The sequence below is a fragment of the Leopardus geoffroyi genome, chromosome D1, assembly GCF_018350155.1.
Source record: "Leopardus geoffroyi isolate Oge1 chromosome D1, O.geoffroyi_Oge1_pat1.0, whole genome shotgun sequence".
In the NCBI taxonomy this organism is placed as follows: domain Eukaryota; kingdom Metazoa; phylum Chordata; class Mammalia; order Carnivora; family Felidae; genus Leopardus; species Leopardus geoffroyi.
The window spans coordinates 9,244,591-9,388,216 of record NC_059329.1 but is presented as its reverse complement, the minus strand read 5'-3'; the positions used below and the strand labels follow the sequence as shown (position 1 = coordinate 9,388,216).

General features: G+C 44.3%; 2 protein-coding genes and 1 long non-coding RNA gene across 5 annotated transcripts; 1 reads left to right on the top strand and 2 right to left on the bottom strand.

The window, feature by feature from the left end:
- Positions 1–29,806: 29,806 nt before the first annotated feature.
- COLCA2 (colorectal cancer associated 2) lies at positions 29,807–39,508 on the bottom strand. Of its 2 annotated transcripts, none has more exons than XM_045482740.1 (5): positions 39,434–39,508; positions 37,436–37,530; positions 33,363–33,417; positions 31,867–32,096; positions 29,807–30,475 (listed from the first exon to the last, which is right to left on the bottom strand). In XM_045482740.1, the coding sequence occupies exons 1-5, from the start codon at positions 39,438–39,440 to the stop codon at positions 30,104–30,106; spliced, it is 759 nt and encodes a 252-aa protein (XP_045338696.1). In that variant the 5' UTR covers positions 39,441–39,508; the 3' UTR covers positions 29,807–30,103. The 2 variants fall into 2 exon arrangements, with proteins under 2 accessions (XP_045338696.1, XP_045338697.1); XM_045482741.1 differs by lacking the exon at positions 39,434–39,508 and adding an exon at positions 34,312–37,290 and having other exon boundaries at positions 37,436–38,261.
- LOC123600634 lies at positions 38,285–39,678 on the top strand. Its single transcript, XR_006713713.1, has 2 exons — positions 38,285–38,583; positions 39,356–39,678. It is a non-coding gene; the product is annotated as an uncharacterized LOC123600634 (long non-coding RNA).
- A 9,151-nt stretch (positions 39,679–48,829) lies between these two features.
- On the bottom strand, positions 48,830–121,316 carry CD1H11orf53 (chromosome D1 C11orf53 homolog). 2 transcript variants are annotated; one of them, XM_045482739.1, is made up of 5 exons: positions 121,198–121,316; positions 75,501–75,610; positions 54,193–54,235; positions 50,822–51,120; positions 48,830–49,592 (listed from the first exon to the last, which is right to left on the bottom strand). In XM_045482739.1, exons 3-5 carry the CDS (start codon positions 54,197–54,199, stop codon positions 49,191–49,193), a joined length of 708 nt encoding a protein of 235 aa, XP_045338695.1. In that variant the 5' UTR covers positions 54,200–54,235; positions 75,501–75,610; positions 121,198–121,316; the 3' UTR covers positions 48,830–49,190. The 2 variants fall into 2 exon arrangements, with proteins under 2 accessions (XP_045338695.1, XP_045338694.1); XM_045482738.1 differs by lacking the exon at positions 121,198–121,316 and adding an exon at positions 85,214–85,983.
- Positions 121,317–143,626: the final 22,310 nt, after the last annotated feature.

Sequence of the window (143,626 nt, the reverse complement as noted above, 5' to 3'; positions counted from 1 at the left end):
CAGCCTTAGTCCATGCTGAGGTAACCGTTCACTCACGATTGAGCACTGAAAATCAAGCGTTCTAGGAAATCTTTGGTCTGAGGCAAACAGGGACATCTGGTCCCCTTAGTTCCCATATTCAATCCAAGTAGATTTAATTTCTTTTTTTCTCATAAATGCGTAGTTTCTTTCTATACCCCAATGGATTGTCTCTTGTGTTACCTACGATATACACACCCCACTTTGGAGCTTGGATTGAAGATTCTTGCTTGCTGGAGTTGTCACTAAACCCCCCATGGGGACCACCTGAGGGAAGCTGGCTGTGGCCTGAAGAACCTTGGCACTAGAATGACCCCTGCTGGGCTGAAAATATCCCAATGATAGGGTGTAACTGAGCCATGACAAATGTCTTTAGTTGCGGTCTTAAAATTCTATCTATTTCTGTGAAACAAGCTGCTGGTGTCTACAGTGACTCAGGAGGGCTCCAGAGAGGTTGTAACTAACTTCTGATAAATGAGACTGGAGACTCTTGCCTCATATGCCACATGCAATAAATAACATGTATGTGCCGGGTACTGGGCTACTTGTTGGGGAATTTAAAAAGTCAGGCACAGCCCTTATTACAAGCCACTCAGGGTTAGCGGAGCAAATGGAAGGTTATTAACGTCGTGAAACGAGTGGTAAGTATAAACCCAGGTGCTTTACGTCTCTCACATTTACGAGTAAAGGTGTTGCCACTATCTCATTTAATCCTCACAAAAGGCAACTAAGGAATGCACCATGTTAACTCCTGTTTATAGGGAGAAGAAACCCTTAAAGGGGTTAAGTAACTTATCCAAGTTCACATGTTCACCTCAATTCATCCAGCAAGTCTTACTGTTTGCCCTGCGTGTAAAGATGGGCGCAGAAGAAGATACGGATGAAGACGTGTGGTTGGTTGGAATGTTCCCACGTGGACTACCTCAGATTGCAATCACTCAGGGGTCTACATATTGGGAGAATCACCTGGTCAGCACTGAATCCAGAATGGATGTGCAGAGAGAAGGGCACCATTGTAGGTCAGCCGGCTGGTGGCTGTTTGACCTTGAGATCTAGAATCTTGATGGTTAGTGGTGTCCCCCTCCAAGTCCTATATGCTCTCACGGTGCTAATTATCTCTGTGCCAATATCCAAACCCTCCTGTTTTGCTACTAAGCGAGGTAATATCATTTGGACCTGCGGGATACACACAATACAGATAGAAAACTGAATGGTTGTAGATTTACAAAACAAAACATATTTAATGGATTACACAGACTGTAGCCAGAAGTCTTACCTTTTCGTACTTTTGTGGTCTCTCTGAAAGTTTGTCCTTCAATGGACCTGTAGCCAACGGGTGTGTCCCCAGAGGCGGTTTCTCAGGTGTCGTGATTTTCAAAGTTGCTGTTAAGATTCTGAGTCTGCCATGCCACCTGTGTGCCTGGGTTGTCTTCCTCTGTCGAGGGGAGTATCATTTGCCCATTTCTGAGGGTGAGGAATTTTGAGAATTAGTAGATTGTAGCTCCAAAGCGCTCCATGCACACTTATGCTTGGGTGCTTTCCAAATCGAGGGACATCATGATGGTAGCTCTGTATTCCTTATGCTCCTTTTTTGCATTCCTTTTGATATGTTAGCCACCCATTTAACAGGTGCTTTAGGGAGTCCGGTTCTGTTACTCACGTCTGACACCATCACCTGGAAATATCTCGGATCCCACAGGTGACGGACTCAGTCCCACGAGACCGCACCCCCACTGATTATAGATCGGGGGTTCCAATGACCTCCTCCTCAGTTTCCATTAACTTGCTAGAGTGGCTCACAGACGTCAGAGAAGTATTTTACTTAAGGGCCGGGCCAGTGGGGGGGCGGTGCCCGGGGCAAAGGATGGGAGAAAGGGAGCGGTGCTCCCCTGCTCTCTCCCACGCACCCTTCTCCCCAAATCTCCAAGTGTTCACCAACCCAGGAGCTCTCCGGACCCCACCATTTTGGGTTTTTATGGAGGCTCATTACACGGTCACTGATTGACTTAAATCATCCGTTCTGGCAATCAGTTCAATCAACCTCTGGCCCCTCTTCCCTCTCAGGACTATCTAGTCTCAGTTGGCAGGTTGGTTTCTCTGGCAACCAGCCCCTCCTCAGGTTACCCAGGGGCTACCCTAAACCCCTTCATTAACAAAATGTCTTTATCCCCCTGGTCACTTAGGAAATTCCAAGGGTTTTCGGAGCAGTGTACTAGGAACAGGATGAAGACCAAATTTCTATTTCTTAAAAATCACAATATCATAGTGAGCAACTGCCATGTTCAGCCAAGGTGCTGGCACATTTCCTAAATCTAGAATTCCTCGCCTTTTCTTTTTTGTTTCCTGACATCGTTAACATAAATCAGAATATCTAAGGGGCTGAAATTAAAGGGGTTAAACACCTTGGTAAATTTCAACACAGAATTCAGTTCTGGCAAATTATTCATGAGAGTACCCTGTTCTGTAGATTTGATTTAAAAATGCCTTTCTGGGGCGCCTGGGTGGCTCAGTGGGTTAAGCGTCCTACTTCGGCTCAGGTCATGATCTGATAGCTGGTGACTTGGGAGGCCTGAGGAGGGCTCTGGGCTGACAGCTCAGGGCCTGGAACCTGCTTCAGATTCTGTCTCCCACTCTCTCTGCCTCTCCCTTGCTCTGTCTCTGTCTCTGTCTCTCTCAAAAATAAACTAAATTAAAAAAAAATGCCCTTCAGAGGAAGGAATGATGTAGTCGGTATGAAGTTTTTATGAGATAATTGGAAACAGGTATTTCTCTTTATTCTGAAGGGGATCCTCTTTTGTTTTTCCAAATCTCTTAGACTTACAGATCTACTTTCTCCGTTTTAAACAGAAATCTACACACCATCTTACTAAACAGAAAAAGCAGAATCCTTTCTGCATAAGCCAATAAAGAGTGCAAGGGCTTTGGGGTAAAGATGCATCGAGAACGCCTAAATGCCTTTGCAGACCTGAATTTCTTTCTGCCTCAGGAAGTAAGTCAGGATAAATATATTTTTGGAGTTGTGGTTGCGGCATTCGGGCATTCAGCCCTATTGACCACCCCCCCCCCCCCCCGCCCCCGGAACAGTGACTCTGGTCTATGAACTTGAAGACAAGAAGGCTTTTGAGCTGAGTCATTGCAGTGACTCAGCACCAACTCACCCGGGGCGAGTTCAGACGCTAGCGTTTGCTGCTGTGTCCCCTGTACAAGATCTGTTTACCTGCACCTTTGAAATGGAATAACAGACTCTTTCTCACAACAAAAGCCATTGTTACCCCATCTGCCGCAGAGGTACCTGGTGAAAAGGAGAACAGCTTAGAGCAGACGAAACTAGGTTTGAATGGGTATGATATATGTCAGAGTAGAATTAAAGTGCCCGTGGGAACGTCTGACGTAGCTATCATAAACCTTCCATGAATGTTAGTTCCTCCTGAGTAGAAGGTAAAGAAGATCTTCCGGCATCTTGTACTGAAACTTTAAAACCGGCTCACAGGTATGGTAGAAACACTTCTGAAACAAAATTTAAAGGCAAACTACCTTTCTTATAGGTGATAGTAAAACAGAATCACCTGGCTGCAAAATAATTATATTTTTTATAGCTTGCTTATTATATAAATATAGTTAGGGTTTCATTTATTACACAAACTGCTGTATATAGCAGTTGTGTGTCACTAGCTTTACGTCTGAAATAAGGGTACCTTTCATATACTTAACTGATGGACTTATCATAAACCTTATCATACTGGCAACCACTATTAAAATTAGAAGGTACACGCAGACTTACTGAAAACACTGTATATTCTTTTGGGCAAGTTCAACGTAATGATGTGGGTTTATTAGATGCCTGTGTTTAGAAGAACCCATTCGTGGCAACAGGTGGGCGAGTGGGCTGGAAAGAAACAGGAGAAGCGCGCATACCTTTGCCCTGAGGCTACCAGGAAGAGTTCTGATATTTCCCATCACCGTTGCTTTTTTTCCCTGCATTTCATCATGAGAATTTTCAAACAGGCACCAAAATTTAAAAAAACATACAGTGAATGCCCATATGCTCACCCCCCCCCCCGAGCTACAATGAGCATTTCTCTCTAGTTTATTATAAACTGATGTAATGCATCTTTTTCTCCATTAATCGATTTTGTATTTAGATGTATCTCAAACTAAGTCGTGGACATCGGTGCACTCACCTCTAAGGACTTTAGGACGCGTATGTCAAAAATGAGATGAGAAAAAAAAAACCAACTGAGATTAGGGCTCTTATTTTTTATTGGGAGGGCAAATTTACGTAAAACGAAATGTAAGAATTCAACGAGTACACCTGTGTAACTCGAATCTCTATCAAGATCCAAAATGTTACCATCACTCCCAAATCCCCTCATGCCCTTACCTAGGCAGTCTCCACTGCCAACTCCATGGAGGCCACCACTAATTATTTTTCATCATAGATCAGTGTTGCCTGTTGGGGAATTAACATGAATCGGATCATACAGTATACACTCCCTCGTGTAACTCTCCTGTCACTCAGTATAATGCTGTTCATGCTTACCCCCATTGTTGAGCGTATAGTTTCTTTGAACTGCCGAGTACTATTCCATGGCAAGAACACATCACAGTCGGTTTACCCATTTTCCTATTGATTGACACCCGGGCTGTTGCCAGTTTTGGGCTATTCCGAATGCGGTTGCTAAAAACAGTCCTGTACGAGTTGGTTTACTTTGCCTAGGTCTGTGTGGGTACACATAGGTTTTTATTTATCTCAGGTAAATACCCAAGAGTGAATTACTGTATCATATAGTAGGTATATATTTAGTTTCATAAAAAAGCTGCCAGATCTTTTTCCAAAGTGGTTGTGCCATTTTATTCCACATCCTTGCCAATGTTTGGTGTATCTCAGTTTGCATTTCTTTGATGACTAATGATGTTGGATACTGTCCTACACGTATTTATTGTTCATTTATCTTCCTTTGTGAAATGTCTGTTCAGATATGTTGCCCATTTTTTAATAAGGCAATTTGTCTTCTTTTTTATTGAGTTATAGGATCGTTATGTATTCTGAATATAATTCCTTTGCCCCGTATATATTTTGTGAATATTTCTCCCAGGCTGCAGCTTGCACATTCATTTTTCCCATAGTATCTTTTGGTGCGAATAAGATCTTAATTTGAGGCAGTAGCTTCTTTTATGGGTATTTATTTCTGTGTCTTACGTAAGAAATTTTTGTTGCCTACCCTCCCCACCAAGTTGTGAAAATATAATCCTATTTTTTTTCTAGAAGCTTGATAGTTTTATGTTTTATGTTTTATGTTGAAACCTAATATCCATTTTTTTGGTGGGGTATGAATAGTCTTTGTTGAAAAGCCTTGCCCTTCTCCACCAGATTTTTTCTGATGTTTTTTGCTGAAATTAGATAAGTACGTAAGTCTAATTCTATTTCTGGACTTTCTTTTCTGATCTATTGACACATTTATCTATTCTTATGCTAGTACTATACTGTCTTAATTATTATAGCTTTGTAGTGAAACTTAAATCAAATATGCAAGTTCTCCAATTTTGTTCTCCCTTTTTTCAAGATTGCTTTGAATATTGTAGGTCCTTTTCATTTCCATGTAAATTTTAGAATCAGCTTGTCAATTCCTACTCCCCCCACCACCCCCCCAAAAAGCCTGGTGAGATTATGATTGGATCTTATTAAATTTGTAGATCAATTTTCAGTAATTCACATCTTAAAACATTGCATATTCCAATACATGCACGTGGTGTATCTCTCCATATATCTAGTTCTTTAAAAATTTTTCTTACCAAGGTTTTGTAGTTTTTAATGTACAAATCCTGGGGTGCCTTGGTGGCTCAGTCGGTTGGGCGTCCGACTTCGGCTCAGGTCATGATCTCGCGGTCCGTGAGTTCGAGCCCCGCGTCAGGCTCTGTGCTGACAGCTCAGAGCCTGGAGCCTGTTTCAGATTCTGTGTCTCCCTCTCTCTGACCCTCCCCCGTTCATGCTTTGTCTCTCTCTGTCTCAAAAATAAATAAACGTTAAAAAAAATTAATGTACAAATCCTATACATGTTTTCAAATTTTTTTCCTAAGTATTTCATTTTTTATGTTATCATAAAAGAAATTATATTTAAAAATTTCATTCTCTAATTGCTGCTAGTATATACAAATACAACTAACATTTGTGGATTGACCTTGTACCCCACAATCTTGCTAAACTTATTTATTGATTATAGTCTCTATTTTTCATAGGCTTCTTAGGATATTATACATAGACATTCATGTGTGAACAGAGTTCTTTCTCTCCAGTCTGTTTGGGTTATTTTCGTTTCTTGTTTTATCACATGGGTTAGGACCTCTAGTAAATGTTGAATAGAAGTGGAGAGAGGCAACATACTTGCCTTATTCCCAATCTTAGAGAGAAACCAATATTTACCATTATGTATAATATTAATTGTAGGTTTTTAATGGATACCCTTTATAAGATTGAGGAAATACCTTTTTATTTCTAATTTGCTGAGTTAAAAAAAGTCACAATGATGCTGAATTTGTCATATGACTTTTTCTGATCCATTGAGATAATCATGCAGTTTTTCTTCTGTCAATATGGTGAATTACATCAATAGGTTTCTTTGGAATTTAAACTAACCTTGTATTCTTGGAATAAATCTCACTAGGCCACAATGTAACTTCTTTGGTAAAAAATTTTCACCTGTATATATGTCCTGTCTTTATCAGGTTTTAATAACAGGTTATGCTAGCCTCATAACATGAATGGGGAACTGTTTGTTTGTTCGTTTGTTTTCCGTATTCTACAGTAGTTTGTGTAAGATCGGTATTCATCGTTTCCTGAAATGTTTGATACAATTTACCAATGAAATTATCTGGGCCTATAGCTTTTTTTGTGGGGCTGTTTTCCATGCCATATTTAATTCAGGTTTCTCAACCCTGGCACTATGGACATTTTTGACTGGATAATTCTTTGTTGGGGGAGGCTGTTTGATTCGTTGCAGGATGGTTAGGGCCAAACCTGCCCTCTATCCATTAGATGCTAATAGCTCTCCCTCACCCAGTTGTGACACCAAAAATGTCTCTATACATTTCCAAGTATCCTCTAGGGAATAAAATCACTCCTGGTTGAGAATTACATTTGACCTATAGTTTAAAGATATATCTGAGGTCACTGAATTTTCTTTTAATACCTTTTAAAATATGCATTTAGATCTATAAATTTCCCTTAACATTACCTTAGCTGTGCTCTGCAAATTTTTATGTATAGTATTTTAATTATAATTAATTTAGGGATATTTTAAATTTTCCTTGTGATTTCTTCTTTGGCCATGGGTATGTGGGTATGTTTTAATTTCCAAATGCTTTGGAATTCTCTAGAAATCATAACATTCCTGGTTTGCAATTTAATCCTATTGTGGGAGAATACATTCTTTTTTCTTTAATGTCTATTTATTTATTTTGCGAGAGACAGAGAGAGCATGAGCAAGGGAGTGGCAGAGAGAGAGGGAAAGAGAAAATCCTGAGTGGGCCCGGCATTGTCAGTGCAGAGCCTGACACGGGGCCCAATCCCATGAACCGTGAGATCATGACCTGAGCCGAAATCAAGAGTCAGATGCCCTACCGACTGAACCACCCAGGCGCCCCTGTTGCGAGGGGATATAGTCTGTAAGATTGCGATCTTAAAATGTATTGAGACTTGTGTTTATGGACCAACATTTGGTCTTTCTTGGTGAATATACCATGATCTCTTGAAGAAAAAATCAAATTCTGTAATTGTTGGATGTGGTATTCTATACATGTTAATTCAATTAAGACGGTTGATAGTGTTAAGTCTCCTATGTATTTACTGATTATTTTGGTCTACTTATTCTATCAGTTGCTGAAAGACGGGTGTTAAAATCTCTATGATTGTGAGTTTATTTATTTCTCTATTTAGTCCTGTTGACTTTTGATTCATGTATTTTGAATTTCTCTTGTTAGGTAGATACACATTTACGTTGTCATGGCTTCTGTGTAAATAGATTCTTTTATCATTATGAAATATCCCTCTTTGTCTCTGGTCATACCGTTTGTTTTGAAGTCTACTTTATTTGATATTAATAGAGCCACTTCAGCCTCATTGTGCTTACTGTTTGCTCACTGGTATTGTTCTTTTGTAAGTAGAAATAATACTATGATATTTTATATTTATACTGCATTATTTATGAACAGATTTAGCTTCTATGTTCTCCTTTGATCTCCACAGCAATCTTATGAGAACATGATGCTGTTATCTGCATTTTACAGAGATCAAACTGAGTCCACAGGGATTATGTGACTTTTCTAAGAGCACAGTGCTTAGTGAGTCCTGTTCTGTGAACTGATAAATGAGGGCAAATGTAGGAAGCGTATGTGAGAAGGTGGTCCATTTTCTATCATCTAAAGCCACGGATGCTCACAGTTCCTCTCCAGGGTTCCAGGCTGACGCTAAAGAAACAGCTTTTGGTTATAAAGGCAGTGAGGGGCGCCTGGGTGGCTCAGTCGGTTAAGCGTCCAACTTCGGCTCAGATGGTGATATCGCGGTTCATGGGTTCCAGCCCTGTGTCAGGCTCTGTGCTGACAGCTCAGAGCCTGGAGCCTGCTTTGGATTCTGTGTCTCCCTCTTTCTGCCCCTCCCCCACTCAGGCTCTGTCTGTCTCTGTCTCTCTCTCAAAAATAAACATTAAAGGGGCGCCTGGGTGGCGCAGTCGGTTAAGCGTCCGACTTCAGCCAGGTCACGATCTCGCGGTCCGTGAGTTCGAGCCCCGCGTCGGGCTCTGGGCTGATGGCTCAGAGCCTGGAGCCTGTTTCCGATTCTGTGTCTCCCTCTCTCTCTGCCCCTCCCCCGTTCATGCTCTGTCTCTCTCTGTCCCAAAAATAAATAAACGTTGAAAAAAAAAAATTAAAAAAAAAAAAAATAAACATTAAAAAAATAAAAATAAAATAAAATAAAGGCAGTAAATATCGTCACCATAGGGTGAATGGAATCAATAAGATCTCTGAGCATCAAAGGACAGGCTGGGCTGGGAACATTACTGTCACAGGATGCATTTGATGAGCATCATCTCTCTGTCTCCATTTTTTGTTAGAGGTAGTACAGTTTGGCCTGGAAATAGAAGCATGGATCAGATGCTCTCTGGTTGGCCACCCGCCCTGAGATCCCATGACTCCTTCTTATGGAGGCCATAAGAAAAGCTGATGTCTCAGATTGCCACTCATAAGGGGAAACTGGCCTTTCGGAGGGACCCTTTGCTTTCTTCTCACTTGGCAGTCTAAGCCCCAGGTGGCCAAGCTGTTGGCCTTCCTGGGGCTTGTCTGCTCCAGCTGGACCCGGGAGCTCAGCTATGCAAATGCCAGTTATGAGTTTGTATTTGCGCTGACCTTACCTTTTGCTTTGGAACCTCCAATGCCCACATGCCTGCCGGTAGGAAATCTGTCTAGTGAGTTTGGGCAATTGTTTGTTTGTTTGTTGTTTGTCTTGTGTTCAAGTGGTAAATTTTATAGCTCATAGATATGAACTTGGTGATTTTAGTAAATATCCCTAGCTTTGTTACACTGATTTCTGTAACACAAAACTCACTTTGCCTTTGTTCGTTACCTAGTCCGCTTAAACCACTTGCTGTCCTCAATATAAACCGAAGACTTTTCTGCTTCTGTGTCCCTGACATGCTCTTTCTCTCTGGTTGACTCACCCCCAATGTCAAGTTCAAGTACCACCTTTCTGAGAACCCCCACAGCCTTGTCAGTCAGAGTAAATGACTCTGAGCTCCTGGGGCCTGTTGGAGGAATCTCCCGCCCTCAGTGAGCCCCAAGGATCCCCTGGAGGAAACACATTCCCCTTCAAGAGGTATGGGAAGGCAGAGTTCGGGCTTCAAACCGGCTGTAAGGGCAAACCCGCAAACCCACTGGGTGAGTCCCGTGCCCGTCACACCCATTGAGTGGTCACCGTCTGCTCGTCAAGTTATCAAGTCCTGGGAAACTTCGCATTGATCAGCAGTGTCTGTTTTCAATCTGGAGCTGGATGGAAAGGGTTAAGCGGTTAGGCAATTCCCCTGTGGCTTGGTTATTTCTGGAGAATCCTGGCACAAGTAATTTGCATAATGCAGACTTATCTCCTGGATGATGCGGTGCCTGTGCGATCCCAATGCAAACGAACTCCAGCTGTATTAACGTCCGGGTTTAGGGGGCCGAGTGCAGCCTTCCTGGGAGCCCTTGCAGGAGATCACTCTTGCCCTTTCCAGCCCCAGGGACCGTCAAGTACAGGCAGAGCTGAGAACCGTGCCGGTGGCTCCAGCACATGGGGTTAGGGGGACAGTCAGGAGTTCGAAAGGGGCAGAGATCTGAGAGGCTCTTCAGCCTGGTCCCAGGCCACTCCTCCATTTGTGGGCTGCATCCTGGCCACGCAGATGCTCGGCGTCATCTTCTCCTGTGGTCCCACAAGGCTTGTTATGAATTAATAAACCCCGCACAGTGTTACAATGTTCTAGGCTCTGCTCTAAGTACCTCATGGGTAGTAACTCATTTCATACTACGGTAACCTCAGCGGTCTTGCCCTAGAGTCTCCGACTGGCTGAGAGCTGGTCTATGAGGTTGGATGGATCTAGTTTCAAACCCTGATTCTGTCACTGAGTCGCCATGTGACCAAGGGCATGTTGGTTGCTGCCTCTCTGCCCTAGTTTCTCCATCTATAAAATGGGTTCTCAAAGGATTACCTTGAAGATTAGATGAGCTACTATAATACACAAAGCACGTATCCTAGGGCCTGGTGTCTTGAGTGACAGGTGGCACCGGGGAAGAACGAGAGAGAAAACCTGACGTCTCAGAGATCCGTCTCTGTGGCCCATGGGATCCGACACCAAAACATTCTCCCCTGAATAGAAGACCATATCCAGCGTTCTAGAGGCGTGTGGCTCTTCTCTGTCACAGAGCTCTGGAACTCGTGATCTCCTGCCTGGGGAGGGGTGGAAGGGAGTGTGAGACGGCAGCAAATCAGAGCTCTTACCAGAAGGGTCTTAGGATGCGGCGCAAACTGAAAACTCGGTCTTGAGTATTTGTGCTTCTGATTAGATTCACTTGTCTGCCAGGGGTTGTGGGGTGGAGGCGGGAGGGGGAGAGAGAAACCTCTGACTCACACCTGCAGAGCAGGGGACCTGCCTGGGGGAGTCACAAGTGCCCACCTGTAGTGAGCTCTGCCATCAGAAACCCTCCTCGCGAGGGACACCCTGATGACCTCTGCCAACAAAGAGACCTAGGGCGCGGGATCACCCCTTCCTCATCTCCTGGGAGATAATCGTAATCTAATCTTGCCCCTTTAGCAGGGTGCGTAGTGGGGAAATCAGGGGTCCCAAGCAGGGGGCTGGCATGTTCCTAGGGAAGACACAGCATAGAGGTTCGGGTCCTGGATGGCACAGAATAGCCTGAGGGCCCCGAGCGACTGGGCAAGCTTGGACTGAGGGTAACATCTGCCCCCTGAAGATTTCATTTCAGGCTAGTCCTTTCTTTTAGGTCTGGCGTTCTTGGACTCCCTCAGACCTCGCAGGCCCTGGCCCTGGATGGGGACGGCCTGGATGGTCAGCAGCCTCAAGCACAGGCATCAGGGATCTGCGCCCGGGCCTTTCACACCACCCCCCACGGAACCTGCCAGGAGAAAGTTAATGAGTGATTTATTAAGTCACACAGGTGACATTCCTGCTATTCACCTCCCAAACCCAGATGGCTGAAGGAGACTTTTATTTAGGGTTTAACAGTCAGACAAACGATTTTGCTAATGTAAGTATTTAAAACACAGATTTGGATTTTACATAATTTAGAGCAGTTTCTTTGCAGAGATGACTCAAGGAAATCTCCTTGGCATGCAGCACAGCAGGTAAATCCCAGCCTGAATGCACAGCTCCCCGGGGACCAGGTTTCCACCAGATCAAGATAAGGCAGGTAGAGCCATTACCAATATTTAATCAGGATACATAGCATTCGGCTCTGTAAAGGCAACGCTCGGGACGTGTGCTTGTAGACTCTGGCTAAGTGCCAAGGAAAGTATTAGTCCCTCCCTCGCTTGAAGGGTAAGATTACAGAGTTATTTGGCCCCGAAGCCAGTCACTGGAATTCAGATGGATATGTTGTGCCGAACAGCAGCCCTGCTTCCCCGGACTCCTACATCCTTAACAGCCATGCTGTGGTTCTGGGTCTGTGCTGGGCTGGGATAGACAGAGCCTGGTCTAGCCTCACTCTCTGTAGAAAGCCCCCTACCCCACCACTCTCCTAATTGGACCTTTCCAGCCACCCCCTCATTATTGTCCTGGCTTTCTCTGTCCACCTTCCCTGCTCAGCCAGCGCTCAGCAGTCAACTGAGTGGTGGTCTTACAGGAAGGAAGAAATGCTCTCTTTCAGTTCTTATATTTGCCCCTTTCTATTTCCAAATGCCTTCTTCTAGGGATCTGATTTCCCTGGGGGTGAACTCCTGCCCTCAGAGCTAAGGGGATCAGCCATGTTGGGGAAAGGATGTCAGATGAATCCTGGGTCTTGGGACCTGCTTCCGGAAACATCCTCTGACCTCAACAGACAAGAGCTCTCATGCCTGTTCTCCATCCAGCTTCCCTGTTGGCTGTCACTTGTCCTGCCGTTTCTTCTCCTCTGGTGTGTGTGTGTGTGTGTGTGTGTGTGTGTGTGTGCGTGCGCGCTGGGGGTGAGGCATGAGCTCTGGATATTTCCCTGATAGAAATCCTGCAGTTGTGATGAGACATTTAGTAATCGCCACTAGATCTCTGCCAGTTCCAGGGCAGAAGTCACAGTTCCTCATAGGTCTTCAGGAACCAAACGAGTTGCCAGTATTACTTATCACTTAATGCTCTAGGCACAGAGTTGAGTGCTTACTCCATTACCTCATTTAATTCCTCCCTACACCTTCTGAGCTAAGTGCTAGTATCAGCTTTGTTTTATAGAAAAGGCTGAAGAGACGCAGAGAGGTTAAGTAAACTTATTTTAGGTCACACAGCTATTGAGTGGCCAAGTCAACGTGGAAGCCAAGATCTGAGCCTACGCTGCATCCTTTAGCACCATATGTTACCGTTTCTCTAATGTAAATAATCAAAGTGACTTTATTTTAAATTTTCTATAATTGCATAAGCAGCGCACGGATACATTATTCTTGTGGAAAAATTAAGACGGCTCAGAAAAAGCTGCAATCCCCTATTTTTGTGTCACTTTTCCCCATTCCGGTGGTAATTATTGTCAGTTTGGCTAATTCAGAGCTTTTTCTATCTCACATTCATGTTAAGTAAAGGCAGAGAAAGCATCAGCATCCCTTATTATCCGTTAATACACGGAATGGTGTTTACAAGCGTCGTTTTCAAGATTCTTTCACTTCACAATATGTCTTGACCCTCTTTCCATGTACACATAGCAGATGCATTCATCCCTGTCTGCCACTGCCTGGAGTTTCCTGTTGTGGGTACGTAAGCCGTAGTTGTCTGGTTCCTCTGTTGTTTGTTGTTTGTTTGTTGGTGAATAGTTGGTGAACGTTTGTTACCCAATTTCCACCACCATGATGTTTTAACCAAAATCCTTGAACATGGATATATGAAGCATTGATGACAATGGTCATTAGCTACAGGAAGGAAATGATGACAGGGGAGACTCAGAGGTGTCTTTCCTGGGAAATCTTTAAGGATGGCAAGCTCACACCTGGACTGGACCCAGAAGCCATCCTCCGGGGGCAGAGAACTGGATGACAGGGTATTAGTGACCAGTCAATTTCAGAGCAGGGCTGTAAAGCCACAAGCCATGACCTTGACTTTGACCAGCCAGCCTAGGAGGGGTGGAAGGCCAAATAGCATGGACATTCATCACTTTTTATGAGAATTACAAATTCGCAAGAAATGCTCTCGTGCTTTTGAAATGTCACCTCTTTGCCTTTGAAGTGTCTTAACTTTGCAACCCTAACTTCTCTCACATTTTGAATGGCAAATGTGCGGGCGTCTAGACCACCGAGGTAATGCCGATAAAGTAGTGATGCTTTCATTCGGTGGGTTTTATTTTCCTATCAGCATTGCACAGTCATCTTGGCTCTGACCTTCACACGGTATGAGTAACTTTGAGAAAATGGTGGAACTGTCTTAAGGGTCAATCCTTTGTAAAGATTGGATGACAATCATGTCTGTAAGAAAAGCTAATGACTATGGAACACCTAAAATGCACCAGACATTGTGGTTATTTTTTTGGAAATGTTCGTTTGTTTGTTTATTGAGAGAGAGAGAGAGAGAGAGAGAGAGAGAGAGAGAGACATGGGGGAGGGGGGAGAGAGAGAGACTCCCAAGCAGGCTCCTTGTTGTCAGCATGAGATCATGCTCACAAACTGTGAGCTCATGACCCGAGCGGAAATCAAGAGTCCGCCGTTTAACCGCCTGAGCCACCCAGGCGCCCCCAGATATGGTGCTTATTATTCACTTCACATGTGTGATTGGGTTATTACCTAATTTAATGCCACAGCAAGTAGAAGTAGGTGGTGGTCCCTGGAGGCAAATCTGGGTTGAAATCCACTAGCAGTGTAGCCTTGGGAAAATGACCTAGTGTCTCTGTGGCTCAGGAAGTTTTGCTGAGAAGGGTAAAGGACTGACAAACCAGACTCCAGAAACAGCCCATGGGCTTTCGGTGTGAGAAGTCCCTCCTCCCCGAGCCGTGATGCCCCCACCAGGTACTAACTACCCTGGTGTTGAGTTGGAATCCAGGGAGGTAAAGGCCTTCGTGACAACCTAGGTAAATATAACCATGACAGCAATAACTGACCCCACCTGCCAGGGCTGGGCCAGTTCTCCCGAGGAGTGGCCTTCTCTTGGGCCTGGTAGATGGCACCAGTGTGGACAATCCTTGGCTTGAGAAGAAGCAAAGGGGGGGTCATACATTCCAGAGGGAGGTGGGGCCTGGGGGGTTATTTTAAGGAATTGGCTCATTTGATTAAGGAGGCTGGCAAATCCGAAATCTGCAGAGTGGGTCAGCAGGCTGGAGATCGGGGAAGGGCCAATGTTGCATTTCAAGTCTGGAGGCCAGGGAAGAACTGATGAGAATGGACACTGAGGCACAGAGAGGTGAAGGAACTTGCCCAAAGGCAAACAGCAGGGAGAAGAAGAGCCAAAGTTTGGACCCCGGCAGTCTTTTCTCAGGAGCCTATGCCTCTAGCTGCTCTATAGTCTGTGGCCTTTGTATAATGAGGCTATTAGTGTATCTGTTCCCTTGTTGAATTCTCGTGAGGTTAAAAGAAGGCACGTCATGTGCATGGTGACTGGCAAAGAGGAGACACTCAGTGCTTGCTAACTCTGTTCTCTTTGCTCTCTTCTGTTATGAAAACCGAGGCACGTGCCCACGGACAGCCTGGTTGCTATTACCATTTGAGTCAGATCCCTGTGTAGCCAGGAATAGATTTTTAGCCAGTGGAGAATACTGCATGTGCATGTGTGAAGCTGGGCGGCCCACGGCTGCGGCACCTGCATTCCTCTGTGTGTCTCCAAGTCAGACTGGGGCCGAGCCCTCAACAGAGCAGAAGCCTGGAGAGAGATCACAGGGCTTGAGGCTGACCTGTAAAGCCCAGGGCCCTGCAGCTAGCAGGGAGATTAGGGGCTGGGAGGCTTCAGGTGCCTTTATGAGGGTGCCCTTTGTCCTGGACTGTGGCCTTGGCATGCACCCAACCCCTGTCTCTGCTGCCAGACGCCAGGCACGATCGGGAGGACAAGGAACCAGTCAGACGATGATCCCTGAGGCCACCACACCTGACCCTCTGCCCCTGTTATCAGTCCATCTGACTTGAGACCCAAGATGAAACAGTTGAGCCGTCTGGCTGTGGCACGTGCGAATGATACTCCCGCCCATGTCTGCAGGCTGCGCACACTGGCCCCTGTGGGGTAAGTGACCAAGTGCAATGAGGCAAGCTCTGGGGCCAGCAGGCCTGGGTTCAAATCCTGACTCCATTTACTAACATTATGACACTCGTCAAGTCACTTTCCCTCTCCAAGCCTCAGTTTCTTCATCTGTAAAATGGGGTTATATTACAGATCTCTGAGCTGCTGGTTGGTTCAGTGAAAGGTGCTCACATATGTCAAAGGTCTTGGCCCCAAACAGGAGTTCCTTTCTTCTTGTCTGTCCTTGGAATCACTCCTTTTCTGATTAAGACGTTGGTCTTGAGGCTACCTTCTCTGACAATCTGCTGTCTTCCTTGAGACTACAAGCATGAGGAGGGTCCAAATCACCCTGGGCTGGCCCCATACGTGGGGCCTGGGCATAGAGTGACTGACAAAGCCAGGCCAGGGTCCCCGCCCAACAGTCTTGAGAAGGGGAGGCCCGTTTGGCTGAGACCCGGACAGTGGTGACCGTCCCCCTTCAGGGAAAACACCCCAAACTGCTGGGGTGGATGAATTCTTGTACATTTCAATTATATCTCCTGGGAACGTGTCTCAGCTGGCTCTGATTGATTTATTTTGGCTTTCAAGTTATAGCACACGAATTTCTGAATTTCAAAGCCCTCTAGCCAATATGCAAATGGTTTTAATTTGAGGTGTAACAGACAGGTGGAATGAACACTCAAAAGCCAGCACTTTCTTGGTAGTTTCTGCCATAGAGCTGATCACTAAAAAGCAACGTTATTTTTTCTTGTAGAAATCGTAGGGGTCTCTTCTATCCCGTGGTTCTTTTAGGCTGTGGTGTTAAAGAGAAAAATCACTTAAGGAGAAAATTCTAAGAAGAAGGAACTTTTTTTCCTTGTTTTTGAATACATTGTTTTCTGTGTGTGGGTGTAGCACGAGTGGGTTGGGGGCTGTCGTTCGAATGACAGTTGGGTCCATCCTGGATCAGAGAGGAAGATGTCAGGCAAATCTGGGACTCCCCCCAGCATTTGTTTTGGTCCTTCCTTGTCTATTTTTCCTTTTTGTCCCCCTGTTATTTCTTTGCGGGTTTTTTTGTGGGACGTTCTGGGCCAACAGAATAGATCGTCAGTAACGGGAATTGAGATAATGGTTAAAAGCACGAGCTTTAGAGTTGAACAGATGTGGATTCACATCCTGATTTTTTCCACTTCCTGTCCTTGTGACCATGGGCACTTCGTTTGACCACCCGAACCCACAGGTAACTTGGTTACCTACAGAACGGAGAACAGCACCTGCTTCACGTTGCCCGGACGAAATACGTAATTATGTACATCATACAGCACCCAATCCTTAAAAAGACTCTCACACGACGTTCAGTTCTTTGTTGAATGTGTTACCAACGAACTGAGGAGCCCAATGCACCAGCAACTGCTAAGTGCTTTGTGGGGAGGTAAGAGAAAGGCTGGCCTTGTGTTTCGGCTCTAAGATCTGGGAAAGAGAGGACTCCCACGCGACTGGAACACGGTGACGGATCCAAGCCGGGGCGCGACAAGATGGTAAGATGAATGAGGCGGGTGGTGATAGGAACTGAGATTCAGGGAAGGAAGCCCCTAGAAGGGAGGAGGCGCCTGGCACTTCCTGAGCACTTACCGTGTGCCCTGCAGCCTTTGCGGCGCTGGACGGACCCCCCCCATTCTTGCCAGAGCCCTGGGAGGTGGGCATTTTTACTCCCATTTTATTCGCAAAAGGGCACTGAGGCTCAGAGGCATGGAATGACCTGTCCGAGGCCCTCCAGCCAGAAGCGGCTGGGTGGCAATGGAGTGTATGCCATGGCGGACAGGCCTGAGCTGACCTTGAAGGAAGGGTAGGGTTCAGAGAGGCAGAGGCTTGGTTTGCTGCCTTCTCGGCTGTGGGAATGTGCCTCACTGGGAAGCGCTGGGGCGCGAGGAGGCCCTCTGGGGACACACCGCCGGGCTTGTCGTGGCTGGCAGGCTGTGGACATCTGTGCCAACCAGTCCTGGCAGGTAGAGACCACATACGGCTTTTGCCCCGCCACAGCCCGGCGGCGAAACCTGACTCGCATCTTGGACACGCAAGGGGCCCGGCATTTGCCTTCTTATCAGGCTGGGCACATGCCACGGCCAAGTGGCCACCCGGGCCGCCCCTGTCGGGGTAGTTCCACTTCGCGCTGTGTGGGCGTTTGCACCGCCCGGCCTCCGGGTTTTGCATTTTTGAGGGTTTCGCCTGTGGGCTGCAGGGGGTGGGGCGGGCGGGAGTGCTGGGTGCTCGCTCTGGAGCACCAACCAGGCTTAGGGCTTCCAGGGACTGGCCCGGTCACGGTGTAAGAGGGGCTGGTTTGAATCCTGCCCGTCTTTCTTGGTCGTATGCCCTTGGGCAGGCCACCCGGCCTCTCTAGGCCTTCTCTTCCTTACCATAAAATGGGAATGGCAAAAGATATTAACCTTCAGTTTCATTTTGAATATCATATTATAAAGAGCCTGCTCTCCCTTGCCAGGTGCCCCATAAAATGAATAATCATTATTTTCAGGGGTGTTAGCTGCTTCTGGAGCAGTGAGAGCTCTGAACTCTGGAAGAGGGCTCAGAGAGGAGGGCCCAGGGAAGAGCGCAAGGGGGAAATGGTGCTCTGTATGAACAGGTAGAAAACCCGTGTTTCACAGATTGTTCAAAAAGGCCATGTGATTGTGACACAGCGTGGCCCCTAAAAGGTCACAGCTGCGCTCAAACAGGGCTTGAGGAGGGTGTAGTTCACACGGGATCGTCCAGTCGGCAACTGTAGCAACCACAAAGTGCAGACACAGGCGTGTGCTCCTTGCCTGTCAGATCCAGGGCTCGGTGGAGAGAACACAGTGCGTGTCGAACACCCTGGATTTAACTGCCACTTGCCACCGTGTGACAAGTTCCTTCCGCCCTCTCTGACCCTCTCTCACGCCTGGAGCCTGTGTCCCTTCACCCCTCCAGTCCCCTTGGCATTTACGAGAGCCCTGTCAGGTTGGCATTATTGCGATTATTATGATGATGAGCAAACAAGTGCAGACCGCTTAAGAGACTCGCCCAAGGTCACTTCTAAGAAAGCCAGAGTGAGAACGAGGTGTCACGCTGGGATTGAGCCTCCTGTGTTGAAAACCTCTCAGCCAAGGGGCACCTGGGTGGCTCAGTTGGTCGAGCGTCCGACTTCGGCTCAGGTCATGATCTCACGGTTCATGGGTTCGAGCCCTGCGTTGGGCTCTGGGCTACCAGCTCGGAGCCTGGAGCCTGCTTCGGATTCTGCGTCTCCCTCTCTCTCTGCCCCTCCCCTGCTCATACTCCCTCTCTCTCTCTCTCTCTCTCTCTCTGCCTCTCTCAAAAATAAATAATAAAGACTAAAAAAATTTTTTTTTAAAAAAGAAAACCTCTCAGCCAGGACCCCTGGGACCCTCTCGAAGAAGTTCTGGGCCAGTGGAGACCCTGAGCCTGTCCTTTGGCATCGTAATCGCTGCGTTTTTCCAAACTAAATTCCTGTTCTCTGGTGATACCAGCTGGATATTTGCATACTATATCTCTGAGAACAATCTCAGGCCAAAACTCTGACATTTTACGAGAGGTTGGCTAATTATATGAGGCACCATTGGTCTGCTGCCACGGAACAGTTAGGGTAGAGTGACTATTTCAGAGGGTTGTAAAAATTCCCTGGACAGTTATTGCCAAAAAAGCTCTCAGTGGACTGCACAGTGTTTTTATGGAGACATTTTTTGGGAGGGTGGGTCTGGCTTTAGGGAGCGTCTCTAAAGAATAGTCTTCATTGGTCTGGGGTTTTGACTTTGATCAGTTCAGTCTTAAATCAACTTTATTCTCAAGTACTTGGCTGACCAGCCTGTAGCTTCAAAGCCCCAGTCAAGTGAAGGCAACCCAGGGTTGGGCCAGAGAGTGGAGGGTAGTTCTAGTACAATTGGGGTTCTCCCCTGAGTTGCAGAAATTGGGCTGTCCCCTTAAACATGGCGGTCCAGGGGATCAAACGAGAATTTTATTTTTTTTCTCCAGCAATTGTAGGAACGAGTCAGCGTGGTTGGAGGAGAGGCTGTGGCTTCCATAGATGCAACCTTAGCAAGGTTTTCTCCCCTTGGCCTTACGCTTGTTAGCAGAAGGGCATGGAAGCTTATCACTGTGAGAGGCCAGGGAGCAAGAAGTCGGCCCTTCTTGGCCCTCTGCACGGGGCCAGGAGGAGCAGATTTCTGCAAATCGGGCCTCACGGAGGTCCAAGACCTCAGCTTAATCTTACCTTGCCCAACGGCCAGCTTGCAGAGTCATGTATCATCCCCACCCCACTCGGTGAGAGGACGTCGTGGCAAGAGGGGAAGGGCATGGGTAGAGGAGTTGGGCCTAGAGCTGGAGACACAGTGGCCAGTTCTGAAGACATGTGACTGGGGCTGGGGAGCTGGCTGACGCTTTCCATTCCTTCACCCCCAAGGGGAATGCCATCCCTCCCGAGCTTCCCGTGCTGAAGTAGAAGGAATAGTGAACAAAGAATTTCTCACAATCCTCCTTGAAGAAAAGGTGGCCCGTCAAAAGGTACAAACTTCGAGTTATAAAATAATGAAGTCCTGGGGACACGGTCTACAGCGCTAAGGATACTGCATTGCAGATTTGAACGTTGCTAAGACAGCAGTCCTTAAAAGTCCTCAAAAGTTCTCGTGAGCCAGAAAAAAACTTTTTTTTGGTAACTACGCACACTGTGGATGTTAACTAGACTTACCTGCCGTGATCGTTTTGCAATGTGTACAAATACCGAATCCCCAATCACTGCGTTGTATGCCTGCAACCAATATAATGTTATACGTCAGTTATACCTCAAACAAACAAACAAAATCAACAAATCAGAGTCTCAGTCCTCACCCTAAACCTATTGAATCATTTTAACAAGATTTCCCCTCAGGTGATTCATATGCTCATTAAACTTTAAGAAAAAAGGGGGGACAGAAAAGAAAAACGTAAAGGTAACCCAAGAAGCCCTTCACAGCACAAGCTGCCAAAATCCATCAAATTCTTTGAGTGTGAGTGGTTCCCCTCCCCCACCCGCGGGTTCAGGGGTCCCTGCGGAGGAGGGGGGCTCCTGTGGTTCCTGGAGGAGTCGGGGTGCATCCCACAGGGGGTGCTTCAGCAGACTCACACTTGTTCCTTCTGTTTGATCAGCATCTGTGACACATTCTTGGAATAGACTCCTTACTTTTCTTCTTTCCCTCCTTTCCCCCACCCTCTTTCCCTTTCTCTCTCCTCCTTCTTTCAACTTCCTCTGCCTCCTTGGTTCTCCTTTTTTCTATCTTCCGGTCCCCAACTTTCCCCCTTCCTTTCTTCCTAGACATTGATTTTGGTCCCTCCTCCTGACAATCTCACCTCCTTAACAGAACTGTGGGCTCCTAAACCTGGAGACCACGTCCTGAACTTGCACCCCACCTGGCAGATGCAGAGACTTTCTAGAAGTATTTGTCAGCCTGGTTCTTAGTGAGGCTGTGTCCTTCCTGGCCAGTGCCTGTGCTGCAGAGACCACGACAGAGGCACTGCTCTCCCCTCCAAGCCTTCCTGGGCCTCCTTCTTTGGCTGTGGCTCTGACTCTCGGGCAGCTTCAGTAGGTGATGATAGCCTGTCTCTGCCCTGGATGGCTTGTCCTGTCTTCTACAGCCCAATGTTCCATCCACAGACCCTTGCTTCCACTGCAAAGTCCCTTTTCTGGAACCGAACAAGCAAGGTTAGAGCTCCCCTTTGCTGCGTTTCTTTATTCCCCTGATGGAAGCAATTCTTAGTGGCCAGTGAGAAAACTAAAAAAGTCTGAGCCTTAAGTTTCTGACTCAGACTGTCTGAAAAAATAACACAAAGTAAAAAATGAATTTGCTGAGCTCTACCCACAGGATATTATCCACACAAACATGTATCATTATCCACACTTGAAGGGCGAAATCTTGGCGTTTCGTGAGTAAGGACTGTGCCCACGATGCAGAGATGCGTGGGGGTGGGGGCTCAGGAAGCCTTAAGGTTAAACAGCTAATGGCAGTGGTGCCCTTGCTGCGAGGCAGGCACCAAGCTAGCTGTTTCATGGACGTCCTCATGGAGTCCCCCAACAACTGTGGGAGGCGAGCAAGTGTTATTTACATGCCCGTTTTACAAAGGAGAACACTGAGGCTTAGGAAAGGCTAAGTCGTTTAGTGAAGGCTTCCACGCCTTGGGATTCAAGTCAGAGATGACCCTGGTTGTAGCCCCTCCGTTATACTACCTCTGAAAGGAAAACCAGTGTCGACATTTAGAAAGGCTATAGGATTAGACAGATTATGTTTGAATTGTGGTCTTCTAACTAATTGGCGTGGGCCTTTGGCTCAAACTCCGGATGTCAGTGGTCTCATCTATAAAACGGGATAACAACACGTAGCCCACTGGTTGGTCACGGGGGCCAGATGAGACAGTGGGTAGGTGGTCTTAGGGAGCCCCGTCTGGCTGATGTCAGCAGAAACACGATTTTCTCCTGAAGTGCAGAGAACACATAATACCCAGATAGGCACAGAAGTCTTTCCCGAAGGCTTGAAGGATGACATCTGTGCCCTTGATGATGCTCTCAGAATCCCCATTCCCTCCAAGGCAGGACGGCCCTTGTCTCAGTGTCTCAGAACATTTGGAAAGGTCTTGGAGGTTCTGGGCATACCATGGGACCTGACTTCCTGGGATGACCTCCTCGTCATCCAGAAAAATAGCATCCCACAAGTCATCCCCCGGACAAAAACCAATGTTGAAGAGGTTTTCTGAATGAGTGGGTTTTACCCCAATGATTGGTGTGCTCTGGGCCCTACATGGTAGCCCGGAGACGTTAGAGTCCTTGTCCAACGTTACAGAGCAAATGAGTAAGTGGGGGATCCAGGAATCAAACCCAGGTCCGTCTGGCCCGAGGGCTCTAAAGTCTGGGCCGTCCTGCTCTCTGAGGAGACCATGAGGTCAGTGTCTGGGAAGCTGGACTCCTACTCCCCGCCCCCGGGGCGGCCGGAAGGGGACCTACAGAAATGCACGCACCTGTCCCTGCGGTTGGGTGGAGGGAACACCGAGGCCCAGGCTCCGCATGGCTGACCAGGTTGGAAGGCGCCCTCACGTCCTCCGCAGGAGAGAAAACTAGCCTTGGAAAAGGGCAGCCAAGCCCATCGTAGCTCTGCTCCTTTCTTTCGTCCCCGCAGAGCGCTGGGTGCAGAGTGGAACGCTTGGCCTTTTCATCTCCTAATTCACAGAGCCTGGCTGCCGGGCAGCGCATAGAACCCTGGGAAGGGAGCCTGAAAGAGGCCGCGGCAGGGACTTGTGGTGCGGGTGTACCTCTGCTCACGGAGCGGTGGCCCGGGTACTTGTGGATGGTCCGGCTCCTCAAACCCAACTCAAAGGGGCTGCTGCTGGGACCGGGGCGCTCAGAGAAGGAGAGCTGGCTCAGGAGCTCCAGGGGTCACTTCTGCCACACTCACCTCCGGAGACCCTCGGTTCCCCGCCTCGGCTGCCCTGGGCCCGGACTCCAGGGAAAGTGTAGCCGGAGTCCTGGCTGTGTTTGTCTGTTTCAGGTAAAGGGCGGTGTGCAGAAAGATTTGCTGAGACCAGGGAGGTGCTCAGGCTGAGAAGGGCTTCGGCTGGAGCCATGTCCCCCATACAGGGCTGTCTTCTATGCCCCCCATTGCATGTGCTTGCCTGTCACCAGAGCGGTTTGAGGCTCACCGTGTAGGAGCAGGCTGCTGGAGAAGGAAGAAGCATTTCTGTGGCTTTCGTCAAGGCCAAAGAGTGCGAAAAATGAAGACACCAGAAAGTGAGCTCTCCCACCCGCCTGGCTCAATGCCTCAAGTGGATGTAAGAAGAATGTCCCCCAGGGAGAGCATGGCAGGAGCTTTTTTTAAGCCTGACACTGTGTTCCCAACCATTGGCCAGTCCCTTTGCAGCACGAAGAAAACAGAAGGAGCCACACACAGAAAACGTCATAGAATATGAGAATTTCCATGTGATGCCAGACCTGTGATCTCTCCAGGTCAGAATTCGCTGATAATAATGATGAACACGGGAGGTGGGGGGAGGATGTTCACTATTGGCCAAGACCCATGCTTTTAACGAAGTTTAAAACAATGTCATTCAATAACCTCATGAGGTTGGAAGAGCTACCAAAAGTGGGGTTTTGTATTTGTCCCGTAAAGAGTCCTCAAAAATTAGGCACACCCTTTTACCTCTTGCTCTGACCCTCAACCAGCTCTTTTCAGTAGCACATTGTTGACTCTTAACAAACTTATGTGCAATAAAGATCGTTGGACTACAAGAAAGTCCACTGCTTTCCCTACTGAAAGATGGCAGTGTCCTTGGGCAGGGTACTTTGCTACTCTGGACTCAGTTTCCTCGCCTGTGGAAAGAGGGTTGATCGGACAAAACCACTGTTCAACCCTGGCTGTGTATTAGGATCTTCTGAGGGAGTTTAAAAAAATACTAAGGCTTATTCATAGAAACCTCCATACACCCGTGATACATGAATACATGCCTGAAGAAAATAGTGAAGATTGAGCAAGATCCATGGTCTAGTTAGCTCCAGATAGAGGGTGTGCATTGTTTTGTAACTATAATTTCAAAATAAGGAGTTAAAAAAATCCTAATGCCCAAAGGGGTTGTGATTTATTGGTGTGGGGTTTGGACGTCAGCGTTTTTTACAACCTCGTCAGGTGATGGTAACGTGCAGCCAAGGGTTGAGAACTACTGAACTAGGTGATCTCCATGTCCCTTTCCAGCCCTAAAATATTATCAGCCCAATTAATCTCGACCCCTCTTGAAACTATTTAAATGTTCAACTTGTAGGGGTAATTTTTTTAAAATGCATTACCTGCTATGTGAAAACTTTTTTTTTTATTTGTCCTAAAGTTACCCCTTATTTGATGGACCCAAGCCCTTGCCTGCTTCCCTTGCAGGCGTTGTTATCCTCTGGCCATATCTCGGAGCGGCCGCTTCTCAACTGATCCCTTCCCAGGATTCCCGCTGCTGGTGGGGCCACCGCACGGGCTACAGACAGCTTCCAGTTTGCCCTGGACCACAAGTTCCTACAGCTGGTGCCACCAGCACTGCTCAGGTCTCGGCAGAGAGGGCGGATGCTTCCCTTTAAAGTGCCTTCACTTTATCCTCTGTACTTCTACTCAAAGCTCTGTGGGGAACCAGATGTCCTGAACAGCTGGGGTTACTATAGGAATTGTAATGTGGCAGGGTGCATCTTCAAGCAATGCTGAATGGGACTGTGCTCCCACAGTCTGAAAGGAAAGGTCCCCCAAATTGGACCTCTCACAGGAAGCCCACTTGAGGATGCTCCCCAATGCTTTAAAAATTTTTTTTTAATGTTTATTTAGTTTTGAGAGAGAGAGACAGAGAGACAGAGTGTGAGCAGGGAGAGACAGAGAGAGAGAGACACACACAGGATCCGAAGCAGGGTCGGGCTCCCAGCTGTCAGCACAGAGTCCGATGTGGGTCTTGAACTCACGAACCGTGAGATCATGACCTGAGCCAAAGTCAGACGCTTAACCGACTGAGCCACCCAGCTGCCCCAGATGCTCCCCAATTCTTAATCTGGATCCTCTGTCCTCTGATGGGTCCTCCTCTCAGAAAATGCCTCCTTCTTTGCACAACCACAATGAAATTCTTACCTTAGCTCCCCTTTAGGGTGACTGTCACCTAGCCACAAATTGGTCTCTCCCTAGGATTCACCACTTCCCCTCATCAGGACAATCCTAGGACTTGGGTAACCGTAGCAGTGCTCCTCTTGAAATCTGGTTGATCCAACCAAGAATTGCACAGGAGGGGAGGGACGTGGTGGCCTCGAAGCTGGGAGGGAACTGGGTGCTCCAGATCCATTCCTGACAGGCTAAGGATAGATGTCTCCTCTTTCCTATCCAGATGGCAATGAATGGTTCTCTCTCTCTCTCTCTGTCTCTCTCTCTCTCTCTCTCTCTCTCTCTCTCACACACACACACACACACACTCTTCTACATTTGCCAAGGACCAGCAGCATGTTCTCTATCCATTTAATTTAAGCAAGAAAAACTATTTTCTAAGTGGATGCTGATTCCTGCCCTCAATGCATTTGATGCTTAATTATAACGCAAAACTGTGTCCTCTCAGATTTTTTCATCCTTCCAACTCCTAAGTCTTGCCCAGAGGCCTATTGGAACCTAAGACATGGGGCCACTTATGCTACCTTTTAAGGCACAAATCCACGTGGCTCTGAAGACCAGAGCTAAAATCCCAACTCCAAGACCTTGAGGTACCCCAGAGACCAAATCTCCTTCAGGCAGGGCATCTCCATACCTTCATCTGTAAGGGCAGGGGAGGCAGGACAAGAGTCAGTTACTTTTTTGAGAAGCCCTTCTGGACGTTGTGCTGGGGTTATTTAGGGTTTGAGGATTTGGAAATGGTGGTGAGTCCATATTTATTTTAATCCATTTTGTTCACAACTTTGACTGGCTTTGATTCCGGACTGAATATATGATTTTTAAAACCACTTCCCGGGCACCTGGGTGGCTCAGTCGGTTAAGCGGCCGACTTCGGCTCAGGTCATGATCTCGCGGTCCGTGAGTTCGAGCCCCGCGTCGGGCTCTGTGCTGACAGCTCAGAGCCTGGAGCCTGTTTCAGATTCTGTGTTTCCCTCTCTCTGACCCTCCCCCATTCATGCTCTGTCTCTCTCTGTCTCAAAAAAAAATAAACGTTAAAATAATTTTTTTAAAAAATAAAACCATTTCCTATCAAAAGGTAGCACCCCCTTCACCCCCTCCTCACCATCCCCTCTTCTCTATATGTCGCTCCCCGACATCCACCTGTAGCTCGGGCCAGCTGCCAGGATGTCACCACGCTGGGCCACTGCTTGAGGCAGTAATTACCAAATGGTCACTGCCTTCAACTTTGTCTCAGGCTCCAAGGGTTGACCCCAAATTTAAGTTTCCCAAGAATTTGAAAATTAGTCTATGCCTACTCTCCCTGAACTTCTCCCCGTTTTATGTTTTTGAAGTCACATATCCTCTTACCTGTCGACCGCATTTTGAGGGCTCATAGTCAACCATGCACACAGTAAGTGCTTAATTAATATTTTGTTGGATTAATTGAATGGTTCTGAATAACAAAATTATTCATTCAGTGACCCTCCCATTTATAATCTTATTAAATGCCTCTGTGGTGTGAGGGGAGGGGTACAGGTGTACATACAAGAGATCCAGTTCCAAACAGATGATTCCTCCAGGTATAATGCATGGGAAGTATGCAAAGGGCATTGGATGTTCAGACCTCCCGGTCTTCCTGATGACGGGTTGTGTGACCTTGGCCGGGCTAACTCACCTCTCCAAGCTGCACTTCCATTGCTGATAAAAACAAGGACAGTGATAGGATCTGTCTTGTGTTGTTGTTTAAGATTAAATAAAATGAATGCCCACAGCACTGGATCATAGGAAGGGCTTAATACATATAAACTATCATTGTGCTGCTAGGTCCCAGAGGGGAACAATTTGGCCATTGAATGTGTGAATGTTTTCAAGTGTAGACAGAGGACCGTCTACATCAGATTCCACTTGGGTCCACTTAAAACATGAAGATCCCTGGGTCCTACCACAGACGTACTGTATCGTGCTTTCTCACGCTGAGACACAGGCTTCTGGATTTTATGCGGCTTCCCAGGCACATGCAGAGGAGAGGCACTCCAGCTTGTCCCCGTGGTGCGGGCAGATGTTTTACCTGCCACTCTAGGGCTCCTGAGATGTTCTGTGTGAGCTGTCCTGCTTAAGAGACCAGGTGGGCAGTGTTCATCTGCTTCTTCGTGTGCCGGGTGACCGGTTGGCCCCAATTTCTGGAAAGATCTTAAAGGCCAGTTTAAGGTGGGGTCATTCATTGTGATGCATAGCAGCTCTGTTAGCCCATGTTTCACATTCTTTATTTGTAATCTCTTTCTGGACTAGATGTAGGCAAACGTGAAGGGACATATGAAGAAAGAATAAGAAGCAAGAGGGGAGGCGAATGCTGTTAGCAAAGCCACAGACACAGAAGGCACAGGCTAGAAGCAGAGAATGAAAAAAAAGAAGAGAATGACATCAGGAAGAGGATATTTTGGTGTGGCCAAACCAAACCACTGGCCATCTTTGGGTTCTCTGCTCTTTGTCCCTTGGGGACGGCAGGGGTGAAGTGGGGTGGGTCGTAGGCAGGGGCTTTACAGCGTCAGAACAGATGTTTGTTAACAACAGGCCCGTGTCAGTTCAGTGTGAAACTATTAAAAATTTAGTTTTACTGGCATCTCAGAAAGGCAGCAATTGTTCTATTTCCCTGGCACAACGCTCCCACGAGGCAGGTTGCAACTTGCCGTGTTTGCCCAAGCCTTAGCGGAGTGCCCAGGGAGGCGACGACTAGGCACGTCATTTTGAAAGCCTATCTGCCTCCCGACAGAAAAAGGCCCCCTGAGGTGGGGGTTTGTCAGCTTCTTCTCCTCAGTCCCCAGAGGAGGGGCCTCCGGCAGCTCTTGGGCTTGGCATCTTTATGTCTGTGGACGGTCAGCCCTTCTGGAGAGCTCTGACTAGCTGTGTGGAGGCACACCTGTGCTTGTATGAGGAAGTCGAGGTTAACGGGGGACGATTTCACAGGTTCCCGAGCAGCCTTTCACAAACGACGGCTCAAACTCTTCACCACCGGAGAGTGCGTAAAAAGCACAGCTTTGGTGTTCTTCAGACCCAAGCCTGGGTGCTTACTGGCTGGGTGACATTGGGTAGGTGACGCGACTTCTCTGACTCTCAGACTGTTCATTCTGCTATCAGTATTGCCGTGAAGATTAAGTGAGAGGATGTGTGAGGAAACCCTCAGGCAATTCTGGCATACAGGAAGGGTTTGCAAAATGGTAGCCGTGGCCACTGCCAATGGTATGAATGTCGGTGCCATTGTGCAGAAACTTGGGACGTGGAAAACGCCCCTCCAGGCTTCATTGCAGGGATTAAGTCCTGTGATTTAATGCCCTCAGTGAACAGGATTGAACAGTAGAGTGTAGCATAGGTAGCTTAAGTAACTGCCCTTCACCTCGAAGGATGGTTGGGCTTGTTCAAGTAGATTAATCAGAGGAAGTCGACTTTGAAATTCAGTTGTAAACAACACGGTCAATCCTATCAACCAATGTGTAGAAACAAATGGCACTATTTAAGTATTTAAGGACTTAATGAAGACATTTGGAAATACAAGATAACGACGACTTCCAAGCTTTGTGGTACATCAACAGCATGGCGGCTCTCAGGAGAAAAAAAATCAAGTATTTGCCCTTAAAGTTTACAAAACAACACTTTGGGAATGAAGAATTATCTACAGGTTAATATTGCTGTAGGTAAGATGTGCCTTTTGGGCATATTAACATTTCATTGACGAATGTTGGATAGGAGAAGCTAATGATTCATAAATGTCTTTCTCTGATGTTGCCTTAAGACGTACACCCTCATTTGGAGGTGAGGCTGCCCCTCCTTTTCAACCACCACAGCTGTGTCTACCCTCCACCCCCATGGGAGCCAAGGCATCTGGCCACATTAAAATAATTTTAGGGGCACCTGGGTGGCTCAGTTGGTTAGGCGTCCAACTCTTGGTTTTGGCTCAGGTCATGATCTTGTGGTTTCGTAAGTTTGAGCCCTGCGAGGGGCTCTGTGCTGGCACCAAGGAGCCTGCTTGGGATTCTCTGTCTTCCTCTCTCTCTCTGCTTCTCCCCTGCTGGCACTTTGTCTCTCTCAAAATAAAATAAAATAAAATAAAATAAAATAAAATAAAATAATTTTAAATTCATGAATAAGTGAGCTCAAACTATGGAAGACTAATTGGTGATTTACCAGAATTAATTGTTATTATTCAAACCAACTGGAAACTGCTACTGGAGAATTAAAAATATGTAAGCCAACTTTTAATAATACAAAATTTATTAGTAAAAAAAAATTAGAATTTGTTCGTTACATAGAAAAGTAACACAGCTGAACATTCCCTACAAAAATGTTAACCGTAAGCACACAGGAGTGACACAGTGATCAGGTCCGAGGACTTCATATTAATGCCTCGTGAGCATCGGAAAATCGAAAATGGTGACATGCAAACTGGGCTTGTGGCGTTTTGTCAATGGGTTGGATATTTCGAGTTGTCATTTGGGGCGGCCGAGAAACAGATATAGGTATATGCCATGTTCTGAATTACCGTAACTGCCATTAACTATAGCAGATGTCACAGTTTGTCCCCCTCTTATAGAAATCACTGGTGGCCGCTGCAGAGGGGGCAAAGTTCACGTAGTCTGAGCTGGGGTAGGAAAAGTACTCCGATGCCCTGATGGGGTCCAAGTGTTCTGCCTCACACGACGCACAGTAGCAGACGGAGGTGCCGGCTGAGGAGAAGCAGTCGTACTGGGCGTCCGGGGGCAGGTGGGCATAGGAGTAGTCTTCGGAGGGGAAGCCACAGTTCCTGGTGTCCAGAGAAGGGGGAGAACTGTAATTCTCTGGAGCATACGACGGTAGCTGAGCCGGCGAGTAACTGTAGTCTAAGGAACCGGAGAGAGTGGAGGAATCAGAAGGCGATCCTGGGGTCTAGAGAAAACCAAGGAACAAAGAGCTTGATACTTTAGACGGGATTAAAAGAGCTGCACGGAGTGGTTTTATTAACTCAGAGTAAGAACACTGGGGGAAAGAAATACAACACAACAGAACACCCAACCCAACCCAAGTGTGCAGAAGTAATTTAATTTGCAGACTGCATGAGTTCACGCCACCTTATTCTGTATTTGCCCATTTCTTCCCCAACAATAAATTGCCTTGCTTCACTGGCCTCCTTTGTTGCGAACCATACTTTAGAGGATGCTTTGTTCTTAAACCACAAAATCCCATTGTGCATCAAGCCACCTGCACGTCAAATCTTGCCGTGTGCCCCAATATAAGCTGCAGGTGGCACCTGGGATGTTCCTCCGCACCCTTGACTGTGGACAGACAAGTGAGCGTGCACAGGCAGAAGTGAGATCTTCAACAAGCCAGTGTCTGGGAGACTCCAAGACGTGACTCAAAGTCACTACAGTCTTGTCCCCGGAGGAGAAAGATACCTTCTGCTTTCTCATAAGCAGGGCTACAGTTGTTACTGGGAAAGCCTTCTTTGGAAGCCAGAAGTGAACTGGATGACTGGGGCCCTGTGTGCATATTCCGTGGAGTTAATTTCCTAGACCCTGAAAATTTAGCCTGCTACATTTTGACAAACCAAAAGAAAAAAAGTATTTGCATTAAAAAAAAAAAAACCTTACTTTTTATGGTTTTAAAAAACTGTATGAGTATCTAAAAGACATCTCAAACAATTGGTGTCTATTAATGGCAACCTTACTCCATTGTAAATGGTACCATATTTTCCAACATTTGAGGTTCATGAAGAATAGACTGTCCAAATTCTTGGAAGGATTAAGGCTTCTTTTTCACTAGCCATCTCAGACCTAAATGAGTTCTTGTGCCTACACCAGACCAAAACAGGCACTTAGGAGAGCCAATTCAGGGCCAAAAATGAAACAAAAACCCGTTACTGGAATGAATGCCAGTTTCATACTGTGTAGACGCAGCCTTAATTCCATTTTCAAGAACTCAAAATCAAAACTCCAAGGACTGCTGTTTAAATCAATGATTTCCAATTAATAGATGTCTTCACTACAGTTTTTAAACGTTAAATGAACACTGTCAGGAAACCTCTTTTTATTGCCACCCACCACTTACTTGGGCATGGCCAACTTGGGAAATCACGATTCCATGTGTATCCAAAGCTTTGCCCCCTGCGACGTGTGGTTATTTTGACCCCCACTGAATTTTAACTGGTTCTCTGCTTGTTTCCTGGATGATTTCCTTGTTGATAGTGTGATTTCTCACGAGATGATGCAAACTCTCTTACAAAGCATTACCACCCCAGAGTAAGCAACAGTCAGGTTTTGTAAAGAACCGAGATAAATTACCAGGCTCTGGCTAACGCAGAAAGGGGCGGCTTGGAAGCTGTCAGGGAAATAGTGTGGAGCACTTTGCGCGGAAGTGAGCGAAGGGTCCAGGTGTGTCTCTGTCTGAAGGTAGGAATCAAAGATCTGGTTGAGGCAGCTTGTGTTTTCCTCACAAGAAACACAACTGGAAAATTCTCGGGGTTGAAAATAACTGGGTGTGGAAGAAACCGGTTCAGGCTCAAAACACAGCCCTAGAAGAGAAAGGGATAAGCTTTTAGTTGTTGTTGTTGTTGTTGTTGTTGTTGTTGTTTAAAAGTTGCCCTTACAACTTTGAATAGAATTATCTCCTATATTCTGAATATTTATCATGTCTGGGGGGAGGGGCAGGGGGACTTAAGAAGTTCTAGAAAAGTAAATAGGCAGGCAATTTGGATTTTTTTTTTTAGTTGCCTTAGTGAATTCAAATCCCAATGGAATAAATCTGGTTAATTATGTGGAAAGAGGCTGCAAATGTGGCCGGGGCACAAAATAAAACAATGACAATCCAACCTGAGTCCAACTGTCATAGTCAAATAATGGCTCAAGGCTCTACTTTCTTGGACTATAAGGCATCAACATCCCATTTGCAGTTCAAGTAAACTTCACCTCTCAGAAGTAACATACAGAATTGCATGAGGCTTTAAGAAAACTTCTGATGCCATGGGAAACAATCCTCTTGATTTTGTGTTGCTGCCTTTCTAAACTTTCACACTTATTCAGTAACTTAAATTTTGAGGAGTGATACAAATAGCCATGCAAATAATACAAACAGATACCAAGAATGTAAAGTGAATTAGTGGTATTTGTTATGAGTTACAAAAAGCAAAAATGTTTTCTTAGTAGCCATGTTAACGCGATAACAGAATTAAAATAAGTTGTCAGCTAGCGAACAAGAATAATTCTGAGAACAGGGCTCCTCTTCCGTGTTTTCTATTAATAGGTTCGATTTCTGATTGCTCAAGGAAGATAGGTCTAGACTGTGTTCACCAGAGGACAATAGAACCCTGCATTTTTGGAAGTCTCACGGTTCCTTCAGGCTAAGCTACAGTAGCGCCTTCAGTAGGGTGCTAGCTGTTGGATGGCATAGGTAGTGCGGTTATTCGTGTTGGGCCCAGAAAGCATATTCTGGAACCTGAGGGGGTCCTGCATTCAGCAGTACACTGAAAAGGATAACAGGTTCCTGAGAACCACGCTGATCTGTTAGTCAAGTTTAGTTCCTTGGAGATTGAAGGAGCCGGAATAAAGGTGGAGATAGAGTCTTGGGACAGAGCAGGAAGCAGAGAATAGACGTCTCAGAAACGAGGACGAAACCGTGCCCCTGTTCCCTTGCTGGGCTTGCATCTGGAGGCACGATGCGATTGGTCGGATTCCAAATAAATGGTGGTGCCTCTCTTCACCCCTGAATCAAGCCCTGAAAGGCTTTTGAGAGGGACTTTTGGGAGAGGTTTTGAGGGAACCACAATGCTGGCTGTACTGACCTGCAGAAGACGGTAGGACTTGGTCTGAAAGACGGACGCCGTTGCCTCCGGACGGCTGCCAAAGCAAGAACGGGACCACAGAGCAGAGTGAAATCAAAGTGCTATGAGGGGAGAGCTAAGACACTGTCACATGAACTTTGTTGCCTTCTCCTCTAAGGTAAGCCAGATTCTTTCTTCTAGAAGACAGTGGCTGTCGCTACGTACGACCAATGTTACATTTTATTTAGACTCAGTTTTTTGCTTTTTTTTTTAATATCAGATTCTCCCGCTTAAATTTCAAAGGTTAATTTCAGTAAAAGTGAATGTAAATGATTTTCATATTACAGAGAAATGGAACAGTTTGAGACTGCTCGGCAAAGAGTTTTTCTATTAAACTATTTAATTTAAAATGAATAAGACCTAACCTTATTTAGCCCCAACTATCTATGACTTCATCTATCATCTTCTTCAAAATTTTCATATATTCTCTGGCTGCTTAGCCTTAGGAGTTTTGTGTTTTTTTCCCCCCAAAAGCACGCAATTCCTAACTTTGCTCATCCTGGGTCAGCTGAAAATATTCCCATGTGCTTACTAGCTATGAAATAGTAAAATAGAAAATATTTTCTTAAATCTGTAGACAGTGAGCTGAAGCCTATCTGCCCTCTAGGTCATGGTAAGTATTTAAACTCTTTGTATGTTCTGTACTCCTTTCTATAAGAATTGCTTTTTCCACGACTATATCTAAATGCTTGAAGTTTATGAGATTATTCCTTTTGAATGGATCATTGTAATGAGCAATGTAGGATTTTCTTTTCCTTTCTTTTTCTTTTTCTTTCTTTTTCTTTTCTTTTCTTTTTTTAAGGTTTCAGATGGTGGCTTTAAAGTTTAAAGGGACCAGCATTGCTCTGTGATTCTGCGCTGGGAAGCCTTGCTCACCACACCTCTCTCTCAGATTACAGGGTATACTTACTCCCATGCACCATGTCACCCAGAGACTGCACACTCAGCCACCGCTGAAACAGGAGGTGGTGTTAATTTTGAAAACGATCCATGCTGTAATGTCACGAACCAGGAAGCTGGACTCCTTCACTAGCTCTTTATGCAAATATTTGACTGCGGCTTGAGCTGAAGGACTTGGAAGGAGTGGGTTTTAAAAAATCTGCTTCATTGTGGAGCTCTCCTTAACCCCTTTCCTCCCCGGGAATGGGAACGGTCTGTTTGTCCGCCTGCCCACATTATCTCCCTCAGGTATGTTTACAATCTCCTACTCGATGTTATCTTTCTGGTCATGGGTTCCCTTTCTACTTTGCTCCAGGAATACAAAGACAGACACCGTTCTCTTCAATTTCAAACAGCACAAAAAGCCACAATCTACAATTTATGAAAACACATCGAGGCTGTTTAAAAAAAAAAGTTAATGGTTGAAAAGGGTAAAATATCTCTTTTGATAAATACTAACTCAAGTTTCCCTTTCTCCTAAAGGTAAAAGGTGTGTGTGTGTGTGTGTGTGTGTGTAGGGTTGTTTGTAAACTGACCTGGCCGAAATAAGTTTTTTTTTTTTTAATCCAGTTTAGAAATCTGGCATAAACACACTTCTCCTGGCACCCTGTTTGTGACCTGACATCTGCCTCAATCTATAACTTCCATTCACGATTGCTTTCTTAAAAGGTCAAACTGTGGCTACTATTCTGACTTTATAACAAATTAAGATAAATTTCTTTCTGCTTTGTATATTTGATAAAATTAACTCTGTTCTTGGCTCGAAGCTTCCCAGAGGCGTCCTTTCACTGGAGATCATCTCTGCTAAACTAAAGGGTCTACACCGGGAAGCAGGCATACTCTGTCCCCTGAGTACACCCTCACAGCTTTCGTAGGATCCCAGAGCCTCCCGCTGGCTCCCAGTGAGGGCTTTTACATCTGGCTCTCATCATGAAATCATCTGTGTGCTACTTCTCCGTGCCCGTGAGGGCATGGGTCGATATACTCTTCCAGGAAGTGAAGGAGAACAGGCTTCGCTGTGCATGTTCCTGCAAGGCAGTGGTTCAGAAGTACGGCTTTATTATTTCTCAGGGGTGGTGGCGGTGATTCAGAAAAACTTAGACAAATCAAACAGCTCCAGGGAACAGATACTGGTCAGATACACAAGCGAAATGTTCTACCCTTGCTTTCATTCCCGCAGTCAGCTAACAGGGGCACAGTAGCCAAACCGGCCCGTAAGAGGCCAGCCGCAATAAAAGCACCGTGCCGAAAGGGGGTTTCTCTGGGTGCATCGAAGCAGAATTCTACCATGCCCCCCACACTCCTTAATGAAAGATTATATTTTGTGGTGAACATCCTGATGAGTTTCTTTTTCTTTCGCAACCAGAAGCGTTTCCCAGTTCCCGTGTTCCTGTTTTTGTTAATTTTATAACCATCTCTGAACTGAAGGAATCGAGAGCTGAGGCTACCAGATTCCTGCTCAGCGCAGCTGGACATGTGGAAGGGTGAATTTAGGGAGCCAATAGGTGGGAAGGTTTTTTGTTTTTTATATGGAGAGTAAGAAGACATTGGTCCTGTTTTTTAGCTCTGCCTGTAGTAACTGTAAGACTCTGAATATTAGCTGTAACAGAGGCATGCAGATCCTGATTTATTTACCCCACCTGGTTGTTACAAGAACTAAATGAAATAATGAGTGCGTTAAAGTGCTTTCTTTTTAACCACTGTAACCCGCCCCCCCCCCCCCACGCCCCGCCGCAAATGGAAGGAAGCTTCATTGTGTTAGCTAAAATCCTGTATGTGGAGGTACTAACCTCTCCAGTAAATGTAAATTTTGCTGTGCAGGTTGTATCACGGCAGGCCCACACCTGAACTCTAAACTCTGAGCAAAGGTAGTGAATGGACATTACTGGATGGCCGGCTTTCAATTCTTGGCTATAATTTTATTTTAGTTGCTTTTTGCAAATAATAATAATGACAGCTAACATTTATCGAGCACTTGCTAAATGAACATACTCTTTCATTTCAAATAAAGTGCTTTATTATATGCTTTATAACTCATTCAGCCCTCATAAAATTCTATTATCTCCGGCTTAGAGATCTGCTCAAGGATATGCTTGCACCACGGAGGAGGTGAGATCTGAACCCAGCCTACTGGTTCTAGAACCCATGCTCATCACTTCCATATCGCTTGCCTCTTCCCACAAAGGGCCATTTCAGGAAGTCGTGCATTGCACACAAAGAGCACCAGGCTCAAAAAGCATCGTGGGGAGGATGCCAAAAAGCTGGGGATGGGACCAACCCTAACACTGACAATGTGGGCCCATCTGTCATATCCCACATGCACACCCAAAGCAACCCACAAGCGATTGTATGACCAAGGGCTGTCAGCAATGAATGGCCCTATGGTGGAGGATAACCCCACCTAATTTATTTGGTTCTGCTGCTGCCCTGAGCACTCCTAGCAATACTATCTGCTTTGGAAATTATATAAAGTGGCTGGGTACCCTTACGCCTGCCTCATATCACCTCATGATAACCTGGAACTGCTTAAGGATTTACTACATATTAAGGAGGAGGTTCTATACCCCAAGCTGTCTCTTCTGCAGATACATGGCCCGTTTGTGCTGGGAACTTTCTGTGCCTGGTGATTTACAGATAAATGACCTTAGAAGCTGGGTTTCGTAAGACTGGGAAGCAGGGGGCATGTCCACAGAGATTCTCTCCTTGAAGGGCTCCCTAAATGAAATGAGTTTCTGGGAGAGATTTTCTCTCCATGTGTGAGGGCACATACAACTGTCTTCCTACCCGAATAACCACCTACTTACCTGCTGGCTGCTACTGTCCCTGCACCAGGTCAACAAGCCCTTTGTATTCAACTGTGGTCAGTGAGGGATGGGCTCCCCTGAAATCCTGAGCCCCACGACATGCCCCAGCTGTGTGTTGTGGCTTCCTGTGCTGAGCTGGGAAGAAGCTGGGCACAGAAGTTATAAAGGCAGCTTTGGAAGGCCAGGTCTGGGATTGGCGGCCGAGCTTAGGATGGCCTCCCACATCTTTCCAGACACAGGGTTAAGTGAGGCCGAGCACTAGGTGGGGAGTAGGTGAGGGGTGATGCTTACGGTTCCCCCGGAGGCTGCCTGGTGCGCCCTTCTCTGCTGCAGCAACTCCTTCACCGTTATCTTCACCCGGACACCTTGATACACCTTCGGTTTTTCTGGGGAAAGGCGACTGAGTCAGTGGTCAAATGTGAGGTTTGGGTGTAGACAGAGGTCGGGGGCAGGGGGTCCTCTTATAGACTATGACACCCGAGGCCAGGTTTCTAGTTTCCAAGAATGCAAAGAGAATGCTACAAGACAGGTGGGAAGGGACCCCAAAAGTCTCCGATCTGAGAGGATGAGGAGGAGCTAGGCAGGTTTCGGGGTCCCCAGTGGAAACAGAATCTATGGGAATCTGTGGGGCCACCCACTCCAGGCTGGGCCCTATCCCTAGGCCAGTAGCACACAGGTGTTTCTGCTCAGGAATGCGGACAGCAGTCTAGGGAAGCTCACCACCTGGGCTAAAATAGGGGGACCTCGGGCTCTGGGCCCAGCCTGCCGCCCGGGAGAGAGTATTGCGGGCCTGGGAGGGGCCCGATGGCCAGAGCAGGGACGGCTGCTCTGATCTGGAGCCGGGGACCCAGCCCACTCCACTGTGATGCTGTGCGGAAGCTCTGAGTCCCTATCTTCTCCATCAGGCCAAACGCGGCTTCTGGGGAGGCCCCGACCCCTCGTGCCCTTGGTCTGGAAGCCAGCCCCGGGATGAGCGGCGGGCAGGGGGCGGGGGGCTGGGGTGGTGGAGAGAGCTGTCCTCGGGCTGCTGAGGGACCTGCTCCACCGACCTCAGTAAAGGGCCCAGGCCCTGGGCACTAACCCCCTCCCGTCTTTTTCTCCGGCCTGGTCTCCCTCGCCCCCTTTCTCCGCCTTTCCCGCTCGCCATCCTCTCCCCCTCCCTCCTTCGGCCCCCGCTCCGGCTCTCCCTTCCTCCCGTCGCTCCCCACCCCCTCCCTTTCGGGTGCAGGCGTTTCCCGGCGGCGCACGGGGCCTCCGGCCTCGCCGAGCGAGGCTCCCGGGGGGTGGCGCGGCCCGCCGGGAGTCAGCCCCGTGGAAGGGGCCACGCTCGGGGCCGGCGGGGCCCGGCCGGACTGCGCGGCCGGCGGGGAGGCCGCGCGGCGGCGGAGCGCCGGCGGGGAGGGAGCCCGGGCGCCGCAGGCCGGCCCCGCGGAGCCGCAGTGAGTAGGTGGGACCGCGCGGGGCCGGGCCGAGCCGGCGGGCTTTGGCGGTCGGGGGTGGCCGCGGGAGCGCCCGCGCCTCCGGCCCTGACCCGGACCCGGGAGGGAGCGCCGGGGCAGTCGCGCGGGGGAGGGGCAGGGCCCCCGGGCTCGCGGCGGCCGCTCGAGCTGCCCGGGCGTCTGGCGACAGTGCCGCCAGCGCCGCGCCTGGTCACTGCGGAGACCGCAGCCGGACAGCCGGGAGCCCCCGCGCCACGTCCCGGGAGCCGGGGGTCTCCCCGGAAAAGCGGGCTGCGCCGCTCGCCGCGCAGACCCAGGGCATCCCGCTCCTGGCCCGCGAGGCCCGGGCGCCGCGCCCTCTGCGCGGCCCAGTCTCCCGCACCCGCCGTCCCCGCGCGGCTCGCAGCCCGGTGGGCAGCGGGTGCAGCTCGGGGGCCGCAGAGGGGGCCGCCTCCGCCCGGCGCCTTGAGGCCGGCTCGCGCGCCCTTGCTCGCGTCCCGGGCTCACCGCGAGCCTCTAGCTCCCCCCGCCGCCGCTTCTGGGCACGCAGAGTCCGCGCCGCGCGAAGTCCCAGGGTCACAGCCGTGCCAAAGTGGAAGGGCGGGTCGGGGGTCGGGGGTACGCGGACGTCCACAGCGGCCAGCCGGGCCTCTGGGCCTCAGCCCTCGGGAGCAGGCGCCGAGTGGGAGCCGCCACAGCGTGGCCCGTGCCCTCTCGGGATCCCGGGCTCATACTTGCACGCCCTGACTTTGTGCCTCTCTGTTCTGTGCAGGAGAAGCTGTGGAAATACACCCGGATCGAAACGCCCCTGGCTCGCGTGACCCTACCCCGGGAGAAGCGGCCGAGTTACCCGACATCGTGGTCAGCAGAAGCTGGGTCGGTGCCTGGGTGCTGCAGCTGCAGGAACTCGGTGCCTAGGAGGGCTCCTGTGCAAGGAGAGAAGCAGAGATGCCACATTTTTAAAGTTTCACAAAGCATCCAGCTGCACCCAGGTTCCTGGAGCAGGAGACAAACAGAATTAATGTTTTATACCTTCGGGTATAGGTTTGAGTTTTTTCCCCCTCATGCCAAGTATTTAAAACCTCTAGAAACCCATGATTTGACAATCAATGATTGCGCGATACTTTCAATTTGAATATTCAAAGGCTTAACAAAATGGACTATCTTCTGCAGAAATCCTGCACACAGGCACCCCACAGACAGTCCAGAGAAACAGGGAGTGAGACCCCTGTGGGTCCTGGGCCTTGCTTTTATTGTATTTTAAGCATTTTGCCCACCTTTCCACAGACAGAGCAGGAGTCCTCAAAGATGCTCTGTATTTCTGCCTCAAAGGCAGCTCCAGGAGCCCTGAGTGACTTAGGCTGACCTTCATGACCACCTGAGCCAGGCCGGCTGGCCAGACCGATTCCCACGTCCCTAGTCTCCATTTTAAGGGAAAATCTCAGGTTTTGGGGAGCGAACACGGCAGGCAGTAGGTTCAGCTTGGGAAGGAGTCTTGCAGGCCCCAGGTTGCAGGCCGGAGGCCTGGCACAACACTCAGCTGTCTGCGCGGCATCTCCTCCTGGCCACTTGCTGCCGGCCCTGCCTTGGGTCCTGCTCTCTGTGTGCGCCCCAGACCCTGGGGTTTCAAGACAGAATGCCAACCCGTTTGCTTCTCCACAAGGAGCTGGGGATGCCTGTGTGGCCTCACTCTGAGTTTTTTTCTGAGGCTGGCGTTTCTTCCTGATGAAGTTCCCTCTTCTCTCGTCTTTCTCTGTCTTGAGCCACCCCTGCCCTGTTTGCTGCAGGAGTTTGTATCGAGAGATGATGTGGACAAGCTTGGGTCCCACTCATTTGAGCTGAGAGGACGTGGATTTGTGTTCAGGCATTCACACTTCGGGTGAGAGGCGGGAGAGGCTTGCGCTCAGGATGCGGGGCCTGTAGGTCCAGGCCTAGGCCCCTCAAAAATGATGGAACTCTGCTGGGTTATGTTCTGCGAGCACTTGCTGTGACTCTTCCGTGTGATGTGGAAACTTGAGAAGACGGGAGTGGTCCAGAGAGGGAGTGAGGGCCAGGCCAGACCCTCTTCCAGCTCCTGAGGGAAGGGGGCAGCACCAGGTGACAGAGAAGCAGGATGGGGTTCCTTTTGCAAATGAGCCAAGACATTCCCATGAGGCCGGGCCAGGCGATGGCTACGGGCCTCTTTTCCCTGAGTTCTGTGAAATGCAAAAGCCTCATAGGCCACCAGAAAAATAATCCGAGTTCCCTTGAATGTGTCCAGTGCAGGGTAGAACGTACATGCCGATGGGAGAATGGAGGCCCCTTGGGGCGACAAGACGCTGGAGTCTGTGATGGGTAGGAGCTGCTTGGCAGAGGAGCGGGGCTGGGAACACCTGAGATGTTAGCTGGCGGTGGAAGGCAGCGTGGGGTGTGTCTGTTCACGGCCCAGCTGGAATCTCTCGGCTTCCGGAGCCTCTTTCGACAGAGGCCTCTGAGTCTGTGTCCTGAGTTTCCCTGATGGGCGTCAAGCTGGAGGACGAGACTGGTGAGGAGGGGAAGGACACTGGCAGTTCAGAGAGCCCATTTGCTCTCCCCCAGCCCTGCCTGGTCTGGGCACCGCTCCTTCCAACGGAATCGAGAACAGAACTGGGGACTTAGGGACGGCGGTCTCTTGCCCTCAGAGTTTCGAGGGTCTTCCTCCTTTTCTTATTTTCCACTTATTTTTTTGTTTGCTTTTTAAAATCTTCCTCTCTGTCTTTTGGACTTTCTATTTACTTTTTTTCCTCAAGTGTCTTTTTCTTTGTCTCGCTTCCTGTCACTGCTTTCCTCTGTTTCTTGACTGCATTGCTGTTTTTCTCCCTGGGCCCTTGAGTGTGTCCGTTTCCCTCTGTTCTGGGGTGCTTTCTCGTTTTTTTTCAGGCTTACTCTCCTTGCTGACCTCTCCTTTTGCGTGGAGATGGACAGAGGTTGTCGGAGGTCACTGAGTTCCCTTGGCAACATCGCTGAAGCTGATGCTGATGATTGGTACGTGATGTTTGCAGAGGGCAGGTCAGGGTCAGCGAGAGATGAGGTCCTTGGAAGTCACAGGGTCTTTGGGACAGCGAGGAGCTCGGTCCCTTCCTTGAGAAGTCTCTGCCTGAACCATGGCAGCCTTTCTGGGGACTTCTGTGTTGGCCCTGCTGCAGGGGCGGATGTCCCAGGGCTGTCGCTGGTGAGCGACTTCAAGAAAATTGGGTTTCCTCAGGCCTCAGCCCTGTTTGGAGAAATATGTCTCCCAGTTTTTACCCCAGTATGAATGGAATTTTGTTTCCTGCTCTTTCTGTAATTGCAAAACCCCAGCCCAGCTATTTCATGTCCAAATATCATGCTTGTGGATGCAAAGGGGTGTTCTTTCTAATGAGTCCTGTGAATCTTTCCCGCGGATCTGCCTGTGTCATGAAGTCTGGAGTAACCAGGTCTACCCTGAGACCCCACTGAGTTGGATGGTCCTCACAGGAGACTTTTTTCAAGAAGTTGTCATTTACTGAGTGTTTATTGGATATCAGGCACCGCATTGTACAGCCTCCCCCTTTCACAGATGAGGCTCAGAGAGGGGTAAGCAGCATGCCCAAGGTTATTGAGCACATAAATGGCAGGAATGGGTCTCAAACCTTGACAAGTCTGATACTAAAGGTCTTGCCCTTAACTGTCGTTGTCTTCCTGATCTTTTATCACAGAGGCTTTCAAAGCTTTTTGACTTCAACCCATAATAAGAAATTCATTTTACATGTTCACATGCTATACGGCAACATCTACATGTTTATTAAACTCCTCACGAAACAACATACGCCCGTGGATAAGAGGCATTCTGACATTTGCTATCCCATCTTGTCCATTTCATTCTATTCATGAAACATTTATGTCGGTTGGGAGTCGCTGAGATAATTTTCTGGCCCACTAATGAGCTGTGACCAGCACTGGAGAGATGCTACATGCAAGACAAACACACTTGTCAGTGGTGTGCGTGTGAAAGTATTCGGGACTGTTTTACCGTCGGGGTGTGTGAAGGGACACACAGGGCAGCATGCAGACTGGAAAGCATTCTGTAAGGACTGGGGACACAGAACCCTGAAGGAGACTGGCCGGCGGAGAGGGCGAGCTGTTCACTAAGCTAATTATAGTTTGTGCTTCTCAGACTAGCAACTCTTCCCTCTTGCGGGGGGCGTTGTCACCTCCAGGGTATCTGCCCTGAAGTCCTGATAATCATTCTGGGGTTTTAATAAAAGGCTGAAAAAAATGTGGTGAGCTTTCAACGGCCTTTAACAGGCTCACCTGCTTAAAAATCTAACACAGGGTCCTGAATTTTGGATGTTGAAAGGGACCCTTGAGGTGCCAAGAGAGACTTGGAGCCTTTCTCCAACATTCCTGCTGGTGAGCATCCAGCCTCTGGCTCCCTCCGCTGCCTGGCTGAGCCCCTGGCCCCTGATGGACGTGAGTTAAGGCAATGGGAACCGACTTTGTAAGGGAGCATGTTCCACCATTAGCCTGCTTTAAACACAATGATCATTGACTGAGCCAAAATCCAATTATGTGTTAGTTGAGCACCAACTGTTCTCTCACTTCCGCTCTCTCATTGTTTGGTTCGTTCACTGATTCATGCTTCCAACAGCATATACTGATTATGAGTATACACGACACTGAGATCATGACCTGAGCCGAAGTTGGACACTTAACCGACTGAGCCACCCAGGCGCCCCTGCCCCAAGCCATTTCTTTTTGAGGCTTATTATCTGTAGTTTCTCTAGTTTTTCGTATATTCTAGTTTTTCAGATCTCTGAGCCACTGAGCCTGAGAAACCCTTTAGTGTATCAGAGACCTTCTTAGAGTCACTGAGCATCCAGGGTAATGGGAATAGAATACATTTATTTTAAAGGTTTTAAATGGAATATTGAACTGAATTTCTTTGGCAGGCTTTCGTATGCAAATGACACTGGTGAGCATTATATTTTACCCCCAAAGTAGGAGATTTCATGAATATGAAAAGACTTTCAGTATAAGGAAGGAGGAGTTTATTCCCTCCAAATTTGACTACAGCTCTAAAATTCTCTTTATTAATGCAAAGTTCTTTTGTCATTTTGACTTTGGGACACTGTTACCAAACCTTGGGGGAAATATCAAGTTCCAAAAACATGGCGGACACGAGTACTTGCTGGGTCCGGAGTGAGTGTTTGGTCCCTATGAAAACGACCAGGAAGACTTACAGATGGAGGTTGTTTAATGATTTGTGATAAGTCAGTCTCCTGCCGTAAAACATATCCAAACTTTTAACTTTTCCTGAAGAGGCTTCTGTAGGGAACAAGCATTTGCTAATTTATCATTTAAATAAGGAAAATATTATCAGACACTGCTTGAAAAGTTCACCTTTTACTTAAAACATTTTTATTATGCCATATAAAAACATAGAAAGATGACTGTGATAAAAACCAATGAATATATTACCAAGGTTAAGAAATAAAACAGTTGAGTGATCTTTCATTTATGACTAAATTAATTTACTAAGCATTAAACTTTTGGATTATTCCACTCAAAGTATTTCATCAGGAAGAAGGCCAGGAGGGACATCTATCAGTTTTCCTAATGCAAAGGAGCTAATGCTTAGATATTTTTTTTCTCTACATCTTCTCCCTTTTGGAACTTGTAAAGATCTTATACTGTCCTCCTCTTTCAGCTTATAAATGCACTGACAATGATATTGCATACTGCAAATCCACACATCTTATTTACTGGAGTGAAAGAGCAGAGGACACTTCTGTATTGGAGATCAACAGTAACACGGTGTTATCATTTACAGATAATTATAGAAGATTTTATTATTATTTATTTAACCTGATCTTTAGGGATTCTAGTTCCTTATCGACTTATCATATTTGTTTTAATCACAGCAGAGAAAACACCCAATATTGGATAACTTTGATTTATGAGATTTCTTAGCAACATATTGTGCTATGTATACTATGTAGATACCAAATGAATATATGGACATTTTCTGTGTGCTACATCAGAGTTCAGTAGTATTCTTTCTTAGAGATATTTAAAAATATGAAGTCAATCATCCTAAATATATTACCATTAACACCCAGTATCTACTACTGCCGTCAACAGTTGCAGAGAGTTTGGCTAACGTTAGGTAAGAAACATGGTAGTGTTTTCTCATACATCAGTCTCAGAGAACTGTCGCCCGTAGTGTCAGGATGCAAACAGTTACTCATTTTTGTGGTGTTATTTTAGTTCAGTTTAACAAAGATATTACTGAGCACCTACACCGTGCTGGGCACTAAGCCAGACACACTGTTCAGCCACTTGTGAATGCTCTGCTGGATGAGTCTAGTCAGAGAATCACTCTTTACCCAGAATGAATGATTTTGCATTTAAACACTCTACAGTCGGTCGTTACTGAATACAATCTGTAAAGGCACAGACTGATGTTTTAAATAGAAAGGATACTTGAGACAGAACATAACGACGAAACCTAAAGGGAGTATGATTTTGGTGTGTGGTTGGTAGAATCGCTATAGTGTAATGTGACTTAAACCTTGGATCAATCTATATTTGCTTCAGTTTTTTAAGTGTAACTGATGTCTTCTTTCTTACGACTGTACTGTTTAGATTTACGTATTAAAAAATGGATCAAGGGTGCCTGGGTGGCTCAGCTGGTTAAGCGTCTGACTCTTGAGTTCGGCTCAAGTCATGATCTCATGGTTCGTGGGATCCAGCCCCATGTCGGGTTTGGTGCTAACAGTGCAGAACCTGCTTGAGATTCTCTCTCTTTCTGCCTCTCCCCTGCTTATGCATGTTCTCTCTCAAAAACAATTTATTTTAAAAAGAAAAAAATGGATCACAAAGATACTAGTAACACATATGTATGTGTGTGTGTATCTATATGCATATTTATACATATATGTACACACACACATATGTATACACATATGTATATATGTATATATGTGTACATATGTGTGGGTACATCTGTATGCATGTAAATGTGTATTTTATTATTGGGATTAGGAATTCTTTTCCCTTTGTGGAATTTCTTGTAAAGAATTCAATATTTAAGAGAACTGGAGTATTTCTTCCCCTACCACAATAATACCATCATATTCTATTAAGTGAGCTGTCACAAGTCATAATGCTCATTTAAAAGCATTTATTAAATAAACCAGGTAGGGGCGCCTGGGTGGCTCAGTGAGTTAAGCTTCTGACTTTGGCTCAGGTCCTGATCTCGTGGTTTGTGGGTTTGAGCCCCGTGTTGGGCTCTGTGCTGGCAGCTCGGAGCCTGGAGCCTGCGTCAGATTCTGTGTCTCCTTCTCTCTCTCTCTGTCCCTTTCCCGCTCATGTTCTGTCTGACTGTCTCTCTCTCTCTCTCAAAAATAAATAAATATGTTAAAAAATTAAATAAGCTTCGTAAGGATGTGGTTTCCTTTCATTCTCTGGGGTTTGTATAACATTGTGGGAGGAACACAAACACTCAGCTACATACCGTAATGTCTGTGTCCAGCGATTTGGGAGGACCGTGGATACTGCGGTTTCTGCAGGGGCAGATTTGCTTTCTGCTTCTTCTTGACATTATCATCTAGCCAGCTGTCTTGGGTAACTTGGACGTGCCATCCCCATCTCTGCCTACTTTAAGCCTCACACACCTAAAAGAGATAGTGTTTTGAATCCGAGTTCTCTAATTTTCCCTCCTTTCCCAAGAAAGTTATGAGTCTGAGGAAAGCAGGTTTAAGGAAGGAGAGGGAGAGGATGGTGAGCATTTCTTTCTGATGCCGGCCTTGTGCATTCTTACGAGAAGGTGCAGTAAGTCCCTGGCGTGCAGCAGGAAATAGAGAGTAGTTGGGAATAGGGAAATAGGATTAATTTATGTGTCACAATTTTGTAGCGTGGTTTCGCTTTTTAACAAAGTATCTCAACTTCCCAGAATAAACCAGAACCAACTTGAAATACATGTAATAAGATAGAAACACTTTGCCAAGGAAACAGAATTCCTAAAAACCATCTACCACTTGGAATTACTAACCCCACTCCCCACACCCCAGTCCCCCTTAGACTGGGCAGCCAAAATGTATATTTAGGCGCCGCATGGGCCTGGGCAGGTCTCCTTGCTTGTAAATTAATTTTGTTAAATGCTACAATGCTTCAAGGAGAGTATCGAGTGCACCGAGCTCGCTGCACTTACCCCGGTCTGAGGTCTGGTTGTGGAGCTGTACTTACCTGAGAGTCAGTGCATCTTCAGGTTGTGAGGAGACGATCATAACACGTGAGAAGAGCAGAGCAAACCACGGGGAATGAGCACGTCTAACATTCAGCGTTAACAATCAGACAAAAGTTAAAGCGATGTGGACACAACTACTATTGTGTTGTGTGCTTCTTAGCAACAATGGTAAGCAGCAGTGGACATAACCAATATAGAAAAATGGCTTTTGAGACCCTTGTGGAGACCCTCGATCCATAGAGAGGCCAAATCTTTTCTTTCTGGTGCAGGGGCCTGGATGAGGGAGGGCTCTGCTAACGATTCCGGGACCAGGACTGAGATGTCAAGTCTCACCAGACTTAAAGAGCAGCTCTCTGGGTGCCTGGATGGCTCAGTTGACTGAGCGTCTGACTCTTGATTTCGGCTCAGGTCGTGATCTCACAGTTCATGGGATCAAGCCACACGTCAGGCTCTGCACTGTCGCAGAGCCTGCTTCAGATCCTCTCTCTACCTCTCTTTCTGCCCCTCTCCTGCTCTCTGGCTTGCACATGCTGTCTCTCTCTCTCTCTCTCTTCTCTCTGCCCCTCCCCCTGCTTGCAAGTACACACACTCTCTCTCAAACTAAAGACATAAACATTAAAAAAAAGAAGAAAGAGCAGCTCTCTTATGCACCCAAGTTGCCCCACTGCACTCAAGAGCTAATGTTGAGGGAAGTGAAAATAAGGCTGTGACAAGAGGTGGTGAGAGGGAAGAGCTGGGGTAGGGGACCCAGGAGAGGGCAGCCCAGTGGCTGGGAACCCACCAGTGCTCCTTCCTGATCTGCTTCTGCAGGGTTGCTCTCCCAGGAGGGTGCTGAGGGATGTGATGCAAAGGAAGGCTCCCTATCCAATCATTTCTGGGGGCACCCCATAAACAGGGAGTGTACTTGCTTAGTCAGAAAATACCATTGAAGGCACAGAAGAGGAGTATCAATTAGTCACTTCCAGGTGTGAATTAATGCCCTTATTTGGTTTTTCTGGACTCCTACCTAGATGGGGTAAAGCACAGGACACCATAACAGAGGGTGTGATCAAAACTATATTAAGTGGCTTTAGGCAACCAGGTGGAAAAGGAGAGTAATGGGCCCCCAGGAGATGGAGGAAAAAGGCATTGGGTCAAGAGGGACCAGAGGGGTCAGGAAAATGTGATAAGGGAATAAGGAAAAGAAGGTGGCAGGAGAGTAATAGAAAGAGTGTGGGTGTGCCCTGTGGGCCTTGACTCATGCTTTGCAAAGTCAAAGGGCATGCAAGGCTTTTGTGATGGGCTTTGTGAACTCCACTGGCAAAGGAATCTACAGCAAACTTATACACGAGACAGATGGAGGCTTCAGATGTCAGTTTCTCCATTTATACACAATAAGAGCTATACATTTCTGAGCAATGAGCCACCAACAAGGTCTTCCTTCAAATGGGGGATGTTGTGTGTAATGCTACTGATGCACACGTGACAAATCTGTCCTGTGAAGCCTCTTTGCTTCTTGGTATTCTGTGGTCTGTTGTTTCTTGTCGACAGCCTAGTCCTACTCTTAGCATTTCCTTTATTCTTACTTGATCACAGAACACCCATTTCACTAATCCACTCTAATAAGTATATATATATTTTTTCCATCTGAGAAACAATGTAGCTTAATTAAAGCTATCATGGATCAAAGAAACTTTGGGGCCTATTTTTTTGCTGGGGGGGGGGAATGGTGATTAGACTTGTTTTTTGACATTCTAGGCTTTAGGGCAGAGTCAGAGCTGTGTATTTATGAAGCCATAGTCTCCTGACCTCATCCGATTTTAACCACAATAAAGCATTTATATATGGTACCATATCTGTTACTGGTCCTTTTTAAGTCACTAAGGAGAGACACATGGATAACAGTGTACTCTTCAGAAATCCCATGGTACAAAGTGAGTTTGGTTTTACGTGCCCTAATCTACACCGTATCCTATGCTTTCTCTCTTACTGTAGGACACACATAGCTCATCACCAAGAAAAACTGCACAGGAGAATCAGTGTATTTCACGATCTGCATAAACTTTTTAATGTAATTTAAGAAAACTACGAGCGCTAAACATGATAGTTCAAAGGTAACAGAAATTCAGAATGTAAGGTGTTACTAAAGTTCCAAAAAGGCATCGCTCTCAGGTGTCTCACGAGAATACGGTCTGATGTCCCGAATTAACGTACGTTGTATTTCATGGGGCTGTGGTAGGGAGGATTACAAATGAATCCCGTGGTCTGTTGACAAAGGGCAGCCTGATGGCCTGTTCTGAGAATCTGGTTCTGAATGAGTAAGCTACCACACTGCAAATGGTCCGTGAAATACAGAACCCCACTCAGAGAAAAGCCCAGCAGAAGTCCTTCAGCGCTCCCTTCAGTAAGCTCTACGGCATTCATATGACCCCCACACCATGCTCCCGTCTTCTTTGGTCCACGAAGAAGGGTCCTGAAGGGAAGGGGTGTCTACCCCCTCCTCTGGGGCGAGAGGCACCGCCTTGTGCGGTAGATCATTGGACATGGTCATGAAAGGGGTGAAGGGATACGGGGGTGGGGTGGGGTACCCTGGCACATGATACAGATCCTCTAGTGCATGCAGGGAGTAGGACTGAGCCCCAGCTAGGGGGGCCCCCCAGCTGGAGCTCCTGTGCTGAGTGCTGGTCCCAGACTCCAGCTGGGAGAGACATCCCGTGCTGGGCGGCAAGGTCTGCGGGGTATCGGCGGGCACGGGGTCTGCCTGGCTGAGACCATCGGGCACCGTTTGCTCCCATGAGTCCCTCTGAGGAGAACGGAAAGGTCACTGGGGTTAGTCATTAGATGATACTCCGACGTGGACAGATTTCCTCACCAACACTGGCTGTGGTCACACCATGGCTTCCAGAGGGGACTTGGTGTCCCCTCTCTGCTGTTCCAGCTTCCTTACCAGGCACCTGTTCCCTCTGGTGTCTAATACCAGCGGTGAGAGTTTTTGTTCCTTTCTTACTCTAGAATCAGATTCTCTATATTTATTACAATTCCTTTCCCCAGAAAACACCACTAAAGGAGTGAAAGGAGGGAATAAAACAAACATTTATACAGCATTTTACCCATTACGACGTACTATGTCTTGCATTCTTTTTAAGCTTCACCCTACCCGGGGTCCTAGAATGCCGTTTCCACAGTGGGGACGCCAGCGCTGGCCGCTCCTGGGAGGAGTACGTCTCTAAACTACATGGTGGGCTTTTGCCCTCAGAGAGCCAAGAGGTAGAACTTCCATAGGCTTAGAGCTGGAAAGACTTGGGTTCACTTCATGGCTGTGCCACTTACTAACTTTCTCACTCTGAGTACCTCACTTTGTTCATCTGTAAAATGGGGCTTTAAGAATTGTATCCTGAGTCGTTGCAAGTATTAAAGGAACAAAGGCACACAGGAGTTCCTGGATGGAGGAGGTAACTCCATAAGGTTAATTCACCCCCTTTTGTCTAAAATCCCATCTTTAGAGATTCATTCCTTTGTAGTTGAAGGCTTTACAGTTTTCTGTAAGTTGGGTGTTGGTATTCTTCAGATCTTTAGGAACTCTAACCACTTTGTTAGGATTGAGGAAGAACAAGATTCTATAGGGTAGAAATATTGTGGGAGAGGGTGCAGGGGGACTGGGAGGTTAGGAGACACCTTGGTGGCCTGCCCTGGCAGATTACAGCCTAGTCTCGTGGGAGATGTCACTTCAGTGAGCTTTCCTTGTGTGCTGCGGGAATGATGGGGGAGCGTCTGGCAAAATGAGTTGAGTCCTAACAAAATGGATATAAACTTGCCTTAGAGTTGTCCCCTCCCAAGACCCTAGACAGACAGACCTTGCGGGGGTCGTGGTCTGCGTGGATTTTGAGGAAGGGCCCCTCTCGGAGTGTATCCTGGGAGAACAGCCTCAGAGGTGTGCCGGGCAAGCCGGACCTGACTTCCACCTGGTTACCAAGCGCAATGACCGGCCAGACCTCACCTTACTCCCTAAATGGGAGACCCCTGCATACTCACAAGCACGAAGTGCGTGGGGTCCCCAGGGAAGGGTGGAGGCAGGAGCGGCGGCAGGGGCGAGGCGCTGAACAGAGAGCCGGTGCTGGGGGTCAGGCCCGGTGGGGGCCGGTGGTCTGCGTAGGGCTCCGGGAAGTAGGAATCCAGGAGGGCCGGGTGGCTCTGCCCTGCGGGGGGCTCACAGGGAAAGGGCTTCGCCGGTGAGGTGCAGACGTCGTTTGCAAACTGTTTCGTGTTGTGGAAATCCGAGTCAGAGAGGAAAGATCTTCTGACACCATAGTAACCTGATGTTACCGGTGAACCTGTTGCCAAAGGAAAAACAAACTGGCAACAATCTCTCCATGGGAAGTCCAGGCAAATCTGTTGCAGCTGAGACCCTCCACGTGGGAAACGGTCTTTTTTTTTTTTTTAATTCAAATTTTCATTTAAATTCTAGCTAGTTAACATACCAGTGCAAAATTGGTGTCGGTAGTAGAATTCAGTGATTCATCACTTACATACAACACCCAGTGCTCATCATAAGTGCCTTCCATTTTTTTTTTTTTTTTAAGTTTATTTGTTTTAAGAAAGGGAGCGCCAGCTGGGAAGGGACCGAGAGAGGGGGAGAGAGAGAATCCCAAGCAGGCTCTTTGCTGTCAGGACAGAGCCCATTGTGGGGCTCAATCTCACAAACCTTGAGATCATGACCTGAGCCGAAATCAAGAGTCAGACACTTAATCAGCTAGGCCACCAGGGTGCCCCAGAAGTACCCTACGTAATGCCCATCACCCATCTAGCCCATCTCCCGCCCACCTCCCTCCAGCAACCCTCGGTTTGTTCTCTAACGTTAAGAGTCTCTCATGGTTTGTGTTCCTTTCTTTCCTTCCCCCCTCCAAGATGTTCGCTCTCTTGGGGAAACCATCTTTCTAACATGGGCTGAACACCAAGGCAAACATTTAAATAGAGAAATGTCTTGAAAAGCATTAAATATTGCTGCATTGCCCCTTTTAACTGGTCCAGCCCAAATAACTAATATGTTTAAAATTCATTCTGCCTTTGGAGAGGAGCTCATTGGAGACAGTGCCATAACTTCTCATTCGCTCACTCCAAGTGCATTTACTGTGCACTTTCTGTGTTCCAGTCACTGTGCTGGGAAAAGTTTGGGCTTAAGGAGACAAGGAAAGGAATCCCTTGACGTTTACATTATATCAAATGAAGTGTCTTTTTTTTTTTTTTTTTTTTACAGCTTCTGAGCGCTGTCCCCATAGACTCAAGACTGCTAACAACAGGCTGCTTCTGGGTGTGTTATCCGAGATGCAGTATCTCTAGATAAGGCGATAGGATAACCCCACCCCCAAATCAGAGGTAGGCTGTATGCTGCTTCCACCTCTTTGTATACTGACCTTTTATCAGATGTCTCATACCTAGCAGGCATCAAGAAATGGCTTGCTTGCTTTGGGATGCTAGAGCTTCTCTGCAACCAAGTCAGAAAGAGGACTGCCAAAAAATGTGTTTGCTGGCTTTGAGGAGTCTGGTGTTATTTGCTGCCCTCTTGTGTCCATGCCGAGTCCCTGACTCAGCTCACCTGGGCCCTGGGCGAAGTTGGGAAGGGAATACCTCCCACAGAAAGCTTCCCTTGGTGAAACCAGGGGAACCAGATGAACCTGAGAAGAGTCTCATTTACGGCAGGGCCAGTGAAATGGTCCCATAGGGGAAACGAGGTGTTCGCTAAAGACTTTCAGACCCAGTGGCTCCGCTGTAGCAGGAAACACATTCGCTTTTAGAACATGTTCTGGGAGGTAGACGCAAGCTCTGTACAAGTGATGGTTTAATTATTCCAGCTGGTGGTGGATGTGGTCTAATTAGCTAAGATCTGCGCCCTGAGGTCACAAAAGGGCTGAGCTAGTCTTTCTTCCCTTCCCTCAGCCAGAGTGGGAGCTCTGTCCCACCCACTCTCTACTTATCCTCCCCAGAGATCATACCCCTTTGTTATCGTGACACAGTCATCCATTACTCCACCGACACAGGACTTTGGCCCTTGACACGAGGTGTGGAACTTTATAGTATGCTCACTACTCCCTCAGCTGAGTTGCAGCCCTCTTTCTAATCTACCTGCCAGCTCCATGGGGGTCAGGGCTTATGTCTTATATTTTGCTGTAAATCCAGCAGCATAACACCGTGTTCAACAATTATATGTAAATTTATTCATTCATTCGGAGGATATCAAAATTCCCCGTAGAAACTTACAGCAAATTCCACTCCTTCTACTGTCATCTGAAATTCTATAGCCCCAGACTTCTAATCTGCTCATGAATTTGAAAGCTGCAGTCAGGGGTTTCATCAAAAGCATACTTCCACAGGGGGGAAAAAAAATATGTGCAACTGAAAATTAATATCAATAGAGAAAATTCTGTTTCATGCCATGAATTTGTATCCACGGGAGTGACTGAAGCTGAGGGGAGAATGAAGAGTATGTAAACAAGTCTTCTAGGATCTCATGTCTATATTCCCAGTTTCCAAATAAAAACAACCATGAAGAAAAGAAAGAAAGGAAAAAAAAAAAAACACAAACCCTTGTGCTTTCTTAAGTGTATATTTTTCTCCTTAAAAAGAGGAGGAATAGTTCTGGAAAGTACGGGAAGCTGCAAAAATTTCCTTCTATAGGAGGGAGCAGATGTAGCCAGATTCCAGGGATGATAAACATGTTTGGGAAACACAACATACAGACATTCAGATATGCGGGGTCTCCTTTTGGCCCTTATCCCTTTTCTTATCCAGCTGCGAAGCTTCCTAAAACCATTTGAGAAAGCCTATGCCATCTCCGAGTTTGGGTTCTGAAAGGAGTGTGTGTTAGTGTGCACATGTGTGTGCACGTGTGCATAGGCATCCCCAACACTTTTGCTAAGAATCAGAATGCCCCTTTCCCACCTCTGCAGGAGGTGGACTGAAGGACACATATGTATTGAAATGAATATCAAATGCTTAAGGTGCCTGATGTACAGAGAGCCTTCCATAAATGGTAGTTTCTTCACCTGCCTTTCTGTTTCAAAGGTTTTCTATTTCAAAGGAAATTCAAAGATTTCCATAATCTATCGGATCATGGTCCCAGAATTGTGCACATTTTAAAACCGTATCGAGGGCCTGTTACTGCTTTCGCTCACTAAGCTTCTGCGAGGCCAGGGGTGGAAAGGCCACCTTCAAGAGAGAATGAATTCCAAACTCAGCAATGATTGAATTAGGTCTGTCTTCACTGATTTTCTATTTTAAAAATAACTTGTTTGAAAAAGTAAAATTTCGGAGGTGCTATAAGGCAGTTATAAAAGAATGGAAACCCCAATGCCGGACTGAAACTCAAAAGGGAATTAAGTAACTGCTCGTTGAGCTTCAGCACTCACCTGGCATCTGGGCAAACGGAGACGGGGAGTTGCTGACTCCGCTCTGGAAGGCAAAGAGAGTGTTAGTGTTTTCTTTAGTTCCGAGTTCAAATTTAAAAAAAAGAAAAGATTAGGGATACATTTGATAAGGTTTATATCCTGATACTAAGAAACATTACTTGGGGGCTGAACTGGGAGGGCAACCTAGGTTAAGAATTCAAGTATCAGCGGGGTGCCTGGGTGGCTCAGTCGGTTAAGCGTCCCTCCGACTTCAGCTCAGGCCACCATCTCATGGTTCGTGGGTTAGACCCCTGCATCAGGCTCTGTGCATCAGGCTCTGTGCTGACAGCTCAGAGCCTGGAGTCTGCTTCAGATTCTGCATCTCCCTCTGTCTCTGCCCCTCCCCTGGTCATGCTCTCTCTCTCTCTCTCTCTCTCTCTCTCCCTCTCAAAAATGAATAAACATTAAAAAAATAAAAACTTCAAGTGTCAGAGTACAAAGTTTTATGAGGGACAGAGTTAGAAACCAAAGTTCGATTCTAGTAAACATGCCGAAAAGCTCAGGCTAGATGAAATGGAATAATTTGTACTTCATTTTTTTTTTACTGTTTGTGGTAATATCAAATATATACCATGTGCTTTATATACACACATACATATATTTGGCATTTGGCTTCAGCACTGAGTGGTCACTGTTTTACGGTCTGCCTTTATGCAGAATCAAAGCTCCAGCCAGAGTAGGGACCTTGACTGTGGCTTGTGCTCAGTGCCCAGAACAGAATGTGGTTCATAGTAGACACAATAAAAATGTGTGGAATAAAGATACAGTCCTCAAAGAGCCCACGGTCTAGTGATCATGGGAGGTTGGGGGATGTTGTCTGTTTGGTTATGTCCCCTCAGAAGATGTATGGGAGTCCTAACCCCAGTACCTGTGAATGTGACCTGATTTGGAAATAGGGCCTTTGAAGATACAACTCGTTAAAGTAAGAGGAGGTCATACTGAACGAGGGCGGGCCCTACATCCAGCGTGACCGGTGTCCGTATAAAAAGAGGAGAGAGAAACACAGAGACACAGACACAGAGGGGAGAAGGACACGTGAAGACAGAAGTAGAAGTCTGAGTGATACAACGTCAGGCTGAGGACCACCGAGGACTGTGGGCCGGCAACAACCAGCAGCTGGAAGAGGCAGGGAGGTGTGCTTCATTCTTCAGAGGGAGTCTGGCCCGGCTGATACCTTGATTTTGGACTTCTAGTCTCAGAACTGTGAGACAGTACATTTCTGGTATTTTAAGCCACTCCATTTGTAGTTAATCTGTTACTGCAGTCCTGGGAAGCTAACGCAGAGAGTGACAAAGAAACAGACAACTCAGTGGAGTGTGTGAGAAGTGGCATGGTCAGGGAAAGGTGGAGGGAGGGGGGCACCCAAGCTGCTATTAGGGATGGGGTGAGGAGCGCATCCTGGGGCAGGTGATACCTAAGCTGACCTCTGAAGGAAGCGTATCCGGGGATGCAGAGTCTTAAAATATACAACTGCAAATTCTGGCTCCACGATGCCCCTCAACAAAGTTGTGTAGGGAAAAAAATAGCTGTTGCAAAAGTTGAGAGTCCTCAGCATCTAGTTCTTTGGATCTGAGCTCTTAGCCTGGCGCTCAAGGTGCTGCAGACCCTCGCAAGTTGGAAGAGACTTTATGGAGAGCCTCGTGCAAGCACCCACTCAATGCCAAGGTCCTGTCCATGTTATTAACGCTGAGTGCATTGAGCTCCGAGGGATGGAGAGCCCAACACCCTCTGTGAAAGCCCATTTCTTCTCTGGGCACTTTCGACTGTCACAAAGCAGGCGGAAGAGAATCATTTTCTTATTTCTCATCTTTTTGGTCCATATACAATAAGTTTGACCCTTCTTCCATATATGGCTCTCCAAATATTCAGAGACAATCCATCATTTCCCCAAGGTCTTAATCAGTTCGGGCTTCTCTACCAGCAAATACCATGGACTGGGGTGGCTTAAACAGGAAACATTTCTCCCAGCTTGGAGGCTGGAAGGGTGCCCACGTGATCAGGTTCTTGGTGGGAGACCTCTCTTCCCGAGTGGTTTGAGCATGGCCCTCTTCTCAGTGTCTTCATGTGGCAGAAAGAGAGATCATCTCTCTCAAGTGTCTCTTCCATGAGGGCACTAATCCCAATCACAAGGGCTCCACGTTCATAACCTAATTAGCTCCCAAAGGCCCCATTTCCGAACACAATCACATGGCGGGGTCAGGGCTTTAACATATGAATTCTGAGGAGTCGACGAACATTCAGTTCATAGCACCAAACTGGAATTCAATCTCGTCCAAGCCAAAGGGTTCTCTACCCATTCAGAAGTAGCACAAGTTAATTTGAGCGAAGACGACTCTGGACCCAGAGTGTATGTGTTTGAATCCCAGCTCTGCCTCTTATTAGCTGTGTGATCTTGGGTACATGAACATCAAGTTGTATCACACCTGCACGTAGGTATGCAAGCACACAGAATAGCTCCTGACATCGAGTGAGCAGGAAATGAGTGCTAGTTACATAGCGCTTATCACTCACATGCGTTCTTATGCCCCTTCAAATCTATGGCAAGTTCCTCTAAACATGCTCTGATTTATGTGTCTTCCTGTTCAATAAGTTAACACTTTTAAGTGGCAGAAGGGAACCACGGGCAGGCAGGGCCAGGGGTGCCTACATCTCTATGGGAAGCAAAGGAAGAAGCAGTGATTAAGCACAGAAGCACTTGTGTTTGGGCACAATTTCCCATGTTGCGGGGCCCATCTTATCCTGGGGTTCGTCCGAGTCCCAGCTCTGTCTGGCTGGGTGTTTTCTCGAAGGCGGGCACCAAGGCCTACACCCTCTGGCTTCTGCGTCCGCCTCCTTCCGGGTGTCCGTGGGCTGTGTCCTGAATGCTGGCCAGGGGAGATGTCCTGCTCCCCTTCTCCCACCTTTTCTCCCTGCCTGCTACCCTTAAGCCGCTCTGGCCAAGGCTGGGCCAGGCCGAAGGCTTCTGTGAGACGCGGACACAGGCCCAACCTGATGGACGAAAGTGTCAGCACACTATTCTGCTCTCACACGGCTCTTCGTCCAAGCCTCTTCCCCAAGGCGTGGATAAGGCCCAGTCTACGCCCTACACATCTCTGCTGTGAAAGCTTTCCTGTCATTCACCTGTGCCAGCAGGCAGTCCCGGGGATCTCCTCACACCCCTTCTCCTTCTGCCCAGGCCCCCTCATTCCCGTGGAACTGGAGCGCTGAACCCTCCCCCAACCCAGATTCGATACCCAAAGACCCTACAGCAGTTTCCCACTTACGGGTCTCATTGATTTTATTTATGATTTGATGAAAAGAAGCCTCTCGTGTTCATTTCTCCTACTCAGTTTTGCTTTCTACCTGCTGTGGAAATTACCAGTGTGTTTTCATTGTTTATGGTTACCCACAAAATTTTACCTTGTGTATTTAACAAAGACTACGATCGATACCCGAAAACTCCCACTGACAAAGTCCTCGGAACATTAGCTCTCACTAGGCCTCTCCCTAATTTATGTGACTGTGCTATTTTCTGGCATTTTAGGTTGTTTCTTTATATTGCATCTTTCCAACTAGACATCATAATTATCATCATTTTTTAAAAAGTTTACTTATTTATTTTGAGAGAGAGAGACAGAGGGAGTGAGCAGGGGAGGGACAGAGCTAGAGGGAGAGACAGAATTCCATGCAGGCTCCGAGATATCAGTGCAGAGCCTGACTTGGGGCTCGATTCCCTGAATGTGAGATCATGACCTGAGCTGAAATCAAGGGTCAGATGCTTCACCGACTGAGCCACCCAGGCTCCCCATCATCATTTTATTAAGTAAATCTGTATTAGATTTACTTATGTATTCACTATTTTCTTTGCTTACTCTTCCTCCAGACTATTTTTTTTTTAGGATTCGTTTTCCTCCTTTTGGAGTAATCCTTCAGGGGCACCTGGGTAAAGCCTGTTTGAGATGCTGTCTCCCTTCCTCTCTGCCCCTCACCGCCTCTCTCTAAAAAGTAATCCTTCAGAAAATTCCTTTCCTGTAGGTGATGTTGGTGGTAAAATGCTTCAGTTTTTATTTACCCTGAAAATATCATTTCTTTTTCTCTTGTACTTAAAAGGGAACATTGCCAGGTTCACAAATGTAACTTTATAGTTCTTCCTGTCTCACCACTTCAAAGATGTCACCCCACTGTCTCAGCTTCCATGATTGCTCTTGACCTTATAGTTATTCTTTAGACAATTTTTCTTTCCTTTATGCTTTTTAAAAAGAAATTATTGTGGAAGTATAGTTGAATACAATGTTACATTGGTTCCAGGTGTACAAATGTAGGGGTTTGTCAATTCTACACATTACTCAGCGCTTACCCACGGTAAGTGGAGGCGCCCTCTGTCACCATACAATGTTACTCTAATATTATTGACTATGTTTCCTGGGCTGTACTTTTTTTCATCCCTATGACATTCATTTTATAACTGGAAGTTTGGACCTCTTATTCCCTTCACCGATTTCACCCATCCCCTCCCCCCATATATATAAATGTTGAAAGACTTGGACCGCTTCCATAAGTTGGCTATCGTAAATAATGTTGCAAGAAACGTAAGGGTGCATATATCTTTTTCAATTAGTGTTTTTGTTTTCTTTGGGTAAATACCCAGTCATGGAATTACTGGATCATATGGTATTTCTATTTTTAACTTTTTGAGGAACCCCCATACTGTCTTTCACAGTGGCTGTACCACCTTGCATTCCCACCAACGGTGCACAAGGGTTCCCTTTTTCTCCACATCCCCCCAACAATTGTTTCTTGTGTTTTTGATTGTAGCCATTCTGACAGGTGTGAGGTGATATCTCATTGTGGTTTTGATTTGCATTTCCCTGATGATGAGCGATGTTAAGCATCTTTTCAGGTGTCTATTGGCCATCTGGATGTCTTCTCTGGAAAAAAAAAATCTCTTTAGGTATTCTGCCAATTCTTAAAGTCTCTGCTTTTTAATATACTCCTTTGTCTACAAATTTCTTCAAAGTGACCTCATTTTAACTCTGGAAAAGTTTCACCTGTCCTCTCTTTAAATATTGTCTTGTCTGTATCGTCCTCATTCTCTCCTTCTGGGGCTCTGTGAAGATGTTTGTTAAACCTTTTACCTTCACCCTCTATACCGAAAACCTCCCATTATACTCTCTATATCCATGATTTTCTGTTCTATATTTTGGTATCAATTGCTATCGACTTCTTCAGAAATACATCCAGTTCACTAATTCTTTCTTCAGCTAATTTGTTTTATTTATTTATTTATTTATTTATTTATTTATTTATTTATAAGTTTATTTATTTTGAGAGATACAGAGACAGTGTGAGTGGGGGAGGGGCACAGAGAGGGAGAGAGAGAATCCCAAGCAGGCTCCACACTGCCAGCACACAGCCCAATGTGGGGCTCAAACTCACGAAGCTGCGAGATCATGACCTGAGCTGAAACCAAGAGTTGGACGCTCAACCACCTGAGCCACCCAGGTGCCCCCTCATACATTGCATTTTAAACATTGTCAATGAATACATATTTTTTCATTTATATAAATTCCACATGATTTTTTAAAAAAATCCACCACCTAGTGATTTCTGTCAGTCTCTAGTTGAATGTTTGCTACTTATTAAGTGACTGCGTATTTTGTATTTGGTAGTTCTAATACCTAAAAGCTTTAGGCATTTGAATGTATTGTTTATTGTTTATGCTGACTCTCACTCATCCTGGTTTGCTTCCTTATGCATTTGGCAATCTTTGAAACTCATATCTGGTTAACCTTCATCTGTGAAAATCTGGGGTTCTAATTTGAGATTGTTTTCCTCCAGAAGATTTATGTTTGTATTTCTGGGGAGCCAGCTCCCTTCCCGGTTCCCCGGTTAATCTTGGAGTCCCAAGTTCAGCTCCAACCTTGGCAGCTGTTTAAGGACTGTCATGCATAAAGCTAACTTGGACACCTGTTCTCAGGGGAACTTGCCTTTTTGGTGTTATCACTTTCTCATCATTCAATGTCTTAATTTCTCATCAAACAGTTTCCCCAGCCTCCCATACCAGCACTCCTTGCCCCTCTTCCCCCAGCCTTGGAGACTTCCCTTACTTCCTGTCAAGTCAACAAACTCTTACTAAAATGTGTTTTATGCAGGACCCAGTTTTGTTGTGGGTGAGATCTCCCCACCCCCAGACCATCTAGTCTGACCCAAACAATTGAGTACCTAAATATTGAGTACCTAAATTAGACATAGATACCTTTCTGTTTTTTACACAGCACAAAATATTTTATTTTCTCCTAATTTCCAAATTCTCTCACAGAGATTTAAATTACAATAGAAGTAATTCATAAACCCATACTTGCCATTTCATAGACAAACTGTTAAGCATGTGCCCAGATGTGTTATATGTATTATCTCATTTAATTATCACCACAGTCCCTAAAGAGAGGGAATATGATTCTCATTTCAATGATGAGGGAACTGAAGAGTAGAGAAATAACCCAAGTTCCCAAATGGGTGGAGGTGATGGTGATCGTGGTGGATGGACTCAAATAAGGACCTTTGGAATTTCAGATCCTATTCATTAACTAATATGCCATGCTGTCCTCCAAGCATTTTAATATCTCAAAAATAAAAATAGAAAAATTTCCTATGTAGTTAATTTTTTTTTAAGTATATAAGGAGACTTGGGGACATCCAGAGAGAGCATGTAATTATACCAAAGCTCCCAAAGAAGATTGCCACTTTCCTGTCTGACACCTACATATATATATATATATCCTTAGTCCTCCAATGGATATACTATTTTGGGGGGTCAGCTTTACTGAGGTGCAATTTACATATAATAAAATTCCCAAATTTTAAACATACAATTTGCTGAATTTTGACAAATTTTGACAGACTCCTGTGACCCACCACTATAATCATGACCTAAAACATTTCCATCAGGTTAGTTGTTTTATAGCGATACTGAGCACTGCCCTCTCTGTGGTGGCCTGGGAAATATTTAGGGAGGTGGATATAAAAGGCAATGATCACGCACCCTGTCAGCTGGCCTCACAGAACATAGAACTGAGTTCCAACGGCTCTGTGTAGGGACTGGAAAGGATCTCCCTGGACAGAGTTCAGGGCTGGCACTTACTCCCCATCTCCTTCTCAGACCTCATAGGTTGAGGAGGAACAGGCTTCCACGTGAGTCTTTAGCACGCGCCCTCGCTGTCGTCGCACGTGTGAAGGGAAAGCTCACGTCCCCTTCTTCCTGTTTCAAGATACTATGTTCACACAGTTGCCTCTGATCATATGAATTCTCCAGAAATAATATTGAAATTAATACTGAAGAGCCCATAACTTTTGACCAAGCAAGATGGTATATAATTTTTATTTTGCATATAGCAAACAACAGGATCTCACAATGCCAGGTAGCCAAATTCAGAGGTTTATATTTGAATGAAATTTGCCAGTCTGCAACTTCCTGTAGCTAACACAGCAGCCTCACAGCTGCCCCAAAAGCCCCTCCATGAAAATGAGTTAATTTGAACTAATGGGTCATCTAGGTAGTGAAGTGATAAGATTAGGAGTTTCACCTTGAGTACATTTATTGTCATTTTTATGACCCAATAATATTTTCAGTTGCCAATCTGGTTGAAGAAATATACTGAAATGTATAAGGAAAAGATCTCCGACTAGTATAAGATTTTTCACACTGTTATATAATTTATTTCTAAATTCTAATGACATACTTTAGAATGTGGCTCTTTAATCTTAAAGATAATTGCTACTAATTAGTAATTATTACTAATTACTAATAATAATCATAGCCACTCGTGGATAGCTGGGCTTCCTTTTCAATTTCTATTTGTTTTTGAGAGAGAGAGAGAGAGAGAGAGAGAGAGACAGAGTGTGAGAGGGGGAGGGGCAGAGAAAGAGGGAGGTACAGAAGTGGGCTCCAGGCTCCCAGCTGTCAGCACAGAGCCCCATGAGGGACTTGAACTCATGAACTGTGAGATCATGACCTGAGCCAAAGTCAGATGCTTAACTGACTGAGCCATCCAGGTGCTACCCAGGCACACAGGCACCCAGCCGGGCTCCCCTTTAAAGGAATTCATAGCAGTCTATATATTTAATACCTCCTTGTCATCACACCTATGGTTGAGAGAGGGGTTGAGGATACTATACTGTACATTCTAAAACCTTGTTTTAATATCTGAATTTAGGGGGACCTGGGTGGCCCAGTTGGTTAAGCGTCCGACTCTTGGTTTTGGTTCAGGTCATGATCTCATGATTTCGTGACTTCGAGCCCCATGTTGGGCTCCAAGCTGACAGCGTGGAGCCTGCTTGGGATTCTCTGTCTCCCTCTCTCTGCCCCTCCCCCACTTTCACTATCTCTGTCTCTCTCAAAATAAATAAATGAACTTAAAAAAAATAATATCTGAATTTAGACCCATCATAAGTCATACGATTTTCCTCCAGCTTTGAAATTAATGTAAAGTTAATGCTGGATGTAACACAATTAGTCTTTCAGTGGATCTCCATGTTAGGTTGGAATATCTTCTTCTTTCAGAAGAGAATGGGCATAGAGCATCAGATGCCTTACTTAATGTTAAACCATGCAGTAGAACCAGGAGCATTCTGATTGGTGTGAAATCTTATACTGTGAATAAACTATACTAACCTTGCTCTAATGAACTTTATTAGTTTTGCAAAGTTTGAAACAGGTTTTGATTTGTGGGCCACTTATCTGAGTTCCATGGTAGTTAGCCATAGGTAAGAAAAATATTCCACAGTGAATAGGAACTATAGTTAGAAGCATCTACCATGTGCCAGGTGCTTTCTATAAGGCTATCTTATTATAAACTAAATACTAGCACTTCAGTTTTCCAAACAAGGAAACCGAGCGTCAGAGAAGATAAGTAATATGCCCAAGATCCCATGTCTAGTAAATTACGGAACTAGCTGTAAACCCAGAGTCTCTGCCTCCCATATTTCTGCTCTGTCAAGCTCTCAGTGACCTAACAAGCAAGTTCTCTGCACATGCCCCTTCCGTCAAACCAGATATTTCCCGGGCACCTCTGATGTGCATGTCACAGTGCTGTGTAGACAAAACGCCACTCAGAGGCTTGGATTGGGATCCACTTAGGGAGACAAGCCAGTTCGTGGTAGATTAAATATGGTCAGTTTCTTTGCAGCCCCCCCTGCCCCCCCCCCCATTAAGAAGTGGAGTCTGTCCCGCTACCCCTCAGGTCTAGGATGGTTTTGTAACTTTCTCTGACTAACAGCATGTGGCAGAGGTGATGATGCGTGCACTTCAAACTCTAGGCATCAAGAGCACTTGCAGTTTCACCTTTGCTTGAAATCCTGCCTTACCATCTCCTCTTCAACAAGTCAGTCTCAGCTCCTGGAGTGTGACTGACTGTGGAAGTGAATTCCATCACTCCTGCCAGAGGGCCAGAACCGACTGCCAGATATGGGAAGGAGGCCATCTTGGACTTCCAACATGGTGGAACCTCTGTCTATGTGCAACCGCATGACTGAGCCCCGAGGAACATCCGGCCGACTCACAGGATTGTGAGAAAGAATATGTAAGTCTCATCACCTCCTAAGGTTAGGGTAGGTTCTCATGCAGCAATAAGCAGCTGATGCAGATGTACCCAGGAAAAAGTAACTCACGGATGCCAATCCAGGCTAGATTATACAATGTGGAGGCAGAGTGGAGGGGAGTTACTGCCTTGGGGAAAGGTGACTGAGTCCGTTATATTGTGGGAGATATTGGAGTCCTAGTTTCCAAGTGCATGGTACATACTCTACATATTTAATTGATTTAGTAAAAATGTATCACGTGCCTAGTATGCATCAGGATTGTGTAATTTCCAGAAATAAAAAGGATAGGGCATGGGTTCTGTTCTTAGGGAGCAAACAGTTTCATAGGGAAGACAGTTGCACAACTGTATAAATGGGGTTGGGAGGACTAGCATTTCATGAATATTTACTTCATGCCAGATTCTGTACCAAGCAGTTGACATATATGGGTGTGTATTTCATCGTTTTTATTAATGGCTCATATTTTTGTGCTTTGTGTCTTCTGCTCTGCACTAAATGATTTGTGCAACATTATCATTAAATCCTCACTAATGAAATAGATGGTTGTAAGTTATTATCTCTAGACTACAGACTGCAAAATAGACGGTATAATGGACTTGTCCAAGGTTGCAAAGCCGGTAAGGGATGTAGCTTGATTTAGTGCAGATGGGGGGTGGGGGGTGGGGGTGAGCATGAGGGCTGGGGGTGGAGGTGAGTTGCTGTCTTGGGGGAAGGTGACTGAAGACACTATATCATGGGAGGTCTCTGGGTCCAGTTTTGAAGGATGAAAGGAGATCAGTAAGCAGACAGGGTAAGGGGCATTGTACTTGAGGAGAAAAGCAAAGGCTTGAATGTGAGGCTAGCATGTCACAGACACGGAAATGTGTGCAGGAAGTGTGCAGAGAGAAAGCTGAAGAGAAGCTGGTGGAGGGTGTGGGAACCAGCTTATAAAGCGTCCGGTAGCAGGCAATGGTCGTGGAGAAGTTCCTTAGCTATGCAGACATAGTGGTAGTGGTATTGTAGGAAATTTAAACTGGTGCTGAAAATGATGGGTCAGAAATGGACGATGGGTGAGGGCAAGGGCTCCTGTAACTGAACAGAGATCCGGCGGTGAGGGTCTGATGGTTCTCCTTAGGGGAGGAGTGTCAGGAGGCCAGCAGGTGATTTTTCTTTTTTTTTTTTCAAACTCTGTTTGGCTTTGTGTTAGAGCCTGCCAAGGGTTGATCCTCACCGTGGGAGTGTTGAGGGCTGCTGGCCACCTGTCCCAGTTGTACGAGTTCCTGGGGCTCTTTCTCTCTTTTCTTCTTTATCACCACCTTCCCCACTGATGCTTGGGTTTAAAGAGGGGGCTGGCCCTTCTCCCTCATGCTGTACGTTCACAAAGCGAAAACCCCTATGTTCTTAAATGATTTGATAATATGTTGTATAGGTCCAATCCAGAAGCCAATAAAAATTTGTGAGGAAGGAATATTGACAGATGTATCCTTAAAAACATTTGCCACATGTCTACAAAGCCTAGATTACAGAGGAGGATTTATCTCGCAAAGAAACAGCTCATCTGGGTTTGCGCAGTTTGTTTTCATTATCACCAGCCTCTGGCAAAGTAGGTACTATGTAATCGATATAAAACGGAGAACATAAAAGGGTTAAATGATTTGCTTAAGGCCTTCAAATGTATAGAGTTAAAAGGAACACTAAACGTCTTGTTGAGGTTCTTTCTTGGGGGAGGGGATTTACCAGGAGAACATTAATTTATGCATTTTTATAATAGTGCTTGTAAATACTGAACACAGATTTTGATGTTCATTGACTTGTTGGTATAGCAACTTGATTTCTTTCTAATAAAGTGTCATAGAAAAATTCTGGAAGACTGTACATGAAACTCAGTATGGGAAATAGAACAAGGGGAATGGGTAAGCAGGAGAGGTCATGGACTTCTGTTATTGACTTTATACCCTCTATTCTGTTTGAAAATTTACCATGCATCCTTTTGTAATTAAAACACCTAGTTAATAAAAGTTTAAAAATAGAATTCAGGTCCTTTCTTTATTGCAAATCTCAAAATTAAAAAAACAACAACTGTGATTCCAAGTGTCTTACGCTTCTGGTGTATGAACTATTTTACGTCCTTGGGAGAGCTAACACAGTTATACAATTCCAACCTTCTGACAATTTCTTGAAATTCTACTGTTAAAACTCTCCTGCTTGGCACAAAACTATGTCCAGGCTGTCTCTGTGGGAAAGTGATTTCTGTTGCCTAAGTTACAAAAGGAAACACTTTTTTTTTTTTTCACCCCCGGTGTGCCTTTGGAATGCTATTTGTATTTATGTAGCTAAGTAATAACAACGGCAGCCACTGGGATGCTCGTTGATAAATGGTCCTGCACACCATGGCCAGAACAGAATCTGCAGAACTTTAGCCCTTCCAGACGGACTTGCCATGGCGGTTTCACTGCAAACCTGATTATTTTCGCAAGCTGTGTGAAAGAATTCACCACCAGGAAATATTTTAGATTTCGTGATAGTTAAACAACAACAACAACAACAACAACAACCTCAGAACCAATAGAGCAGCTGAAAAAATAAGTTGCTTGCGAAAGGTCTGCCTTTATTATTATTATTTTTTAAGAAATTCTGCAATTGTGAAGGAGCAGGTGGTTGGGTGGAGAACATCCAGAGCCCTGGAAATGTGGTTCAGTTCTATAAACAAGTCAGGATAGTGGGCTAATTAAAGTCAGACAATGGGCTATTTTGAAAGGCATAGATCAAGCATTCATTTAAATGAGTGCCAAGGACATAATATGTACCTCTTGTATTCAAACATTGGCATTTTGAGTTTAGAAGGCATTGCCTGCTCAGAAAAAAATTTTTTTTCTTTTTTAATTCTTTCTGGGCTCATGAAGGGGGTTGGTTGGCAACGTTAACAAGCAATATGCAAAGCGCTGAGCTGTAAGAGGGAGCAAAAGGTTAGGGGCAAGACACTCCCAGGGTGGACCCTGATCACCTCGAAAACATTACAAATAAATGGAACATTACAAATAAATGGATCTGTCTGCTGGCAATTCAGGAAAAAAGTAGCAAGGGCAAGTGAAATGTACTTATTAAAGAAAAATTATAGTTTTCCTAAGAGATTTAGTAATCACCACAAAGAGAGCAAGTACTTCTAAAAAATAAGAAAAATAAAACACTAGCAAAGCAGAAAGACACACACTGGGTCATCCGATGGCCATCTGCTGTGCGCAGGCAACTGGGGAAATCTTACTGAAGTAAAGTCACATTGTAGGATGAGAGGTGACATAATTAGGAGAGTTTATTTTGAGAGAGAGAGAGAGCATGGGAGGGACAAGGAGAGAGAGAGAGAGAGAGAGAGAGAGAGAGAGAGAGAGAGAGAGAGAATGAATATCCCAGGCAATCCCAGGCAGGCTCTGCATTAGTACAGAGCCTAACACGGGGCTTGAACTATCAAACTGTGAGATCATGACCTGAGCCGAAGTTGGATGCTTAACTGACTGAGCCACCCAGGTGCTCCAAAAATAATTTGTATAGTAAGTTTTAAGAAAGGAGGGAAGAGAGTATGGGTATTTCTTGCACTTTGTATGTCTTCAGAGCTTGGGACCACTGTCCAAATCGTACCCTACTTCTAACCATGGATTCAATTTAACATATACATGCTCTGTTCTTAGATTTGACAAGACAGTGCTGCAATGGCTGTGATTTCTTCCTTGAAGAAGGAGGGTGTGGCCAACTCCCTAAATTTAAAGCATGGATAATCAGTTCGTAGTCTTATTTACAGCTGCTTCTTTCTTCTTTTGGCATCTTCATTGTTGTAGCACCACCATTAGAATACCATAGTGAAGTAGCCCAAGATATAAATTGTCCAAGTTCTAGTAGGTTTGGGGAGGTATTTCTGGATTAAAATTAGATTTTGATATCAGTCAAGGCTTCTGTCTGTCTTTAGCATGGAATACTAAAAATTGGCTTAGTGTCTAGGAAATGAGGCCATTGGTGGTCCCCTCTCTTCACCTTTTCCCATACTTTCATAAGAAGTTGACAGCATAAGGAAATTACTCTCCCCTTTCCTTAGTGGCTATTATATTTGTTAGGAATATGCATAGGAGCCTTTAGTGTGTAAAACTATGGGAGACCGCATGGAAACTGGGAGAGCATCTAAATGGTGGATCACCAGGGACAGCAGGCCAACTCAGCTGGTAAGCTCTGCTTTTCCCTAGGTTCATGGATCTCTTTCAGCCCTCAAGAGGGAGCCAACAGGGTCTCTGCCTTCTCACGTGGTGGAGTGGCATTCCACATCCATTCCCAGGACCAAGCCAGGGGATACCAGCTTCTCAGGCAGCTAGATAATACTAAAGAAACCGCACTTCATTGAAAGTCATAGCAGGAGAGTAAGCGATAGGGAAGAAGAAAGGTCAGGGAGAAATGGGTTGGGTGAGGAAGGACCTAGGGATCTCCAGGAAGGCAGAAAAGGGTGCTGCAAGGTCAGATGGTATGCTGTGACTCCGGTTCAGGAAATGTTTTCCTCTTTTTATAGAGAGGGCTAGGTGCCATGGTGAGCCCAAGAGACCAGAGGTGCAGGAGTGGTGGGGAATGACAGGGAATATTCTGGAAGCAAGTTCTAGGACAGAGCTAGAGATAGGTTCTAGAAGGAAATTAAGAACTTTTTGTGTCTAGTTCTTTCTAGGATGTCTGGGTGTCACGGGAAAGGAGAGTGCTGCTTCTGGTTCAGGCTGGGTGTGGCATCATCTAAACAACCTACAGAAGCACTGCAGGGATGGGCGGGTTGAGAGGGAGCAAAGGTCATGACCAAGACCCAACATCATGTATGGAATCTGAAGCAGAAGCCCTGAGGCAAAGTGGTTATTCCAAAGCTACTCCTTCCTTGGACCAGAAATGTAAATTAAAAAGGCAACAGGAAGCACTCCAACAAACCTGGGTCACATCTAAGCTCCATCACTTTCTACCTGACATTTGCTCTTCTCATCTGAAAAATAGATGTGAGTGCCATCCTCTCAAGGCCACTGGGCTTCTTGTTGATAAATGACATATATTTTATTATCAATGACATATATTTTATTTTTAAAAAAAATTTTAGGGTTTATTCGCTTTTGAAAGAGAGAGACAGAGCACAAGTGGGGGAGAGAGAGAGGGAGACACAGAATCTGAAGCAGGCTCCAGGCTCTAAGTTGTCAGCACAGAGTCCAACACGGGACTCGATCTCACGGACCATGATCATGACCTGAGCCAAAGTTGGACGCTTAACCGACTGAGCCACCCAGGCCCCCAATGACATATATTTTAAAGTATATAAGTGAAAATATTTATAAGTCTATCAGTAAATGATAATGATTATTATTAAAAATTCTCATCTGCCCCGGAGAGAACTGAGGTGACAGAAGGAGATCTGGGCTTTGAAGTCACCTCAACTGTCTCACCCATACTGATCTTTGACTAGATATTAAAGTTAGTGTCAGAACATTTGCACTGTGCATAATTGGTCTTGGGCTTTCTGTGATTTTCCTGTTCCCTATTCCCTTGAAAACTCAACTTGCAAAGCTCTACCTGAACCAGAGGAAAGGAGATATATCTTTCTCAGAACAAAGAGGGGTTCAGCTTGGCTTTGGAAGTTGGGGAGAGGGTGTCAGTGGGTGGGACATGTTCTGAGGTCAGGAAAAGCTATCAAGTCAAATTGAATACTGAAATGGGAAGAATCTAACCCTCCCCTTCTACTCACGAGGATACTGAGGCCCAGAGAGAAGGAAGGAATCGCCCAGGACCACTGAGAGCCAGAAGGAGGGGTTGAAACAGACTGAGGAAGGAACTTTTCTGTTTTGATGTAAAAGAGATGTCTTGGATGTGTTTTCCAAAGCTTCAGAGAAACCAAAGAGATCTTGAGATGCTATAATAAACAGTTGCCAATTCCATATATATATATTTTTTAACACTTCACAAGAAATCCAAATGCAAATCACAGATATGGACATCCCAGTGTTTATACTCGGTGGTAACTGGAGTGTGCATGTGATTGATACTGCAAAACAGCAGCTGGATATATAACTAAACAAAACTCTAACTAGCAGTCTTGATCGAAAGGCAGACAGTTATGATGGATGGAGCTAGGCAACACACATCTGGCTCACAGAGGTTCGCCATCTCTCCATAAAGATCAAACACTTCCAATTACCCTATGCCATAAATGCACTATCTGGCACCCACTTACCTGCTGTTACTCCAAATTTGTCATCGATATGTACTATTGTCAGACTTCTTCCTGTGTTTACAATGTTTTCCTTCCAGAAATAATTAGGACATATTGTGAACCAAGACACCCAGCTGACAATATGGCCTTATCCTATGTGTTCGGGGCACGGACATTTTATCAGCTCATTTAAATGTAAGGATTTAGGAAAATACACAAAACAAAAGCAATTGTAAGTAGTTATGATGTGAAAGCAAACATTCGAGGTTGATGTGAAAGAATCATGACAAGTGGAAACAGTTAACTTTTGGTTTGTAGATGTATAATACATAGAATTCAAAATATAATCCAAATCCATTTCCCACTTGGGATTTATCTCCTTAACATTTTCTTTAGTTCAGGCCTTCCAAAACACCTCAGAAGTCTTCATGTATTTTCCCTCACATTTAAGTAGAATATTAATTTAAGATAACTTTCATATCTATTTCCTTGTTGGTCCTCACTATAGCATTTTTTGAGGAGTGAGCAAGAGAGTGATTAGGATGTCCATAAACCAATAAAATAGACTGAACAGCAGACCCTGATCCCAGGCTGTTCATAATCTCTTCCAAACTGCCTTGTAAGTCCCCATTCTGCGGCACAATTTTTACTGCAAACTGATCTCTGCTTCCTACTTAGTAAGTTGAAATTTTCCCCCTCATGCCAGCTGTTATGTACTCAAGGCTTTTAAATGAATCTTTATGATAGCTTAAGAAAAACTTGATTAGGAAGTTCAATAGCCTGCAAATTGTTCATTGGATTTCAAAGCAAAATGAAAAATTGTGGCTATGAGCCTCACTGCATCTTCTTGTTAAATCCTTTTTTTCCTGTACTATAAATAACTGAGAGTTAACTAAATTTTGTGATGTTATTAAAATTTTTCAATGATTTGCTTTTATGAAACTCAAGTGAAATAGTGTAATTGAAAAAACATGCAAGAAAAACCTACATCAAAAGTCTCATTATTTATATTTTTTGGTACTAGATGTGGGTGAATGGCTCACAGTTTAAATATTCTGCTAGAAAATGTAGGAGTGTGGTAAAGGATGACCCAGAAAGATTTGAGGAAGAAAGAGAAAAACCATTATTTAAAAACAGATGTCCACAGTAATAGTGTGAAACCACAGGATCATGGCTAAGATGTATAGAAATGGTTTTAGGTCCAGTCTTTGGTGAAAATCTCTTTGGTGAAAGGGATTTCTTTCTTTTTGATTCCTACTGCAAAGATGTGAAAAACATTAAAACATTTCACGGTATCAAAAACAGATGTTCTGGAAGGAAATTGCGGTAACGATGGACTAACACAGCCTGTGTAAACTTATCAAAGTGTTGTCGCAAAGAAAAGAACACCAATTTGGGCATCAGATGGATACTTCCTAAAGGATACTTATCCAGAGGGAAGTAGCTTTCATCATATATGTGCATTAGCTTCCTAGGTCTGCGGTAACAAATGACCATAACCTGGGTGGCTTAAAGAGTCAGAAATGTCTATCAGTTCTGGAGGTCAGAAGCCCAAATCAACGTGTTGCTAGGTCTGTGCTCCCTGTAGGACCCTAGGGGAGAATCCATTCTTTGCCTCTTCCAGCTTTTGGTGGCCACCCACATTCCTTGGCTTATGGCTGCATGACTCCAGCTTCTGCCTCCTGACCCCACTGCCTCTTGCTCTTTTGTGTGTCTTCTCCTCTGTGCATGTGTCTCTCTCAAACCCTCTCTTAGAAGGATGCATGGGATTGCATTCAGAGTGATGCAAGACAAAATCTACTTGGGTAATCTGAGTAAGTGCCTCCTCTTAAGATCCTTAACTTAATCACATGTTTTGCCACATAGGGTAACATTCATAGGTTCCAGTGTTTTGATGTGGGATCATTGGGAGGGTCCACTTTTTGGCCAGCACACTCTATGGTAAAACCGCATGGTAGGGTCTCCAACCTCCTCAAGTTAGCCTCTGATTGGTTATTACCCATGCTGTCAGTAGCCAAGTTTGAACATGGTCTTGTTAGGATGGCTTCCCTAACCAAACATATTCAAGATATTCAACCCATAGCTGCCTAGTGTATTGGCGTGAAAAAGAGAAGGTAGGCTCAGAATCATCCATCCAGTTAGAACCCCAAGTGCCCACCAGCAATGTGATTCTCCATGATTCCTGCTGAACAGGTTAGCATTTGCAATGAGGACAGTAATAGGACCTCTAAGGAATACGGTGTCTTTCTTGAGATACGCAGATATTCTAGAATAGTGGTTGACAGATGAACAGTAAAATCAATTCATGGAGGTAACTTAAGCCCAAATAACCATATTTTGGGAATATAGACATTTAATTACCCCAATTTAAGAGGTCATTGGAGTAGAGGATACGAGTAATACACTAGTGTTGAGACCCAGGTAAAAATATATGCAAACCTGTAGACAAGGCTAAGTTCATGCAGCCTATGCATTTGGTGCCTGAGAATAAGCACCAGAGTTAGGGCGGGTTTGCACCTTTCTTGTCCTAGAAATTCTTTCTCGATGATATATTTTCCTATATTTTGATTTTCCTTGTCTGAATATGCTATGGTCTGAATGTTTGTGTCTTTCCAAAATCCGTATGTTGAAATCCTAATGCCCATTGTGATGGTATTAACAAGTGGGAGGTGAGTAGGTCATGAGTGTGGAGCCCTCACGAATGGGATCAGAGGCCTTATAAAAGAGCCCCCAGAGAGTTCCTTAGACCCTTCCTTTACATGAGGGCATAATCAGAAGTCAGCAGTCTGCAACCTCGAAGAGGGTCCTACCATACTCTAGCCATGCTGGCACCAAAAACTTGGGACTCCCAGCCTCCAGAAGTCTGAGAGATAAAATCTTGCTGTTGATAAGCCACCCAGGCTGTGGTGTTTGTTACAATAGCCCAACTGGACTAAGACAACATGAATCAGGGACTGTTCTACCTCAGATCCCAGTGATCTGTCCCTTTTAAATGTTGAATCAGGAGCCAGAAGACCTGCCATTTGCTAACTATGAAGCCTGAGAACAATCACTTCCCATCTCTTCTTCTCTTCATTGTTTCCGTCTGTTCAATGGGAAACCATGTGAATATCAATCTCACAGAGTTCGTGTGTCTGTCCGATGAGACGACATATGAAGAGGTGCCCTGTAAACTGGATTGTAGTCTTCCTAGCATGTGGCTATGCTCCTGGTCTTGCGTCTGATGCTTGGTTATAGGGTCTCATATACATATTTTAAATAAATTGTATTTATTTTGAGAGAGAGCACACCTGAGTGGGGGTGGGGCGAGGGGCAGAGAAAGAGGAGACAGAGAATCCCAAGTAGGCTTCATGCTGTCAGCACAGAGCACGACGGGGCTGGAACTCATGAACCGAGACATCATGACCTGAGCTGAAATCAAGAGTCAGACGCTTAACAGACTGAGCCACCCAGGTGCCCCTAGTCTTATATTTTTTAAATGGATACACAGATTTTGTTCTCTACCAGGGTTTTTGGTGTTTAATGACATAGACCATGTATTATGTGTTTCTTGTATCCACTTTCACTATAACACTTTCAGTGTCACAGGGCCAACAGCGATAGCTCAACAAATTGTAATCTGGGTGGAGATAAGAACCTTGGCTGTGTGAGCGAACCCCTGCTCTGTACTCTATGGTAAAGTTCTCAACCTCTGGCGAGCAAAGGAATCGGCCAAGGGGCAGGTTGAAAAATGACGATTCCTTGGCTCCCGTCCAATATCTCTACGTTCATATACATGGGACGGGACAAGGAATCTGCAGTTTAAAATGAAATCAAACAGTATGTTTATTATGAATTATGTTTATATTGTTATAGCACTGAGAGAGTAAAAACATCAAAAATTAAAGAAAACATACTATTTGATAGTCACAGATCTTGAGCAAAAATTGTTAGGCAGTTTTAAAAAGAATAATATATTTATATATACCATTTGGAAATACTATGATTTCTTGTTTTCTTTTTTCTTCTTCTGTAATTCTGTCTGGGATAGTGCCTTATCTTTGTATGTATGTCTTGATGATGATGATGATGCCAAGGAGTGAGTTATAGCCTCATGCACACTGGGCAGACACAGTATCTGTTCCTTGACTGTGTTTTAACATCACTGTGATTCCTGTCTTCCCAATGCCTAGAACATCCATTAGGTTTCACAATTCTGACTGTAGCTGTGGCCAAGCCATCCACATTACTTCCACAAAGCTGTGGTTCATTAGAAGAGACTCTGAATTCTCTCTCTCTCTCTCTTCCTTTCTTGATATGAAATTGGCATGGATATTTGTAACACACACCCCAGATGACTCTAAGCAGCCACTAAGAAACACTGTACTAGGAATAGACAAGGAGCCGATGATTTCGATTTTCTTTTCGTCAGCTAAGCTCAGTTTGTTGCACCAGAAGAGAGGATGTGGTTTAAAATAAAAGAAGACAGAAGATGTGCAGTGAAAGCTCTTGGATGGGAGGAAATAGGATCTGGAGTTGGTTCATTTGAAACATGTCCCAGAAATTTGATCCCAGAGCAGCGTTGGACGCAGTGCCCATATCCTGAGCAGCCACAATGGAAGAACCGGTACCCATTGTGTACCAGCCCCTGTGCTGGGCGCTGTACGTCGTTACCACATTTGCTCTCATGTCCTGCATCCAGCAATGCACGACAGATGCCTGACATTCATGTTGTTACATTTTGCCAATAGACTAAGTGATTATAAACCCATATTGCTAGCTAATTGCTATTTCCACTCTAGGAGCATTTTTGGAGATCTGGGTGCAACTGCTTAAACATTTTAAGTGCAGGGTAGAGCTATTTATGAAGACACGGATGGCAGATAGAGAGGTTTCAGACTCAAGGCATCTCCAACTCGGATATTTCCATCTGATTTTGCTATAGGGAGGGTTTTTCTAAGTTGTCTCTATCAGATTTAGAATAACGTGTCGATGAAGATTAGCATTGTCCCCACCAGCTAAGCCTTCATTAATTCACGATTGGGAGAAATGAAAAAGTCAGGACATATCATCCATTCTTTGCCATGAGCTGAGACAGCCAGCCAGTAAGTTCACAGAGCTCTCCAGGTTTTTGCCCATGGGTTGACATTTGTACCCCAATATATATTTTTTAACGTTTATTTATTTTTGAGAGACAGAGAAAGACAGAGCAGGAGCAGGAGAGGGGCAGAGAGAGAGGGAGCCATAGAATCTGAAGCAGGCTCCAGGTGCTGAGCTGCCAACACAGAACCCGACGTGGGGATTGAACCCACGAACCGTGAGATCATGACCCGAGCTGAAGTTAGATGCTTAACCGAATGAGGTACCAAATAATGTTAATAATGGTAATTATATAGTGTGTGCTAAGTAAATGAGGGCTTTGCCATTGAGAATATGACACTCAAGAGGAAAGAGCGGAGATAACTAGCTTTCAAAGAGGACTGAGGCCCCCAAAGACTTCAGAATGAACTAAATCGAGACTTACATTAAATCTTGAGTTACTTGTCTGCCTGGATCGTTTTTCCGCCAGTAAGTCTTTGACCGTGTGCTTCACTCTCACGCCTTGATACACGCGTTTGCTGTAGTCTCCTGTGACTTAAGCAAATGGAATAGTAACAATCAAATGTGGATAGAGTAATAGGTTAACCTCCCCAGGGATGCATTCAAGGCCTGACAATTGTGACACTGTTTGCTCACTGCAATGATAGACTTCTTGAATTTGCAGTGGCTCCAAAAGAGGACGTTTAGTCTTCCTTCCTTGATAGAAGCTCATCCAAGTTCTGTGTAGGCAGAAAAAGCTCCCCCCTATTCCATCTTCTACGCAACAGCTCCTCAAAGTGTCCTCTTTTTTGTACTCTGACTTGTCAAGATTTATTCCGGGAAGGCTTATAATTTATGCTTTAATCGCAAGACAGGAGTCAGATGCAACTTATTACCTGATGCAAAAGTTAGATTTGCATGCTTCAGTTTATGGAGTGACAGTATTCTTGCCGTATTGTATTTCTACCTGATGTGGGTGAGCAGGTCACCTGGACTGTTTTCAGATTGGGTTCCTGAGAAGAAAATCATGTGTTCCTGTTTACTGCACTAAATTAAGCAGTTTTTATTTTTGAAAATACAGTCTTTCGACACGGGGAGTTGCTGCTTTGAAACTAGGTCAAGGATAAGGGAAGAGTCGTTCATTCATTCAACAAATATTTATTAAGAACTTACTACAAGCACCCACTGAACATATTACAGTGCTCAGTAATTTACCTGCATTATTTCACTTGAGCCATTTTAAAAAGGAAGGACCTAAGTCTGGGGCTCAGTTATCTGCCAAGGTCTCATAGCTGCTAATAAGCCATAAGAGCTGGGATCCAGATGTGGGTCAGATTCTAACCCTAACAACTGGAAAAATTAGCTGTTTTTTACCATGAAGAAATTACAGAGAGATAACAGACTATAGAGAAAAATGTGTCCCCAAGGTTCTGAAATTGACAACTCTGTTTCTGCGGATAGTGAGTTCCTTGTTAGCGAGGACGGTCAAGCAATGGTAGAAGAACCTTTTGTTTAGTCAACTGGAGAAAGCATTCAAGCAATACATCGTAGTTAAACTGCAGGAATTATAAGATATTTTGTAAGTCTGAGATCACTGTTCTATTGTAGGTTGGATAGTTTCAATTCATTTTAATCGAGCTGTTGCTGGTGTATTAGCAATGCCACTGGGATTCGGTATCAGTCCACTAGGCAGGATGTACCCACGTGTACGCACATGTATACACATATCACCAAAAATATTCTCTCATCTGCTTAAACTGGTAGATAGTCTAGGATATATGTGACTTACGAGTCAAATACCATCACAAGGAGAATAAAAGGAAGGAAGAAAGGAAAAAATAACACAATCCAAACCAAAAGCAGAGTGACCCATGGGATGGAAGAGGTTGCTGGCCCAAAACGCAGTGCCCACGTGATCACATGTTCCTCTAGTCACTGCAGCGGGACAATCGTAACCTCTCAGGCCCATTTTCTTTGTCTGTAAAATCTCTCTGCAGTGTTTTATAAGACAGGCATATGAAAATATGCCAAACTATTAAGTGTTATACAAAATGCCTATACAAAATTAAGAGGAAAAAAAAATCTAGGTTCCAAGGCAATATATCATTTAGTTTAAATGAAGCCACCACACAAATGATTTCAGCAAAATAAAGTTATTTGAATGGTCCTTTCGGTATAATTCTAACAGGGTCTAATTTTGGCCTATATGTCTTTTACTTAAAGAGGCTTGAAGTACTTTCAAATCAGCCTCCAATTTAAAACTTGATGACTTTACGTTTGTTCCAAAGGAAACTAAACTCTGATTCTAGAGTGTATGCTTTGCTTTTGGAAAAGCCTAAGGCTACATTTACTCATCAATGATGCATTGAAGTATTTCCTGTGTGTCAGGCGTCCCGTCAGAGCTGGGGATGCAAAAGAATTTGCTATCTAGTGGGAGGAGAGAGGAGCTTAAAAAATAATTTTAATGCAAATGTGCTAAGGGCAACAGCAGAATCACGCCTAGGATATTCAGAAAAACACAGATGTGTCAATTCCTTATGAGGGCGGGGAGGGGCTGGGAGGGCAGGGGACAACACAGGCCGGAGGGATGCTGTGTAGTGATAGGAAGGTGGGCAAGAATATTCCAGACATTGAGGACCACAGGGGCAAAATCCTGGAGGCAGGAACAGAGCAAGGTGTGTGAGGGAGTGAGGGAGGGAGGCCAGAAGAGAAAAGAAACAGCCTCAGTCATGAAGCTTCTGGTGGGCAAAGGAGTTTGGACTTCATCCTGACGGCAAAGAATCAATGGAGCCTTTTAAGCGAGGGGCCAATACGGTCAGATTTGCATTTTAGATAGGCTTTTCTGGCAGCTGTGTGGAGGGTAGATTTAAGAATCACAAAGCCACAGGGAGATCAGTCAGGCACGAGGTTCTAGAAGAATTCAGGCAAGAGATAATGGGGTCTGAGTAGTAGATAGGAGGGCAAGGAGCAGACACTTGAAAATTATTTCGGTGTGGGAGAGAAAGAGGGAAGATTCGAGGGGGATTCTCGAGTTTTCCCCATGGGATTGATCTGGATACATAAGTTCTGGAGCCATCATGACGCTGGTGGTAAAGAAATCAGGAAAGAGGATGGAATTGCTGGTGGGAGGGGGCAGTGCTTGAAAGGTAGAGTCACATGACAGCACACAAAGAAACGATACCGTCCCGCACACCAGCATAAGCAGACCAGGCTGCTCCCATGGCCTGAGAGGATCAATATCTTGGAAACTCCTATCATCCTCATTCCTGACATACTCGTTGGGGAGCTCTGGACTAAATGGTTCCAGACAGAAGCTTGGGAGCATCCACATGTGAAGTGTGGTCAGAGGAGGAAGAGAGACATGAAGAAGAATATAATTGAGGACATAGTTGGAGAGGAACCAGGAAAAGCCAGGGGAAGGAGGCATCACAGAATTCAGGGGAAGAGACTTCAGGAAAGAAGGAAAAAGTAGGAAGGGTGGCAGAACGGTCCAGAAAGATAAGGAAAGCAGGGCACTCACTGCTTTCAATTCAGTCAACCTTAGAAGAAAAACTCTGGAAGCCTAGCTAGAAGCCAGATAATAATGTCAAGGGCCAAGACAGGGATGAAGATTTCTTCTTGAAGCTTGAATGAGAAAGGGAAGGAGGAGCTGGATGATAATTGCAGAGAAGTACAGGGTCAGGGAGAGGTTTGCATATATATAAATATACAATATATACATGTATATATATGTATACATATACACTATATATGTATATATATACAAGCAGAAGAGGGGCAGAGAGAGAGAGAGAGAGAGGGAGACCCAGAATCTGAAGTGGACTCCAGGCTCTGAGCTGTCAACATGGAGCCCAATGTGAGGCTTGAACTCACAAACCGTGAGATCGTGACCTGAGCTGAAGTCGGATGCGTAACCGACTGAGCCACCCAGGCACCCTGCTTACATTTTTATATCTATATATTTATGGGTGGCAGAGATTTGAGGATATTTGAGTAGGTCAGAGGAAGGGACTAAAGATTTAGGAAAAAGGGAGAAAATGAGGGAATGGGGTTGAAGAGGAAGGAAGAAATTGGGGGCAAGGGCATGAGTTGGCTCTCCGTCCCCGAGACTAGGGTAAGGAAAGGCCAGAGAGGGGTGGCGGCCAGGTGTGTGGTCAGTGGCCGAGACAGTTCTAGCGTGCAGGAGAGCAGCCTGGAGCAGGAGAGTGACTAGGGCACGAACAGTCAGAACAAGGCAGGGGGCAAAGCCAGACAGACAGGTCAAAGTGAGAATGCACCCCAGTGATCCTCAAAGTGTGACCCTCGGACCAGCAGCACCAGCATCGCTAGGAACTTGCTAGACGTGCAGATTCTCACGCCCTTACTCCAGATGTACTGAGTCAGAAACTTTAGGGCTGGGGCTCAGCAGTTCACGTTTTAATAAGCCCCCCAGGTGATTTTGATGTTTTCTGAAGTTTGAGAATCACAGGTATACATAACAGTAAGGACTTTACGGTGCTCCTGTTCGGGTGGGGGCCAACCGTAGGTATTTGTGTATTCCTGGCGGGGCCGAAAGAGGAACGTCAGGTGATTACCAGTGGGAGCGGACACAGGTCTGAGAGAGAGGAGGGGGTGGGGCTGAAGGGGTCCAGCCTGGATCCCCTGTGGGTCTGCAGACAGAATTGACTTCACTCTTCCCTGAAGGGCTTTTTAATTGGTGATTTCAATCTGACTCACCAATTTGTGCTTTATGTGTATGCCAAAAAGCCTAGAAGGAATACACCTATTTTAAATAAGCTTAACAAATAACCACACGGTAATTAATAGAGGGAGAAAGTTCGTGAGATGGCAAATAAACACATGAGAACTTCTGAAGGTTTGTCGTAAGCAGTCAATCTTACACACCAGTTGGCACAGACTTAGTGCAAAGCAGGGGCGAAATGCCACAGGGGATGCAAAAGAAGTTTAGAACATGTAGCAGATGTCCTCAAAGAGATCTCATTTTGGTGAGAGAGGTGAGGTGTTCACATGTGAAAGAGTAGGGGAGGGGCAGAACACACATTGGGTGGTCGGTGACAGTTTTGGGGGAAGGGACGTGATTCAGGTGGATGTGATTGCATGTGGATGAGTTAGGGGCGAGGAGAAAGGTCTCGCGGGCGTCAGGCACGGCATGAAGGAACACAGAGGTGGGCAGGAACAAGGCAGGTGCGGAAAGGGTAGGGAACTGGAGTAATGGGGGTTAATGCCATCTCCACATAGATGAAGTTCAAATGGACATCATCCTTTAGGCCAGACCCATCCGGCCCGGACTTTAGACTTGGATGTCCACGTTCACACAGCTGTCTGCTGGACATCGGGAACCCCACGCATCCAAACCTGAACTCCATCCCCCACCCCTCCGCATTTGCTTTGTCTGGAGACCTCCTTTGTCTCAGCTGAGGGTTACTCCCTCCATGCCGCTGGTTACTCACTCCCAAAGCTATCGGGATCCTCCTGGACTCGCTCCCTCTTGTACTTCACAGGCTGTCCTCGAGGAACTCATGATGGTGCCGACTGTTCCCCGCCTGCACCGCTATTGTCTTGCCATCTGTCGTGTGGATTACTGCAGGAGCCTTCAGCATCCCTCACCCCCAGTGTCCCAGTCTATTCTCAGCCCGGTAGCCAGAGGGATCCGTGAAAAAACAAAGCACAACGGTGTCACTTCTCTTCTCAATACCATACTGAAATGGCTCCCCGTTTCAATCAAAGCCAAAGTCCTTAGAATGGCCCCAGGTAACCTTGCCGCACGATACCTCTGATCTCACCTCCCAACACTCTCCCCTTGCTCACCGTACTCCCATCAGCCTCTGAAATGCACCAAGCACACCACTTCTGCCTTAGAACCTTGGCACTGGCTGTCCGCTCTCTCTGGATTATTCTTCCCTTCTTCCTCCCGTTATCCGCGTGGCTACACCCCTGTGTCCCCTTCACGTCTTGGCTCCAATGTCATCTTTTCAACGAGAACACATTTAAAGTTGCATCTTTCCCACGAAACACTCCTAACCTGCCCCACCCCACTTTACTTTTTCTTTCTATGGACCACTTGTCACTTTACGATGGCCTATATAATTTCCTTATGCATTAGGTTTATTGCCTACTGCTGTCTGCTGTTTGCTAGAATGTAAGCTCCACGAAGGTGGGGATATTTGCTTGTTTTCTTACTCACTGAAACATCTCAGGTGCCAATGCCTGAATGGTGTCTGGCACATAGTAATTATTTTTAATTATTTCTTAATTATTTGTTGAAAGCATCCTGTTTTTTGTAGTCGGGGAGGGGTGGTGGTGACATTAACGAACATGTTGAAGGTCTTGAAAAACAGACTGAAAAATTATACTTTATGTTGTAAGTGATGGAAACCACTAAGCCTTCTGAACAGGAGAATCTTGTGATTTTATCATTTGGGGAGAAGATTTGGAATACCGTTTTGGAAGATTAATCTGAAGATAGAGCCTAGGATGGGTTTGAGGGCGAGGGACCACAGAGGATGGGAAAAGGTAAAATAGAGGCGAACCAGAGACAGTGGAAATGACAAGGAAAAGACAGATTTAAGAAAACTTTCAAAAGAAAACACACACATGCACATACATACACACATGCATGTGCACAATAAAAAAAGACCACCAGGATTAAGAAGAACAATCAGGAAGGCAGGGAAGAGAGTCAGTTTTAATGGGGAAATAAGAGTTCAGTTTTGAACATGGTGACTTTGAGGTTGTGCTGGCATAATCAAACTCAAATACCCTATAGATAGGATGATGGCTTTGACCAGCACTTCTAAGAAACACCTTTAAAACTATGGTAACCAAAACTACAAAAATAAAGGGCTCAAAGGAAGACTTTGTGGCAATAGGAGACTAGGTATCCAAGCACTGAGCCTCAGTGGCAGCTACAGTTCTGATGTCCAGGGGACCGCAGGGGACAGGGAAGGTGGAAGCAGGGAGGAGAGGTCAGAAATGAAGGCATATATTGGGGTGCCTGGGTGGCTCAGTCAGTTGAGCGTCCAACTTGAGCTCAGGTCATGATCTCACTGTTGGTGAGTTCGAGCCCTGCATCAGGGTCTGTGCTGACAGCTCAGAGCCTGGAGCCTGCTTCGGGTTCTGTGTCTCCCTCTCTCTCTCTCTGCCCCTCCCTTGCTCACGCTCTGTCTCTCCCTCTCTCTCAAAAAAGAAATAAACATAAAAAAAAAATTAAGGTATGTAATGTACCAGATAGTTAGCATCAAGGAAGTGAAAAAAAAAGATGGACTATAGAGAAAGGAATAACCAGTGGTGTCCAGAATCTGGCACCTAGTACATGATCAATAAACACTTGTAGAGTAAATAAAATACCTTAGAGGAAAATGAAGGCACAGAAAGGCTATAAGGTTTGGAAAGATAAATAGTCTCAGAATGTGGGAGACAGCATTTTCATGAGAGGGAGGATGAAACCCTGTCACTGGGGCTTCTGAGCCATCAGCACAGAGCCTGATGCGGGGCTCCAACTCATGTACTGTGAGATCATGAACTGAGCCAAAGTCAGACACTCAACTGACTGAACCACCCAGGGGCCTCTCATATAAGTTTTAATTAAGCAGTGGAACCTGGTACAATTTCTTTAAACTGTCACCTGGACTATTCTTGGTGTTTTGAGGATTCTGGAAAGTTCTCTAACCTTTCCTGCCCTTCCTCTTTACAGAGGAGTCAAAAATTCTATCAGTATTCCTTTTCCCAAACATTTTCCCCCATGTGCATTGTCTATTTAAAGAACCCACACCTGCATAAACCAGGAGATGCTTGAGAGTTTTTATTCAAATACCCCTAGATACAAACTTGCATTCAGATCAGTTGTTGAGAGAACAAAGACCCGTGTTTCCGGAGAGAAAGCACAAGCAAATTTATTATGAAGAATCAACTTATCCTTCAGAATTTGGAAAAAAAGGTTTTGTATTGCCATATTGTCATTATGTACATGCAGCAAATTGTCTGAGTCACGTCCTCTCCTTATTGCTGTCTATTCTGATAAAGAATTTGGCCCATAGTACACTTAATGGTACTGTTGCTTTAAAATTGGTTTTGAAAATTAAACATTTTCTCCATTAAAACAAAATAATATAAATTTTCAAATGTAAAATATAAATTATAAAATATATATATAATATATATAATATATATAATATATATAATATATATAAAGTTATATATATAAATATATAAAATATAAAACAAAATACGTATTAAATTTATATTATAAAAAACACATTTATAGTGTTTATTTGAAGTAAACACCGTATTATTTTACTATTTTTGATAACACCTGTCTGGAATACACTTCTTTGCTGTCCCTAAGCAGGTGCTTGTTATCTAAGGTAAGGGAACAGAGATCGTTTGAAACAAACAAACAAACAAACAAACAGAGAATAAAATAGAAAACCATCCCATAACTTCAGGAAAGAGCAATTCATATTTTGAGTTCTATCATTTGGTGACAGAAAAATTCAGATAATAGATGATGGGCTCGCACATGCTCACTCAAGACAGATTAGAATAAAAATGGGTAATTGATGGACAACATCCATGCTTGTTCCATTTCTTGGCCTGCCAGCGAAGTACCAAGAATGAGGTCCGGGACAGTCTGGTGTCCCTACAGTGTGTGGCTCGGGGGCCCCTGATCACCGCCCTAGCCCAGCTCAGCCTGCCTCACTGAGGATCAGAGCCCCCTTGCCGAAGGGAGGCAGACACCCACGTAGGAATAAAATGTGCTAGCTCTACACTCTCTAGGGGCTTGGTGTTTGTGATTCCACTCCAGATCTGTGGGGCTCCTGTCATGTCAGGGTTACTATGGGAAACCCCCAGAAGGATACAAGGAAAGGCAAGTTCAGCAATTAATAATGAAGTGTTCAAATATCAACTGCTAGGCAGAAAATAATATATACTATTTATGAAAGTTTCAACTGGAAAAAAAGACTAAAAGTTTTTTTTTTTTTTTTTTTTTCAACGTTTATTTATTTTTGGGACAGAGAGAGACAGAGCATGACCGGGGGAGGGGCAGAGAGAGAGGGAGACACAGAATCGGAAACAGGCTCCAGGCTCTGAGCCATCAGCCCAGAGCCTGACGCGGGGCTCGAACTCACGGACCGCGAGATCGTGACCTGGCTGAAGTCGGACGCTTAACCGACTGCGCCACCCAGGCGCCCCAAAAAAGACTAAAAGTTTTAAGTGAGGCCAAATTAGTTAGCATGTTAGGATTTTGCACAAGTTCCGTTCACTCACAGACCCCTCCCTATGACGACCCTTCTCCCACCCAAAGCCTCACGGCTGCATCCAAAACTTAACACTTGTGTCAATAACCCATTCCGTGCCGCAGCACACAGATGCACTTGTGTGATGGCTCTATCCGCTTATTTTTTGAGATCAGACTTTGAAGAGCTGAGGCATTTACAAAAAATACCAATTTTTCCTTCAAGGTACCTCACAAGGCATTTTTTGAAATACTCTGTCATTTTTGTTAACACTTAAAATTCTAATTTTTTAATCTCAAATTTGTTCCTGGATGGGTGGGTTTTACTCCATGTTGCCACTCACATTTGTGTCCTCAAGAGTGAACAAACTGGGAAAGATCTATATTCAGTTTGAACGCATGAGACAACAGCTCGGGCTGTTCTCTATCACACGTATGTGGACAGCCCTCCATTCTTAGGCTAAGAACCTAAATTGAGATGCACGAGTAAAAGACCTTTCGAGTTCTCTATAAATCTGGATTCCTCTCCTGCACCTTACTTAACTTTGAGAGCTTACTGAGAGTTGTTCCATCTAACACAACGTTTCGCTCGCCTGGAAAAGAGTGCTGTAATACCTAAGTCTTTGTTGTATAAAAAGGATGTTCAGTAGAGCTGGTCTCCAAAACAGATAGCTACCTAAGCTCTAGGCAGCAAAAGTAAACCTAACAATTAGTAACCACATGTGAAAGAATTATGAAATTGTTACCAAGAGTTCTAAATTGTTGGTCTCTAGTCGCGTTTTTATACTTTTATATGTTCTAGCCAGAATTTAGGGCTATTTCTTCTTGCCCTTTGCTCTGCATTATGACTTTGTGATGCCAAAAATAAACATTAGGATTATTAAAGTTTTTTTTTTTAATTTTAATAATTGAGAGTGACTCACCATTTTCCATTCTGGATGGTTCTGGTGAATCTCCTTCTTAACGGCAATGTAGGCTATCTGGTGAATGTGTTCTCCTTGATAAGGGATCCTGGTCTCTGGAAAGGTCAGCCTGGTCCTGATGGGAAAGGCTTCTGTACCTGTCAGTGATGCTTCTGAAATGACTTGCTTTAGATTTGATTAAATGCAAATCCTTTGGTGTCTGTTTCTCTACAATTTGCATCCCCAATGTGGATTATATATAAGGTATTTTTTTCTTCCTCAAGATTTTTATTTAGTAACAATGAATTTCCACTAGGAACAAACTCTCTTAAAAGTTTATTGTAGAAGCAAAGAATCCACGATTTGTTTTCTGAACAACAGCAGCTTTTTCTATTTCTTTAATTTAATTTGGAGTTAAATTTAAAAAAATAGTGCTTATGGAAAAGCTCACGTGTCCCAATTAGAAATATAGGTTCTATGCCTGTATATACTTAGGGGTATGTATCACGAGTATACAGTTTTTAGGCATCTTTCAGATATAGATAGAATTCTAGGAAGAAACAAAATCAAAATGAATACAAAATAAATACATTTTAATACAATTGGATAGCCTTATTATACACAAAACATAAATATATGATCTAAGGTACAGGTTCTTAAACCTGGTAGTACCTCAGAATTAGCACCAGAGCTGGTAACAGGTAGCACCTGTGCCCATGCCCAATTCTAATTCAGAATCTTTGAAATAGGGTCCAGATAGCTACATTTTAGTTAATTAATTAATTAATTAATTAATCTATTCGTTAAAGTTTATTTATTTTGAGAGAGAGAGAGAGAGAGAGAGAGACAGAGCACAAGTGAGGGGAGGGGCAGAGCCAGAGGGAGAGAGAGAATCCCAAGCAGGCTCTATGCTGTCAGCACAGAGTCCGACAGGGTGCTCAATCCCAGGAACTATGAGATCATGATGAGCTGAAATCCAGAGTCAGAGGTTTAACCGACTGAGCTAGCCAGGTGCCCCCAGATAGCTCTCTTTTAAAACAAACTTGCTATTTTTTTTTTTAAAAAGAGTCTTTTTGATGTATACTCAGTGTTATAAACTCCTCTAGAGCAAAAAAAAAAAAAAAAAAAAAGACAGATTTTAGGTACTTTCTGACATTTCCCTTATTCATCTTCAAGAACCCAGAATTGCTTCTTAACGTAATTTTGGTTCTGTCTCCCAGTCCCGAATAGAGTTAGTTCCTGAACACCTTCAGAGTCAGCCAGGATTGGCATAAGACCAACCCTGGAATTTCGGGACTTGACACAGGTATGATCTACTGGTCCTCTAACCCGGCTGTATCTCTCATATGCCCTTACCTCATTTCAGATCAGTGGGATCTGGAGAACAGCATCTGGCAATGTGCCGGATAATCTGCATTTGAAACGTGCTCCTGACCCCACAAAATTCTTAATAAATACTGAAGGTTGCCCCCCACCCCCTGCACTTGCTGTAGCTGATACCTCGGGGTTTTCAGATAAGTCATCGACTTTCACATCTCTTTACCTTTGTTTACAGTATTCTCTCACATTGAAGCATGCTGCCCTCACTTCGGGGGATTAAAGGTCTACAAATCTTTCAAGACTCAGCACCAATGCTATCTTCACGGAGATGAATTTAATGGCCCATTTCATGGTGCTTCTCGCTTGAATCTCTCCAAAGGCACTGATTTCATGCTGCTTTCCATGCAGGTCAGTGGTTTGCATATCCGTCCCTCATCCCCGACCAGACTATCTTTCTCTTCTTCTCGATATTCCCATAGCACATCACTGTGTTGGCGTTGGTGGTGCTGTGCACGTAGTAGGTCCCCAGTGAGGGCCGGCCATGCTGAGGGAGCCCTGCCATAGAATCCACCAGAAACAACAGTTTCTGGGTACAAGCAGCAATATCAGGGGGATTTCGTTCTTTTGCACCATAAAGAAATGTTACCATGAGTATCACCTTTCTCTTTCCATGATCTGAACACACCACTGAAGAGTTTGTAACCATTTCCATATAGGCTGGTCCTGTATCCAAAACTCAAAGACATGATGATTTTCTAGAGGCAGGTTAATGGAGAAAAGTCCAGAATCCTGCAGAAGTTTTTCAGATATTAGATGTCATTGGAAAAGCTGGAATGCATTGACCTGCAACAGATGCTTGCTTGTACTTTAAAATACCCTTTAGGGGAGCCTGCGTGGCACAGTCTTAAGTTAAGCATGTGACTCTCGGTTCCAGCTCAGGTCATGATCTCATGGTTTCATGAGTTCGAGCCCCGCGTCGGGCTCCATGATGATGGTGCAGAGCCTGCTTGGGATTCTCTGTCTCCCTCTCTCTCTGCCTCTCCCCCACTCGCATTGTCCCTGTCTCGCTCAAGATAAATAAACTTAAAAAAAAAAAAATCCTTTCTTGTGCTGTATTTGCGTACAACTCCAGAATTGTTTCCATAGAATTAAATACAAGCTAAATAAAAATTAAATGAAAAGATCCCAGAAAGGTTGCTTTCTTATCCCAAGGAAACAAATCTTTGCAGCTTGGAGTGGATGGCTGTTGCTGGCAGGGTGTGGGTTGGCAACAAGTTTTGTCTGTGTTTACTCCAGTGGCTGGTGGGTTCAGAAACATGGCACAGACACAGTCAGGCAGGACGCTGGGTCGAAGTCAGATCTGGTGATGGTCTGGGGCAGCCCGTTAAGGAGGAGGGTAAAACAAGGGTATGTTTTGGTAGAATAAACACAGATCCACATAGCTCAGGCACGATTAGTATTTGTCTCCTTTATCTTGTATCGGGAACACCCCTCAGATATTCCGACCACAATGTTTCTGTATCAGCTTTTTTATTCATTCCAGGACTGGGCACCTGCTGCGTGGGTTGGGTAGCTCCTGACAACTTGGCAGGGGCTTCAGTGATACATTTGCTCTAAGGTGGTTATGGGTGAGGGTGTGGAGGGCAGGTGTGAGGGACCCCAGGGCAGGCCTGCCAAAGCAGGGACCAAGGCACCCTGTCTCCCCCACCCTGCCTTTGTTCCAGGGCTTCCCTATTTCTCAGGCCTGTCTTTAAGGGATGGTTACGGGGAGCAGGTAAGGCTGCTCAGTGGCTGTGCTCTACTGGTATAGCGCATGGGGGTCCAGGGACACCCTTATTATAGGCTGTGGGAACAGAAGGGAGAGGCTTCACATGCCTCTCAAATGGAGAAAAGAATGGGCATTGTGACATAATAAGAAATATATATTTGGTCTCTGCCCTTGGTTCCTGACACAGAGCTCCTAAAACCTTTGTAATTTCCTGAATGACAGGGACACTAGCAGCATTTTGTTTTTTCTAATATTTGGTCTTTGACTCTGGTTCCTGGCTTAGAGCTCCTAAATCCCTTGGAATTTTCTGGATGGCAGGAGCATCTTTTGCTCTAACGAGGTGACTCTTGGTGGGCTCCTAGGTAGCCTCAGGATAGGAGCTGGTCACCAGAAAGACAAGGCCATGATCAGAGGAATTTTCAGCCTCATGCTCTATCCTCTGGAAAGGGGAGAGGGGCTGGAGACTGAGTAAATAACCACTCTTGCCTGTATGATTAAGTCTCCATGAAAATCCCTGAACTACATGGTCCAGAAAGCTGAGGGGTTGGCGAACATGTCCAGGCACTGGAAGGTGGCACCCTCAGAGAGGGCATGGATGGAAGTTTCACGCTCTTCGGCTTAGGTATCTGCTTCATTCAACTGCATCCTTTATAATAAATCAGGAATAGTGAGTAAACCATTTCCCTGGGTTCTGTGAACCATTATGGCAAATTTATTGAATCCAAGGAAGGGCTCATGGGACTTCCTGTCAGTCTGGCTTCAGTCAAGGGTACAGGTGACCACCTGTGACTTGGAATTGGCATCTGAAATGGGGGGGGGCGGTGTTATGGGACTAAGCCCTTAGCCTGTGGGGTCTGCACTCACTCTGGGTAGTTAGTGTCAACACTGAGTTAAATTGTAGGATCGCCGTTGGCATCTGCTGAGAACTGGAGAATTGCTTCGTGTGTGAAAACCCACACATTTGGTGTTACAGGTGTTGAGAGCAGAGGAAGGAGACACATGTCTTTCCTTTAGGCATGAGCAAGCACATGCCCAGTGGGCCCAATGGGGTTCTCACATGCAGACAGAAGTTTCTTTTCTCCCTATACTTGGATAGGTGTGGAGATTGGTGGGGCTCTGGCGGCTATATGTCTGCTTCTATGGCACGGAGGCAGGTTACTGGGTTCTGCTTCATTGAAGATGGGGTCATCGTAATCCTGATGGAGACCGAGCAGAGGAGGGGCTTGGCCATCATAGTTTGCCAAGTAAAGGTGAGGACAGCTTGAAGCAGACTTGAGGTACAGAGAGGGGCAGGCTAGGTACCAGATACGGCCACTCTAAGCCAGCTGAACTGTCATTTAGAGACACCTGCCTGGGATTGTAATTGTGTGTGTGTATGTGGGGGGGGGGTACTTGGCCACTTATCATTCAGTCCTTCTACATGTGGCCAGGTTCATGGCCATAGCTTTCCCTTGAATCTGAAAATAACGATTTTGCAAATACTCTGGCATTTGGGCATATGGAAGCTTGGTTGGTAGATTTTCTCCACTGGGTGGGGGGGGGGCACTCAACAGGCAGCTTGTATTCCTCAATTTGCATGGGAGGAAACACAGCCCTGGACCTGCTAGGTCAGAGGAAAATCATTAAATTGATCCTGGTGTTTTGCCGGAGGCACAATGGAGTTACAGACATAACTGGTAGGGTCTGGAGGCCCCTCCCCAGGGGGGCTTCTTTGGCAGCAGGACATGCTTCTGGGGGAGGCTGACCCATAGCCATAGGAGAGGGCGAATGAGATGGCCTAAGAAGCCTTCGGGAGGCAGTAATTTTATTTCGCAGGCTACACTATTCTGTGACACCCTCGGGACTCTCCAAGAAGCATGAAAGCGCTCAAAGGATCTCTTCGGCACAGGGGAAGGGGGATGGATTTATCTGCTGAAAAGTACACAGGGCCAGAAGAGAGCTCTTGGACTCTGAGCCTTACACTTGAAGAAACCAGTCCTTTCCCTGAGCCTATTCCCAGAATCCCTCAGAGAGGGGATCTTAGGGATTGGGGAAAAAGCTGAGGAAGCTGGTATGTTTGTGCTGAAGGTGAATGCCTACCCATTCCCATCCCTGGGAAGGTAGATGAGCTCACTTGAGGGATTCTGGTTTCCTGGCAGGAGCTTTGCCTGAAGCTTGGCCCGAGCATACTTCCAGGAGGAGCTTGGAGGACGTGATGAGCCGCCATAACAAACAGATTCTCGTTAGGTGCAGCCTGGTCTGCAGTGATGAGAAGGTCTTTGCCTTTATTTGGATATTGTCTCTCCCTGAAGCTAAGGCACCATTGATTGTAAGACAACCATGATTTTGTGTGTCCCTGCCACTGTGCATTCAACTGGTTGCTAAATCTTGTCAGTCCTGCCTCCATTGTGGGCTCCCATTGAAGGCTCCTTCTCTGGACCTTTAACTTGTTCCAGTCTGTGTTTTCTCCTCTCTGGCTATTGTGCTGGTTTTCTATGACTTTCTCTATCCCCAACCGCCCCCTTCGCTCCCCCTATCCCAACCAACCTCAGAGCTATGATCATTCATTCCCCAACTTGAAATCCTAGAAGATACCCTAGAGCTCACCAAGTGCAGGAACAGGTTCTCATCTGGTCTTCCACAATGGGGCCCTCGCCACCCCCTCAGAATCTTGTTTCACTTGTACCTTAAACCCTTATGCTCACCGCTTCCTAGGTTTTCCCCACATTTCATTATCTTCAAGCTTTGTCTCACACTGTTCTCTCCACTAGGAACATTTTGTTCTCTTCTTTATCTCCTGAAAATGTTCGTATCCTGAGCTCAGCTTAGAACAAAGGTGAAGAAGCCACACTTCACTCGAGGATGGAACCAACATTGAGAAATGAAAATAGAGGTGAGCCAAAATACACAAGAGAGAACCTAGTCAGCAGAGCCTGGAGGTTTAGGAACTTGAGCAGAGAGACTACCAGGAAGGTGAAAGGTGGACTGTGATGCCAGTCCAGATATGGTGAAGGGCAAGAACTCTGGAGGCTCACATAGGGGAAGTACCGTCCTCTGCCTTGGTCTGAGTACGGGGGGCTTGCTGGGGCTGGGGTGCCTGTACAGTAGACATAATCAAGTCTAGGGGCTGAAAAGAACAGTTGGAGGCTCATTCTGAGAATATGTTCCAGAAGCTTGGTTCCTGCAGAGTCAGGGGGCTATTACACTGAGCACAATGCTAACCTCAACTGACTTGGGACCAATCTCTGTAGATGGACCACCACTGAACCTGGCACTGATTGACGCTACATTTGGCTGCTTCCTGGATCTACTTTTGTCTGTGCAGACCTCTCCTGTCTGATCCTTTGATTGCTTGGACTTTCTCCATTCCCCTTATGTTTCTAGAGGTAGAGAGGAGGGAGCCCAGTCAGCAGCCTGGTTTCCTGGGGCTGGACCCTACCATTCTGAATTGACTTTACCAGTTAACAGCCTTGTCTGTATCAGACGCCAAAGCATGAGCACGGCTCTGCATTCTAGAAGCTGTATTTACATCCTGTTCTCTCAGACTGTATCTCCTAGCTGCCTCTCTTTCCTATAACTCTCCAATGTGACATGCCTGATCTACAATAGACTTCTTCTGGAGGTGCTGACCTGGCCTGTGAACTTCTCTCCTGCAGAAGTGCACGGGCAGCCTTGGTCTTGCTTGGTCTGTAGGACCTTGGTCTGGCCTCCTTGGGCCGCTCATTAACATGTGCTAAGTAAGACACAAGGAATGGACACCCACTAACAACGCCTGCAAGAGCAAGGAAGGAGGGTTACACCCTGAAACAGTGCATTCTATTGCCCTTCTGTTACTCCAAGGTTTTTGCATAAGCTCAGTGGAAACTGTTCTTTGAAAAGAGAGAGCCTTCTCTTTCCCATTTTCCCTTTCTTTCCCTGCTTCTTCACTGTCACTAACTTCTCTACTGAGTCTCCCCCAGATGCTGAATAAGGCCCAAAGATCTCCAGGGTGGTTTACAGTCCTGGGGAGAGATCTTAGGAGACACAGTTTTTCAGTCTATTGGGGAGTATGGGGTTGAGGTCTCCTGGGGTTTGGGGTTCAGGTCTCCTGGATTCTAGTTCTTGCTTTTTTCCTGATAAGCTGGGTAAACCCTTAAACAGGCTAGCAAAAGAAATACATCTTTTAATGATGTGTGGCTATAGGCTACAGGGAAATATAGAAAGGCTTTGAGTGTGGGTAGGTTTTCTTCTCAGTTCCCTTTTCCAGCCTTGGACAGATCACAGTTCCCTCCTTGCCTTGGATTCTCCAGGGATATCCTTAAGGGGTATTTTCAGTTTAAACCACTAGGTGGTGCATCAACCCTATCAGTGGCTCATCAAATGGCTGGCTCTGACAGCTGGGTTTTAGGACAAGGATTTTTTGGGAGGCCAGGACTGCAACGTATTGGAAGGAATGTTACTCTTTTCTTCCCGAAAATCCTGAAAGTCAACCTAAATATTCTTTCTATGACTGCCTTCGAAGAAGGAGGCTATTTCCCCAACTTCTCTGTCTTTTCCCCTGACGCGTTCCACCTGCCCTTTGCTGCTAATTGGAGTAGGAAATAGGACATACAGGAGGACCGTTCTTTGGGTGGTCCTGGGGTGGGACCTCTTCTCTTGTTCATGAGAGACAGCAAACCCAACTGTTTAAGCACAGGCTCTAGATTTATTGGATCCGATTTAAACCTGCCTCCACTTATAAATTTGTAAACAATGGTGAGTCACATAACTTCTCCTTGCCTCAGTTTCCTCATAGATAAAATGGGGATAAAGAAAGTGACCTGCCTCAGGATTGTTACACTGTGGTAGTGTAGCTTTTATTTATTAATGCTGTCCAGGTTAGATATTAGATCAAACCAACCAAGCTTTAGTTTTTGGTAGGTTCAGTCTGCCATCTTGCTGGTCCTGGTGAGAGAATATCTTTTCTAGTCTTTTCTCCCAGAGGGAACTTCGGTATGCCTCCTGCCTCCAGGACTGGGGGAGCCCTACCTATGACCACAGAGCTGGTAGAAGATAGTCAGCCTGTTCCTCTGGGCTTCAGCTTCTTCTAGTTGTCCATGCCCTTGGAGGCAGAGCCTCCAGACCATACGCCAGGGCCCCAACTCAGAGACCATACGCCAGGGCCCCGTAGCCCTGTCAGCCTGCTCTGGACACTTCCTCCCTCTGTGACCATCATGCATTTCACTTGGTATTTTTTTCTTTACATTTCTGGGTCTTCTGTTAGATATAAGACTCTTGGCGTCAGTTTGGTTTAAAACATTTATTCGGTGGCTCTTTTGGTCAGACGCTGGATAGTATATTCTATTCCTGCAAGGGCACTGTTCCTGGAGCATGTATCTTCCAGTAGCCTGGGAGCGGGACCCAGCCCTCTGCTCCTAGTGAACAGTAAGGACTGCAAAGTCCTCGTCAGTCCATTGGGTGACCGCGGGGAGAGAACGGCCCTCTCTTCTTGACATCGAGCTGTCCTATATCCGGAGAAGTCTCTGAAAATCACAGAGGGAATATCCTGTCCTCGACTGATAACAACTCTCCTTCCTTAGATTTATCCGAAGTGTCTGCATTCTATGTTCTTCAGATTTGTCTTCCAGTTAGTGGCTTGTTGATGGAATTTTGGGGTCACGTGGGGACTGGAGGACAAAGGGAGACTGAGCATGAACTCCCTGAGGTACCAGAGGAGGCACGGGGGGATCTGTTCTCTGTCACCAAGCAGCTGCTTGCCTTCTTCAGCTGGACAAACAGTCCTTCCCTCCTGACTGCCTCACAAGAGAGACGACCTTTTGGACAGGAGGAGATTTCTGTGCCTACATGAGAAAGATGTGTCATCCTCCTCATCGCTGACAGACAGATTTGTGCCTCAGGTTTTGTGGTAAAAATATTGTGTCTTTTTTTTTTTTTAGAACATTTTAATGTTTATTTATTTATTGAGAGAGAAAGCACGAGCAGGGCAGGGGCGGAGAGAGAGGGAAACAGAGTCCAAAGCAAGCTCCAGGCTCTGAGCTGTCAGCACAGAGCCCGACGCGGGGCTCAATCTCATGGACTGTGAGATCATGACCTGAGCTGAAGTTGGACGCTCAACCAACTGAGCCACCCAGACTTGCCCTGCCAACTTTTTTTTTTTTTTAAAGCCGCTTTTTTTCTGTAGAAGCCTGCTGAAGGCTGTTGAGTGACCTTTCTGCTGAAACCCCGCAAGTGGGAGCTGGGCCCACAGCTGAAAACAACAGGCAGGAACTAACTGCCATTAAGGAGAGAGTCACCAACTCGTGGAGGGCCCCGGAAGCCACCTCCTCTCTGCTTATTAGGAAGGGATGAACAGTCCCTCTACACCACCACCTGCCCCCACCCACCTCCCGCACCCCCACATCTATATAAGAAAACAAAGGAGTGAAGGAGGAGGCGGAGAGAAAACAAGCCATAGCCGTGTGGTATTTGTGCTGAGAAGTTATTTCCTCTCTGTGCCCTGGGTGATGGAGGAATGGATTGTACACCACTCCTCTCCTCAAGCCCAGTGACAGGGAGCCTCCAAGGAGATTACCTGTAGAAGGTGGAGAAGGGGAGGTGGGCATCCTGGTCTCCAAGTGGGTGACTTGTTGATGTGCCCTGGCAGGTCCTGTCTGATCTCATCAATGGGGGGAAGAGGACTGGAAGACTGAGGGGGCCCAGAGGTATGGCCATGGCGAAGCACATGTGTCTCCCATGGGACTGGAGAAAACTCTGGAAGGTAGCTGGGCTTGCATCACTTAAGAGAGCTGTCCTGAAAGGGGTGCATTGACCCTGTGGCGCTGTCTTCGGCCCTCCTCTGCAGGTGCAAGCTGTGGATGGTGGGGGTGGGGGAGAGCAGGCAAGGGGCGGAAAAGGTGGAGCCCGGCTTAGGTCTCCAGAGTCAGAGAAGCAAGAGCTCCCACAAGGGCTCTTTGAAGAGCCGGTGTTTGAACGCCAACCCCATGGGGGGTTGTCTATAGCTAGTTAATGTCACCCTGAGAAGCAGAGCCGCCTTTGGGGAGAGGAGCCACAGAGGCCAGTTAAATAAGAGACGCCCTCTCTCTGCCTACTTCCCGCCAGCATCCTAGAGACCAGACCCTGAAGGGGAGGGGAAGGCAGCTTAGAGCGTCCCACGCCCTGGTCCTCCCTCGACTCCTGGGGTCTCAGGTTGTGATATGCAAATCAAATTGGAGTTTAGAGTTTCAGTTGGACTGAGTTTTAATAATAGAAAAATAATCAGAAAAGGTTTGAAACCTGCCTGGCATGTCACTAAGGGATGCAAAGGGCCGATCTGATCACGGTTGCTTGAAGGCAGTAATTAGAGAAAAATAAAACTATATCATGTTCCTATACCACTGAGTTGAGACAGAGCAATATACTAATTACAAGCCTTTTAAAAATGATTTGTACCAAAAGAGACATAGGCATCTCCAAAAGAAATATTCATAGTATTAATTAGAGATGTCTTTATTAGCAAGAAGTTACAAACGTTTCTGTTATAAGACACAAATGTTTCCTAACACGAATATCTTAATCACAAGCGAATTATAAAAGGCCACTTGGTGTTAGGTCTTAATAGATTTTCACACACTTTGAGATAAGAGTTGAGGGTAAGATTAAGGATTATTGAGTATGTGTCAACTATATTGCAATTAAAAAAAAAAAAAAGGATTATTGGCCTAAACTTGTCTTGCTAGCCTTTTTAGAGTAGGCTCAAAGTCTACCAAGGATTCAAAAACTCATGTCGATTCAACATTCCTCAGCGCAGGCTTACATTATCAGAACATCTCTGGAGCTATTCTAGAATACATCCGTTTGGACTGATTTGGTCCAAATACTCAGTCTCCGGGAGCTTCAGTTCATTCTCTCAGGACAAATGGATGGCTTTAGTAACCGGTCCCCACCCTCCACCACCAAGTCAGAAAAAATGTACCCACCTGGTGTGGGTCGCCGTGTTTGTGCAGACACTGGGCATGCCTTCTCTCAGCCTATAATAATAATAATAATTATTATTATTATTATTATTATTATTTGCTGGCCATTGGCTGTCAATTGTGACCTTACTTCTTTCTGACTAAGATTCCTCTTCTCATTGTCCCTGACCATGACTTCAACTTAGTCTAACTTGTTAAATTCTCTTCGTTTGCCAAGACCTTTGCTCTGCCTATTAAGGTCTGCTGTCTGTCTGCTTAAACACTTTAAAACTGTGTCACTTTTTGTTTTAAAGCCATTTTGGTATTAAAGAACACGACACGGGGGTGAATAAGGATAGCAGTTTTTGCAAAGAGGAAAGTCCTTGAGGCAGGGCTAGATCTCACTAAATCGGTGTTTTCTGACATATGTTCAGTATATCTTTCTCCCTCTACTCTCTCGCTGCTGCCCTGGGGGTTGTTTGCTCGTCCCCAGCCCACACAGAAGCAGAAACAAAGACTTAAAGGAGCCGCTGGCCTAGCTCAGGAAGAGGAGACTGGGAGGTAGGCCCATATTTAGCTGGGGTTTCTGCCACCAAGGCAAGGCAAGTCTGAAGGTAGGGGAAAGAGGAGAGCAAGTGGCCGTGGAGGGGCAGAGCGTAGTATTTGAAGCGGGGAAGGGAAGAAACCCAGGCTTGGTGAGCATTAGGGATGCCAGGGAAGGTGAGGAATTTGGGCCCCCTGGTGGGAGAAGCAGCAGTAAATGGGGAGGCTTCATCCAATGGATCTCCCTTTGGCCTGAGGAAACCATGGGCGTGGCCTCCTTGTTTCCCACTTTAGGCCAGGCCGAGCTGGTCTGCTAGCTTGTGGGCGAAAATGATGCATTTCACCCGAGTTTTAAGTTCTGTGTCTGCTCACTCTAGGGGAGGCTGATCTCTCAATTAAATATGTTAGTTTTGCAGATTCGAATGAATTACAGGGTACAAAATAATATTTTACCTGGGTATTACCATAGTTTTTGGATGTTCTGTTTGCCCTGAATACAACATTCCATTGATCTTGAGAGTTTACCGCCTGATCTGGATCTTTCTGTTATGAGGGTCGTCCTAAGCAATGCCAGCTTTTTAAGTGACTAACCAGTGGTTTAGCTGGAAACTCAGAAGTCCAAGTCTGGCTTCAAATTATATGTTCCAGCAACAGATTCTTGCTTGATTGCTTTTGTAGAATTAAGTATACACAGATATATCATCAACACTCAGCTTCCAGTATTTACTGAGTCAATTTTGGGATAGCAAGTGCATTTGTTCACGCGTGAATGTGTACGCACATGTATATATGTTACAAAGTAGTAGAAATTGTGATTATAGGAAGGGAGGGGTTTGTTGTTCCTGCAACAAAACAGGGTTAAACGCGAGAGAAAGTTTGGTATAACTTCTGACTTCCCCCAAATGTAACCACTAATCACCTACTGTTGACCAGAAGCCTTGCCAATAATATAAAGAGTTGATTAGCACATATTTTGTCATATGTATTATATATGGTATTCTTACAGTAAATGAAGCTATAGAAAAGAAAATGTTCAGAAAATCCAAAGGAAGAAAAAATAGATTTACAATGCCAGACAGTAAAAAATCTGCATATGAGTGGATACACGCAGTTCAAACCCGGATTGTTCAGGGGTCAACTATAATCTGGCTAAAGTAACATATATAGGTAGTAGCTTTATATTTAGAATTATCTTATGGATAAATATTTCTTGGCCCCTGAATACGTGTTTATACAGAATTATAGCAGGACATGAACACAGAGGTGTGAACTAAGCATTAAGATACAAAATATGCTGTCTACCAAAATGAGATGTGAGAAACAAATATATAATTAGAATCAGGCAGTAGGTAGCCTTTTCAGACTGGCTTCTTTCATTTAATGATATGCATTTAAGATTCACCCATGTCTTTTCGTGTCTTGATAGCTTGTTTCTTTTCATCATGGAATGATATTCCATTGTATGGATGTTGCAAAGTTTATTTATCCATTTACCTACTGAAGGACATCTCGGCCGCTTCCAGTTTTTGACAATCATGAATAAAGTTGCTATAAACATTTGTGTGCAGATCATTGTGTAGACATGAATTTCTCAAATAACTTGGGTAAATACCTAAGAGTATATGAAAAAACTGTATTTAGCTGTCTAAGAAACTGCCAAACTGTCCTCCCATGTGGCTGTACAGTTTTGCTTTCTTATCCACAATGACTGAATGTTGTTATTGTTCTGCATCCTTGCCAGCAATTGGTATCGTCAGTTTTTTGGATTTTAGCCATTTTAATGGATGTATGGTTATATCCCATCATTTTAATTTGCAGTCTCCTAATGGCAATGGGTGTTGAGCATCTATTCATGTGCTTATTTGCTATACATATATCTTCTTTGGTGAGGTATCTGCTCAGATACTTTGCCCATTTTTTACTTGGATTCTTTGTTTTCTTATTGTTGAGTTTTAAGAATTTTTTTTCTATTTTGAACACAAGTTTTTTATTGGATAGTGTTTTGCAGAGATTCCTCCCTCCCTAGTCTGTGGCTTGTCTTTTCATTCTCTTAAGAGCATTTTTTTGCAGAGCAAAGGTTTTTAAGGTTAGTAAATTTCAATTTATTATCAATTTCTTCTTCCATGGATTTTGCTTTGGATGTTGTATTTAAAAATTCATTGCCAGGGTGCCTGGACAGCTAAGTAGTTGAACGTCTCTCTCTCTCTCTCTCTCTCTTTTTTTTTTTTTTAACTTTTTAAAATGTTTATTTACTTTTTGAGAGAGAGAGAGAAAGAGTGAGAGAGAGAGAGAGAGAGAGAGCAGGTGAGTGGGTGAAGGGCAGAAATTGGGAGACACAGAATCTGAAGCAGGCTCCAGGCTCTGAGCTGTCAGCACAGAGACCGGCACGGGACTTGAACCCACATATGGTGAGATCATGACCTGAGCTGAAGTTGGACGCTTAACCGACTGAGCCACCCAGACACCCCAGAACTCATATAGCATTTAAATAGTTGTTTCCTGCATTTGCATTAGTGTGGGTCAAAGCATGTGCCCTCAAACACTGTAACTATATCCAACAAGTAAAAACTTGAAATGTATCATGAAGTATAAACAAATTATAAATATTGATTCTACTCTCTGGTGCCACATTTAGGAAGGAATTATGTTGTATTTCCTATTCTTAATATTTTATAGTTATAACCCAAACACAATGTAAGTACTTCCAAATAATATTTCTGTTTTGTTTTCCTTAAAGGCATAAACTTTAGGTTTCCTCAGTAACATTGCAGTCTATTAATTACCAGCCACTCCTCAGGGCTTGTGGTTTTTCCTGTGGGTGTATCATCACATCAATTATGGCTTCCTCTGTACAGCACAAGTGCTTTTTTTAAGGTATTTTCTTTTTATTTTTTAATTTTTTTTTAATGTTTGTGTATTTTTGAGAGAGAGAGAGAGAGAGAGAGAGAGAGAGAGGCAGTTTGAGCGGGGAGGGGCAGAGAGAGAGGCAGACAGAGAATCTGAAGCTGTCAGCCAGACTCTGAGCTGTCAGCACAGAGCGCAACGAGGGGCTCGAGCTCATGAACCATGAGATCATGACCTGAGTTAAAGTCGGACACTTAATGGGCTGAGCCACCCAGGAGCCCCTTAAGGTATTTTCTATCTCTTATCTCATTTTAATATCTGAGACAAAATTATAATGTGCACCCTCTGATGTACTTTGGTTACAGGGTCTCATAGTTGGTATTCTTGGGAGATGCTTATGTAGTCTCCAGGGTTGTCTAGAACTGCCCTTGTCCAGTGTGAACAATGTGAGCCGTTAAGAATCAACCAACAATATTAAAGTAGTTTGGAAACGATTAAGCATGTGCTCAGTAACATGATTATTTTACATTTTTCCATGTTTGCATTTCAAAAAAAGAAAGATATTGTTGGAATTCACCTCTTTGCAGAAATAAACCTGTTTAGCTGAGAGTGACTAGTTAACCTAGATCAAGGGTAGGTTAACTTTTTCTGTAGCTGTCTCAGGCCTTCTGGGCCAGACGGTCTGTCTCAACTACTCAACTATACCATTGTAGCATGCAAGCAGTCATAGATAATATGGAAACTAATGAACGGAATTCTAATAAAACTTTATTTATAAAAGTGTCAGCATTTGGCCTGCAGGCTGTAGTCTGCTGATCCCTGGCTTGGAGAGTATGTGCACTTCAGCCTTTGTTTGTACGTAAGTGGAATTAAACGCTAGTAGGCAACTTGTAAAATCTAGCAGGGAGTGGTAATTACGATGGACGCTTTTGCTATCTGCCTGTCAGGAGGACTCTAAGAAAACTTTCCACGTACCAGAATTTTATCTGAAAAAATTTTAAGAATAAGAAAGAGCTAGTGTCAAACGCCATCTTGTCTGTTCAGGGAAGGAAACAAAAGAAAGGCAAATTCCATCATGGTGCAGACGAGACAGTGGCCCCATGTGTAGCACTGCCTTGCCATTTCCGAGGGAGCCTCTAGTGGCTTATCTGGGACATTGCAGAGGTACAAGAAACACACACACACCCAAACTTACACACTTCCTTCATAGGAAAGGCTCTACCCTGTCGGTCACGGTATATTTGTTCCTACTTTAGAAGAAGTTACCCAGTTTCTTAGTCCTGGATGGATGACAATCAGCAAATTAGAAAGGGAAATTAAGAGGGGCACCTGGGTGGCACAGTCAGTGAATCATCCGACCCTTGATTTCAGCTCAGGTCATAATCTCACGATTTGTGAGATTGAGTTCTGCATCAGGCTCTGCACTGACAGTGTGGAGTCAGCTTGGGATTTTCTCTCCCTCTCTCTCTGCCCCTCCCAGCTCACACGCGTGCCCTCTCTCTCTCTCTCTCTCAAAATTAATAAATAAACTTAAACAAAACAAGAAAGGAGGAATAAGAAAGGTGTTGCTGGAGGCTCACAACCTGCACGGCCTGAGAGTAAAGGAAAGACGTGAGCTTAAAAAAGACACACCAATTCAACCCCCCAGCCTTGCATCATTTACTGCTGGGATCAACAGTCCTTATGTACAGATTACTGCTATTGATTCTGGCGAAGATAATTATGAAATATGGACAAGATCAGTCGGAAGCATTGTGGAGATAAAGGGATATTGATGTATGTGTGCTTACAAATAGATGTTTTACTCAAGCTCAGCGAGACTGACTGAAGTAACGGCTTAAATGGATATGAAAGAGAGCAATTTTCTGAAGAAACATTCACTGATTGTTTAGCATCCCAAAGTACGGAGGGAGCCACTACCACATATATTTCCTGGAGACAAAGGTGGGCAAGGGCCCTCTGGAATTATAAAACAAAATGAGATTAGGAGCCTAACTGACCTTGACCCCAGGTCAACGTGAAAACCTTAAGCATATTCTGTCTACTATCTTAAGAAAAAGGAGAAAAACACCCACATGTGTAACAGCTTTCCAAAAATGATTTCAATCCAAGTGGTTAAAGTTATTAATAAAAAAAAAGTCTTGGCACTTAAAGGCATAAAATTATTTGAAACACTTCATTTCACAATGATGTTGAATAAATAAAGCATTGCTCTCCTTAAGTAAGGCCAGGTGTAGAAACAAATTACTTTTTTTTTTCTTTTCTTTCTTTTCTTTTCTTTTTTTTTTTTTTTTTTTTGCTGAACGTTTTGGAGATTTGTACTTGCATAAGATTGTTTCCATATAGGACAAGGTATGGTGGGGGATTAACTGTTATTTGGTAATTGTGATCAATATTAAATACCCGAGAATAATTGATTCTTCACATGAATTAATTTCATGCAAATAGTAAGCTTAGATACCTGACACCAATACAAGTAATGGAATAACTGCCAAACATCCTTCTTTTTTCCTATGTGGGAAGCATTTATATGACTGAGACATTATTTGAAATTCTTAAGTTATCTAAGGTTTCCAATCTTGTTAGAAACCAGAATTGACTGCACATTTTTTTGTTTTTAAAACATTTACTTGTTACTCAGACTAATTTAATCTGTGTACTGTTCTTTCCTCCTTTTCCATATGATAGGTGAAATATAGTAGATATAGATGAAGACCCTGTACTCTTCCCTAGTCACACTGTTTCTTACCCCAGAGACAACCTTTATCCAAATTTGTGTGTTTATTGTTTTGTATGTGTATTTTAATTGCTATGTACTATTCCAGTGTATTTATAAGCCACAGTTAATCCTCTATCCATCTGTTGATGGCATTTGGGTTGTCATACTGGTATAAACAATAATGAAATCAACTTTCCAATGTGTTTCCATGCACATGTATCTAGAAGCACTATTTCTGGGTTTGTTTCTCTCCAACCTGGCTTTTTTTTTACAAAATTTATCTCTACTGTGGCTGCACCAATGTACAGTCTCCTCTGTGGGTGAGAATTCTCACATATCCACATCTTCAACACACTCAGTATTATCAGGCTTATCATTTCAAAAATGTTGCCAATCCAATAATATTGAAACTGATGGGTTTTGTTTACATTTGCTTGACTTGTTAGTAACCCTGAACATCTTAACCATATATTTTTCATGTGTTTGTTAAAGCTCATATTAGGGGCGCCTGGGTGGCTCAGTCGGTTGAGCGTCCGACTTCGGCTCAGGTCATGATCTCGCGGTCTGTGAGTTCGAGCCCCGCGTCGGGCTCTGTGCTGACAGCTCAGAGCCTGGAGCCTGCTTCGGATTCTGTGCCTCCCTCTCTCTATGCCCCTCCCCCACTCGTGCTCTGTCTCTCTCTCTGTCAAAAATAAATAAACGTTAAAATTTTTTTTAAAAAAGCTCATATTAGACGACAGAGAATGATAATGAGTTGGGGAGACCAACTCATGTCTAGGAGTTGAATTATTCAAAAAATTATGGAAGGGATTACAAGTTGAGGAGGCATCAGCAGTGAGGAGAGGGAGAAGGTGTCAAGAATCTCTCAGAATCAAGAACATGGGAACAGTGGTTTGGGAGGAGCCCTGGGGACCCAAAGACCCTTACCAGAAGAATGTGGGGCTGCTGGCAGAGGGCTGAGAAGGCAGGGGGCCACAGAGTTTCCATAGGACACAGCCAGGTTTTCATTTAAAGCAAGAGAAGTCGAAGGCACAGGACAGTTTGCTGATGGAGGGTTGGGAGGTCCAAGGATCAAGCTGAAGGATTTGGTCAAAATTAGTCACAGAGGGAACAGGACAGAGATGAGATTTGGGGGCTAACGGGTATAAGGCATGGTAGGATTGGCCCTGACATTCTTTTAGAGGAGGGTGGAAGCCTGTATAATGGGATGCTCCTCCCTGGATGGTCTGACAGCTCCCAGGCAGAATGAAGGGGATTGTTGCTCTCACTGCCGTTTGGGGCCCGAGAACTTTATGTGGTGCCTTCGTCTGGGCCAACATTTCCCATGCTTCCTGCCTGCTAAAAGGCCCAGCCATCTGCAGCCAGAGCCTAGAGCCAGAAGCACTTGATAATCTCTGTTTCTAGAGTAGGATTCGCAAAAGGAATTCAGGATTTAGAAGTAAAATTCACTAAGGAGCTACCCAAAAAAGGCTTTAAAGAATATTTCTGTTTTAGCTGTATAAATATGAGTTATTTTGTTTTCAGTTCAGCCTTTATCAAAAACTTCACAGGAAAATATTTTTATTATTTAAACATGGCTTTCCAGTGGGATTACATTCTATGCAAACATCAGTTCTGAGTGACTCAGGGATTGTTTGTCTTTGTATTCTGCATAAAGTAGACTGTGTTTACTTTATGCACATTTATCTACAATTAAAGGGATGCATTTGGGGAATATTTGTGACTAGGAGTACTTGGTGTTTATAAAAAAAATCAAATTTTATACATTTCACCAAAACTTGGTGCTATTGAAAAAAATATGTCTTCTTCTGTTGTGTTGTGTCCAATTGGTAACAGCAAAGCAATTGCAGGCATTTAAAAAATACCCAAATGTAAACCTCCTAAATCGATAGAGTATTCATCGTTTCTTGGTAATTAGTGAAGACTTCCAATTTGCCAAGAGTCAGCAATGAGTGTAGACAGAGGAATTAAGGCTGGAACCCATTTGGCCCAGTGTCCCACGTCACTGCAGATGATGGGAAGGCACATCCCACTCTTACAGTTGGCCTGTCACCATGTGGCCAAGTCTTGTCTTGAGTGTCTGCTGTGTTTGCCCAGACAGAGACAACACTTTTCTTGTAATGGCATCTATTTACATACTGAAATGTGTATTTAAATATTCAAACTTTTGGTTTGATAAAAACTATTGTAAGAAATGAGAGAGCCATCATTCGAGAACAGTAGGTCTGACTCCCAATTAATCTTCAACTCTACCCTCTAAGTTTTCTGTATTTGTACCATGAAACTGGTTTTTCATTTCCAATGTTTCAAAGAAATGACACTTGCCACTCAAGTAAACATGCATCTAGCTCACACTTTTGGGTCAAGTCGGTCAGTACTCAAGGCTGGGACACTTAGCCAGAGACAAAGTAGCATGCTTCTCGAAGGCTCTAACTGCTAATACTCATTCATTTGACACATGCTCAGTAAATGCCTACTATGTACCGGCACTGTAGACAGGCTGGGGAGACAGCAGGGAAGACATCTGCCATGAGCCCTTGCTTTCAAGCTTGAATTCAGCACCAAAAAGTATCTGAACAGAGAACCCGCTTCCTGGTCTTCTCACAGTGCCCTTGAACTTCCAGCTGTCTTTTCTGGTCAAAGTCCGGGACCAAAGAGCAAGAAATAGCTTTGCTTTATTTACCCTGAGGACCCTGGCACCAACAGAATGTCAACCCTTGAAGCATCCTTGTGAGCATCTTAAGAGAAAAATCCCAGTTTCACTTAAAGGGAGGAGCATTGGTTTCTTAGAGCTGTCACAAAAAATACAGTGGACCCTGAACAACCTGGGGGGTATGGGTGCTGACCCCCATGCAGTTGAAAATCTGTATATAACTCTTGTCCTCCTCAATACCTTAACTACTAATAGCCTACTGTTGACCAGAAGCCTTACTGATAACACAAACAGTAGATTAACACATATTTTGTTATATTATATGTATTATATACTGTATTCTTACCACAAAGTAAGCTAGAGTAAAGAAAATGTTACTAAGAAAATCACAAAGAAGAGAGAATACATTATAGGACTGTCCTATAGTTACAGAAAAATACCCATGTGTATGTGGATCTGTGTGGATCAAACCCACGTTGTTTAAGGGTCAACTAAACTATGAACACAATGGCTTAAAAGAACAGAAATTTATTCCCTCTAAGTATTGGAGGCAAGATATCTGAAATGAAGGTGTCAGCAAAGCCATGATCTGGAAAGATCCGGAAGAACCTTCCTTGCCTCTTTTAGCTTCTGGTGGTTGTGGGCAATCCTTGGCATTTCCTGGTTCATGGCACCATAACTCCAGTCTCTGCCTCCAACTTCATATGACCTTCTCTGCATGTCCTGTGTGTCTTCAAATCTCTCTCTCCTTATAAGGGCCACCCAAATCCAGGATGACCTCATCTTAGTTGAATTATATTTGTGAAGACCCTATTTCCAAATAAGGTCACATTCACATATACGGGGGTTCAGACTACAACATATATTTTGGGGGAACACAATTCAATGCACAATAGAAGGAAATGGAAGAGACATTGTAAAATGGGGCCGAGGGAAGAGATGAGCTTGTTTAGAGTAGGGTGAGGGCTTCAGGGATTCCACTCAGAATCAGTGAGGGATGACTGGTCAGAAGGCAGGAAGCAGGGAGGAAGAGTTATAGCCACGATGCCCATAAAGCAGGGCTCTCATACTGGGATGGTTGGGGGAAAGGTCAGCTCCTATCAGGGAGGAAGGCAGGCTAGATGGGGAGCGTGGTGAATGGACTGGACAGCATGTATTCATTTTGAAGGAGCAGTCACTGCGCCGCTCCAGCTGGCTGTTATCACAAGAGAATGGGAAGCAACATTGCCAAATTTTCCCATTTTCTAAAAAAAACCCTGTACACCAAGATTATGCATCATGTCCTGAATTTTAAGTGATGGCAGCTAATTGACAAATGTTGATGCATTGTAGAGATTACATGTCCCTAGGCAGGCTGGATTTAGACAGCGATGGTCAAGGATCACGTGACTAGGGGAGGCAGGGCACCTGGGACAGGCAAGGAGGACAACAATGTAACAGGCATCTCCGGGTTCTCACTGGCATGCTGCCTCTCCCTGATTGCACAGTGACCTGTTCGTGTGCAGAAGCTAAGCCCTGGGCAGTGAGAATTACACGACAGCTTCTGCTGAGCAGGCTGCTGGGAATAGGCTCTCTTCTCTGCTAGAGACAATTATGGCCCCTGACTTCCAAAAGCTTACTGTTCCTTTGAGTGGACATCACTAGTGTACCCAAGATGGAAGGTTTACTGTATAAAGCACCTGTGTAGCCCCAGCCTTTACAGCTGAGAGGATTTCCACACACAGAGGAGGTGGCGAGAGGATCCTTCCACATGGGAACAGAGAGGGGGAAGGCATGTGCCATAAGAGCGAAGAGTATGCTGTGACTACAAGATGTCCGGAGATCAGGGACTGGTCTCTCTGTGCTCCAGATTCACCTGCCTCCTCACTCTGTGTCCCAAGAGGTAGACCTCCATGGACTGAATCAACCCTAAGCTCCCTTGCCCTTTGGCATCTGGTCAGGTTCAGCCAACAGGAGAAAATTAAAGTTGAAGGAGAAGAAGGTCAAGGTATTTATTCCCCCAGGAGCCCTCATTGCTGGGTTGTGGGTTGGCAGTGGCTGGACCAGAGGTCATGGTTGCTGTTGCCCTGGGCAGCCCTTGTCTTCAGCTATAGGTCTCACTGAATTTCTGTAAATGCTTGTCCTTGCTTGGTCAGGCCGAGGGGTGGTGAAAGCTCTCTGCGGTTGCTAGCTCCAAGATGCTCCACCAATCCTGCTTTCCACTGACTCTGTCATCTTTGTGACTAGTCCCTTCATGGAAGTCTTCTCAATTATTCTGTTTGAGTGTGCCATCTGTTTCCAGCTGGGTCCTCCCAATTCCAAATCAGAGCTGTGGTCTCTACAGCCCTCTGAGCAGCAAGATGTCTGCTTCCACAAACCCCTTCCTGGCCACAGAGCTCTTGATGAGTAGCTCCTACCGAGGTCTGAGATTGCCTTCCTGGTTCTCCCTGTCTGTCCCTCTCCATCTTTCTCTCACTCTCTTTCCATTTTTTATTTCTTGGCTTTCTGTTCTCTAGTTCTCTAGAGCTCAAAGTTTTCTCTTCAAATCATGGTTTCTTTCCTCCTCTTTTTCTTGCAGCTTCTAAAATGATTTTCCTTCCATTTCCTTTTTGTAACTATTATTTTAATTCTAATGTAGCTAACAGAGATGTTAGTTTCAGGTATACAATATGGTGATTCAACAATTCTGTACCTTACTCAGTGCTCATCATGATAAGTGTGCTCTTAATCCCCTCCACCTGTTTCCCCCATCCCCCCCACCTCCCCTCTGCCAGCCACTAGTGTGTTCTCTATAGTCAAGGGTCTGTTTCTTGGTTTGTCTGTCTTTATTTCCTGTGTTTGTGTCTTTGTTTCTTAAATTCCATATATGAGTGAAATCATATGGTATTTGTCTTTCTCTGACTGACTTATTTTGCTTAGCATTATACTCTCTACCTCCATCCATGTTGCTACAAATGGCAAGATTAAACTCCTTTTTATTACTGAATAATGTTCCATGGTATGTGTATATGTATATATACATACCATGGAACATTATTATGTATTATGTATTATGTATTATATATATATATATATATATATATATATATATATATACACACACACACACACCACATCTTCTTTATCCTTTTATCTATTGATGGATACTTGGGCTGCTTCCATAACTTGGCTATTGTTGACAATGCTGCTATAGATATAGGGGTGCATATGCCTTTTTCAGTTAGTGTTTTTATAGTTTTTGCCTGTACTACCTGAAGCAATCTACAGATTTAATGCAATCTCTATGAAAATACCAACAGCATTTTTCACAGAGCAAGAACAATCGTAAAACTTGTTTGGAGCCACAAAAGACCCTGAAAAGCCAAAGCAATCTTGACAAAGAAAAACAAAACTTGAGGTAACATAATTCCAGATTTCAAGTTATATTACAAAGCTGTAGTAATCAAAACACTATGGTACTGGCACAAAAATAGACCCATAGATCAATAGAACAGAAATAAAAAGCCCAGAAATAAACCCATGCTTATATGGTCAATTAATCTTTGACAAAAGACGCAAGAATATACAATGGGGGAAAGACAGTCTCTTCAATAAATGATGCTGGGAAAATTGGACAGCTACATGCAAAAGAATGAAACTGGACCACTTTCTTACACCATATACAAACATAAACTCGAAATGGATTAAGGGCCTAAATGTTAGACCTGAAAACATAAAAAGCCTAGAAGAGAGCCCAGGAAGTAATGTCTCTGACATTGGCTGTAGCAACATTTTTCTAGGTATATTTCCTGAGGCAAGGGAAACAAAAGCAAAAATAAACTATTGGGACTACATCAAAATAAGAAGTTTCTGCATAGCAAATGAAACTATCAACAAAACCAAAAGGCAACCTAATGAATGGGAGAAGGTATTTGCAAATGACATATATAATAAAGGGTTAGTATCCAAAATACATAAAGAAATTGTACAACTTAACACCAAAGCCCCCCCCCGCCAAAATAATCCAATTAAAAAATAGGCAGAGTACCTGAACTGAATAGAAGTCTGTCTTTCTTTCTTTCTTTCTTTCTTTCTTTCTTTCTTTCTTTCTTTCTTTCTTTCTTCCCCTCTTCCTTCCCCTTTCCTTCCTTCCTTCCTTCCTTCCTTCCTTCCTTCCTTCCTTCCCTTTCTCTCTTTCATTTTATTTTTGAGAGAGAGAGAGAGAGAGAGAGAGCATGAGACAAGCTGGCTCCACATCCTTAACAAAGCCTGCTGATGTGGGGCTTGATCCCATGACCATGGATCATAACCTGAGCCGAAATCAAGAGTCACATGCCCAACTGACTAAGCCCGTCAGGTGCCCACGAATAGACATTTTTCCAAAGAAGACTTACAGATGGCCAACAGACACATGAAAAGATGCTCAGTATCACTCATTATCGGGGAAATTCAAATCAAAACCACAATGAGATATCACCTCACACATGTCAGCATGGCTGTAATAAAAAACACAAGAAAGAGCACAAGGGTTGGGGAGGACGTGGAGGAAAAGGAACCCATGTGCACTGTTGATAGGAATGCAAACTATTAAAGCCACTGTGGAGAACAGCACAAAGGTTCCTTAAAAAATTAAAAGCAGAACTACCATGTGATACAGTAATCGCACTACTGGGTATTTACCCAAAGAATATGAAAACACTAATTCAAAAGGATACATGCATCCCTATCTTTTCCTTCCATTTCAACACAACCCTGGTTAGGACCAACCTCCAAACTACTGGACTGTACTGGGTGTGCCCAGGGGCTATGTCGGCATTCCTGGGTCTCCTTGCTCTCTTTGCTCAACCACTAGTATATAAACAGGCAGACATATAACCCAGATTGCCTTCCCATTGCTTTGGCCTCATTTGGGTTGGTTTCTCTTGAATTATACAAGGAAACTCGGTGTTGTGAAAGGGAATTATGTTGTCCTATAACTAAGTGTGACGTGATTTCCATAAAGTCATTTGTCTCCTCTGGGTCTCAGTTTCTTTATGTGTATAATGGAAGGAACTGGAGAAGTGTTTTTAGCAGTATACTCTCTTCTCAAACAAAATGTTATATGTAAAGTAGTTCACATTTATAATATTTACACATTATAAAGTCAACCAATGACAATGACATTAAGTGACAATTTAAATTGGGAGAGGTGCTGGTGGAGAACAGGTGATGGGTGCAAGCTCAGGTGAGCAGATGTACATCTGGGATCGTGGAACCTGCCCAGAACTCTCCACAGAGACCTAGGGTTCTCAGAACACAGTCTGGTGGCCACTGGGCTGGGAGATCTCTGAGACCTGGCTGCCCAGAGTGTAACCGTGGAAAGCAACATCAGCTTCACCTGGGAAGTTGTTAGAAATGCAGAATTTTGGCCTCACTCCAGACCTACTGAGTCAGAATGTGCACCTCTGCAAGTTCTCAAGTGATTCACTGGCCCTTGAAAAGTTAAGGAGAATGAATCTGGAAGACTGTTTCTCAAACTTGGCTGCATCCTGGAATCACACAGGGCTTCTCAAACCTTAAGTCTCCTTATGCCTTAAAGAGGTTCTTTCCAGCTCTGAAGTTCCATGGTTTTATTTTCTTATTAAAATATTTTTTTAAAATTTTTATTTATTTTTGAGAGAGGGGGAACAGGAGGGACAGAGAGAGGGAGACACAGAATCCGAAGCAGGCTCCAGGCTCTGAGCTGTCAGCACAGAGCCCAACACAGAGCTCGAACCCACCAACCGTGAGATCATGACCTGAGACGAAGTCGGACGCTTAACTAACTGAGTCACCCAGGTGCCTCTGAAGTTCCATGATTTTAATACGTAGCCTCATGAATTGGGGGGTAGAATATGATATTTTTGTTAAATACAAAACTAGTTTGATCATTTGGTCCTGTGTTGTTTTGTTTTTTCTTTTTAAGCCAGAGGCTGACAAGTGGTCTAGATAGTAAAGGAAGTCTATGTTTTCTAAATGTGTGAGCCACCTTTATTATCTTTACTCTATATCTAGATAATCTCTAGGACATGAAAAATTGACATCTCGTGGCCAACAATACATGGAAAGATGCTCAGCAACCCTAACCATCAGGGAAAGGCAAATCAAAACTAAAATGAGACATTGCCTCACACTTGTCAGAGTGGCCAGGATCAAAAAGATAAGAAATAACAAGTGTTGGTGAGGATGTGGAGCAAAGGGACCCCTCATGTGGACTGTGGGTAGGAATGTAAATTGGTACAGGCCCTGTGGAAACAGCCATAAAAAAGAATGAGATCTTGCCATTTGCATCAAGGATGGACCCAGAGGGTATTATGCTAAATGAAATAAGTCAGAAAGAGAAGGATAAATACCATATGATTTCACTTATGTGTGGAATCTAAAACACAAAAACAAATGAACAAACAAAAAAAAAAAACAGAAACAGACTTGTAGATATAGGAAACAAACTGGTGGTTGCTAAGAGGCAGGGAATGGGAGAAATAGGGGAAAGGGATTAAAGAGTTACAAACTTCCAGGTGTGAAATAAATAAGTCACAGAGATGTAAGGTACAGCACAGGGAATTTAGTCAATAATATTGTAATAACTTTGTATGGTGACATATGGTAACCACACTTACGGTGGTGAGCATTTCCTAAGATATTTAAATATTGAATCACTATGTTGTACACCTGAAACTAATATAATGCTGTATATCAACTATACTTCAATTAAAACAAGAAAACTCACTGAACTGTACCCTTAAGATTTATGCATTTCACTCTATGTAAATCATACCTCAATTAAAAGGCTATCTAAAAAAGTGACATCTTGGTAACTTTACAGAATGTATCAAGGAGAGACATCCTCAGTATAAAAGCATTTTCCCTGGTGGGTCGAGGGGGATAACCCTGAGTAACCACATCTTAGACTTCTCACTTCTGTTTTTATTCTCATTAGCTATCTCAAAGTAGCTATCAGAACTCAACGTACTTTATTTTGAGAGAGACACAGGCAGTGCAAGTGGGGGAGGGACATGGGGGGGGGGAGAGGGAGAGCGAGAGGGGAAGAGAGAGAGAGAGAGAGAGAGAGAGAGAGAGAGAGAGAATCCTAAGCAGGCTCCACAGTGCCAGTGCAGAGCCGGATGCAGGACTCGAACCCACGAAGCCATGAGATCATGACCTGAGCCCAAACCAAGAGTCGGACGCTTAGCCAACGGAGCCACCCAGGTGCCCCATCTTCTAATGTCAATAAGGGGGAAGCATCTTTAATTGGCAGTCTTTTTGATATTTGAGAAGTGCTTACTCATTTTTATTTCCTTTTAATTCCTACCATAAGCTGTACTTCAATACAGATGCAGCCTATGAATTTGATAATATTGAAAGCCCTGCTTCCCCACATTCTTTCCATTTGTAGAAATTGTATGTATAAAGAAGCTGAACAGGAAGCAGGATGACTGATGAAAATAGCTATTTTTACCTAAGCCAGGAAGCTATTCCCAGAAGAATTACTGTTGGCAAGAAAAATGAACTTTTCTCCAGGGACGTCACTAACACAGTCGGTACATGCTGTCTGACATCTTAGGAGGCAGCACTCAAGTTTCTGCCTGAATAAAAGGAACCACGTCTATCTATCAGGTTCAAGGCTAGTGGACAGTAGATTTTTCAATCTTGAATCTTTAGATCTCAAATATCAAATGGATGAATAAATTATAATGATCCGACTACAAAATGGAGGCTACCACACTTGATGGAATGAGAAATTCACTGACTAGCCTTTCATTTGAAGGAAACTTTGTCTTGCTGTTTGTGACATCAGATCTGTCTTTATTACGATGTTCCAAACACACTGTCCTTCACTAGGAGGGAGTCAACTACCACCTGCTTGTTAGATTACAAACAGGTCGTGATCTTGCATAAACCAAGGCCAGAAGTTTAAAAAAAGGTATCAGGGCACCTGGGTGGCTCAGTCTGTTGAGCGTCCGACTTCCACTCAGGTCATGATCTCAGGGTTCGTGAGTTCGAGCCCTGCATTGGGCCCTGTGCTGACATCCCGGAGCTTGGAGCCTGCTTTGGAGTCTGTGTCCCCACCCTCTCTCTGCCCCTCCCCTGTTTACACTCCGTTTGTCCGTCTCTCTGAAAAATAAATAACATTTTAAAGAAAGGAGAAAATGTATCAGTGTACCTTAAAAAAACCCAAAATGTTGTATATGGAGGCAAAAAAATTAAATGGACAATCATGTTTTGGAACGTTTGTCAGTATGAATTTAGGAAGAGTTCCAGCTATCAGTGAACTTTCTTCTGTTCACCCAATAAAATTTGCATATTCAACAACTAGTGTGTTAAAATTTCTGATTTTTTTTTCCTTCTAAGAATTGTACTTGTACCGACATACTGGGTGTTACTCTTTGCTGAGTGAATAGATCTACAGAGCTGCAGTCTAAGAGGCTGTATTTATATTTATAAAAATAATTAGGCTAAGATCAGAGGGAAACTGTGGGTCCTTTCTACTCCTCAGGGGCTGAATGCAGAGCCCCTTGTCTCCATAGGAAGAGTGGGATATAAAGCCTGCCCAGGAAGGCTTGAGGCACTCCAAGGGTTGAAACAGCTGGAGCTGTTTGTCCATCAAAGGAAAGTGTAACCAAAACATAAGGGAAGAGGTATTTTTCAAGATGGGGGATGACTCTAGCTGAGAATGACCACTCATCTTCAGTTTAAACTTGTACGGATTCCTGTTGAGGGGCAGACTTTTGAATAATAAGATAACTGATCTAAACCATCTGTCTTAAAAACACTCTGCTCGTCTGAAGAGATGACATTATGCTCTGTTAGGGAGGTTGAAACTGTACCCAAAGCCAGATTCGTGGCTGGTTTACAAGCCTATCTGAAAGCTTTAGGATTTCCCCAAGATACCCTCTTTTTGGAGGAATTGCCTAAAATGAGCACACTATATAGTATTAGGAATAACAATCATTTATTTAAAACAAATTTTTTTAACGTTTATTTATTATTGGAAGACAGAGCATGAGCATGGGAGGGGCAGAGAGGGGGGAGACACAGAATCTGAAGCAGGCTTCTAGGCTCCAAACTGTCAGCACAGAGCCTGACACGGGGCTCGAACTCATAAACCACAAGATCATGACCCAAGCTGAAGTTGGATGCTCAACCGACTGAGCCATCCAGGCGCCCTAACAATCATTTATTAAGTGTTTACTATGTGCCAGTAGAGCACGAGTTTTTGATGCTCTTTTTACGTATCATCCAATTCTTTCTCTCTCAAATTAAAATCTGAGCCACCAATTACACTTCCTTCTATGTCTCTCTTAGCATCCACATGTACTTTACTTTTGATCAAATCTTAGCTCCTTGACATCAGAGACCGGATATAGGACACTGACCTTGGAATGCTAAGGCAGGCAACACAGATACCCTTTGTGCCTCACGGAACTTACAGTCTGTCCTAAGGACTCAGCTTTTCATTATGGCTCAAGTTTGCCAAACAGATGAGCATATATTTATACAGATGACATACATTTGCCCCAATAATAGCCCGATGCTGAGTTAATGAAGACCGTTATGTTCATAGTATATCTGAATCACAGCCCTCGCCACAAAAATCACTTGTTTCTCATTTCTCAGTCCATGAGGGGAGACGAGCAGTTTTACGAGAGATCTTTGGCAGTCTTTCTGAGTTCATGGTGTATCACTGTCACCCTATTATGACTGACTTTCTAACACCACCTCTCTTGTGATTTCTACTCTCACTGATTCTGGTGTTCTAAATGTTGTCTCTTCTAGTTATTGCCATCAAGATGTAAAGAATAAGTCCCCTGTCCATTGCTGTTAGAGTACTGTTCCTCGAGCCACGCACACTCATTCATTACTAGCCCCTAGGTTGTTGAGCTCTTGTGTTTTACTTGCTCTTGGTTTACTCCACTTCTCACTTCTCACTTTTAGACACGTACCTCTGTTTCATATTAAAACTGGATATATTTCTTGCTGTGGTGTTCCAATTTTTCTCCTTCCATAGTGAGTTCCTTGTCCATCTGGTATACCGCCCACATTTTTTTCCTTAAGAGGCAGCCATTATTCCTCATTATTTAGAATTCTTGACCCTGAGGACCTGATGCTGGCACTAATCCCCCTAATTATTCTGAGCTCACTGGACTCTTCCTGGACACTTGCCTGGCATCACCGTAGATATGAAGTTTAGGCTTTGGCTCTGTGACCTTCTCCACACATACACACACACACAAATTGTGAAGTCCCCAGTTATCAAATGCCATCAGTAACAAATGAATGTTGGGATGAACTCAAACGACTGAGAATCCAAACACTCCACTCACCCCTCCACTTCAAGAGAGGATCGCTATGTTGAGAATCACTACCTAAGGTTTCCAATTTTCTTATGTAGTCTCCAAATCCAGTGGGTATTTTTGGTTTTCAGTCCTTGTTCTACTTGTATTACTTGACTGGTAGCATTCCACACTTCTGACCACTTCCTTCCTGAACTTGTTGATTTCTTAGCTTTTCAGCTACTACTTTCTCCTGGTTGTCTTCCAACCATTTTGGTATTCCCTCCCAGGATCCACATTATTTAGTGCATCCCTTAAACACTGGTCTTCCTTAGGGTTCCGTATTTGACTGTCTTCTTCACTTCTGCTATATACCTTATTTGATTAATGTATTTGGTTAATCCCATTACTTCCAGGGCACCAAACTTCCATCTTTACGTAAATACCTAAATCGGTATATTATACCCGAGTGCCAGACCTAAACTTCAAAGTGCCTAGGAGATGTTGCTCACTTAGATGTCTGTGAGCATCTGAAATGAACATTACAGTGGACACGTCCCAAAGTGAACTTGTTTTCATGTCATTTCTCTTTCTCCTGTATTTGCCAACTTTGGTTAAAGGTCTAGTTGCTCAAGCCAGAAGCTTTAGACTTCCTCCCACTCATCACCTTCAAAATCTCAAAATCCAAACACTGCTGAGTGTACCCAACTTCTCACACTGGCCCCTCTTCTCCATCCTTAAAGTCGTTTCTTGCCATTTCTCAATGGTGGCTCCAAAAATTGCCTTTCACGTGTCCTCCATATATGTGGTCACTTTTGTTTTTATCCCTTTTCTCTGCTCCAGTTAGAGTTCTACTTCTCAAATGCAGACCTGAGGATGACTGTCCTGCTTAACGCTGCTCCACGCCTCCTTACTGACAATCAGACAAAGGTTAAACCCCTGACCTGACCCATTAAGACCTCTCCGCATCTCTGGCTCTTCCCTGCCATCCCTGCCACACAGGCTATGTGCCTCAGTCATACTGAAATTGCTGCTGCTCCCTGAACAGGCCCTTCTTGCACATGATATTGTGTCTTCAAATTTCCCTAAAAATTGTGTGGATTGAAATGTGACCCAAGATGACAGGCGGGGTCACGATCGGAATGGGCCCCTGAGGACGCCGGGGCAGTGAAAGGGAGGATAGTCTACAGGAGGATGTGTAACTTGGGCACAAACCTTGAACATGCTGACTTACTCCTTGTAGAAGTGGATGGAGTCTTTTCTAGGAAAGAGGGGGATCTCTAGGGTGATGAGGATGTAAAGTAGCTTGTGGGGGGTCAGAAGCAGAGAAGATAGAGCTCTTGAGAAAAAAAAGGTAGATAATCTGCAGCTGTGGGGTCTATACAAGGCAGGGGCCAGGTTATACGATCTTAAAAGTGAGAGCAGGTCTGAGATGATGACACCCTAGGGGCTAATAGATCCTTACAGCAGAGCTTAACACCAGAAAATCTTATGTTGAGTTCTGGGTTTAATGAGTCAGGATTTCACCAATAGACAGAACAGTTTCAACCCAAAATTGAGGGGTGTATCTGCCACTCAGGCAAAGAAGAAAGTATTTTCTGATAACTAAGGGGTATGACTAATAATAATAACACTTAGAATTTTTGAGTGTTTATTCAGTACTAAGCACGGTTCTCTTTTTTCATTTTTTTTAATGTTTACTTATTTTATTTTGAGAGAGAAAAGGAAAGAGAGAGACAGAGTGCAAGTGGGGGAGAGACAGAGAGAGAGGGAGACACAGAATCCGAAGCAGGTTCCAGGATCCAAGCTGTCAGCACAGAGCCTGATGCGGGGCTCAAACTCGCAAACCACAAGATCATAACCTGAGGCAAAGTTGGCCTGTTAAGCAACTGAGCCACCCAGGTGCCCCAGCACTAAGCAAGGTTCTAAGAGTTTTATTCTACTCATTTCATCTTCACAAAACTATGAAATAGGTACTGTTGGTAGCCCCTTTTCATAGATGAGAAGATCGAGGCACAGAAAAGTGAGAACAATTGCCTAAAGTCACAGCCCTATGTGATAGAGTCAGGATTAGAACCCAGAACTCTGTCCCAGAGCCTATTCTCTTAAGCATCTTGGACTAGGAGGCAGGAGTGAAACCAGGAGGAAGCATCTGGAGCAGAGAAAGAACCTATGAAGCAGAGAGGATTGGTGACTGGTCATTTACCACTTTCACACATGCACATGTATGCAGACACACATGCTCATGTACACACACACATGCACATATACATGTTCATGTACATACAGCACACACATATGCTCAAGTGCACACACACATGCACACATGGCTCCCCATATTCACATACCTATGCACACACGCATGCTCATGCACACACACATATACACACATGCACGCTCATGTATGCGCACGCGTGCGCGCGCGCACACACACACACACACACACACACACACACACAGATGGTAAAGGGCATACTGGGATTTTGCCTTTGAAGAAACCCTCTCATTTCCAGTAACAGCATCCTGATGTTACCCCAGAAAGCCAAAATAGGAATGATGTGTCATCACAGTTCCTTTTATATTTTTTCTCATCTATAGATTTTTTTTTAGCTTAAAGCTAAATATAGATTAAAAATGAGAATTCTGAAATGTGGTAATTCTTGTCACAGCTATTTACAGTATACTTTATTTAAATTTTTTTTATTTTAGAGAGAGAGAGAATGCAGGCGTGGGTGAGGGGCAGAGGGAAAGAGAGAGAGAGAGAGTGACAGAGAGACGAAGACACAGAATCCTAAGCAGGCTCCACACTCAGGGCACAGCCTAGAGTGGGACTCAATCCCACAACCCTGGGATTATGACCTGAGCTGAAATCAAGAGTCAGGTGCTTAACTGACTGAGCCACCCAGGTGCCCCTTATGGTACACTTTAAAACAGATTAAAAGATAGCTTTAAGATACAAAACTAATGGGAGAGTTTGGTAGATAATTTGGTCTGATGATGTACAGAGTCATATGAAAGACAGTCCAGAGGCTCTTCAGCTCGAACTAGAGCACGTTCTGATTTCTACCTACGGCCCTGTGAGGTGATGTGGGACTCCCTACCTCATATTCTGCCAATAGCGATAGCTATGGAGATGTTGGGACGTCTGGGATCTGGCTTCTGATCTTGTCTGTGGCTACACCTTGTTTAAGAATGACACTTGGAGAGGTACTACCCTGTCTATGCCTCTGTGGGGAGCAGTTGTGTTAGTTGGGATTGTTTGATGCTGTGATGTTTCTGGTTCTCCCCAAATTTGTATGTTGACACCTGACCTCCACTATGATGGTATTGGGGGATGGGGCCTTTGGGAGGTGATTAGGTCATGAGGGTAGAGACCTCCTGAGTGGCATTAGTGGTCTTATAAGAGAGACTGCAGAGAGGTCCGTCAACTCCATGTGAGGACGCGGTGAGCTGGCGGCCATCTACGAACCAGGAGGCGAGCCCTTACCAGACACTGAAGCTGACAGCACCTTGGTCTTCGACTTCCCAGTCTCCAGAACGGTGAGAGATAAGTGTTTATTGTTTAAGCCACTCAGTCTATAATATTCTTGTTGTAGCAGGCTGACCAGATGAAGACAGCTGCCAAGAATCAGAATGCCATGTGGATAAGCTTAAGCATGTGTGAACATCACTGAAAGGATACAGGGGTACCTCTCTGAAGCAAGGGTAGGAAGTGTAGCTGGCCTCCTCTTCCCTCCCCCTGCTCACGTCTCTGCCCCTCTCTCTGCCTACATCACTGTTCTCTATTTTTGCAAAATGGCTCTTTCTTCTTTGCACATGCAGGACCTGACTCTAGGTTTATATCCTTTAAGTTCGTGCTGGAGTCTGACCTGACTCTGAATTTCAGAACCGTGGAAGAGAATCTGATGCTTGCGTTAGGCGTCCACTCCTGGTTCAGTCAGCTGTGGCTGAGCATGGGGCTGACTGCCTGGCTCAGTAGGATCGTCGGTGCAGAGAAAGGGGTGGGAGGGATTAATTTAAACTGATTTAGAAATGATTAGAAAATGATTTAGACACCTATCAGACAGCAGAGAAAGGGGTTATTTTGTATAAGTTACTTGAATGCGCCAACTCTTAAGAGTAGGTTTGTATGAATGGGCTCATACTGACTTGAATGCCTGAATACTGAGGCACAGAATGTTGAAACACTTGCCAAAAATCACAGTGCTACATGGAAGAGTCTGGATTCAAGTCCAGCACTAAGGCCGTCAAGCTCCAACAGCAAGGGGCCAGAAAATGCCTCTCCTCTGTGTTGTATTTACCTGGGGACAGGATGGGCTCTTATAGATCCCATGGACCTGGTGTGTTGCAGAATTGGGTGTGATGGGTCTTCCCATCCCCATGAGGCACCTTCTTCCCCAGGGCCACGCATGCTGCTGGGACAGCTGGATTCAGAAGGGTTTAAGAATCAGCCACCCTCTGCAACGACTCTCCTTGTGACCTGCCATGTTGCTGATCCTCTCTGCCTGGCAAATTTTCTGTTTGATTCCTTCCTCTACTGTGCTAGTCCATCATGAATAGCTGAGCTGTGAATAGCTGAACCCAGTATTGGACACCGTATAGCTTTTATTAAAACGAGGCTCCTCGGGATGCCTGGGTGGCTCAGTCGGTTAAGCGTCCAACTCTGGGTTTTGGCTCAAGTCACGATTTCACGGTCCATGGGAGGGAGCTCCGTGTTGGTCTCAGGGCTCACAGTGCAGAGCCTGCTTGGGATTCTCTCTCCCTCTCCCTCTCTCTCTGCCCCTTCCTGACTCATGTTGTCTCTGTCCCTCTCTAAATGAATGAAGGAATGAATGAATGAAAAATAAAACGAGTCTCCTAGTTTCCATGTAAACTAGTGATTGCACATAGATATGGGTGTGTGTGTGTGTGTGTGTGTGTGTGTGTGTGTGTGTGTGTGAGTGTCGCTTATCACTAACTCCACTCGATGGACTTGCATCTCGTCCAATGGGGACTCCAGATGCCCGCAACTTGCCAGATGTTGTCTCAGAGATGCATGAGATCTCTAGCTTCCCTATGGGCTGTGCACAAATCTTTCACATACACCACAGGCCTGTACTGGTGGTTGATAGTGTACCAGTATCCTTTAGGCATGGAGTTCTTGGATTTGCGGACCCCTGAGGTGTGCTTAGGTGAGTCCCAAGAATCTGTGATTGGCGGTCTCTAAATACTCATGCACTCGGAATATATTTGATCGCAGTATTGATCAGAAAACAAAATTTTGATCAGAGGCCCGTGATATTCCCAAGTGTTTGAACACAAAATGTTATTGTTGTCTCTCATTCATTCATTATAGTGATAGCTTTTATTAATAGATACAAGACACTATTTATTTTTAACTCGATCTACCTTAAAGATACAAATGGGACTGTGTGTAGGGGTCATCAGGATTTCTCCCTCTTGCTAATAGGCAAGGTGGTGCAGTAGACTCAACTTCTTACTCCTGATTAACTAATTGTATAATCATGGGTCATTTAATTTGTCTGGTCCCCTTTTTCCTTCATTACGACATGAGATTAGACTAGATTATCTTTAAATTTTTGAAGTACCGATATAATATGACTCCTGACATTGTTGATTTTTGGGGGGAAGGGAATAAATAGTATATAAATAATGTCAGGGAAAGTTTTTAAAAAGATACATTAATTCTAATCTAGTCCTCAAAGTAGCTTTGACTCCATGGTCTACTTTCGAGAGCCTTCTTCAATGTAACGTAATCGATTCAACTAATGTGTTAATAGCATCTATTAAGAATACATTGGATACTAGTGGCTTCTTAACCATATATAATATCTACTAGTAGAAAATTTTAGTTCTTTCTCTTTGTTCTTTTAGTGTTCCATATAATTGGTTAAGTCAAGGATCATAAAATAGATCTTCACAGTTCATTCGTAGACCCCAAAGCAATTTCAAACAGATTTTTTCTTTCTTCATACCTGTTTACTTTAGTATAAACATAGAAAGCACTTTATATTCCTACCTTAGAATTAGCAGCTGGAGGGGTGCGTGGGTGGCTCAGTCAGTTAAGTGTCTCACTTCAGCTCAGGTCATGATCTTGCAGCTCGTGAGTTCGAGCCCCGCATTAGGCTCTGTGCTGCCGGCTCGGGCCCGGAGTCTGCTTCAGATTCGCGTCTCCTTCTTTCTCTGCCCCTCCCCTGCTCACACTCTGTCTCTCTCTCCTTCAAAATAAATAAACATTAAAAACAATTACAAACAAAGAACTAGCAGCTGGAGTTCCTACTATTCATGGATTAATACAAGCTGGATTTTTAAAAGGATTGCAAATTAAGGAGTTTGTCCCTTAGAGTTGAGAACGTACAAAACTTATTTCAAATTTATATAGTTGGTTGTTCCTGTTTTTTTTTTTTTTTAAATAAAATTTCTCTCTGAGGCTGACTTATTTGTGAAACCATTTGCACTTCTTCATGTGCAAATGGTAGGCAGTATGCTTCTTTCTTTAAGACCTAGGGAGGCTTGCTTAACAAGACAAGCCCACAGTGATTCAGTCTCTGTCCCAAGTGTCCTTGCGGACAGGACATCTAGGGTTGAAAGGGAGGTGTGGCTCTTGATCATGCCTAGGGCAGAGTGACTGTTCTCAGTCCCCACAGCTTGGAGACGATGTTTCCCAAACTTTCCTGATGGAAGAATAATGGAAGGTACTTGGAAGACAGATGGCTCCCCAGCCCACCATCTTGGAGGTTCTGATTCCACAGAAAAGGGTTGGGTCCCAGGAATTTGTGTCATTAATGAGAACCTCAAGTAAATTTTTTTCATCAAGAAGTTCGGGAAAACACTTCACTTTGATGCACCTTCTTCCTTCCTTTTTTTATTCCTATTAAATTTATCTAAAATCACAAAATTACCACATGATTATTGTGATCAGTGATGCTCTTACTTTCTGAATGCTTGCCTGAGTTGCTGCCCTTACATCCATCATTCATTTTATACACCATCGCCAGCTTATCCTTCTGGAAATTCAGTCCTCATCACTATTTTCCTGCTCAAAGAACATCACGGCTGCTCTGCTTCCCTGTAGAATTATATCCAGATTCCTCAGCCCGGAACTTAAGGAAGTCAATAAATTGGTTCTCACTGGTCTTTTCAAATTCTTTCTCATCCATTTCCTTCATACAGCCTGGGATTCAGCCATGTGTGGCCATTTGATTGTCCCCATACACATTCTTTAGTGTCCTAACTCTTTGCCTTCGTTTATGCTGTTCTCTCTGATTTTCTATATATGTCCATACCTTATCTATCTTTCAGGGGCCAGCTCAAAAGTTACCTTCTGTCTGAAGTGGGACCTCATTCTATCGGTCAGAGAATAAGAATTTCTTGACTGCGAATGGTATGTCAGGCATTGTGCTGAACTCTTTGTATGTATTGGCTCATTTAATTTTCAAAATAATCTGTGAGGGAAATTTCCCTCTTCTGGACCCACAGTACAGTAACTCATTTGTTGGATTCCATATTTGTGAATTAACCCACTCACTTTTATTCCTAACCCTATAACCAATACTCATGGCTCCTTCCGGTTCATTCTTGAATATGTACACAGTGGTGAAAAATTCAAATCACCTGACACACACCTTCCAGCTGAGGTCAAGCAAGGTGACACTCTGCCTTCTTGTTTCAGCTTTCATGCTGTAAACAGTGTCCTTTTCTCCATCTGTTTAGTGACATGCATTTTTTTTTTTTTTGCATTGTGTTTTTTTGTTAGCAAATTTGCTGTTTAAAATGGCCCCAAAAGGGGCACCTGGGTGGCTCAGTTGGCTGAATGTTAACTCTTGATTTTGGCTCACGTCGTGATTTCATGGTTCATGAGATCAAGCCCTGTGTTAGGCTCTGGGCTGACAGTGTGGAGCCTGCTTGGGATTCTCTCTCTCTCTCTCTCTCTCTCTCTCTCTCTCTCTCTGCCTCTATCTCTGTCTCCCTCTCTGCCCCTCACCCACTCTCTCTCCCCTGCAAAAAATAAACATTTAAAAAAGAGAAAATACATGCTAAGTATTATACAGGAAAGAGTTATTGTGGAAGAGAGGATCCCATTACCATTCTTCCAGCAACAGTTTTTGAGAGTCTGTTATGAGATGGTCAGAAGCGGTGGATAAGATTGTGTCCCTGCCCTTGGGTAGCTTGTAGTCCAGTGGGAAAAACAGACAAGCAGGTGGATGTCGTCACAGTGATTCAGAAAGGCACAAGGAAGCTGGTGATTCATTAAGTGATTGCATCTAAGTCACAGTCTAAGCATTCAATGATTGGATCTGCCATTTAAATTTCTTTTAACGTATGCTCTCGCCTTGAGTTAAGTCCTTGCCTCTGGGAAACTCGGATTCTCTATCTCTGTCTCTGTTTCTATGCCTAATTTCTATTTCTTTATCTTCCTGAAGACCTGTGATAGTTAATGTGTGGTTTGGGGGGAAAAACCCCCACAAGACATTGGTTTACATTTTCTACTACCACTGACAAGAGAAACGTAGGCTTTCCTAGGTCTGGAAGAGGAGACTTGTACAGGCTCTGCCCTGCAAAGCTGCCAGCTCATGAAATAAGAAGACAGCAGGGACAAGGGCAGAGCCCTTGAGGCTGTGGCTATGCTGCCAGAGAACCGGCCATGCAGAGCATCACAGATAGCAATGCTCAGATGCAAACTCCACATGCTCTGCTGTGCAGAATACGGAAGGTGCCTGCATGCCTGGGTGAGCAGCCACAAGGCTCTCGTTCCAGCAGGACTTGGCTTTTCTACACTGGCCCTAACTAATAACTGTGGTTTGGATCAAGACTTTATGGTCAAATAACAAATGAATCACTTTCTTTCTCTTTCCTATTTTGGCAAGAATTGAAAATAATTAGTGATCTATTCAGCAATTCCAAATACCTCTGCTAGTCTGTTTGGTGTATTTGCTAGGATATATTTGCTAAAAGAACTCTGGCTGCTGTCCAATGAAGGCTGCTTTTCTAAGCCATTTCTTTTATCTTTTAAAGGAGGCAATTGCCCAGAAACATCAATTTTAGGGGATAAAGGGGAATGAGAATGAAAGGGAACCTGGGGTTGCTTTTAGGGTTTTTCTTCTCAGCCTTCCCTCTTACGCATTTTAGGCTTAAGCCTCCGACCTGCCTCCTAGACCTGCCAGATTCTTTGCTTCTGTGACCCTCCCATTCTCCTTCGTATCTCCAGGCTGCTAGGCGGCCCCTCTGTGGCTACTCTAGTCCCTGTGGTCAGTTAAAAGACCACCAATCAGGTGCACGCCCTACTCTACTGTTGTGGTGTATGCTTCAAAGTTGAAATATGATCTGGCCCCTGACCTGGAAGAATTTATTGTCCAGCAGGGAAAAGTCACATGAAGTGATCGTAATGCTTTGTGATGTGGAGTGGAATCTGTAAAGCAGCAGAGTGGGTGAACGCTTCATCCCACTTGGAGGAAAATCTCACGATGCCCACAGATGCCTCCTTCTCCTGGGCTTGGGATTGTCTCTGAGTAATCTCTTTCTCTCTCTTCTTGGTTGTCTCTAGGTTTGGCTCTTGGAAGGACCCTCCGCTTGTGCTCCATTTCTCTCTGTCCCTGTTGGCCTCGCTGAAGTACATTCCAAAGCCATATGTCAAACTGATTCTTCCCTTTTGTAAAGCTGGCCCTTTTCTCCCATAGCTCTAAGCTGGGATTGGGCCCACTCCCACTTGGGACCTCATTTGTTGTAAATTTGTTTGCTTCCCATATATAATCTCATCTCCACAAAAGGATTATCAACTCCTGAGGCAAGACTATGGCAGTTACTTCCTTAATGTATCTTTCACAAAAACCAATGTAATTTTGAGGCCATAGAATCTGTTCCACGATAATTTTTGATCTTGTCAGTATGGCCCCAGCATTCACATGCTTATTCAGACCTATGGAATCTGATGAAAGCCAGTAATGCTGAGAGGGGTGGTCTGGGGAGATTTTTCAACCAGAAATCATTTTGTTTGTGTATTTCAAGCCTTATTATTTTTCATTTGACCCTGTAAAAATACCTCTTGAGTTTTAGAAAATAAACTGTCTGATTTCACACCCCCAGTGCTTTTCATACAGTGTCCACTTTGAGCAGACCTTCAGAACTAATGTGTAATGTGGTCTCCATCGTATACTGACACAGAAGAAATGGAATTACAACTTTCCCCAACCTTTGATATTCTAAGTCAGGATCTTGAAAGTTGGAGGAAGGCTCTCAAGAGTTCAAAATGTTGATCCATTTTGTCTGACTTTGGCCTCTGGGGAAAAGACATAGGATTCACATAATCTTTCAAAAATATTTCCCTATGTTTGGTGCCTTCTGAGCTCAGGGGGTCTCATTATTCCCTTCAAGGGTTCTTGTGACCTGTCAATTATCTAAAAGCTTTTTTCTCTACCCTTCAGATCCTTACCTTTCTTCCATCCCTCTGTGTGTGTGAGCTGCACTCTGATTTTTCCCTACTCATTAGCACCCCATAAAGATATGGACAGGTCATATTAAAATTAGAGCTATTTGATTTTTTTTTTTCATGGTTGTAATGAAAGGTTTGGTGAAGAAAAGGAATAAAATTACTGCTTTCAATACCATGTTCCCTGTTGGTAATTCCAAAAGCATATGGATTGTACTTTTTTTTCACCCAGTAAGGAGAAAAAGCTTCTTTTGTATATAATCCTTAATTAACCCCCCTTTTTTTTTTTCTGTGAATAGGGTCCCTTAATAAAATACAAGATGGTTCACTACCCACGTTTTATATATTTCTCTATTGTTGGAGTCCCTTCTCAACTCAACCGTGGTGTTCTTTTTCTACTCTTCTCCTTAAGCCGATTCTCTTATGTGAAAACGTCCCAGGATCTCCTAAAATGGTATTTTCAAATGCATTTTCTCCTCCTCCCCTGTTTTCACCTGGAGAGCAAGGCGTTCTTTTTGGAGCCAAACCCAATGCTTCACTGCTGTTCTAATGGCAATATCCTTCACTTCTTCTAGCAGTTATGTTAAGAGGATAAGATTGACTTTGTTACAGAGTAAGGAAGCATTTTCTAACACATTCCTGGGTATTCTCGTTCTGTAAAATGCTTCACAAATAAAGCTTCTGTGGCCATAGAAGTTTGGACACATGGCTTACATACTTATTCCATCCCCTTCTGAGGGATTTCCAATGCACATGTTGGAATATATTAAACATATTAATAAAACCTCTGAGAAATCCTGCCTTTGACAAACCTGTTTACTCTTGTCTCCTTGTCGTTTCCTGAACTATTCAATCACCAAGCCCCTTTCGTTCTTGAAACACATTTTATCATTTGGCAAGTCCAACTTTGGGAGATTCTGGGGAAGGGATTAGGGAATACAGCTTGCTCAGCCTGGATAAACTGTAGGAATGCGGTGGTGGATTCCTGTATCTGACCTTTCAGGTCCTATTTGCTTTATCAGTGAAATGCAAACTTCACGGGGGCAAGGGCTTTTATCAGTTTCCATCTTGTCACTGCTGCATCTTCAGTGTTAGAACAGGACCTGGCGTGTCTTTGCACCCAGTGATCATTTGTTAACTGGGAGAATGCATGCATCTCTGGGTCACCATGGACGCCATGACTTTCTTAGCTCAGGCTCAGGGGTGACCTTACTTTCAGACCGAAACTGAACTTTTACCAGTTATCTGAATTGTTTAACCAGTGTTAACATTCAGAACGTTCTGAATTCTTCATCTTTAGCAGTGTGTGGCACACATTTATCCTATTCATAGCTCTCCATCATATTTTGACAAGTCTATCTGTGTATTTGGGGAAATTCTTTTGTTATGAGTCTTGCCTCTGAATCTAGCAGTCACCATTCAAATTTCTAGGCTCTTCTCCAGAAGATGCATGACAAATATGACAGCAGAGTGTTGGGAGCAATGGGCTTTGTTACAGACCAAGCGGTGAAGCTGAGGTCAGCTTTGATGCAGAAATAGAAGCATTGGCGGGGCCTTCGATGAGGCAGTGTGGATTGGTCTGGGGTGGCTGTGGAAGGTCAGCAACTGCCTTACAGGCCAGTTCTGCAGGGCGGTCTGAGCCTTGTTCCCGGAAGCTCAGCCAAGAGCCCGGTTTTCCAGGACCCAGAATTTAATGCACTCCAATATGTTTAAATGTCCCTGCTAAACATGATATCTACTCCATCATTCCACGAGTTTCAAATTCCCATTTCAGAAGGCTGTTTGTCTTCTTCTTTTTAAAATTTTTCATTTCTTAGTTTTTAATTAAACAAATTTTAATTCCAGTGTCGTTAATATAGACTGTTGGTTAGTTTCAGGTGTACAATATAGTGATTCAACAATTCTGCGCTCTCCTCGATGCTCATCATGGTACCTGTACTCTTAATCCCCCTCCCCTATTTCACCCATTCCCCCCACCGACCTCCTCTCTGGTAACTACTAGTTTCTTCTCTATAGTTCAGAGTCTGTTTTTTCATTTCTCTCTCTCTCTCTTTTTCCTTTGTTCTTTTGTTTTGTTTCTTAAACTCCAAATATGAGTGAAATCATATCGTATTTGTCTTTCTCTGACTTGTTTTGCTTAGCATTACGCTCTCTAGCTCCATCCATGTTGTTGCCATGGCAAGATTTAATGCGACTGCTAGGCCGTAGAGTAGTTCTATATTTTTAATTTTTTGAGGAACCTCCATACTGGTTTGCACCAATTTGCTTCCCCACCAACAGTTGCACAAGGGTTCCTTTTTTCCATATCCTCACCACTCGTTTTTTCTTGAGTTTTTTATTTTAGTCATTCTGACAGGTATGAGGTGATACCTCATTGTGGTTTTTTTTTTTTTTTTTTTTTTTCATTTAAATTCAAGTTAGTTAACATATAGTACTGGTCAGGAGTAGAACCCAGTGATTCATCTCTTACATATGACACCCAGTGCTCATCCCAGCAAATGCCCTTCTCAATGCCCATCACCCATTTAGCCCATCCCCCCACTCACCTCTCCTCCAGCAACCCTGTTTGTTCTCTCTGTGATTAAGAATCTCTTATGATTTGTCTTCCTCTTTTTATCTTATTTTATATTTCCTTCCCTTCCCTATGTTCATTTATTTTGTTTCTTAAATTCCACATATGAGTGAAATCATATTTGTCTTTCTCAGACTTACTTATTTTGTTTAGCATAATACATTCTAGTTCCATCCACATTGCTGCAAATGGCAAGATCTCATTCTTTTTGATTGCCAAGTAATATTCCATCATATATATATATATATATATATATATATATATATATACCACATCTTCTTTTTTCATCCATTAGTCAATAGACATTTAGGCTTTTTCCATAATTTGGCTATTGTTGATATCATTGTGGTTTTGATTTGCATTTACTTGATGATGAGTGATGTTGAGCACCTTTTCATGTGTCTGTTGGCCATTTGTATGTCTTCTTAGGAGATGTTTTTCCTTATTGCTAAAGATTTCTGTACTTTATAGCTGCCCATACCATTTTTCTTATTTCATTTCCCTCTTTTAATTAATTAGATATGCACACAAACATTCCTCCTTTGCCTCTTTGTCTTGCCTGTTTTTCTGGGTTTTGATCACACTGTGTATGTAACTCTCCCCTTCTGAAGGCTAACGTCTATGATTTGCTTTTACAATGAGACTCGTAAATGACTTCTTTCTATGTCTCTCTTGTACTCCAGAGATTCTTCTTCACTGAAGTCATGCTTAGGATCTATAGGATTCTGTTTCCCCTTAGGTGGAATCATCTAAGTTAAATTTTAATAATTTGGCTTAATATCACAATCATTTTATCTGCCAAACACAACTGGGAAGGGAATAGTGAGATAAGATTGAATTTGGTTGCTAGTAAGAAAGATACAAAGTAAAAGTAATTAAAATAGATCAGAGATGTGTTTTTCCCCTTAAAAGAGAAGTCTAGGGGCGCTTGGGTGGCTCAGTTGGTTCAGCGGCCGACTTTGGCTTAGGTCATGATCTCGTGGTTCATGAGTTTAAGCCCTGCATCCGGCTCTGTGCTGACAGCTCAGAGCCTGGAGCCTGCTTTAGATTCTGTGTCTCCCTCTCTCTCTGCTCCTCCCCCATTCGTGCTCTGTCTCTCAAAAATAAAGAAATGTTAAAAAAAAAAAGAGAGAGAAGTCTAGAAGTAGGGTAATAAGGTAATAAGTCTGAGGGCCCAGTGTCCTTATTTCTGCTCTACTGCCCTTAGTAAATGGCTCTCATCTTCAGGGGAACCTGATGCTCACAAGAGGGTTGAACAGCTACCGCTCTCCCATTCCGCCTCCCATATAAGTCAGTCCCCTTTCCAAGAAACCACACGCCATGACTTCCACCCGTATCTTATCATCCACTTCTATCTCTAAGAGATGCTTAGAAATTTAGTTTTATAGTTGGGCAAATTGCCACACCCAGTGATATAGGTCTCTGCTTTCATTCAAAGGAAGAAGGGAATACATATTAGGAAAACAACTAACAGTCTCTGCTTTGAAGATTTTTTTTTAAACTTTACTTTTTTTTGTTTTAAAAATTTTTACCATTGTTTTACAAAAGATGCTGTTGACTATAAATCCAATGGGAAGATGTTGTGAAGGTTTCTCATAAAACATATCTGTTATAGGAAACAATCATGGCTCAATTCTTTGCATTTGGAGGAGTGTCCAGAAATTTGTGTGGTCTTGTGGGCCAGAAAGTGGGCACAGATTACCTGCATTTATAGTCACTGTGAGCAACGTTGTCCTCTAGGATATAAGCTGTGCTTACTTTGTTAGTATAACTTCTGATATGCACTTAAAAGACAGCCCAAGATGCAAAGCATGTTCCAAAGGAAGCATTTTAATAATGCTCCATCATAATTAATTCTTGAGATTATTCACAATTCAAGGCATTTTGAGCTTTTATAAAAGATTTACAACTTTGAACACAACACAGAGTTAGCTTTCCCTGGGCTTATTATAAAAACCAAGTCATAGCCACCATCACAGAAAATAGTTTTGTTATTTCTTCTCATTCCTGGGTAGATAATGGGAGGTTGGGTCGGGATGGTCTCATTTGGAGCAGGATCTGCTCGAGAGAAAGACACACGATGCAGAGAAGAAATAGTCAATGCTGATGTTGCCTCCATAAGCTATGTTGGCAGGAGCTTTCTCTTACTATTTTTAAAGTGACAGGTTTAAAGCTCAAAACCAAAAGCCAGCAATTCTTAACACTTCTGTTATGTAATTACCCTTTTTTAAAAAAAAAGAAAAAAAAAACTCTACTCACTTGTAATCTACCAAAAGTCAGCTTCAAATCATTCATAGTACCCAGATACTCAAGAGTCAGAGTATTAAGCCATCTTTTTTTGCCGGGTTATTTACTTGAACTCATAACAAAGAATTCAGACTTCGGCAAAATGCTGTGTAATTCTTGCCTTTTCTCCTCCTTCCTCCCACATAGTTTTTCCTTGTGACAAACAACTGGTTCTGCTCAGCCAGAGTGATACATCCATAACCCCCCCCCCCCCCCCCCCCGCTTTCCCTTCCTCTTGTGGCTTTCTGCTGTATAAAAGGAGGATGCAGTGGGGGTGCCTGGGTGGCTCAGTCGGTTAAGTGACCGACTCCTGCTCAGGTCATGATCTCATGGTTCATGAGTTTGAGCCCTGCCTCGGGCTCTGTGCTGACAGCTCGGAGACTGGAGCCTGCTTCGGATTCTGTGTCTCCCTCTCTCTCTGCACACCGCTCTCCCACTCATGCTCTTTCAAAAATAAATAAACTTTAAAAAAATTTTAAAAAGGAGGATGCAGTGATGACTGCTTTATAAACAACTGAGGAGAACTCTGGCTTTTACCAAAATGGGGAAAAGCATTTATCATTTGGGGGCGAGGCATGACTCTGTGACCCATTTTAGAGAAGTGGAAACACAGTAGCACCATACTGTGGGAGAATGCAAGTTGCCAAGGAAACCGGTGATTATTAGCTGGATTAGTGCTGGGTGCACTGAGGTGCGCCTGAGCTTGAGTTGACACGGAGGAGCCTGGGTTCAGCACTGACCTGTCTTCCCAAAGCAGGCCTGCGACAGCACTGCCAACAGGAGCCCTTCCTCGGGTTTCACTCAGTCGGATGTCTCATCAGCCCAAGGATCCTGCACCTCTCGCAGGTATTCAAAGAACAGGCAGGCTGGGTGCCAGAGAAGCAAAACACTCTTCGGCACTGGTGAATTTTCCACTGAAGTCCAAGCATGGCTCAGCTGCGGTGGAGACCTATGCGCGTCAGGGCTGAGAAGTCGCTTCTCCGTGGGGTTTGGAGGCATCCCAGCAAGGGAGGAGATGGAGTAACGGTGGGGCTGGGAGGCGGGCAGGGTGCCGCGCGTGCACCCAAGAGGCACACCAGGGCAGCGTTGGGCTCCCGGCCACACAGCAAAGGACAGAGCGGAAGATGTAGCTCCAACTCCGCGTCGGCATAAGCCAGGCTCATGACCGCTGACGCCATCCCTCACCCGTCTGAGAAAATCAGACTCTATGTGCTTTACGGAGCTACCTTGGCAAACTCTGTTCAAAGTTATTTCATCCTTGTATCATTTTTTTCTAACTTGCAAAGAAACAGATGCAATGAAAACACGAGCAAGAGGTGCTATCAAGCACTTTAAAAGGAGAGAAGCCATTCTCCAGACAGTTTAATGAGGAACGTAAAAGAGCAACGAAAGTTTCGTATAACATGGGGTTGGTTTTTTTTTTTTGCAGATTTTACTTGGAGTCAGGCATCTGATGCATACGTCAAGCTAGAGCAATGATTATTTTGTTTTGCATTAAAATTAATTTGTCTATTTATCCGAACTCTAAATTATACGGGGCGGGGGGCGGGGGGGACCGTGCAGCTTAAATCATCTTCCAGTTTCGAAGGGAAGTGTTCACTGTTCATTCATGAAGCCTTTTCAGCAAGGTACCCACAGGCTCTTCAACTCTTGAAATGAAGTAAAGTGCTGGTTAAAGCAGAGTAGAAACTCTGAGCTTAAATTCTGGGACTGGCCTTTTGCTTTTTTCCTTCTAGACCTTAGATACTGACTTTGTGCAACGGGCAGCCTTGTGAGGGGGAAAACTAACTCGAGCAGACTGATGAAACATTTGGAGGGGCAAGATCCTTAAAACGTAAAGTATTTCGGAATGTGGAAGATCACGAAGAAATGCACGGCGTGGGATGGTAGATTACAACAGCTTGGGAGCTCTGATAAAACAAGGATGACACGGTCAAAACTATATTTTTCCTTTCCAGTGCACAGATTACGAAAGTTGGCTGAGAACAAGTATCTGCAGTTTCTTTTCCTAAAACCCTTTAGCTTCGCATTTTTCTGGGTAAGTCATTGCTACTCTTACAAACTTTTCATTTATATCTTGGCTTGCTTGGCACCTGCCTTTCTCAGTAACGTTGACATGATCTATTTTTCTCTGTGTGTGTGTGTTTTATGTGTACACATCCCCTTTTATATAGAAGTTTATATAGAGTAGTTACATGGAAGAGAGAGAAGCAAGAAAATCTTCATTTACAAATAGGAAATCACCCTGGAATCTGGAAAACTAAAGAGACAATTTTAAAGGAGAAAGGGGGAATGTCTGGAACACAGTAGGCACTCAATAAATGGTTGTTGAATGGCAGAATAAAGGAAGCTCCTCCTTCATTACAAGATTGCTGGTATTCTATAGAGAATTACACAGGTGGGGAAAATGATGGCACACATGAACCCCGGCACACGCAGTGACCGCTTTTTCTCTGCCGTGTCATTCTTACAACCACCTTGGGAAATGAGCCTGTCAGGGGTCGTGGCTATCCTCGTGGGGATGCAACCTGGAGTCTGCAGAAACTTGCTTAGAACTGGTCAGCGGCAAGGCTGAGCCACCGCCCGAGTTAGACGGTCCTAAATTCTGTGCATTTTGTCACTTTTGATTTCTGTCCTGGGTGTGTGTGTGTGTGTGTGTGTGTGTCTGTCTATGTGTACAGTGAGGCACCCTAGTTCTCAGCAACTGCTCCGACTACAGTCTGAATGTTTGTATTCTCCCCAAATTCACATGTTGAAGATCTCATGCCCGAGCTGATGATGGCGGGAGGCAGGGGCTTTGGGAAGAGACCAGGCCATGGTCTCTACCCAACACCAATAAGATTTGTGTCCTAATAGAAGAGGCTCAAGAGAGCTCCCTTGCCCTTCTGCCACGCGAGGACACAAGAAGTCTGTGACCGAGAAAAGGGGCCCTCACCCAGCTGAGAGCCTGGACTCCCAGCCTTCAGGATCATGGGAAGAAATTTCTGCTGTTGCTGAGCCATCCGGCCTGTGGAATTGGGTATCTGGCCAGAGAGGGTAAGGACAGCTACCCGGCAGAAGCCAGTGCGTGTGCTGGTGTCACCCCCGAGGTGGTCATTTCATTTACATTTGTTTCCATTTTCCAGCTTCATCTTCGCCCCTCACACTGTAATGTCTGTTCTGTGTCGACATTACCTGTTCTGGAAGAGTCACTGAAAAACACGCTCTTTGAAAGGAGAAAGGGGGCTGAGAGAAGCAAGACAACAAGGTTTACTGCAAAGCTGTGGGTCTGCTGCCTTTGTGCTGGAGAATTTTCTTAGGCTAAAACACCCATCCCCGGCGTCTGTCCTCTCACACATGTGCAGCACATTTCAGAAGGACACGAGTGAGCTTAATAATAACAAACATTCAGGCCTCCTCGTCTCCCCTCTGCTCAGCGACCGGCTCTCGATTCTTCATGTGGAAACGACCAGTCCAACAACCAGCAGGACAGAGAGGCGGCAAGGAGTTTCTTGGCAGAAGCAGCAGCTCAGAGAACTAAAACAAACTCCCACGCCAGGGCGATGTTGTTCCTGGACCTCGGAGAACACAGCTGAGATGAGGAGGTCTGAGTTTTACCAGGGAGAGCCTCTTTCTGAGCGTGACCTTTCCCTATGGCGTGCGACCTTTGGAGACAATGGAGCATCGGCTCCGTTTTTCAGATGGTGACTCCCCTTCCCCCTTCGTCCTCACACATTTGTGTAAGACTTAACATCTGCCGGGGTCTTACGCTCTTAACCTTTTCTTCAGTCCAGGAGTTGACCGCAGGGAGAAAACAGCACCATTTTCTGTTTCTGTGATGGATTGTGCCTGAGAACCATTTGTGCTCCGGAGAGAACTCAGCGACGTGTCTGATTCTGCCGGCTGTTGTTCTCCGGCAACAAGGGCCCAAGCGCTCGCCGTCTTGGGAGCTCCTGCCTCTGCGGAGAAGGGCTGCAAAGAGCTGCTGAGTCCATTTTCAGGGACTCGGTACATACAGGGGTGGCCTGAGCTCTGGGGACCCACGTAAACAGGGAGATCTGGGCTTTCTTGTACCGGGGAGGAGGAAATGAGCCTGAAGAACCCCTCAGCCCTTGGCCCACTTAGTCTTCTCCTCAGGGAAGGGGCCAAAGGTACTTCCTGTCACCTATGCTCCTTTGCTTTCCTTCGTGGCATCTTGATTACGATGGATTGAACGAGACCCTGCACACGCTAATCTAACAAGGGCAACCGTGAACACCAGATGAAAGAGATATCGTGACCTCTGAGGTAGCCAGGCTCCATCATGAATATTGATTGGGATCTTCTTTTAGGGAGGTGTTATTTTTTTTATTATTTATTTATTTATTTTTAAAATATGATTTATTGTCAAGTTAACTAACATACAGTGTATACAGTGTGCTCTTGGCTTCGGGGTTAGATTCCCGTGATTCATCGCTTACATACAACACCCAGTGCTCATCCAACAAGCACCCTCCTCAATGCCCATCACCCACTTTCCCCTCACCTACCCTGGCCCCCCCATCAACCCTCAGTTTGTTCTCTGTATTTAAGAGTCTCTTATGGTTTGCCTCCCTCTGTGTTTGGAACTACTTTTTTTCTTCCCCCATGGTCTTCTGTTATGTTTCTCAAGTTCCACATATGAGTGAAAACATATATCTGTCTTTCTCTGACTGACTTATTTCATTTAGCATAATACCCTCCAGTTCCATCCACATTGTTGCAAATGGCAGGATTTCATTACTTCTCATTGCCAAGTAGTATTCCATTGTATATATAAACCACTTCTTCTTTATCTATTCACCAGTTGATGGAGATTTGAGCTCTGTCCATAATTTGGCTATTGTTGAAAGTGCTGCTATAAATTTTGGGGTACATGTGCCCCCATGAATCAGCACTCCTGTATCCTTTGCATAAATTCCTTTTAGGGAGTTTTAATACCCCCCCCCCACACACACACACCAGTGAAACAGAGAGGGTAGGAGAGGAGCAAGAGGACATTGAAACTGAGTAAAAGACTGCAAAACCCCTGAAGCAGGGAAGGAGGCAGCCTCTGACAAGATAAGCTAGTCACCAGAGCTGTCACAGTATTTTGAGCAGTGATGACCCATTGTTTCCTTTCTGGATTGCATTTTTCTTTAAGAGCTATGTTGAGGTATTGTTCACATGCATTTAAAGTGTAAAATTCGATAGGCTTTGACACATGGATGCATCTGTGAAGTCACCATCACAGTCAAGATAATAAACATGTCCATTTCTTCTAGAAGTTTCCCTTTGCCCTTTTGGAATCCTTCCCTCCTGCCCTTCCCTGTCCTTTCTCTTTCCCTAGCCAAGTAGTCTGCTTTGTGCCAGTGCAAAGAAGTTTGCATTTTCCAGAATTTTATATTAGTGGGGCTATACCATGCATGGTCTTCTGATCTCTCATCTTCTATGCAGCATAATTTTGCCATTCATTCACATTGTTGTGTGTATCAATAGTCATTCCTTCTTCCTGTGGAGAAGTATACCATTGTATGAGTATGCCACAGCTTTGGTTTTTTAAGAAACCCATTCACTTGTCGGTGCACATTTAGGTCATTCCCAATTCTCTGCTATGACAAACAAAACTGCTCTGAGCATTTGTATACAAGTCTTTGTATGAATATGTGTAAATTTTCATATGCTTCTTTCTGTTTATATATCTCAATATCCCATGGGTCAAAGAAGAAATAAAAGGGTGAGTGTTCTGAACCAAATAAAAATGAAACTGCAACCATTACAATTTGTGGGATGCTGATAAACTGTTATTTAGAGGAAAATTCATAGCACTAAACACCTACAAGAGAAACAAAGAAGTTTTCTAAATTTGTGACCTCAGTTTACACATTACAAAAGTAGGGGAGGAAAAGCAAATGAAATCCAAAATACAGAGAAGATAGGAAATAATAAAGAGTAGAATGGGAATCAACGAAATTGAAAACAGAAAAACAATAAAGAAAATCAAGAAAAGCAAATGTTAGTTCTTTGAAATTGATCAAATATAACTGATGAAATTCAAACAACACTGATTAGGAATAAAAAAGAGAAATTACAAATTACCAACATTGGGAATGAGAGAGGTTTCATCAGTAAGGATTCTACAGATATTAAAAAGATAATGAAGGAATATTATGAAAACTTTATGCCAATAAATTTGACAACTTGGATGAGAAGTACCAACTTCATGAAAGATACAAACTATCAAAGTTTATCCAAGAGCAAATAGGTAATCCCAACAGACTGTATCTATTAGAGAAATGAAATTTGATGCTCAAAATTGTCCTACACACACATACAAAATCCAGGCCCAAATGGCTTCACTGATGAATTATACCAAATATTTACATAATCAATAATAGCAATTCTCTATAAAATCTTCAAGAAATTGAAAAGGAGGAAATATGTCCTAATTCATTCTATGAGGCTAGCCTTACTCGGACATAAGTTAAAACATTATAAGACAAAGTGTGAACATTACAAGAAAAGAAAACTACATAGTTGAAAAGTTTCATAACAAAATTTTGTTAAATTGAATCCAACAATATACATGAAAAACAATACGTCATGACCAAGTGATGCTTATCACAAGGATGCCAAGTTAATAAAACCTCTGAAAATCAATCCATATAATTTGTCATAACAGACTGAAAAAAAATAAAAAAAAGAAAAACTGATTCTCTTAATAGGTGCAAAAAAAGTATTGGATAAAATTTTAACACTTATTCCTCATAAAAACTCTCAGCCACTTAGGACTAGATGAAAACTTTCTCAATTTGATCAAGGGCATCTGTAGTTAACATCATATTTAATGGTGAAATGTTGAGTGCTTTTCCTTTAAAATAAGGAACAAAACAAGGATGTCTGCTCTCACCAATTCTGTCCAACATTGCACTGAAGGTTCTAGACATGTAATACAGCAAAAAAGAGATATAAGAGGCATGCCTTATAAAGGGAGAAAGAAGATTGTCTTTATTCATAGGTATGTGATCATCTAGGTGGAAAAATCTTATGAAATCTACAGAAAAGGCATGAGAACTTGTAAGTGAATACATGATATAAGATCAATATGAAAATCAATTGTATTTCTTTATACTAAAATGAGCAATCAGAAACAGAAAAAAAAAACCCTTACTATTTACAATCATATCAAAATAGGAAATATTTAGAGGTAAATCTAGTAGAAAATGTGCAAGACTTATAACTGAAAACCACATAATGTTTCTGGGAGAAATGAAAACACCTAAGGAAATGGAGATATAGAGGTCACATTTATAAACTGGAAGACTCAATGTCATTAAGACGTCAAGTCTCCCCAAAATGATTTCTAGAAGACTCAATGTCATTAAGATGTCAAGTCTCCCCAAACTGATTTCTAGATTCAAACTAGACATTGATTTTAAAATTCCTTTTGAGGGGCGCCTGGGTGGCTCAGTTGGTTAAATGTTCCACTTATGCTCAGGTCATGATCTCACGGTTCATAAGTTAGAGCCCTTCATCCAGCTCTGTGCTGGCAGTGCAGAGCCTGCTTGGGATTCTCTCTCTCCATCTCTCTGTGCCCCTCCCCCTGCTTGTGTTCTCTCTCTCTCTCTCTGTCTGTCAGATAAATAAATAAACTTAAAATTTTAAAAATTTAAAATTCCTTTTGAAATGCAATGGACCCAGAATAGACAAATAACTATGAAAGGACAAAGGGAAAGTTGGAAGACTTACAGTACTGACTTCAAGATTTATTATAAAGCTGCAGTATCTGAGATATTGTGGTAATAGCATAAAGATACCAATCTTCAATATGTGTGCACCTAATAACAGAGCTACAAAACAAATGAAGATAATGCTGATAAAACTCCATGGAAAAATAGGCAAATCTACAACTGTATTTGGAGATTGCAACATTTCTTCAGTAACTGACAAAAAAAGTAGACAGAATCTCAGAAAGGATGTAAAAGAACAGAAGAATATAAATTAAGCATCTTGACCTAATTAACCTTTATAGAACACCATGTGCCAGAACTACAGAGTACTCATTCTCAAATGCATATGGAACATTCATCGATATAGACCATATGTTGGGCCATACAATGAGCCTCAGTAAATTTTAAAAAGAAAGAAAGAAAGAAATCCTACATACTACAATAGAATTAAATTAGAAATTGATAACAGAGCTATCTAATTTATTAATAGCCCTCTAATTTACTTGGAAATTAAACAACACACTTTTTTTTTAACGTTTTATTTATTTTTGAGCAGAGAGAGACAGAGCATGAACAGGGAAGGGGCAGAGAGAGAGGGAGACACAGAATTGGAAACAGGCTCCAGGCTCTGAGCTATCAGCCCAGAGCCCGACGCAGGGCTCGAACTCACGGACCGTGAGATCGTGACCTGAGCTGAAGTCGGACGCTTAACCGACTGTGCCACCCAGGTGCCCCTAAACAACACACTTCTAGATAACCTAAGAACAAAGGGAGAAACCGGAAAGAAAATCAGGAGATACTTTGTACTACACATGAATGAAAACAGAAGATATAAAAAACTTGTGGGATGCCTCTAAAGCCATGCATAAGGGAAGTTTATAGCTTTAATACTTACACCAGAGAAGAAGAAGAAATGATGAATTTTTCATTTTAAGAAGCTACAGAAAGAAGAGCAGATTCAACCAAAGCCAAAGAAATAATAAAGACCTAAGAGGTAATCAATTAAAATAGAAAATTTATGAGCAATAGAGAAAGCCAATAAAGCCAGAAGTTGGTTCTTTGAAAGTTTCAGTAAAATTGATAAACACCAGGTAGATGTATCAGGAACAAAAAGAGAATATGCAAATTACCAATATAAAGAATTAAGAAGTAAAACTACTACACACATTCAAAATTCTAATGCCCAGAGACACCTGGGTGGCTCAGTTGGTTAGTGTCCAACTCTTGATTTTGGCTCAGGTCACGATCTCCAGGCTGCGCTGATAGCCTAGAGCCTATTTGGGATATTCTCTCTCTCTCTCTCTCTCTCTCTCTCTCTCTCTCCCTCTCCAGCTTGCACTCTTTGTCTCTTTCTCTATCTTTCTCTTTCAAAAACTAAGTAAACATTAAAAAAAGTTTTAAGTCCTTTACCTATGGAAAGCCCAGTTGGTTACATTGGTGAATTCAATGAAACTTTTAAGGAAAAGTAACACCAATCTTAAACAATTTCTTTTTGAAAAATAGAAGAGGAGATAATATTTCCAAGTTTATTTTATGAGTCCAGAGTTACTTTGGTGCCAAAAGTAATGACATTATAAGAAAACTACAAACCAACCTCCATCATGAATATACATATATAAACTTTATCAAGTTCCTAGCAAATTTAATTCTGTGACACATAAAAGGGATAATACATCACGACCAACTGGTATTTATTTCATAAATATAAGATTGGTCCAAGATTTGAAAATCAGGATCAGGGGCGCCTGGGTGGCGCAGTCGGTTAAGCATCCGACTTCAGCCAGGTCACGATCTCGCGGTCCGTGAGTTCGAGCCCCGCGTGGGGCTCTGGGCTGATGGCTCAGAGCCTGGAGCCTGTTTCCGATTCTGTGTCTCCCTCTCTCTCTGCCCCTCCCCCGTTCATGCTCCTCTGTCTCTCTCTGTCCCAAAAATAAATAAACGTTGAAAAAAAAAAAAAAAAAAAAAGAAAATCAGGATCAGTTAATGTAACTTACCACATTAAAAAAAGGGCAAAAATCACACAATTTCCATAGATTGAAAAGTATTTGTCAAAATTTAACACCCATTTATTAAAAAAAATCAATAAATGTCTCCGCAGACTGCAAATGAAAAGAAACTTTTTCAGTCTGATAAAGGGCATCTACAAAAGACCTATAGCTAATATCATAATTAAAATGGCATAATTCTGCTAATGAAATCTGAAAAACTTGCCCATAAGATTGGAAATAAAGCAGAGATGTCCGCTCTCGCTATTTCTACTTGACATTGTATGAGAGGTCCTACCTCCAGTAGGAGGTAAAAGGCATAGAAGAAAAAGTACAAGGTAAAGAAATAAAAGGCACATAGATTGAAAAAGGATGAAAAAAGCATCTTTGTTCACAGGCAACATGTTGTATACACAGTCCTAAATAATCTACATAAAATCACTAGAACTAATAAATGGGTTCAGTAAGGTGGTGGTATTCAAAGTCAATATACAAAAAGTAATTGCATTTCTACATGCTGGCAATAACTTTTGTAAAATGAACTTCAATATCATTTAGAATAGCATGTAAAACCACACAACACTTAGGATTAAAATTAACAAAAGATGTGTAAATTCTATACACTGAGGAAAAACAAAAACACGAAAATGTTACTGAGAGAAAGGAATGAGGATCGAAATGAAATGAAGAATTATACCACGGTTATGGATTGAAAGATTCAATATGGCTGAGGTGATGGTGCTCCTCATGATTCCAGTCAAAACCCAGTAGGCTTAATGTGTGTGTGTAGACATTGGCATGTCATTGCTAAAATGCATTTAGAAATTCAAAGAATGTAGAATAGCTACAATAATCCTTAAAAAGAAGAGCTGTACTAGAAAGCTGCATTGTATAGACACAGTGTGCTGTCGGTATAAAGACAGACAGTGTAACATAATAAGAGTTCAGAAATAAAACTACACCTTATGCTAAGGAACCAAAGCAACTGAAGGAGAAAACAAAACCCTTTTAACAAACAATGCTGGGATAAGTGGATATCCATATAGAGAGGTGACCTTGAACCTATACCTCACCCCATACACAAAAATTAATTAGAGATGGTTAATACATTTGAATGTGAGAGGGGATGAAAATCAGCCCTTGGAGGGTAAAATTTTCTTAGATATTACAATAGTTTGTTGTCCTCCAAAGAATAGATACATAGCATATCTGTGGTTATAACACATTTCATGTTTGGGAGGTTGGGGTGATTAGAAGTAGAGTATCTAAAGACTCCTATGGAAGTATTGTGGGTTGAACTGTGTCTCCCAAAACTTATACGGAAGCCATAACCCCTGGTACCTGTGAAAGTGATCTTATGTGGAAATAGGGTCTTTACAGATGTAATTAGGAAGCTTAGATGAGGTCATACTGGAGGAGGGGATGACTAGTGTCCTTATAAGAAGAGAAGAGATATAGAGACAGGGGAGAAGGCCATGTGAAGACAGCGCAGAGATTGGAGAGAAGTGTTACCAGCCAAGGAATGCCAGAGATTCCTGGCAAACCATCAGAAGCTAGCCAGAGGCAAGGAAGGATCCTCTCAACAGCGCTGTCAAAGAGAACAAGACTCCGCCAACCCCTTGATTTTAAACGTCTAGCCTCCACAACTGTGAGACAATGAATTTCTGTTGTGTGAAACCCCCAAGATTGCTACTGTGTTAAGGCAGCCTTGGGAAGTTAACATGGGGGATGAAAATGTAAGAAAGGTCAGGAAACATTGGTCCAGAAGAAAACATAGGAGAACAGTTTTGTAACTTTTGGTTAGGCAAAGATTTCTTAGATGGACCCAGAGAACAGTAGCCATAAAGGAAAAAAATAATGACAAAGAGGACTTCATCATCAAATTACACACTTCTGATTACCAAAAGGTTAGATCTGTTAAGAACATTGTTTAGAAAATTAAGAGAGAACTCACAGACTTGGAGAGAATGTTTGTCATACATAGCTGACTTATAAAGGACTTACAAACAGAATATATGGAGCACTACCATTCAATAATAAAGAGGAAACTCAATTCACTTGTGAGCAAAAGACTTGAATAGACAGTTCACAAAGGAAGGTATTTGAATGGTCAATAAGCACATGAAAAAATGCTCAACATCATTAGTCATCAGGGAAACACAAATTAAAACCACAATGAAGGGGGCGTCTGGGGAGCTCAGACGGTTAAGCATCTGACTGGATCTCGGCTCAGGTCATGATCTCATAGTTTGTGAGTTTGAGCCCCGCTTCAGGATACACACTGTCAGCATGGAGCCTGCTTGGGTTTCTCTCTCTCCTTCTCTCTCTCTGTGCCCCGCCCCCCAAAATAAATAAATAAGCTTAAAAAAAAAAAAACCCACAATGAGGTACCACTACACGCCCACTTGAATGGTATAAATAAAAAGACTGACGATACCAAGTGGTGACCAGGATGTGAAACTAGTGGGAGTACACAGCTACTTTGGAAAATGGTCTGCCATTTTCTCATTAAGTTAAACATATACCTAGCCTATGTCCCAGCAATTCTGCTTCTAGGTGACGACCGAAGAGAAATGAAGACAGGTCTACCATAAGAGATGCACACAAATGTTTATAGCGAAAAGCTGAAAACGACTCAAAAACGTCCACTCTCAAGAGACTAGATCAGCAGACTGTAGGGCATTTATATAATGGGTACTACTCAGCAGTAAAAAGGAAGAAACCACTGACAGTCTCAACAACGTAGATGGAGCCTGAAAACATCTGGCTGAGTGAAAGAAGACACACTCAAAGTGTACCTACTCTACTCTTCCATTTATACGACGCTCTGGAACAGAAATTGCCCCACTCTACACTGACAGACACATCAGACCAAGGGATTCCTGCCTGGAGTGAGAGGCGCGGGGTTTACTTCAAAGGGGCACATGGGAACTTGATAGTGATGCAGCTACTCCATCCACATCCTCATGGGAGTGGAGGCTGCATGTGTGTCCACACAGGTTAAAACTCATGAAGCTAATAAAGTCGTTAATGTCTGTGCATTTTGCTGGCCCACGTGGCTGAGGCCAGGAAAATGGCCGTTTTCCCTGATGTGGCTAAGTCAGCTTGGAGAACCCCCGACAGGTGAGCGGGTACCCAAGTTGAGGAAGCATCGAAATGTCTAAGAGTGGAAGCCTCTTTGCATTTTGATAGCTGTGTGGATGCAAGGGCCAGTGTCATGTGAGGACGTGGGCAGCTGGGTGTCAGAACGTAAACATATGTTCTCCTACGTCCAGGACCATCTCCCCAGAAGCCTAAACTCTTTCACACACCTGGTGGTTCTGTAGGTAAATCAAAGGAAGCACATCATGAGCCTGTGCAAAGAAAGTCAGTTCACATACTGGCAAGCCTTACTGAAAGAAGCAGTAGAAGGGTCTAAGACTCCCATACAAGGGTGCCTGGGTTTAGTCGGTTAAGCATCGGACGCTTGATTA

Bases quoted from the DNA above. Each gene is read 5' to 3' on its own strand.
- CD1H11orf53 (XM_045482738.1), bottom strand. The intron at 54,236-75,500 runs GTAAGTCTCGAT...TTTGCCTTCCAG, and splicing joins CAAGTAACTCAAGATTTAAT to AGCGGAGTCAGCAACTCCCC. The intron at 49,593-50,821 runs GTGAGTATGCAG...CGTTCTCCTCAG, and splicing joins ACCCCACGCACTTCGTGCTT to AGGGACTCATGGGAGCAAAC.
- COLCA2 (XM_045482740.1), bottom strand. The intron at 33,418-37,435 runs GTAAGCATCACC...TTGCTTTGGCAG, and splicing joins AGGCAGCCTCCGGGGGAACC to CCGTCCGGAGGCAACGGCGT. The intron at 32,097-33,362 runs GTCAGTACAGCC...TTTCTCTTCTAG, and splicing joins AGTCCTACCGTCTTCTGCAG to GGCTGTGTTTTGAGCCTGAA.